At 48.1% G+C, this 139,017-nt stretch overlaps 7 protein-coding genes, 1 non-coding gene and 1 pseudogene across 51 annotated transcripts in view; 4 read left to right on the top strand and 5 right to left on the bottom strand.

Annotated features, from left to right (window-relative positions):
• NDUFA6 (NADH:ubiquinone oxidoreductase subunit A6) overlaps window positions 1–3,744 on the top strand; it is a 7,921-nt gene extending 4,177 nt beyond the window's left edge. The window contains exons 2-3 of the mRNA NM_001071791.1: window positions 2,752–2,867; window positions 3,613–3,744. Coding sequence (NP_001065259.1) covers window positions 2,752–2,867; window positions 3,613–3,744 — 248 coding nt within the window. The remainder of the gene's footprint in view (window positions 1–2,751; window positions 2,868–3,612) is intronic.
• A 1,896-nt stretch (window positions 3,745–5,640) lies between these two features.
• On the bottom strand, window positions 5,641–10,399 carry SMDT1 (single-pass membrane protein with aspartate rich tail 1). Of its 2 annotated transcripts, none has more exons than XM_016939308.4 (3): window positions 9,979–10,331; window positions 7,862–8,002; window positions 5,641–5,987 (listed from the first exon to the last, which is right to left on the bottom strand). In XM_016939308.4, the coding sequence occupies exons 1-2, from the start codon at window positions 10,162–10,164 to the stop codon at window positions 7,865–7,867; spliced, it is 324 nt and encodes a 107-aa protein (XP_016794797.3). In that variant the 5' UTR covers window positions 10,165–10,331; the 3' UTR covers window positions 5,641–5,987; window positions 7,862–7,864. The 2 variants fall into 2 exon arrangements, with proteins under 2 accessions (XP_016794797.3, XP_003953946.4); XM_003953897.6 differs by lacking the exon at window positions 5,641–5,987 and adding an exon at window positions 6,574–6,808 and having other exon boundaries at window positions 9,979–10,399.
• Window positions 10,400–10,494: 95 nt separating this feature from the next.
• PHETA2 (PH domain containing endocytic trafficking adaptor 2) lies at window positions 10,495–15,676 on the bottom strand. 3 transcript variants are annotated; one of them, XR_008541704.2, is made up of 5 exons: window positions 15,589–15,676; window positions 14,279–14,360; window positions 11,879–12,649; window positions 11,441–11,737; window positions 10,495–10,903 (listed from the first exon to the last, which is right to left on the bottom strand). XR_008541704.2 is itself a non-coding variant. In XM_016939307.4 (3 exons), the coding sequence occupies exon 3, from the start codon at window positions 12,633–12,635 to the stop codon at window positions 11,856–11,858; it is 780 nt and encodes a 259-aa protein (XP_016794796.2). In that variant the 5' UTR covers window positions 12,636–12,649; window positions 14,279–14,360; window positions 15,589–15,676; the 3' UTR covers window positions 11,718–11,855. The 3 variants fall into 3 exon arrangements, 1 of the variants encoding a protein (XP_016794796.2); XR_010156041.1 differs by lacking the exon at window positions 15,589–15,676 and adding an exon at window positions 15,460–15,547; XM_016939307.4 differs by lacking the exon at window positions 10,495–10,903 and having other exon boundaries at window positions 11,718–12,649.
• On the top strand, window positions 13,771–13,874 carry LOC112206821 (small nucleolar RNA U13). Its single transcript, XR_002941290.1, has one exon. It is a non-coding gene; the product is annotated as a small nucleolar RNA U13 (small nucleolar RNA).
• A 3,390-nt stretch (window positions 15,677–19,066) lies between the features above and the next one.
• NAGA (alpha-N-acetylgalactosaminidase) lies at window positions 19,067–38,982 on the top strand. 33 transcript variants are annotated; one of them, XM_063807967.1, is made up of 12 exons: window positions 19,122–19,177; window positions 19,574–19,658; window positions 19,872–19,984; window positions 21,410–21,545; window positions 22,048–22,219; window positions 22,694–22,871; window positions 23,180–23,274; window positions 24,085–24,246; window positions 26,605–26,775; window positions 26,959–27,156; window positions 28,917–29,060; window positions 29,573–31,629. In XM_063807967.1, the coding sequence occupies exons 4-12, from the start codon at window positions 21,442–21,444 to the stop codon at window positions 29,705–29,707; spliced, it is 1,359 nt and encodes a 452-aa protein (XP_063664037.1). In that variant the 5' UTR covers window positions 19,122–19,177; window positions 19,574–19,658; window positions 19,872–19,984; window positions 21,410–21,441; the 3' UTR covers window positions 29,708–31,629. The 33 variants fall into 33 exon arrangements, 32 of the variants coding, with proteins under 32 accessions (XP_024208604.2, XP_024208603.2, XP_054531553.1 ...); XM_063807963.1 differs by having other exon boundaries at window positions 19,128–19,177; window positions 19,556–19,658; XM_054675577.2 differs by having other exon boundaries at window positions 19,140–19,177; window positions 19,556–19,658; window positions 19,867–19,984.
• Window positions 38,983–57,870: 18,888 nt separating this feature from the next.
• WBP2NL (WBP2 N-terminal like) lies at window positions 57,871–92,133 on the bottom strand. 4 transcript variants are annotated; one of them, XM_054675584.2, is made up of 9 exons: window positions 91,993–92,133; window positions 73,276–73,384; window positions 72,892–73,033; window positions 72,599–72,691; window positions 70,375–70,482; window positions 63,446–63,921; window positions 60,676–60,763; window positions 59,876–59,982; window positions 57,871–58,067 (listed from the first exon to the last, which is right to left on the bottom strand). In XM_054675584.2, the coding sequence occupies exons 1-6, from the start codon at window positions 92,052–92,054 to the stop codon at window positions 63,527–63,529; spliced, it is 909 nt and encodes a 302-aa protein (XP_054531559.1). In that variant the 5' UTR covers window positions 92,055–92,133; the 3' UTR covers window positions 57,871–58,067; window positions 59,876–59,982; window positions 60,676–60,763; window positions 63,446–63,526. The 4 variants fall into 4 exon arrangements, with proteins under 4 accessions (XP_054531559.1, XP_063664053.1, XP_054531560.1 ...); XM_063807983.1 differs by lacking the exon at window positions 91,993–92,133 and adding an exon at window positions 90,728–90,748; XM_054675585.2 differs by lacking the exon at window positions 60,676–60,763 and having other exon boundaries at window positions 91,993–92,125.
• On the top strand, window positions 87,908–89,893 carry LOC104003786 (ADP/ATP translocase 2-like; annotated as a pseudogene).
• Window positions 92,134–92,646: 513 nt separating the features above from the next.
• SEPTIN3 (septin 3) lies at window positions 92,647–121,407 on the bottom strand. Of its 5 annotated transcripts, XM_024352831.3 has the most exons (12): window positions 121,173–121,407; window positions 117,856–119,378; window positions 109,017–109,208; window positions 104,746–104,874; window positions 103,571–103,652; window positions 103,099–103,236; window positions 101,171–101,288; window positions 99,190–99,285; window positions 98,094–98,193; window positions 96,516–96,567; window positions 96,143–96,236; window positions 92,647–93,962 (listed from the first exon to the last, which is right to left on the bottom strand). In XM_024352831.3, exons 2-12 carry the CDS (start codon window positions 119,357–119,359, stop codon window positions 93,897–93,899), a joined length of 2,571 nt encoding a protein of 856 aa, XP_024208599.2. In that variant the 5' UTR covers window positions 119,360–119,378; window positions 121,173–121,407; the 3' UTR covers window positions 92,647–93,896. The 5 variants fall into 5 exon arrangements, with proteins under 5 accessions (XP_024208599.2, XP_054531548.1, XP_515166.3 ...); XM_054675573.2 differs by lacking the exon at window positions 104,746–104,874; XM_515166.8 differs by lacking the exons at window positions 117,856–119,378; window positions 121,173–121,407 and adding an exon at window positions 113,769–114,066.
• Window positions 121,408–131,901: 10,494 nt separating this feature from the next.
• SMIM45 (small integral membrane protein 45) lies at window positions 131,902–138,700 on the bottom strand. 2 transcript variants are annotated; one of them, XM_054675572.2, is made up of 3 exons: window positions 138,396–138,667; window positions 134,672–134,786; window positions 131,902–133,157 (listed from the first exon to the last, which is right to left on the bottom strand). In XM_054675572.2, exon 3 carries the CDS (start codon window positions 133,141–133,143, stop codon window positions 132,937–132,939), a length of 207 nt encoding a protein of 68 aa, XP_054531547.1. In that variant the 5' UTR covers window positions 133,144–133,157; window positions 134,672–134,786; window positions 138,396–138,667; the 3' UTR covers window positions 131,902–132,936. The 2 variants fall into 2 exon arrangements, with proteins under 2 accessions (XP_054531547.1, XP_054531546.1); XM_054675571.2 differs by lacking the exon at window positions 134,672–134,786 and having other exon boundaries at window positions 138,396–138,700.
• Between the last annotated feature and the right edge of the window lie 317 nt (window positions 138,701–139,017).

Below are 139,017 nucleotides of genomic sequence, written 5' to 3'. Positions count from 1 at the left end.
TGAGACGCCTGTCTCCACAAAAAACTAAAAAAGTATGGGCCTAGTGGTGTGTGCCTGTAGTCTCAGCAACTTGGGAGGCTGAGGTGGGAGAATTGCTTGAGCCTGGGAGGTTGAGGCTGCAGTGAGCTGTCATCATGCCATTGCACTCCAGCCTGGGTGACAGACCAAGACCTTGTCTTAAAAAATAATAATAAAATAAATTTCAGGTTCCGTATTAGTTTGCATTTATTTTTGCATCTGTCTTCTTATTGCCCTTTGTCTGCTCTTTACTGGAACTCCTAATATACCTTGGTGAACAGCTCTGTGGGGGGTAGAACTCAAATTTATAGTGTTTGCTATTTTCCGTGGTATAAATACTACCACCATGATTGATTTTTAAGTGAAGTCAGTGTGTACGGATTTGGGAAGAGATATGTCTAACTGGCTCTCCATGAGAGCCTGCTCCAGCACACCCTGGACACTTACTTCTTGTGAATGATCCTCTGTCCTCTGTGGTGTTAACATTGACCTATCAAGCTGAGATGCCAGTTCTCCTAGTAGATTTCTGCTGTTGCTTTTTCCTTGGTTGGAGCAGAAACTTTGTTTTCTTTGCAACATGGCCTGCTATGTCCCTCAGCAGAGGCTTTATTTTTCTATCACTGTCACTAAGTTAAGAGTACAAAGATTCAGGTGAGGTGCAGTGGCTCATGCCCATAATCCCAACACTTTTTGGGAGGTCAAGGATTGCTTGAAGCCAGGAGTTCCAGACCAGCCTGGGCAACATAGTGAGACCCTGTTTCTACAAAAAAAAAAATTTTTTTTAAGATTCAAACTTTATTGTTAATTCAGCCACAAAATGGCCTTCATCGTTTTCAGAGCTGGTTATGATAGTTCTGTAAGCCGGAGTGGACATGTCACAGGAATGGCCACAAGACAAAATATTCCAAAGGAATACACTGGTTTCCTTCACTACAGTGCTCATTCTAGCCTGGGAGCCTTGATTTTGCTGTCCCCACAGCCTAGTGTGCCTCTGTCACCCTATGTGTACCCATCTAACACACAAGACCCTGTTCATGACCTTGTCATCAACACATCCAGTGATGGCTGAGCGTCCCAGGGGGTGGTAATGCATGTGACTAAAACCTAATTTTCAAAGGACATCCATACGTCTCATCTGAATTTCCAGGTTACTGAGTCTTTGTCACTATTTTAGGAGCTTAATCAGGGATTGTTGGATATTATGATTTTATGTTTATATTCATAGCTGGCTGTCCCTCCAGTCAGAATTTAACACCTAGACAAGTGGAGCTACATGTTAAACTTTGCTTCCTCCAAGTAACCTAAGATGGTATTAATTGCTTGTTGGATTGAAGCCTCCCTAACCTGCATAAACCCCTAGCAGTCTCCCTTAACTCAAAGTTTGTGTAGTACTTAATAGCCTAAGCCACATCATTTTAAATTAATTTCAATCCTGTTTTCTTTTGCTGATTGTTCCATATAAAAATAATGCTAATGTCTATTGAGAGCTTATTCCATGTGAGGCACTGTTGTGAGCATTTTGCATTGTCTCATGAAATCTCCACAACAGCCCTGGAGTTATATGTGCTGTTATTGTCCTCATTTTATTGATAAATAAATACACTCAGCCAGGATAATCCCTCACGCATGTAATCCCAGCAACTTGCCGGGCTGAGAGGCAGGAGGATCATGGGGGCCCAGGAGTTCAAGCCTGCAGGTAGCTATGATCATACCACTACACTCCAGACTGGGCAACAGAGCAAGACCCTGTCTCTAAAAAAATAATTTTTCTTTTTCTTTTTCTTTTTTTTTTTTTTGAGACACAGTCTCACTCTGTCGCCCAGGCTGGAATGCAGTGGCCCATCTCAGCTCACTGCAACCTCCACCTCCCGGGTTCAAGTGATTCTCCTGCCTCAGTCTCCCGAGTAGCTGGGATTACAGGCACCCACCACCATGCCCGGCTCATGTTTGTATTTTTAGTGGAGACGGGGTTTCACCATGTTGGCCAGGCTGGTCTTGAACTCCTGACCTCAGGTGATCCACCTGCCTTGGCCTCCCAAAGTGCTGGGATTACAGGCGTGAGCCACCGCGCCCAGCTAATAAAATAATTATTTTTTTTTTTGAGACGGAGTCTCGCTCTGTCACCCAGGCTGGAGTGCAGTGGTGCGACCTCGGCTCACTGCAAGGTCCACCTCCCGGGTTCACACCATTCTGCCTCAGCCTCCCGAGTAGCTGGAATTACAGGCACCCACCACCACACCCGGCTAATTTTTTGTATTTTTAGTAGAGACGGGGTTTCACTGTGTTAGCCAGGGTAGTCTCAATCTCCTGACCTCATGATCCGCCCACCTCGGCCTCCCAAAGTGCTGGGATTACAGGCGTGAGCCACCGCGCCCAGCCCATAAAATAATTTTTTTAAAAATACACTCAGGCACAAGAAAGTTAACTTACACGGGATCATATAGCTAACAAAAGCTGGGATTTGAACCCAGGTTGTTCAAACTCTTGAACAATGCTTTACTGCCTCTTCAAATTCAGTGGTCTTTTTCCCCAAACAAATAATAAGTTCCTTGAGAGCAAATACCATGAATCACATGTCTCATCCTCAAGCACCTAGCCTAGGGTCAGGCTAATTTTTTGGTGAAGAAATGAATGGGCGACCTGTATGTGTTCAATGAGTATCATTTGACTCTAGGTTTTAAAAACATGTTTTAACCATACAATTTCTACCCTGAGTCATGTTTTTCTCTCTAGTGCACCAATTCCAGCTGGACATCACTGTGAAAATGGGAAGGGATAAAGTCCGAGAAATGTTTATGAAGAATGCCCATGTCACAGACCCCAGGGTGGTTGATCTTCTGGTCATTAAGGTAACTGACCCTCCCTGACCAATTTAAAAGATCAGCCAACTTGTCCACTACTTCTTAGTCTTTCCAAATGAACATTTTGTCTCCGAGTTTAGAAAGCAGCTACTGGTTCGGCAGTGATTATTGCTGTGTTTCAGAGAAATACTTGAACTTGGAGGTTATCTTCTGGTTAAATAGATAAGATTCATCAAGGGAACATCCACTGGGACTTGCATTTTATAACCATAAAAAAAGATATAGGGAGGAAAGTTTGAACTCTTCTTGAACCTCATCCCTAGAAGTTACCACTTCATCTGAATGCCAGTTTACAGCTGGAAGAGGCAGTTAGACTGGTTATGAGTCCTGTATAAATGGACTCAAATCCTGGGGCTGATTCTGTCCCCCTGGCCAGTCACATTAGCATCAATGGGTGCTTCAGCATAGACCAGTCAGTAACAGAAGAAATGATAAGCAGAAACATAAGTTAAGCCAGTCAGGTTAGGTAGTCATGGGATAGGAGCCTGTTAACCTGTATGTTTCTCCTCTTGGTACCAGTTAACCACAGAGTTAAAGAATCTGAAAAGTCTCAGAAATCATTTACCCTGACCACCTCATTGTCCAGACATAGAAACTTTGCCCAGACAGAGTAGTTACTTGCCCAAGGTCATTCAACAAGTCCATGCTGAGCAGAGAATAGAATCCTGGCCTTCAGTGTCATATGCCTTCAACTTGACCACTTTGACTGATGACCTCTCTCCTCACTGTTCAGGGAAAGATCGAACTGGAAGAAACAATTAAAGTGTGGAAGCAGCGGACACATGTTATGCGGTTCTTCCATGAAACAGAAGCGCCAAGGCCAAAGGATTTCCTATCCAAGTTCTATGTTGGCCACGATCCATGAAGTCATTCAGTGGAAAGATGCACGTTGATACTATTTTAGAGCACAAATAAACTCACTATACAATGGTCACTTTGTGATAGAATTCCATTGATGAACCAATTTTCTGCAGCCTCTTTTTGCCTGAGCAAGTGGGACTTTGGTATACACACCACCTGTTCTTTCCCTTTTCTTGAAATGTGGTGTTTGCTGTAAATTGGATTGAATTATTTTTCTCAGAGCCTTGCATGTCAGTAAACAGGAAGGAAGGAGGCCATCTGTTCAAAAACTGTGACATTGGGCATGAGGCTGGACGACTTGTTAATGTAGTTGTTTCTATAGCCCCTATGATTAGACACTTTAGTGTCAGGGCACAGATTATCTAAAATTAGCCAGCTCTTCCTGTCAGGGATCAGGGCAGCACTAACAGGCGCAAAAGTAGAGCTGTCAAGATGGGCTAGTTTTCCTTGGGTTCTGAAGAAAATGGATGTGCAAAGGCTTGGCTCCGCTACTTGTAACAAGCTCCAGCCCTTAAAATGAAATTAACTTCCTACTCAGGCACCCTGCTAGGTGCACAGCTGTTCAATATACACAGAGAACAGAAATATTCCTACTGTCTTTGGAAACCCTGGTGTACCTCTCAGTGGCAGAATAAACATCAACACAGGTTCAAGAACTGATCTCTGTTTGGATGGTGGTCTTCTCTTGTGCTTCCCAGGGCAATCCAAATGATGGAGAAGGGGTTTGGAATCTACAGGTATGATCACTGAGGACTCCCATACTTTTTTTTTTTTTTTTTAATAGAGACGGGGTCTCTCTCCATTGCCCAGGCTGGTCTTTTTTTCTTTTCTTTTTTTTGAGATGGAGTCTCGCTGTTGTTGCCCAGGCTGGAGTGCACTGGTGTGATCTTGGCTCACTGCACCTTCCACCTCCTGGTTCAAGTGATTCTCCCTGCCTCAGCCTCCCAGGTAGCTGGGATTACAGGCATGGACCACCACATCCAGCTAGTTTTATATTTTTTGAAAAGACGGGAGTTTCACCATGTTGGCCAGGCTGGTCTCAAACTCTTGACCTCAAGTAATCCACCCGCCTTGGCCTCCCAAAGTGCTGGCGTGAGCCACCACGCCCAGGCCAGTCTTGAACTCCTGGGCTCAAGTGATCCTCCTGCCGCAGCCTCCCAAAGTGTTGGGACTACAGGCATCAGCCATTGTGCATGGCCCCAAACCTTATGGCACCAAGGATCCCTTTATAATCTTTTCACTTAAGGAACCTGAGGGAAAAACTCAAGGTGTTTTTGTGTTCTCTCACTCAATAACAATAAACACATAAGACTTCTGTGATCAGACGTTATGAGGGTTTCTTCCCACACTAAGCAAGCAGTCAGTTCTGCAGCAGACACCAGCTGCCTGCCCTCCAATTCTCTTCGAACACTATCTACCTGGAGATAGCAACAGATTCCACAGGTTTGGGGCTCAGTCTCACAAGACTGCTCCCACCCCCATTAGACAACATTCACAAGTCCAAGCCTCCAGAACTTCTGAGCTTCAAGTTCCCATGACCCCTTCTTTTTTTTCTTTTTTTTTGAGATGGAGTCTCTCTCTGTCGCCCAGGCTGGAGTGCAGTGGTGCCATCTCGACTCACTGCAAGCTCTGCCTCCCGGGTTCACACCATTCTCCTGCCTCAGCCTCCCGAGTAGCTGGGACTACAGGTGCCCGCCACCACACCCAGCTAATTTCTTCTATTTTTTAATAGAGACAGGGTTTCACCGTGTTAGCCAGGATGGTCTCGCTCTCCTGACCTTGTGATCTGCCCGCCTTGGCCTCCCAAAGTGCTGGGGTTACAGGTGTGAGCCACCGCACCTGGCTGACCCCTTCTTTTTAATTTGCTGGAGCAGCTTGCAGAACTCAGGGGAACGCTTAGGTCCGTTTACTGGTTTATTATAAAGGATATCACAAAAGATACAGCTGAAGAGATGCATAGGGTGAGGTATAGAAGGGGCGTGGAGCTTCCAAGTTCTCTCCAGGCGTGCCACTTTGCAAAGCCAAGTGTTCTGTTCTCCGAAAGCTCTCTAAACCTGTCTTCTTGGGCCTTTTATGGAGACCTCATTGGATAGGGATGATTGAAGCATGGACAACAGTTGAGAAATGGGATTGGACAAAAGAGGCATAATCTAATACAGATGGAGTGGGGAAGTCCAACAAGGCCTGTCCATATTTCTTCCTCTCAGGTATGGGGCAGAATCCCTTCTGAAATGGGGGTCTCATGACCTAAAATCAGACAAGGTAGGTCAGAGGATTCTTTTTATGGCCAACTGGAAGACGGGCAAAGGAAGATTATACTTTTAGTTTCTATGGCCTGCCTTGGGGAGAAAAAGCAGCAGGTGAAAGGAGGTCAGGAGAAGATCTGAGAAACAGACTGCTGTTTTCTGAGGCCCGAAGTGCCCAACATTATAACAAAAGCCTAAAACAAGGGTTTTGGGAGTTATAAGCCAGGAAATAGATGAAAACCTATCTATATCCTCATATCACAGAACCCAAGTTTTGAATCATTCTAGTTATATTTAAGTAGTATGCTAACAAGCAGAGCTGTCATGACTGGCACTGAACACAGAAATGGCATGAGGCTTTAGTTAGCCCATGTAGCTTTCTTAAGGGAAAATGCACAGTTTCTGTTGGGCTTTTGTAAACAATGAAAATAGTTCCCAGGGCCCCCAGAATAGTTCACCAGGCTCCACTGCAGCCTGGATAGCCTGGGCCTATGTTTCTCCCATAAATAAAGGACAGCAGAGACAACTGCACCAACTAGAACCTAGGGATACTGAGAAACTGCAGCCATCACTCAGTCACGCACGGCTGATATTTATTATGTTTATTCATAATTTGATTGCTTGTTTGTGCAGTGCTTAGTGGACAGCACATCTCAGGGAGCCTCCCAGAGCCTGGGGTGGAATATGGTCATGGACCATACAGGAAGCTTCACCAGACTGGGAGGCTGAGGGCCTTCCCCGAGCCTTTCTGCTGATAGGGAAGGCAGAGAAACTGAGAGCATCACCATTTCTTCAGTTAGTGCTTTCTCCTTTCTGTAATTCCTGTAAGAAAGGAAAGCAGCAGTGAACTGGGCAACAGCGTAGTCTTCCATCCGCAGACTGAAAGAATTCCACAAAGTGCTTCTATCAAACATGGCAGGAGAAAGGCAGCTTTGAGCACGTTTGGTTGTTCATGCGCACATTAACTGGGCATTCACCACAGCCACTGGGGGCCGCAATGTATAAAAAACGTCCCCTGCCAGCAAGAAGCTCAGAGTCTAGTAAAATTTTGGTTTGTGTGTGTTTAGCCACATAATACCAAGTATTTGAAGAGAGGTACTGGTTGCTTAGAGGAAGGAGCCGTCAACTTTCAAATGAAAGGAGGAACGAAGACTTCAAAGACACTGTAGAATGGGTGGAATTAAGACCCAGAGCTCTGGGAAGGAGCCTTCCATGTGGGAGGAACAATGAGCCAATGTTTGGGGGTGGGTATGAGTGTGAAAACTCAAGAAATGGTGAATACTGGGAATCGGTGTGTGGCTGGAAATATGGAAGATGAGACTGGAATAAGAGGTGTGACCAGATTATGGCAAGCCTTGAATGCCAGGCTAAGGAATCAGGAGTGTCCTCATCTCTTGACAGAATGCCATGCAGCACATATTAGAGCACATGAAGTTGGCTGGGCGCAGTGGCTCACGCCTGTAATCACAGCACTTTGGGAGGCCAAGGTGGGTGGATCACCTGAGGTCGGGAGTTTGAGACTAGCCTGGCTAACATGGAGAAACCCCGTCTCTACTAAAAATACAAAATTAGCCAGGCACGGTGGCGCATGCCTGTAATCCCAGCTACCCGGTAGGCTGAGGCAGGAGAATCGCTTGAACCTGGAAGGCAGAGGTTGCAGTGAGTCGAGATCATGCCATTGCACTCCAGCCTGGGCAACAAGAGCGAAACTCCGTCTCAAAAAACAAACAAACAAACGAAAACATTAGCCACCAAGTGGGCCAATTCATTAATGCTTCTGCCCCCAGTGTCCAAATGCTGCTACCAGGCCAGACTGCATCACAGACAGATGCTCCACCCTGCTTCCTGGTCCATCTAGGGTAAAGCAAGTCTTACCTGTTAGTCATCATCATCATCATCCTCTGGAACAAAAATGTCATGTTCCTCAAGTAGAGCAGCAAAGTTCTTGCTAATGAGTGTCCCGACATAGAGAAAGGGGATCACAATGGAGAACACACGGAGAAGGCCGAAGGACATCTGCAGAGGGTCAGAGTGGCAGCTGTGAGCTCCAGAGCCCACTCTGGCAGGACCAAAGAAGACCTGGCCATCTCACAGACATACCCTCAGACCCATCATAAGCAACTTGATTTTAAAGTCCTTGGAAAAATTCAGGGCAAGAAAAGTAATTAGAAAAGGAGAAGGCCAGGCAGGGTGGCTCACACCTTTAATCCCAGCACTTTGGGAGGCTGAGGTGGGTGGACCACCTGAGGTCAGGAGCTTGAGACCAGCCTGGCCAACATGGTGAAATCCCGTCTCTACCAAAAATACAAAAAATTGGCCCAGCATGGTGGTGCGCACCTGTAATCCCAGCTACTCGGTAGGCTGAGGCAGGATAATTGCTTGAATCCAGGAGGCAGAAGTTGCAGTGAGCCAAGATTGCACCATTCCACTCCAGCCTGGGAGACAGAGTGAGGCTCTGTCTAAAAAAAAGACAAAAGGCCGGGCGCAGTGGCTCACACCTGTAATCCCAGCACTTTGGGAGGCTGAGGCGGGCGGATCACGAGCTCAGAAGTTCGAAATCAGCCTGGCCAACATAGTGAAACCCTGTCTCTACTAAAAATACAAAAAATTAGCCGGATGTGGTGGTACATGCCTGTAGTCCCAGCTACTCAGAAGGCTTAGGCAGAAGAATCACTTGAACCCGGGAGGCGGAGGCTGCAGTGAGCCAAGATTGTGCCACTGTACTCCAGCCTGGGTGACAGAGTGAGACTCCGTCTCAAAAAAAAAAAAAAAAAAAAGGAGATAAGATGACTGTTACGGCCATCAAAATGGACGAAAAGTCCACTGGAAAGAAAAGTCTAAGGCACCCTAGACATCTAAAGTTAGGACACAGCCTGCTAATTACTTTAAATCCCTACAGGCAATCGGGTGCACCAGTACTAGGAGGGCCAGACTACGGTGAGCTCTACCTGAACACGAAATACACGAAAACCGATGACAGAAAGATGTACAGTGAAGGGATATTCTACACAGTTCACTAAGTAACAGGTCCCCTGATGCCTGAGAAATTTGATTTAAAAATTTTAGAAACAGATGTATTTGAAAGTGGGCATGTATTTACACTCAAAGACTTTAGATGGATTGGGAGAATGTCAGTAAAATCTCAGCAACATTTCTCTTGTATTCCTAGAATTAAAAAAATTTTTTTTTCAACTGTTTTGATAAGGCAGGTCTTTCCCAACATGGACCTACAGTCAATTGTGTGAGTTAGCATAGGCTAGACTAGCTTTAAGAGAATTTGTTTTTTTAATTCCCACACCACACAGCCCTGCAGTCGTAAAGCAAACTTTCGCTTGATATAAGGGACTGTTTCCGTTTTCCCTAGAAAAACTCAAGCATGTGATAGCGTTCAGTGTTGGAAAAAGACAGGACCTGGTGGGGACGGTACCAGGAAGAAACCCGGATGCTGCGGCCTCAGCGCTGGCCTTGGATACGAGCTTCACCGCTCTAGCCCGATTCTTCATTTGAAAACCCGTGATTGTAATAATTCCCTGCACATCTATCAGGACTGTAAATCACATGAATTAAATATTAGGTGACAACTAATAAAAAGATGAGGCCCGTCCCACGTACCCTTTATTTACAGAGTCCTTTCAAAATTCATATTTCATCCCATAAACTAGGAGACAGGCAGGGCAGAGATTACAGGACTGCTCTAAGCTAGAAGCACACGGCCTAGTCTTCTGACTCCAGAGGAGCAGAGCACCGCACCTCTCAGGACAAGCTAATGTAAAAGGCCAACTTCCTCAGCGTTTGCCCCCCATCTTCTGTCTACCTACCATTTTCTACACACCTGTCAAAATTAGCAACTCATTAGCGTATTCTTGGTCCGCCTTCCAGTCTACGGTAATCGTTATGATTGGCCTTGGCTCCTATCAATCAGCGCCGCCCTCACGCACTCCCCACAATGATTGGCCTCAGCCCCTTCGCCCCGTCTCCAGGAAGACACTCACTTTCACCGGTTTGGGCAAAATGGCGCCGCTGCGGGTAACGATGACTGACCTCGACGGTACCAGGCTCCGGCCTGAGCCGCTCCATGCGGCGGCGACATCGCCATCTTTCCTCAAGCTAGGCCCGCTCCGGAGAGCCCCGGACCTGACGGGTGCCAATAGTAGCCAGCGAGCCGCTCCGGACGCCATGCCCCCAGCTCCGCCCCTCACCCGGGCACCCGGACCCCACCACCCAGCCCTCGTGCCGCCCTCGGGAAGAAAGCCGCCCGAAGCCTCGCGAGAGTTTGAGGAGTACACGAGAAGCCCAGCCCTCCCACTCGCGCAGTGCCGGCGGCTCCTGGGGCGGCGGGAGGGAGGTGTTTGTCACTGGCCGGCGTGGTGGCGTCACGAGAGCGGCGGCGCCGCCCCGGCTCCCTCAGTCCGCGTCCTGCTGGGCGTGGCCGCGGTCTTGGGTCCGCCCGGCCGTCAGAACAGGCCTCAGCGGCCGGTTGTGGAAATAAACCCAGGGAGCGGAAGGAGTAATAACGAAAAAGCTTTACTAGTGTTTTAACCGTGTACAAAACACTGTAGCAATAAGAGAAAGGCCCGTGCTATCTGTGTTTAAACAAAATGCAGTGGCTGCGGGGCTTCCAGGCAGGGCTGGGGAACAGGCCGGGCGCCCGCCTTGGGCGCATCTCCGCCTCTTAGGGGTAAGAGGCTCAGAGCCTACCCCTTAGGCCTAGTTGGATGCGGGTCGGTCCTGCCCAAGGCCCCAGTGAGGGGAGCCGAGGCTAGGAAGGGGCAAGTTTTATGTGTTTGGGAGGGGGTGTCTCTTCCCGGCCTCTGCGTCTTCCCCCTGGAGCGTCAGTATGGTCAGGCTCTGGTGACCCAGCCGCTTTGCCTCCCGACTTTGGGAAGAGTAGCAAGGAGAGGTCCTGGCAAGTACACCCTGGGTGACAAACAGGGCTGTGAGAGTTCCCAGGTGGTTTCTCGAGCAGCTTCAGTTTACCGGAGCCCAGCCAGGAGAGAGAATTTTAGCACAGGAAACGCAATCCCGTGTCCAAGCTCCTAGAATACCCAGGACTGAGAACCAAAGCAACAGACTTTCCCCAGGGAGCCACACTGCCTCCCCACCTCTTCTTTAACCCCTCAAGCTCCAGGAGTTGGCTGCTGAAGACAGAGTACAGGAGGGCATTTCGTTGACGTAAAAAAGCTACAAGCCCCTTCCGGGGCAAGGTCCAGCACCATCTGTTAACAGGGCAGCCAGGGAGAAAGGATGGGACCCCAGCACTCTGAGCAGAATAAATCTCTCTTCACTGGCCGAAGACCCTCTGCCTCAAAGGGCCCTACCCAGACTGCTGAGTGAGGATCCCATCCCCAATCTTCCCACCCCTCTCAGGAAGAGCTGGGTCCCAGAAACTCCTATGACACAATAAATCCACTTTCTCTGACACTGTCAGAGCTTCAAGCCGATACTGCAGCTTACCTCGGATTTAAGTGCACAGGAGACTCCCCAGGTTGGAAATTATGGCTCTAGAGCCCGGTGTGTAGGTCAAAGGTATGGCAAGCCTGTGACAGTCTCGGGTGACATTCCCCACTTCCTTCATTTCATTAACATCCCCTGGGAGGGGGCAGGCAGGCCAGTGCAGTCAGGAGATTGGGGTCTTGCTCTGTGGCTGCTAAGTCTCCTTCCTTCTCTGGACCTCAGGAAATAAAGAGGATGGAAGGAATGGTCCCTCAGTCCCTTCCAGACACACGGGTGGATCTCGAACCTGGAGAATGCCTAAATAGCAGGAAGGAGAGAACCCATGTCCCTTCCCAAAACGCAACCTTGGAAATGGGTAAACATTTAACTCCTGAAAAAGAACTGGCCCTGGTTTCCTGACTCAAAGGGCCCAGACTTAGGGCCTATCCTGTTCCTCACATTTTGAGTGGCTCCCCTGGGCCCTCTTCTGCCAACACTGCCGCAGCTCCACGATCTCCTGGCCATACCAGTGATGCAGGGTAGAGAAGCAGGAGGTCTCAGGGGACACAGGGCTCTGCCCCCTGCCTAGGAGGAGGCTGGCAGGGCCCTGCAGCTCCCACTCAGCCAACCCCCACCCTGCAGACCTGCTGGCCGCTTCTTCAACCAAGCCCACAGGGCTGCTGTCCTTGGATAGGCAGTGGCCATTCTCCAGGCCCGCAGCTCCGTGGTTAGGAGCCTGGGGCTTACAGCGGCTGGCAACAGACTTCCGGGATGAGCGGCGTTGCAAAGCCAGGCTCTGGCGTGCGTCCTGCAACTGGCTCTCCAACTCGCGGACCACCAGGCGCATGTAGCCAAAGCTTGCCCGGGACAGCACCTTCACCCAAGCCTCCTGGGCCGCCGGCCCTTCTGCGGCCAGCAGGTGTGGGCGCACTCCAGGGGCATCAAAGCAGATGGCAAAGGCAAACTCCTCGGGCACGGGAGCCTCGGCCAGTTCCACTGTGCAGCCTTCCAGCACCACCAGGCTCAGTGGGGCCCGGCCCTCGCGACTCTCAAAGGAGAATAGCAGGTTGCCCTTGAGGACAAACCAGCATCTTCGGCCAGTGCCACTGGGGGTTGGTGGGGTCCCTGGGCCCCCCCAGGTGCGCAGGAAGCCCATGTGGTCCGCTGGGGAGTCGCTGAGTGCATAGTGGGCTACGCTCCTCTCGTTCAGCTTCATGGCTCCCACGGGAACTGTGAGGCAAGAGAGATGGCAGCAGATCAGAGAGGGAGGTGGTTCCGTGCCCTCCTGGGGAACAGCACCGGCTCCAGAGGCAACCTGGACCCGAGCCCTGGGACTCCTACTCGCTTGCTGTGTCCCTAAGGCCCCTAAAGTCTCCTGAGAAGTGGGCTCGTCTTTCCTTCCTTTTCTCTCAAAGGGATGTTGTGAGGATCATGCAAAAAAAATTGGACACTGGTGGACTTGGAGAAAAGAATAACGAGATTGCATCAGACAGGAGGCATGGCAGGACCTGGGCACGGCTTTCTAAAATCCAAAGAAACAGGCCCCAGCTGAGCTGAAATGGACCCCAGACCCATCGAAACCACTGTGCTTAAACTATCCCCTCATCTGGGGTCCTCTCAACTCCAACTCTGAGGCCAAGCTTCCAGGGTTTCCATGACCCTCCTGGGCCTCTACTGGCCTCTTATTTGCATATAGCTGTTGAATCTTATTGACCTACAGGCAGAAGCTGAGGCACAAAATATAACTTTAAAGAGTTTACTTGAGCGAGAGTAAGGATAACTGCCCAGAACAAACTTCTAAGTTGCCGTGGGGTGTGCTGCGTTGGGCCTTTCCTACAGGTTTTTATAGGCAGAAGGGGGCAAGGATGACAAAGTTGTTTGGCAGGAATTCTCCTTGGTTTATAGAAATAACATTGATTGGTGGGGTGCGGTGGCTCACATCTGTAATCCCAGCACTTTGGGAGGCCGAGGTGGGTGGATCACCTGAGCTCAGGAGTTGGAGACCAGCCCGGCCAACATGGTAAAACCCCGTCTCTAAATACAAAAATTAGCCAGGCACGGTGGTGGGTGCCTGTAATCCCAGCTACTCGGGAGGCTGAGGCAGGAGAATTGCTTGATCCCAGGAGGCGGAGGTTGCAGTGAGCCAAGATTGTGCCATTGCACTCCACCCTGGGTGACAAGAGAGAAACTCCATCTCAAAAAAAAAAAAAAGAAATAACATTGATTAGTGATTGGCTACACATTGTTGAACTATAGGGTATGAACTATAGGGTGTCCAGTGTACAGCATTTTATGGCTACTTGGTGTCACTCTAGAGCCACATAGCAAGTGGCTTCAAGAGGTAATTCTTGATCCTTTTGTAGTTCATGAGCATGATGATTCGGTGTTCACATGCATGTGTGAGCCGTGCCACCCTCGAACCTTGTTACCATGTAGGCACATTACCGATCTGACATGAAGAAAAGAAAAGAAAAAAAAAAGAAAGAGATAATTCTTTAGCTCAAGGGAGGAGTAAGACTTGACAGCTGTTGCGTTTCAGTATGTCTGGGCCTGATTATTTAAAGGGGCTCCAATTCCTCAGATAAAACATTATTTTTCTGTCTCAATCTGCAGCCTTCAGGGCCAGATAGGGAGCTACTCTGTACACAAGAGTGTGGCACAAACCCAGGGTACAGCTAAGAAGAGCTAACCACAGCCATTGAATGTGGGTGCCCCCAGCATCATGAACGGCACTTAGTCCAACTGTCCTTACTCATGGAAAACCAAGGCCCAGCGCAGTGAGGGGAACTTGCCCAAGGTTACATGGCCAATGAGACGCAGAGCTTCGTCTCCCAAATCCCTCACACTGTACCCACTTACCAGCAGGGCTCACTGGGGGAGGGCAGGGACCTCTTGTCTGGCCACACAGCTCAGCCCTTCGACCACCTGGTTCCCAGGGAACCTGCAAAACAATTCTCAAGCCCAGTCAGCTTATCCCAAAGAATGAGAACTCCTACTCCACCTTCGAGGCCTAATGAAACCACAGCCTCCACCGGGAAGACTTCCCTGACCCCTGAGAATCCCCCCACCCACCCACCCAGCCAGGAACGCCTGAGCAGCTTAAGGGGATGGGTCCCCTTGTCTTGACCTTTACTCTTCAGACCCCAGCTCCCTGCCTGAGTCCAGGTCAGAGCTACACATGCCCTCATGGTTCCTAGCTTTTCCCTTCTAGCACTTCCTGGCTTTAACTGAAGTCACCTAATCTGGGAGGCCTTCCATGATCACCATATCATCTAAGGTGGCCCTGACCACCAAGGTGGCCTGACCTAAGGTCACCTGACCAGTAGACCCCCCCCATTTCTGGTTTGTTTCCTTCATCCCACGACGATGTCATATGTGTTTACAGCACTGTTCCCAGCCCCAGAATGTCTAGGGTGGGGCTCGGCTAAGTTCCCAGGAGAACCCCAATACCCAGCACCGTGCAGGGCTCAGAGAGGCCCTCAGGAGGAATCTGTTGAATTAATGGGGATACATCAGTGGACAAATCGAAGTCTCCCGCCCTCCTGGAGCCTACATTCCCACAGGGGGAAACACACTGTAGGCAAACAAAATAAATACTAATAAATTAATGAAAGAATAATTAGTGAAATAAGAGATAACATAAGGACCGGTAATGCTAAGGGTTATGGAGAAAAACAAGCCAGGCCCCTGGATGGGGAGAGACGCCATTCCAGTAGGGGGGGCCCAGGAAGGGGGAAGAGATCACAGATGTTTGCCAGAGGAGTGGCCTCACTGGGGGTCCTGGGCCCAGCACTGGGGCACAGGGAGGGGGTGGGCAGCCCGTGGGGCCATGACCCCTCCCCTCCCCCGCGTCTGGGGAAGGGCGCTCCCTCCTCTCCACCAGTAGGGGGGCCAGGCCACCGCACACCCGGCCTCCCGCCCGCCCCAGCGTCTTCCTGGATTCTTTTGTTGGAGGAGAGGCGGGCTGGGGGTGCGGGACCGCCGGGCCAGTGGCCACTGCGGGGAGCCCCAACCCGGTTGTCGCCCTAAACAGAGGTCACCTCGGTCAGGGTCTCCCTGGCTGCCGCCTTGGTTTCCCCGTCCTCGCGTCGGGGCTGTTCGCCGCCACTTCCCCGCGGCCACGCCTTCCCTGGAGCCACCTCCTCCCGGAGCCCGCCGGGCCCACTCACCTCCCGCCGCCGATCGCACCGAAGCCCAGGAGGGCGATCCCAGCTCGAGATCCCGCGCCTCCGCCTGGGCTGCAACGTGGCCACGGGAGCCGGGAGACCCCGCCCGGGAGGCTGGAGTTAACGCCCCTCCCCGCCCAGTATTCGCCAGGCCCGGGATCTCCGAGGCCGCCTCGAGGTCTGCCAGGGCGGGAAACTGAGGCCCGAGAGGGCGGTGAACTGCCCGAGCCACAGCACTGGTCGGTGCGGGCGGCCTCGAACCCAGAGGCCCCCCTCGGACGGTCCGCGGGCCTCAGACCCAGCCCACCGTCCGGAAAACTCTGTCCATCTCTTCCTCTCTGGTCCCCCTCTCCCTGCTCGGCCCACTTTCCCGGCAGAGCCAAACCAGGGATGTCTCTGGGTACCTCCCTAGGATGGGCTCCTACACAGCCCGCGAGGGCCAGCCAAGCTTTGTTGGCCACCCACCGGGCCACCGGGGTCGGCTGATTTCTGCCTCTGGAAATTACCCATTTCGGCTTCCCTGGCCTGAAACCCACCGGCAGCCCCCAGGCTCTGCACTAGTGGGTGGAGGAGGAGGCCTGCGGTGAAGGTCGCAGGAATGCACAACCAAACCCAAGAGACTGGAACTTCTGGAAGGCCCTGGAAGCCGGAGGTGTCCTCAAACATCTGCCCATGAACCTGGCTCCCGCCTCAGAGCCTTTGCCCTTGCAGTTCCTGCAGCCTAGAATGGCCTTCCTTCCCACCCCCAACCGCAGCTCCACTCCTCAGGACGCCTCTGGACACAGATTTGAGTCTCTGCTCAGTGGTCCCCTCTGGGACCATTGTAAAGCAACCTGCCCTGCAGTCTCTGTCCCATCCCTGGGGTGTTATTTCCATCAGAGCACTCACTGCTACAGTAAACTTTCCTATGCTCATGCTTTTATTTTCTTGTTTATTGCCTGTCTCCCCTACTAAATTTTATTCAGTTAATACTGTACACCATAATAAATGTGTTAGAAGGTAATAAGTGGCATGGAAAAACAGAGGAGGGTAAGGGACATGGGAAATTGTGGGAGTAGGGAGGTTGCAATTGCAAATAGAGTGGTCAGGGTAGGCCTCACTGAGAAAGTAACATTGGACAAATACTTGAAGGAAATGAGGGAGCCAGCCATGCCAATTCCAGGCAGAGGGAACAGTCAGCGCAGTGGCCCTCAGGCCTGTTGTGCTTGAGGACCTGCAAGAAGGCCAGTGAGGCTGGGAGGCCTGGGGAGGGGCAGACAGTAGGAGGTGGGGGTGGAAGGGGTGGGATGGGGCTCTGTAAATCTGGGAGGGCTGTTACTCTAGACAGGGCTGTGAGGAGGGACCTGAGCGATTTCAAGGCATACTCTGGCTTCTGTGGCGAGAATCAATGTCAGTGGAGGCTGGAGACCAGTGAGGAGCCTGCTGCCACTATCCAGGCGAGATGTCACAAACGCGGCAAGAGCGGGGAGGGAGAGGCAGCCAGAATTAGAATGGCTGTTGAAGGTAGAGAACACAGGATTTGCTGAGGAGTTGGATGTGGGGAGTGAGGGAAAGAGCAGGCAGGACTGCACAGTTTTGGCTTGAGCACCTAGGAGAGTTGTCATTATCTGAGATGTGGAAAGTGGCCGGTGCTTGGTCTGGGTTATGTTTGAGACACCCAGTGGCCATCTGAGTGAAGGTGCTGTTGGGGCTCAGAAAGCGATGCCTAAAAATATGGCACTTGGGCATGCTGAGTACTTTGAACCAAAGGACACTGGAAGAGCCTCAGAAGCAAAGAATCTCTCTGACCTTCTCCTGCCCCCCTTCTTTCTCCCGTTTTTCTCCTGCAAGGCAGGCCATAGAAACTAAAAATCCTCCTCCCTAAGGTGAGTTATAGCAACTACAAATATTGGCTGGGCACAGTGGCTCATGCCTGTAATCCCAGCACTTTGGGAGGCTGAGGTGGGCGGATCACGAGGTCAAGAGATCGAGACCATCCTGGCCAACATAGTGAAACCCCATCTCTACTAAAAATACAAAAATTAGCTGGGCGTGGTGGCGTGCGCCTGTAGTCCCAACTACTTGGGAGGCTGAGGCAGGAGAATCCCTTGAACCTGGGAGGCGGAGGTTGCAGTGAGCAGAGATCGCGCCACTGCACTCCAGCCTGGTGACAGAGGGAGACTCTGTCTCAAAAGAAAAAAAAAAAAAAGAAAAAAAAGTAACTACAAATATTACTGGAAACATCCCCCACCTTTCTGTGTCGGGCCTGGCCATAAAGGAATTCTCTGACCTACCTTGCCTGATACTAGGTCGTAAGACTCTCATTCCAGAAGGGGTCCTGCCCTCCTCCCAGCAGGAGGGAATGCCACACAGAGAGAACAAGAAGAATCCGAATCTGAACAGACATTGCTGGGTTTCCACACTCAGCTATTAACATTAAATCATTCCCTTTTGTCTAATCGCGTTTATACACAGTTGTCCATTCCTTATTCCTTTTTTTTTTTTTTTTTCTGTTGCCCGGGCTGGAGTACAGTGACACAATCACAGCTCACTGCGACCTCGACCTCCTGGACTCAAGCAATCCTCCCACCTCAGCCTCCCGAGTAGCTGGGACCACAGGCACCTGCCTGGCTTTTTAATTTTTTGTAGAGACGGGGTCTCACTATGTTGCCCAGACTGTCCTTAAATGTCTGGCCTCAAGCGATCCCCCTGCCTCAGCCTTCCAAAGTGCTGGAATTACAGGCATGAGCCACCAGACCCGGCCAGGGCTGTCCATTCTTCATCAAACCGAGACATAAAAATAAAGATTTCCCTGAGTATTTGTGTCTTCATTCCTGAAGGCTCTCAAGTCACATAAAACATTGAGTAAATCCATCTATTACGCTTTTCTCTTGCTAACCTATATTTTGTTTGTAGGAGTGTCCGCTGTGACCTTTGGGATGAGTAAGGGAAAATATCACACCTTTCTGCTCCTACAATGCCCAGAACAAAGCATTTGGCACTTAGCAGTTTCTCAATAAATACTTGATGAATGAATGAAGAAGGAAGTAGCCCAGTCTGTGCGAGCAGTCCCTGAGCGTCAGGCGGGGAAGGAGAGCCGGCTGCCTTTGCGGGAGCTGTGACCGCCTGCTTTGGTGCCTCCCACGCAACCCTCCTTGTAGAGACGATTAATCCCAGACTTCCATTTTCCTAGCAGCTCACTAGGCGGGCCTTGCTTCAGAGCAGTCTCTCATTTCCTCTGCACAAAGCCCTCAACAGGTATTCACTGCACGGCCGCTTACTGAGCGCCCACGGTGAGCCTGGCACGATCCTTGCCCTCTTGGTCCCCACAGAGGTGGAAGGACAGGCCTCGCGGGGTCCGGGCCACGAAGGACAGCCCCGAGTCCGTTCTGCCAATGCCAGCCTCGCTAGCACGCAGGGCGGGAGCCCAATGGGGAAGGGCTTAGGGAGGCTGGGAGGCCGGACCCATATGGGCGGGGCACAGCGTTGCTGGGGGGATTCTGATAGGTTGCGCGAAGGGTTGCCTTTGTGAGGCCCCGCCCTCACTGGAACGCTTCAGACTTATCAGGTTACCGGATTCGAGTCAGAAGCGGCGGCAGGTCTGAACGCTTCGGTAGGATAAGTGCGGTGGGAGGGGGCTCTGCGGTTTTGGGGGGCCCAGGGCGGGAACCCGGACCCGGCTGGAAGTCCGGAGCCTGGCCGCAGCCCCGCCCCTCCGCTCTTTCTTGGTGACCTTAAGCCAGTGGCTGCCTTTTTCTGAGCCCGGGCGGGGCCGAAGGCGGCCCGTAGGCCCTCGGGACTCCCAGCACTGCAGAGGGTGTGAGGTCTGACATCCAAGACACGTTGTTTCTTATTTCTGAAGGAAGAACTCAAGCTCCGGGAAGTGATGGCTGGGGATGGGGCGGGCAACTTGGGGACCGAGTGTACGATCCACGCCTAAGGTTGAGGGCGGCCGAGCTAGCCAGGCAGCCGTGACCCCATTGCTTTTCAGACGTTTCTTAGCTTCCAGAGCCCAACACATACAGCTGATACACGCAGACCAAATCTGGTCAGGTCCTCGGAAGCTGAGTCCAGAGCGATGCTGCTGAAGACAGGTACCTACACCGGCTGGGGTGGCTTGGAAGGGTAGGGGTGAGTGCTACAAGGAGTGCTTTGGCGCTTCTTCCCTAATGTGGGTATGTGGGGAGACAGGTTCCTCTCTCTTTTACTTAGAGCTGGGCAGGAAGGGAGGAGATGCTTCCCCATACGGGAATCATTTCTCCTTCAAAGGGGCCCTTCCTTTCTCACTTCCTCTCCCTCAAGCACAGAGGCCCTAACTGATGGATATCAGCATGTGCGGAGAACCGCCTGTACAGTCCCTACAGTAACTCCATATTACAGATAAGGAAACTGAGGCCCGAGGGGGAAAGGTCTCACTTAGGTGAGCTGATTGGGTGCCCATCCTGGCTGGCTTACTTCTTAAGCCTCTCTGAGGCCTCTTGAGGGTCTGTGGTAGAGAGCAAAGAGCTCTGGACTGGGGCTCAGGAGACCTGGAGTCTGGCCAATGATCCCGACTTAACGATTTTTCAACTTTACTGTGGTGTGAAAGCGACGCACATTCAGTAGAAACCACAGTACGTATACAACCTGTGTTTCAGTATTCAGTAAATTGCATGAAATATTCAACAATTTATTATAAAATAGGCTTTGTGTTAGATGATTTTGGCCAGCTGTAGGCTAATGTGCGTTGTCGCACTTTTTTTTTTTTTTTTTTTTTGAGACGGAGTCTCACTCTGTCGCCCAGGCTGGAGTGGAGTGGAGTGGCGCAATCTCGGCTCACTGCAATCTCCATCTCCCAGGTTCAAGCAAGTCTCCTGCTCAGCCTCCTGAGTAGCTGGGATTACAGGCACTCGCCACCTCACCCCGGTATTTTTTTGTAGTTTTAGTAGAGACAGGGTTTCACCATATTGCCCAAGCTGGTCTTGAACTCCTGACTTACTGTGATCCGCCCACCTCGGCCTCCCAAAGTGCTGGAATTACAGGCGTGAGCCACCATGCCTGGCCTGTCCACACTTTTAAGGTAGGCTAGGCTCAGCTATGATGTTTGCCAGGTTAGGTGTATTAAGTACATTTTTGACATAATATTTTCTTTTTTATTATTTTGGGATGGGGTCTCGCTCTGTCACAGCCCAGGCTAGAGTTCAGTGGCACGATCTCAGCTCACTGCAGCCTCCGCCTCTGGGGTTCAAGTGATCCTCTTGCCTCAGCCTCCCGAGTACAGCGCATGCCACCACGCCTGGCTAAGTTTTTGAATTTTTAGTAGAGACAAGGTTTCACCATGTTGGCCTGACCTCAAGTGATCCACTCGCCTCGGCCTTCCAGAGCATTGGGATTACAGGCATGAGCCACTGCATCTGGCTGATGTGATATTTTCAACTTACACTGGGCTTATGAGAACGTAGTTCCGTGGTAGGCCTAGGAGCATCTGTACTGTTAAGTTCTATATATGGGATGGGAGGAGCTGATGGGGGTTATAGGAAGGGAAGGACATAAGGTGTTAGTTTTGCTAATTCCAGGTGTTAGTTTTGCTAATTCCAGGTGTTAGTTTTGCTAATTCCAGCACTGCTGTGGTGACGGCCAGACCTCAAGCCACTGCCTGGCCCAGGCACCATCCTCCCACTTACTGCTTTGCAAGAGCCAGCCATTGCAGGAAGAGCCAATTCTACCCTAAACCCAGGAGTCCAGTTTCCCTTATATATAGGCAGGCAGCCTCTGTAGGGCTGAGCAACATACAGATGGGGTGGGATGAGGGCTGGAGCTGTGGGGGCAACTGATAGTCACCATCCCCTCCTCCCTTGCCCCCTAGTGCTCTTGCTGGGACATGTGGCCCAGGTGCTGATGCTGGACAATGGGCTCCTGCAGACACCACCCATGGGCTGGCTGGCCTGGGAACGCTTCCGCTGCAACATTAACTGTGATGAGGACCCAAAGAACTGCATCAGGTGAGTAAGGTCCACACTCACCTGATGAGCCTTGCCCAGGGCCCTGCAGATTCGGGGGCAGGAAGTGGAGAGTCCACTAGAAAAGAGGGCAAGGTCAGAGTTCTCCATCCCAGAGACTGCAGCCAGAAGTCACTCGGACTGTCTGACACCTAGCCCCATGACCTGTCTGGAGCCTCTGCAGGGACTGTCAGGCCCCAACCTGGTCACGAGGCAGGGACCTTACATGGACCCAGCCCCTGAGATAACTCTTAGAAGGTCAGGCCAGGCCCCCTGTACTTCCCCTGACCCAGTCCTAGCTTTTGGCCTGGGGCCAGCCACTCCTTTCAAGCCAGCTTGCTTATGGCTCATTGCACAATCTCTGGTGGTCATTTACACTGATACCTGGCTTAGGGCTCAGCAAGGTCATGGTTTTTATAGCCCAGATTCAATCAGAGCTGAGGCAGGGTGTGGGTGAGGGCCGGGCTGGGTCCCTGAGCTACCCCATCCCTCTGCCCCTCACTAGTGAACGGCTCTTCATGGAGATGGCTGACCGGATGGCACAGGATGGATGGCGGGACATGGGCTACACATACCTCAACATTGATGACTGCTGGATCGGTGGTCGCGATGCCAGTGGCTGCCTGATGCCAGATCCCAAGCGCTTCCCTCATGGCATTCCTTTCCTGGCTGACTACGTGAGCCGCACCCCAGCCCTGCCCTTGGCCTCAGGGCTAGACCACTCCTTTCACCCTACCTCGCTTAGGGCTCACTTACATGATTGAGATCTCACAGTCTAGTGGGGGAAACAGACAAATCAACACCGACTTTTGGCCTATTCTGTTGAGTGAGAGCCAGAAAGGGCATCTCACGCAGCCTGGTATTCCAGGAAGGTTCCCTGGAGGAGGCATTTCTTGAGCTGAGCCCAGAGAGATGGCATTGGAGGCAGAGAGGATGGCAGGAGCAAAGGCCTAGGGGCAAGAAACAGCCGCTGGGAGATGTGTGTTGGGGGAGAGGTGGGCCATCGTGGGCAGAGGCCGGGCCAGCAGGCTGGGACCATCTCCTTTGGTCCGTGGGAGCCACTGGAGGTTTAATGGGACGGGGTCAGATATGCCTTGAGGAGGCTCCTTGAGGGTCCTGCTTGAGCCCACTGTGTCCTCAAACCCCCACAGGTTCACTCCCTGGGCCTGAAGTTGGGTATCTACGCGGACATGGGCAACTTCACCTGCATGGGTTACCCAGGCACCACACTGGACAAGGTGGTCCAGGATGCTCAGACCTTCGCCGAGTGGAAGGTAGACATGCTCAAGCTGGATGGCTGCTTCTCCACCCCCGAGGAGCGGGCCCAGGGTGAGTTACGCAGCTGGCTGGGGCACGCAGGCAAACGGGGAGGGTGGCCATGGAGACCCACCCAGCGCCCACCTGGCTGAGCTTCCCAATTCCCCCTACCCAGGGGTTAGGGGGATTGTGGCTCCCAGGCTCCCTAAATATGAGTGGCAGCATAGCCCACCCTGGAAGCATTTGAGGCTCTGGGTATGTGGGGAGGCACCTACTGTTTGGAGCTTGTTTCTTCACATCTGTTGGGAAAAGGTCTGGGCTAAGGCCCCAGACTGCCTCCTGCACTTCCTCAGGACTGAAATAGGTTGGGCTTTCTCTAGGGTACCCCAAGATGGCTGCTGCCCTGAATGCCACAGGCCGCCCCATCGCCTTCTCCTGCAGCTGGCCAGCCTATGAAGGCGGCCTCCCCCCAAGGGTAAGCCATTCTGCCCCCTGCCTGATGGCGCTTCCCACACCCAGGCCTCCTTACCTCCTGAGTGCCAGGCTTCAGGGATGGGGCCTTCCAGAGCCAGGGCTGCTCTCACCACAGGTGCCCATATGGTGATTTGTAGGTGTCTAGAGACCTACATTAAGTAGCCGCAAAGAGCAGGTGGGCTCAGCCAGCCCAGAGAGGTGTGTGTGTTGGAGGGAGTGGCGGGCCTTAGAGAAGAGGCCCTTGTGAAGTGGGCTGAAGGAGTTGGCATCAGAGGCAGGAGAGCCATCTGTGCTGGCACACAGTGCCCAGGATTCCAGGAGGTGCCCATTAGGCGAGGAAACCCAGAAGGCTGGGGAGGCCAGGCAGGTGGGGCCAAGCCTCGGAGGAGCCTGTGGGCTCATGAGGGCTCCCTTAGCATGTTTGACACCAAAAAGGGTGGGCTCAGGCCTCTGGAGCTGAGAAGACAGCAGACAGCAGTTTCTCACTGAGAGAACATGGGGGTGGGTGGGTGTCAGGGAGGGTTGTTTGTGGGTGCACCAGCCTGGGCCCACACCCTGGGTTTGACCCAAGCTGGCATGAGAAGGCAGGGTAGGCTCCTGGCACCAGCATGCACAGAAGGGAGACCCCGGTAGCCCCACAGCAGGGCCACCCTCTGAGGCCCTCCTCATCCTGAGCAAGCCGGTGGGGCCTGTTCTCTTCCCTCTTCCCCACTCTCTGTCTCTCCTGCTGAGCCTCCTCAACTCCTGTGTGGGTCTCTGGGCTGCAGCATGTGATTCTGGTGCTGGACTCTGCCTTCCCCTCGACATCAAGGTGAACTACAGTCTGCTGGCGGACATCTGCAACCTCTGGCGTAACTATGATGACATCCAGGACTCCTGGTGGAGCGTGCTCTCCATCCTGAATTGGTTCGTGGAGCACCAGGACATACTGCAGCCAGTGGCCGGCCCTGGGCACTGGAATGACCCTGACATGGTACCAGGATGGAGGGGGATGTCCCTAGGCCCACCATCTGTGACGACCCTGCTCCCCACTGCCCTGTGCTTTCTTCCTTCTTGGAGGCTCACTGCCGGGTTCTAGGTCAGCGCTTCTGAAATGTGTCCCTGAACTGGTTGCTTTAGACTTGACTTAGAAGCTGGTTTCCAGGGCCCCATCCCCCACGTTTTGCATCACAATGTTCAGGGGAAGAACACTGGTAACCATCTCCCCAGGCAATTCTGATGTTTCTGAAAGCTCAAGAACTTGGGTCTGTAGTGACCCTGGAATAAGATGTTATTGCTGTGCAGGTTGAAGATCACGACCTTGCTATTCCTAGTGCCTGGACTGCTCTCCCCCGTGTGCCTCTGATCCTTTTGTCAATTTCCTGCCTCATCCTCCACAGGGACAACTGGCCCTCACAGTCCTGCTTCTAGCCCTTCCATTCTATCTCGGTCATTGCCCTGTGACATTTTGTTGTTGTTGCAATTTATAGCTTTATAGTTATCTGTTAGTCAACAAGCATTTACTACCTGATTGATCCTATGATGATTATAAGAATTACAAGTGCTAAGCCAGGTGGAGGGAGCAACCTGGAGGAGCAGGAACTGGCCTGCTGTGGAGTCCCAGCTCTAGCTCTGCCATTTTACCTTGGGCAAGTAACTTAATTTGTTCTGTGCCTCAGTTTTGTCAATTGGAAAATAAGAATAGTAGCTACCTTATAGGGTTGAGGGTTAAAATAACTCTGAAATGCTTGGCACAGTGATGGGCACACAGTGCTTAAATTGTTGTCACTAAGCCTGTAATTGTGTCCTGACTATGGATTGCTTGCCCTGGGGTCAGGAGTCCCCCTTGGTCCATTCAGCTGTGGCTAGGGCAAGTGGGTGTGGCCAGTGGTAGGTACAGGGACTTTGTCCCGTTCTGTTTCTTACCACTGTCACCTTGGAACATTTATTGACTTGACCTAGTTTATAAGCTTTTTGACAACAGGAGCCCATTTGATCATCTGAACAACCTGTGATGTAGCCAGGGCATATTACCACCCCCATCACCCCCATGGGGTTTTTGTTTTTTATTGATTTATTTATTTTTTGAGACGGAGTCTTGCTCTGTCGCCCAGGCTGGAGTGCAATGGCGCGATCTCGGCTTACTGCAACCTCCACCTCCCAGGTTCAAGCGATTCTCCTGCCTCAGCCACCCGAGTAGCTGGGATTACAGGCGCCTGCTATGACACCCAGCTAATTTTTTTTTTTGTATTTTTTTAGTAGAGATGGGGTTTCACCATGTTGGCCAGACTGGTCTCAAACTCCTGACCTCATGATCTGCCCGCCTCAGCCTCCCAAAGTGCTGGGATTACAGGTGTGAGCCACCACGCCCAGCCTATTTATCTATTTATTTAGAGAATGAGTTTTGCTCTTGTTGCCCAGGCTGGAGTGCAATGGCATGATCTTGGCTGACCGCAACCTCCGCCTCCCAGGTTCAAGCGATTCTCCTGTCTCAGCCTCCCAAGTAGCTGGGATTACAGGCATGCGCCACCACACCTGGCTAATTTTGTATTTTTGGTAGAGATGGGGTTTCTCCGTGTTGGTCAGGCTGGTTTCGAACTCCTGACCTCAGGTGATCTGCCCTCCTCAGCCTCCCAAAGTGCTGGGATTACAGGCGTGAGCCACCGCGCCTGGCCTTTTGTTTTTTGAGTCAGAGTCTCACTCTGTTGCCCAGGCTGGAGTGCAGTGGTGCAATCTCGGCTCACTGCAACCTCCACCTTCTGGTTCAAGTTATTCTCGTGCTTGAACAAGTAGCTGGAATTACAGGTGTTTACCACCACGCCTGGGTAATTTTTATATTTTCAGTAGAAATGAGGTTTTGCTATGTTGGCCAGGATGGTCTCTAACTCCTGGGCTCAAGTGATTCACCTGCCTCTGTAGCAGGACCAGCCGCAGACAAAACTCCTCAGACACCAGATTAAAGAAGGAAGAGGTTTTTATTCGGCTGGGAGTGTCGGCAGACTCGTGTCTTAAGAGCCGAGCTCCCTGAAAAAGAAATTCTTGGCCTTTTTAAAGGCTTACAACTTTAAGGGGTCCATGTGAAAGGGTCGTGATACATCAAGCAAGCGTGGGAAACGTGACTGGAGGCTACATGCATCAGCTAACAGAACAAAAAGTTTTACAATGCTTTTTTCATACCGTATCTGGAATTTACAGATAACACAAGTAGTTTAGGTCAGGGGTTGATGTTATTATTATTACTTTTTTTTAACTCCTAGGGCCAGGTGGTGGTGCCAAGGTTGTCTGGCTATTTATCTTACTTTTGTTTATTTCCAACTTTTTGCTTTTTCTCTCCTCCTGTCTTGTGAACTAGGCAAGGTTGGGAGAGGAGGGCAGCAGGAGTAGTAGTGGTCTCTTCCTTACCTCAGCCTCCCAAAGTGCTGGCATTTACAAGCATGAGCCGCCGCACCTGGCCATCTGCCCACCCCCCTACCGCCGACTCCTGTTCTTGATGGAAAATAAAAAGCTGATGCTCAGATGGAAGGTGACTTAACTCCCCCAAGGCCACAGGGCTGGGGAATGGTGTTTGCTGAACCAGGCCTCCTCCACATACAGCCATCTTTCCCTAATCCCTAATTGCTCTTCCTTGGCTACAAGTTTGGGGATGGTCCCTGTGTCTACCTCCTTGAGGAGATGAGAGCTGACTACTCCTCTTCTCTGCCCCCAGCTGCTCATTGGGAACTTTGGTCTCAGCTTAGAGCAATCCCGGGCCCAGATGGCCCTGTGGACGGTGCTGGCAGCCCCCCTCTTGATGTCCACAGACCTGCGTACCATCTCCGCCCAGAACATGGACATTCTGCAGAATCCACTCATGATCAAAATCAACCAGGATCCCTTAGGCATCCAGGGACGCAGGATTCACAAGGTACTAGGGTGTGGAGGGAAGGAAGGGGAGGGCTGAGGAACTGGGTTCTCCTGAGAGAAAGGCTGCCAGCCTCCCTGGGGGCAACACCTGGCGAGGTACAGGAGTCGCCCAGTCCCCAACCAGGGCTACCCCTTCTGGTTGCTTATGGTTGAGGACTCTGATGGGAGCTGCTCCAACTGTCCTCCTCTTGCTGGGTGAGAGCAGGGCTGAGCAGGACAGCTCAAGGGAGTAGGGGATGAGAGGCGTCAGCCACATAAGTGCACATAGGAAGGGTGAGGCACAGAGCTTCTATACACCCGTGATGGCCTGCAGAGAGCTTGGGCTTCCCTCCAGAGCAGGAGGAGCTGGTTTGTTTGTTTTTGAGACAGGGTCTCACTCTGTCACCCAGGCTGGAGTGCAGTGGCACAATTTCGACTCACTGCAATCTCTACCTGCCGGGTTCAAGCAATTCTCGTGCCTCAGCCTCCTGAGTAGCTGGCACTACAGGCGCCTGCCACCACGCCCAGCTAATTTTTGTATTTTTAGTAGAGACACCATGTTGGCCAGGCTCGTCTCAAACTCCTGGCCTCAGGTGATCCACCCGCATCAGCCTCCCAAAGTGCTGGGATTACAGGCATGAGCCACCGCACTCGGCCAGGAGAAGCTGTTATAGCCAAGGAATACTACGACTACTAGTGGCTGCTATTTATTGAGTACCTACCATGTGCCGGGAGTTTTAGATAATTTTTCTCAGCAAGGTAGTTATCTTGCCATTTTACAAATGAGAAAAATGAAACTTCGAGAGTCTGAGTAACTTTATCCCAAGGCTACACAGTTGGTACAAACAAGACTGGACTTCAGTGTCACCTCAAAGCCTTTTTTTTTTTTTTTTTTTTTGAGATGGAGTCTCACTCTGTAGCCCAGGCTGGAGTGCAGTGGCACCATCTCAGCTCACTGCAACCTCTGGCTCCCAGGTTCAAGCGATTTTCCTGCCTCAGCCTCCCAGGTAGCTGGGATTACAGGTGTGCGCCACCACACCCGGCTAATTTTTTTTGTATTTTTTTCAGTAGAGACAGGGTTTCACCATGTTGGCCAGGCTACTCTCAAAACTCCTGACGTCAGCTGATCCACTGGCCTCGGCCTCACAAAGTAATGGGATTACAGGCATGAGCCACTGTGCCTGTCTGCCTTTGCTCTTTACCAAATCCTGGATTCTGGTAAAAAGAAACCTACAGAACTACGGAAGGCACCTATAGAACTGGTGATGCCCAGAGGAAGTAACAATTCCCTGCCAGAGGGGCTGATGGTGGAGCTGGGCCTGGAAAACCTTCTGGAGGATGGGAGTTCACATCCAGCTCCACTCTCCACCCTCCTGGAACAGAGTTCACTGTTCCCACTGGACAGCACCCTCCAGGCCAGCACTGGCAGCTGTTTGGGGCCAGCACTCATACGCTGTACTGTTGTTGCGCTTCCCTGTTTCTGCGTTTATCCCTCCCGTTGTCCTATGAGCTTCTGGGGCAGGGCCTCATGCAGCACTTGTCTCAGTGTGCTAGCATAGGGGCCGGGCTCAGAGTAGGTGTTGATGAGTATCTGCTGAGTCAGGGAAGGTGGGCAGATAGGGTTAGATAAGCTGGGGTGCTGGAGGCCCGTGGCATCCTCCCTAAACCTGTGTGACATGGAGCTGTGAACTGGGGGACCCAGAACTCAGGGAGGGCCAGGGAGGCAATGGTAGGTCGTGTCTGAGCAAGGGACCCCAGCCAGTAGCCACCTTCTGTGCCCAGGAAAAATCTCTCATCGAAGTGTACATGCGGCCTCTGTCCAACAAGGCTAGCGCCTTAGTCTTCTTCAGCCGCAGGACCGATATGCCTTATCGCTACCACTCCTCCCTTGGCCAGCTGAACTTCACCGGGTCTGTGATATATGAGGTGAGCACCTGGCTGCCTGCAGCCACCCGCCTGGGCTTCAGATTTCTGTGGGAGGGTATTATGGGGGGTGGTTGTTCACATATGGCCTCCCCTGAGCCGTGGGCTTAGGGCCTCTGGCAGGTGCCCATGGGGAGCTGCAGGCACTGAGAGCTGCAGCCAGTGCCGTGCTCTGCACCAGTATTTTCAACCTATGCAAACAGAACTACTGCATATAAATATGAATCCCATTAGCCTCTAGGGCTGTACTCCTCCTCCCAAGGGTCAGCACTTGCTGGCACGTTCCTCACAGTTTTCCATGGGCTGGGGCTTTCTCCACTGCCCGTGCTTGGGCACCTGCTGGATTTGCTGGTGGAGAAGTGATGGGGATTCAGGGCTCCCACTTCTGTAGGGCATACTGGAAGCCCAGCACAGACAGGCCAAAGTCCAGGCAGAAGGCTTCTACATCCTCTGGGGGGGGGGTCTCTGTGCAGCCACTCTCATGGTGGCATTGGTGATGTCCCTCCCCACTGCAGGCCCAGGACGTCTACTCAGGTGACATCATCAGTGGCCTCCGAGATGAAACCAACTTCACAGTGATCATCAACCCTTCAGGGGTAGTGATGTGGTACCTGTATCCCATCAAGAACCTGGAGATGTCCCAGCAGTGAGGAGCTGGGACATGTGACAGGCTGTGGTGGCACCACTGAGCCTAGACCATGGAGCCTTGGCATGCCCAGGGCAAGTGGGGAGGTTCTCTGCTCCCCAGGCCTGCTCGGTGACTGACCCCCTCATACCCAAAGTGCAATCTCACGGCCAGGTTCTATGCCCTGTCCAAGCGTAAACCCTCTTGGAAACTTCTTTTGGGGCAATTTTCCTGTGGCCTTCCTGGCCTCTACTTCCATGTGGCAGCCCCACAGACATTGCTGAGCAACTTGCCAGCCTCCTGAGCTCCATGCCCATCAGGACTCTAGCCTCTGACCTTGCTGTTGACTCTGAAATCAGGATTTGGAAGTTTTCGAATTAGGAGTAGAGAGATCTGACCTCTTGCCAGGAATGCCCATGAATCATGTGATTGGCTTTTCTACCCATAGAGGGCCTTGCAGCCTGATACCACCTGGGAGTGAGGGTCACAAAGGAGACCTTGGCTCCCTCAGGTCACCAATAAACCTGTTCTTTAATCAAGTAGTTGTAATATGGACCTGGGGTACCTTTAGTTAGGGACTCTGGTGGCACTACACAGGGTGCTGGATTCAAATCTCACCTCTATGGATGATGTCTGGCATCGTCTGGCCCCTCCTTTTCCAAAGTGACCAGAAGATTGTACTTCCTAGAGATGCCAGACTTGCCTCACACCCAGGAGCTGCCCCTGCTGTGCCTGGTATGCTGGCAGTGGTGATGGTGACAACACAATGAGGCCAAGTAGCAATGCTCCCAGGTCCTGCAGCTTGTGCTCTGCCCAGCAGTGCCCCTGGCCCAGCACCTCAGCCTGCTCTTCTCTCTGGTGGCTCCAACCCCACCCCTACTTCTTTTCCTTTATTTCTCTCCCAACCTGGCTGCAAAGGAGGTTCATATTCCCCAGATGTGTCCACAAACCTGTCCAGGAGTTGTGTCTTAAAATTGATTTCCTGTCCCTCTTCCTAAGGACAGGGGTAACAGTCAAAGTGAAGGAATGATGGGTTCTTGCCTGTCTTGCTTTGGTCCTTATTTCCCAAGCCCTCCTCTTTTAGCCAAGGCTACAGGGCACTTGTCTTCCCTGGTGGCTCTCTCCCCTTTGGAGAGAGCTAGTGGCAGAGCAACCTAGCTAGGTCCTCCTTGGGCTTTGAATGCAGGAGCACCCAGTGCCCCAGGCCTTGCACTGTGCTGCCCAAGGAGTATTTTCTGGGTGGATCTCCCATACTCCTCAGGGTTCTGAGGTCCTTGTATTTAGGGTATGGTATAAAAACTTACATATGCACATTTTGTTACATCATTTAAGATTACTGAAGCTTTACTGGTTAAGTATAGGGTCACCAGAGAAAGTTCCTTTCCCCAGTTGATGTCTTGAGGCTGTTGAGAAACTTAGGACAGAAGCCTACCTCATCCCAGGCCTGCCCGTCCGTGCATAGCTCTGCCTTTGGGTCTTGTTCATAGTGCTGTTCAGGCAAAATGGAATAGTCTCAGGTGGGAACACCTTCTCTTGCTAGCTCCAGGAAGGCTTTGTGGGAAATGAGTTGAGACCATAGACTTGGGAGTTGGGGGCCAGAGTTGAGCCTGGACTTGACCAATTAATTCCCTTACCTTTCAGCCCAAGATAGCTACATGTCTTTACTTGCTGTATAAGTTATCCTTTTGTCCTGGGGGTGCCTGATTGATCCTATCTCTTCACCCTTCATTCTTTCAACAAACATGCCATCTATCTCCCAGGACATTTATTCCCTTCTATTCAAGGCCAGTTAGGAATGCAATTATTTTTTTTTTTCAGTTAAATACAGACTTGTTTGGACCCAAGGTACCCTTTCTCTTTTTAAAAACTTTTTATCATGAAAACTTTCAAATACAAAAATAAAATGGTAGAGTGAACCTCCATGTACCCAGCATCCAGCTCCAGTAACCATCAACGTGTACCATTATTTCATCTCTCTTCCTGCACATGCTCTTCTGATGTGTGAGCTAGAGTACCTGAAAGGAAATTTCAGAAAACCCTAAAAACCACTATGTCTCTAATAGATAAGGGCTTTAAAAATACATATATGAGCTGGGCGCGGTGACTCATGCCTGTAATCCCAGCACTTTGGGAGGCTGAGGTAGGCGGATCACAAGGTCAGGAGATTGAGACCATCCTGGCTAACATGGTGAAACCCCATCTCTATTAAAAATACAAAAAATTAGCCGGGCATGGTGGTGGGCGCCTGTAGTCCCAGCTACTCGGGAGGCTGAGGCAGGAGAACAGCGTGATCCTGGGAGGCGGAGGTTGCAGTGAGCCGAGATGGCACCACCACACTCCAGCCTGGGCGACAGAGCCAGACTCCATCTCAAAAAAAAAAAAAAAAAAAAATATATATATATATATACACACACACACACGCACATATATGTATATATATGTATATATATATGACCTTAATACAATTTTCCTATCTAAAAAAACATAATTTTAAAATAATCTAATAACCAATCCATGTTCAGTTTTTGCCAGTTGTCTCAAAAATCTCTATAGTTTGTCTAAATCAAGATCCAGTAAAATAGTCCAGTACAAACTACTGAAAGTTTGCTCCCTTCATAAAAGCATTGAAAAACCTGCCACATACTATCAAAATCAACTTTCACAGAACTCTGGAAATTAGCCAAAAGCTTGCGGCAACCCAGAAAACTTCAACTGAAAAAAAAAAAGTTGAATTCTAGTAGAAACAGCAAGCTATGTGGTATTTTACCTTATTACCAGATTTTAAATCAGCTAGTTTAAACATGTTCAAAGAGCCAAAGGAAGCCGGGTCTAAAGAAATAAAGGAAAGAATAAGAATGATGCCCAAACAGAATAACAAGGAAGAGATAAAACTGTAGTGGGGAAGAAAGCACAAATTCTGAAGTTGGAAAGTACAATAGTTGAAATGAGAATTCACTGAAGAGGTTTAATAATAGTAGATTTGACAGAAAAAGAATCAGCAAACTTGAAGACAGATCTGTTGAAATTAACCTCTCTGAGAAAAAGAAAGAAACAAGAATGAAGAACAATGAGCAAAACTTCTAAAACCTTTGGGATACCACCAAATGTACCCATATACACATAAAAAAAGAGAAAGGGGCAGAATATTGGAAGAAAGAATGGTTGAAAATGTCTCACATTTGATGGAAAATATTAATCTACCTATCCAAGAAGCTCAGTGAACTCCAAGTAGGTTAAACTCAAAGAGCTCCATACCTAGACATATCATAATCAAACCCTCAAAAGACAGAATTTTGAAAGAGGCAAGATAAAAGCAACTCATCACACAAGGGAGTCTCAATAAGATTTACAACTGACTTCTCATCAGAAACCATGGAAACAAGAAGGCAATGGGTACATTTAAAAATAACTAAGTATAATTGGATTGTTTGTCACAAAGGATAAATGCTTGAGGCACTAGATACCCCATTTTCCATGATGTGATTATTACAGGAATGCAATGCCTGTATCAAAACATCTCATGTACTCCATAAATATATACACCTACTATGCAGCCACAAAAATTAAAAATGAAAAAAAAGGCAGTGGGTTGACATATTCAAAGTGTTGAAAGAAAAAGACTATGAAAAAATCTGTTATTTGGCCAAACTATCTTTCAAAAATGAAGGCAACATGAAAACATTCCCAGATAAACAAAAACAGAGTTCATCTCTAGCCACCCTGCCCCACATAAAATACTAAAGGACATCCTTCAGGCCAAAATGGAAGGAAACTAGTAACTTGAATCCACACGGAGAAATAAAGAGCACCAGTAAATGGAACTACATAAGTAAATATAAATGATTTTGGTTTGTAAGTCATTTTTTGTCCCCATCTGATTTAAAAGGTAACTTAAATGCAATAATTATAAACTAAGATGGGTAGACTATGTATAAAGATGTCATTTGTAACAATAACAGCATAAAGGAGGAGGGGAACAGCTATATAAGAAGCAAAATTTTTGTGTACAAGTGGCATGAATTAGTATTAATCAGAATGAGATAGTTCAGAATAAGATGTTAATGGTAATCCCTATGGCAACCACAAAAAAACTTTAAAAATCTAGTAAATATATGACAGAGATAAAATGGTACAAAATAAAATGTCTAACACAAAAAAGGCAGTAATGGAAGAAATGTGGAACAAAAGAGACTTAAGACATAACACACAAATAGTAAAATGACAAATGTATAAACCTTATCAATAATTACATGTAAATGGATTAAACATAGATCGACGGAATGCATTTAAAAGATACACACACAAGTGCACACACAATCCAAAAATGTGCTTTGTTTAAGAGACACTTTAGACTCAAAGACATAATAAGTTGGAAGTAAAAGGACAGAAAAAGATACACCAAGCAAATGGTAGCAAAAGTACTAGGGTTGGGGGGAGGGTCTATGTTAATATCAGAAAAATACTTTAAGACAAAAATTGTTACTAGATCCAAAAGATTTTATAAAATTGAAAGGATCAATCCACCAAAAAAGATATAATTATACATATTAGTATACCTAACAAGAGTCCAAATATATAAAGCAAAACCAGACACAATTGAATACAGAAATAGATAATTCAACAATAAATGTTACCAATTATATTACCAATACTAATTATAAACCAATTAGACCTAACAGACATCTACAGAACATTCCACCCAATAGCAGCAGAATATACATTCTTCTCAGTACAAATGAAACATTCTCTAGGACAGACCATATGTTAGGCCATAAAATAAGTATCACTAAATTGTAAAAGACTGAAATTGCCAGGCACGGTGGCTCACACCTGTAATCCCAGCACTTTGGGAGGCCAAGTCGGGCAGATCACCTGAGGTCAGGAGTTCCAGATCAGCCTGACCAACATGGTGAAACCCCGTCTCTACTAAAAATACAAAAATTAGCCAGGCTTGGTGGCAGGCGCCTGTAATCCCAGCTACTCTGGAGGCTGAGGCGGAAAATCGCTTGAACCCTGAGGCGGAGGTTGCAGTGAGCCAAGATCGCGCCACTGCACTCCAGCCTGGGCGACAGAGTGAGACTCAGTCTCAAAAAAAAATTAGCTGGGCGTGGTGGTGGGTGCCTGTTGATGCAGGAGAATCATTTGAACTCAGGAGGCAGAGGTTGCAGTGAGCTGAGATCACACCATTGCACTCCAGCCTGGGTGACAGAGCAAAACTCCATCTCAAGAAAAAAAAGAAAAGAAAGAAAAAGAGGACACACACTTTCAATTTCAGTATCTACCAAAAAGCTACAGTAATAAAAACAGTGTGGTACTGGTATAACAATAGACATACAGTTGAGAGTCCAGAAATAAACCCATACATCTATAGTTAATTGATTTTTTTTCTTTTTTAGACACCAGGTCTCACTCTGTTGCCCAGGCTGGCGTGTACTAGTGTGACATAGCTCAGTGCAGGCTTAAACCCCTGGGTTCAGGCGAACCTCCCACCTTGGCCTCCCAAAGCACTGGAATCACAGGCATGAACCACTGCATCCAGCCAGTTAATTGATTTTTTTTTTTTTTTTTACAAAGGTACTAAGACCCTTCAATTAGAAAATAGTATTTTAAATAAATGGCGCTGGGATAACTAGATATCCACATGTAAAAAAAAAAAATGAATGTAACTCAAAATGGTTAAAAGACCTAAATGTAAGACTGAAAACTATAAAACTCTTAGAATAAAACATAAGTATAAATCTTAGTGACTTTAGATTATGCCACAGTTTCTTAGACAGGACACTAAAATCAGAAACAGGCTGGGTACGGTGGGTCATGCTTATAATCCCAGCACTTTGGGAGGCCAAGGCAGGTGGATCACCTGAGGTCAGGAGTTTGAGACCAGCCTGGCCAATAAGGTGAAACCCTATCTCTACTAAAAATACAAAAAAAAAAAAAAAAAAAAAAAATTACCTGGGCATGGTGCCATGCGCCTGTAATCCCAGCTGCTCAGGAGGCTGAAGTAGGAGAATTGCTTGAACCTGAGAGGTGGAGGTTTCAGTGATCGTGCCACTGCACTCTAGCCTGGGTGACAGTGTGAGACTCTGTCTCAAAAAAAAAATTTTTTTTTAAATCAGAAGCAATCAAAAAAATGATAAGTTGGACTTGATCAAAATTCAAAACTTTTCTGTGTCAAAGTATACTATCAAGAAAATTAAAAGAGGCCCCGCACAGTCGCATACACTTGTAATCCCAGCACACTGGGAGGCTGGGATGGGAGGATCACTTGAGGCCAGGAGTTCAAGAGCCTGAGCAACATAGTAAGACCTTGTCTCATTTTTTTTTAAATAAAAAATAAACAAAGTTAAAAGACAACTTGCAGGATGGGATGCAGCATTTGTAAATCATATACTCCGACTAGGGTCTAGTATCCAGATATATACAACTTAATAAAAAGGCAAATGACTTAATTAAAAATAGGCAAAGAATTTGAATAGACATATCTCCAAAGAGTTATACAAATGGCTAATAAGCTCATGAAAAGATGCCCAACATTGGCCAGGTGTGGTGGCTCATGCCTGTAATTCCAGCACTTTGGGAGGCCGAGGCAGGTGGATCATGAGGTCAGGAGTTCGAGACCAGCCTGGCCAACATAGTAAAACCCTGTCTCTACTAAAAATACAAAAATTAGCCAGGCATGGTGGCATGCACCTGTAGTCCCAGCTACTTATGAGGCTGAGGCAGGAGAACTGCTTGAACCTGGGAGGTGGAGGTTGTGGTGAGCCGAGATCGCGCCACTGCACTCCAGCCTGGGTGAGAGTGACTCTGGTCTTAAAAAAAAAAAAAAAAGAAAAAGAAAAAGAGGAAAAAAAAATATGCCCATGTTACATTGTTAGTCATCAGTCACTGTAGAAACCTGCCTGGCAGTTCCTCAAAATGTTAAACAGAGTTACCATATGATCCAGCAATTCACTCTTAGGTAAATGCCTAAGAGAAATTTAAAAATATGCCTACACAAAGACTTGTATGTGAATGTTCATAGCATTATTCATAATAGCCAAAAAGTATAAACAACTCAAACGTCTATCAACTGATGAATGGATAAACAAAATGTGTTATATCCATGCAATCCACACAGTATATCCATACTGACACATGCTACAACACGGTTGAACCTTGAAAACTTTAGCTAAGTGAAAGCCAGACACAAAAGTACATGCATTGTATTATTCCATTTATAAGAAATGTCTGGAATAGGCAAACCTACAGAGACAAAAAGTAGATAAATGGTTGCCAAGGGATGGAGGGAAGAGGAAATGAGAAGTGATTGCTAATGGTTATGGGGTTTCTTTTTAGGTAATGAAAATGTTCTGGAATTACAGTACTTACGGTTGCCTATCTTTCTGTACAAATAACACATGGCTTTTGCCTCCTGACTGGAGCCTTTCAGGTATACAGAGAGCCTACAATTAGCTGCTGTTCAAGGATCCAGGTGAGAGACAGGGAGGCTGGGACAGGGGTGATCGCAGTGAAGATGAAGAAGGACTGGCCAGATCTCCAGGACTCAGTGACCGTTGGGAGGGGCTGCCAAGGCAATATGCACAGGCCAAAGACACATTGGAAAAATAGACAAAAGTGTTAGAAATTGTTGAAAAGTACCTATTTTGCCACTCTTATTTCCAGCAACAGTCTAGAATTTCTGGACTCCAAGGAAAAAATACAAGTGGGTTCCAGGCCTGGCACAGTGGCTCATGCCTCTAATCCCAGCACTCTGGGAGGCCAAGGTGGGTGGATCGCCTGAGGTCAGGAGTTCGAGACCAGCCTGGCCAACATAGTGAAACCCTGTCTCTACTAAAAATACAAAAAATTAGCTGGGCATGGTGGTACACACCTGTAGTCCCACCTACTCGAGAGGCTGGGGCACAAGAATCACTGGAACCAGGTGGAGGTTGCAGTGAGCCAGGATCACACCACTGTACTCCAGCCTGGGTGACAGAGCCAGACTCCATCTCAAAAAAAAGAAAGAGGAAAAAAAATACCAGTTGGTTCCTGTTTAAAGAGCTTCAAGAAGTTCTCAGAAACTATTCCTCAAGACAGTCCCTGGAGAGGCTGTATGTGAAGGCCTACAAAGACAGACCTTTACCTCTACAAAGACCCTTTACCTCTCCAGGTTGGAACAAAGCCATCTGCACTGACTTGGGGTGTGTAAAATAATAAATTGAGATGATTTTCCTTACTAAAAAGACTGACCGGTTTATAGAATGAGAATAAGATGGTAATTTAGTTGTATATCCTAATACCTAGATTTAAATCCTTGCTCCACTTACAGCTGTGCAATCTTGAGCACCCTACTTAATCTCTCTGTGCTTCTTCCTCTATAATGGGGATAATGTATTATAATATTCTACTTCCTTTATAGTGGGGATAATAGTTCCTACCTCATGGGATTATCACTCAGGAATTAAGTGAGCTAATTTATGTAAAGCACTGAGAATGGCACCTGAATAAGTAGTTACTCAGGCCCAGGCTTTTCTACATGGTGGTTTTTGCCACCTAGCTTGGGAGCCCTCAGACATTTAAAAAGCTGTGGGAAATCAGTCTCTCCCTCTAAATGGGCTTCCCATCCCTCCCCTGACCCCAGCCTTTTAAAGACCAGGTTTAGGTTTCCTGAACAATTAAGCAGAAAATGCAGAGTTCCCATATACCCTCTCTTCACTCACTGTTTCCCCTATTGTTAACATCCTGCATTAATGTGGCAGATTTGTTATAATTGATAGTACTGATACATTATTAGCAAACGTTCATAATTTACATTAGGGTTTACATTAGGGTTCACTCTTTATGCTGTACATTCACTGGGTTTTCACTAATGTGTCATGAGGCACACCCACTGTTACAGTATCATACAGAATAGTTTCACTGCCCTAAAAATCCTTGTTCCACCTGGTTCATCCCTCCCTCCCTTCCCTCTCCCCCACTCCTGGCCATCACTGATCTTTTCACTGTCTCCATAGTTTTGCCTTTTCCAGAATGTCACAGAGTTTGAATCATACAGTAAATAGCCTTTCAGATTGGCTTCTTTCACTTAGCAATATGAATCTAGGGTTCCTCCATATCTTTTCATGGTTTGATAGTACATTACCTTTTAAGCAATGTGCTTAAATGAATAATATCCCATTGTATAGATATACCACTGTTTATCCATTCAACTATTCAAGGACATCTTTGTTGCTTCCAGGTTTCAGCAATTATGAATAAAGCTGCTATAAATATTTGAGTGCAGATTTTTGTGGACATAGATTTTCAACTCATTTGGATAAATACCAAGGAGCACAATTGCTGGGACATATGGTAAGAGTATATTTAGTTTGGAAGACAGTTTGGCAGTTTCTTACTAAAGTGTACCATTTTGTACTCCCAGGAAGCAATGAGCGTTCCTGTTGCTCCACATCCTCACCAGAATTTGGTGTTGTCAGCATTTTGGATTTTAGCCATTCTAATAGGTGTATAATAGTATCTGTTTTAATTTGCAATTCCTTAATGATATATGATGTTCAGCATCTTCTAATATGTGTGTTTGCCATCTGTTTATCTTCTTTGGTGAGGTGTCTGTTTGGGTCTTTTATCCATTTTTTAATTAGGTTTTTTTTTTGGGGAGGGGACAGGGGAATGGAGTCTCACTCTGTTGCCCAGACTGGAGTGCAGTGGCATGATCTCGGCTCACTGCAACCTCCACCTCCTGGGTTCAAGAGATCCTCCTGCCTCAACCTCCTGAGTAGCTGGGATTACAGGCAGGCGCCACAACACCCAGCTAATTTTTATATATTTTTAGTAGAGATGGGGCTTTGTCATGTTGGCTAGGCTGGTCTCAAATTCCTAACCTCAGGTGATCCGCCTGCCTCGGCTTCCCAAAGTGCTGGGATTACAAGCATAAGCCACCATGCCTGGCCCAGGTTGTTTTTTTTGTTTTTTGTTTTTTTAATTATTGAGTTGTAAGAGTTGGATTTTTCGTTTGTTTTTAGAGACAGGGTCTCCCTCTGTCACCCAGGCTAGAAGACACTGGCACAATCATTGTTCACTGCAGCCTCAAGCAATCCTCCCACCTAAGCCTCCCGAGTAGCTAGGACTATAGGAATGCCCAGCTAATTTTTGTAGTTTTTTGTAGAGACAGGGTCTCACTATGTTGCCCAGACTGGTCTTAAACTGGCCTCAAGCAATCTTCCCACTTCGGCCTCCCAAAGATTACAGGCATGAGCCACCTGTAAATTTTAGATATAAAAGATGGCAGAATGTGCCACACCAAAATGTGCCACTTTTTTTTTTTTTTGAGATGGAGTCTCGCTTCTTTGCCCAGGCCGGAGTGCTATGGCACAATCTTGGCTCACTGCAACCTCTGCCTCTTAGGTTCAAGCAATTCTCCTGCCTCAGCCTCCCCAATAGCTGGGATTATAGGCATGTGCCACCATGCCTGGCTAAATTTTGTATTTGTATTCAACCTATCAATTATTTTTTTCTTTTTTCATGCTTTTGATGTTGTTTCTAAAGACTCACTGGAAAAGCCAAAATGTTCTTTTTTTTTTTTTTTTTTTTTTTTGAGACAGAGTCTCGCTCTGTCACCCAGGCTGGAGTGCAGTGGCATGATCTCCGCTCACTGCAAGCTCTGCCTCCTGGGTTCATGCCATTCTCCTGCCTCAGCCTCCTGAGTAGCTAGGACTACAGGTGCCCGCCACCACGCCCGGCTAATTTTTTGTATTTTTAGTAGAGACGGGGTTTCACCGTGTTAGCCAGGATGGTCTCGATCTCCTGACCTTGTGATCCGCCCACCTTGGCCTCCCAAAGTGCTAGGATTACAGGAATGAGCCACCGTGCCCGGCCTCCTATGTTATCTTCTAGAATTTTTATAGCTTAGTGTTTTACAATTAGGTCTATATTGAGTTAATTTTTATGAAAAGTGTAAAGTCTGTGTCTAGATTTTTTTTTCTTTTGGGATATGAATGTCCAATTGCGCTAGCACCACTTGGGAAGACTATCCTTTCTCCATTGAATTACCTGGGTCCCTTTGTAAAAAATGTTGGCTATATTTGTGCGGTACATTCTGGACTCTTCTGTTCCACTAATCTACTTGTCTACTGCTTTGCTAATACCACATTGTCTTGATTACTATAACTTTACAGCAAGTCTTAAGGATCAGTCCTTTGACTTTGTTCTTTTCAGTATTGTGTTGGTCATTTGTGAACAAAGTAGGTTTTTCCTTCATTCTGAATATATATGCCTTTTATTTCCTTTCCTTATCTTACTGGATTAGCCAGAACTTCCAACAGGAGGTTCAATAGAATAGGAATAATGAGAGGGGACATTGCCTTGTTCCTGATCTTAGCAAGAAAGCATCTCATTTGCCACCACAGAGTTTTATGACACCTGTAGGGTTTTTAGTTTTTGGACAGATGTTTTTTATCAAGCTGAGGATATTCCCCTCTATTCCTAGTTTGCTGAGGGTGTTTGTTTGTTTGTTTGTTTGTTTTTTAAGACCGAGTCTCGCTCTGTCACCCAGGCTGGAGTACAGTGGCGCGATCCTGACTCACTGCAAGCTCCGCCTCCCGGGTTCACACCATTCTCCTGCCTCAGCCTCCAGAGTAGCTGGGACCACAGGCGCCCACCACCATGCCCGGCTAGTTTTTTGTATTTTTTTTAGTAGAGACGGGGTTTCACCATGTTGGCCAGGATGGTCTCGATCTCCTGACCTCGTGATCCACCTGCCTCAGCCTCCCAGAGTGCTGGGATTACAGGCGTGAGCCACCGTGCCCGGCCTGCTGAGGCTTTTTATCATGAAGAGAAGCTAGATTTTTTAAGTGCTTTTCCTGTATCTATTGATATGATATTTTTCTTCTTTTTTTTTTTTTGAGATGGAGTCTCGCTCTGTTGCCAGGCTGGAGTGCAGTGGCACAATCCCGGCTCACTGCAACCTCTGCGTCCCCGGTTCAAGTCATTCTCCTGCCTCAGCCTCCCGAGTAGCTGGGATTACAGGTGTGCACCACCACGCCTGGCTAATTTTTGTACTTTTAATAGACACGGGGTTTCACCATGTTGGCCAGGATGGTCTTGATCTCTTGACCTTGTGATCTGCCCGCCTCGGCCTCCCAAAGTGCTGGGATTACAGGTGTGAGCCACCGCACCCAGCCTATTTTTCTTCTTTAGATTGTTGATGTGATGAATTATATTAATTTCAAATGTTGAAACTGCTCTGCACACCTGGATAAATTCTACTTGGTCATGGTGTATTTTTAATATATTCTTGGATTCCGTTTATTAATATTTTGTTTTGAGGATTTTTGCATCTATGTTTATGAGAGATACTGGTCTGCGGATTTTCTTTCTTAAAATATATTGACTGGTTTTAGGCTGGGTGAGGTGGCTTACGCCTATAATCCCAGCACTTTGGGAGGCCGAGGCGGGCGGACCACAAGGTCAGGAGATCAAGACCATCCTGGCTAACACGGTGAAACCTCGTCTCTTCTAAAAATATAAAAAGTTAGCCAGGTGTGGTGGCGTGTGCCTGTAGTCCCAGCTGCTGGGGAGGCTGAGGCAGGAGAATGGCGTGAACCCGGGAGGCGGAGCTTGCAGTAAGCTGAGATGGCGCCACTGCACTCCAGCCTGGGCAACAGAGTGAGACTCTGTGTCAAAAAAAAAAAAAAAAAAATTTGATTGGTTTTTTTTGGGAGGCGGGGGGTTTTTTGTTGTTGTTTTTGAGATGAGACTTGCTCTGTGCAGTGGCGTGATCTCAGCTCACTGCAACCTCCGCCTCCCAGGTTCAAGTGATTCTCCTGCCTCAGCCTCCCGAGTAGCTGGGATTACAAGCGCCCGACACAACACCAAGCTAATTTTTGTACTTTGGTTTCACCATGTTGGCCAGGCTGGTCTCGAGGCATGAGCCACCACATCTGGCCATGGTTCTGGTATTTACATAGTTTTGGTGTCAGAGAATGAGTCAGCAAGTGTTTCTCTCTGCTCCGATTTTCTTTTTTTTTTTTTTTTTTTTGAGCTTGAAAATAAATCTTTATTTTCAGTTATTACCCACCAGTAAGAGAAAGTTAGGTTCACAGTTTTAGCTCTTGACACAAAGTGAACTAGGAGGCAAATTTATATATCCATCAGATACAACTAATGGACCAACTTTTTAAGTTCAGGCTATCTTGAAAGCTTGCAACATACCAGATATTGCTATGTTGTCTCTCACGACAGCAATGGATGACACTGAGAAGTTGTGTTTTGAATAGCAGGTGTTTTCTATAGTATGTTGCTGGAAATCAAGAGATTTATAAACATGCTGCATGTTTGGAAATGAGTTAGATACCTGAAAAGTCTAAACACACTGATTTAGGAGTGTATATGTTGTCATCTCAAGAGGGGTCAATAGTTCCTATGGACTAAATTAATCTCTGGGTAGCACGTATGTTTGTAAATATAAAATTATATTAGACATTAGCACCAGTGCAGAACATGCTCAGCATCGTAAGATCCAAAACACCAGGAAGTTTATCCATCATTAAAAACAATTACCTCCTTCCTAAAATGTCAGAAGAGTACGTCACTGAGATTAACAAATCTAATCCAAAAAAGTAACTCTTATAACATAAAATTTCTCCTTTAGAAGTATATGTGAGAACCAATCAGCTAAATAGAAATGTTTAAGATTGAAGATGTCCAATATTTTTAAAATGGGACATTACCATATACAGGTAGAACATTTCTAAAAATGATGGACAAACAATTCTTAAAACTTTTTAAAAAATTTCTTCACTGTTTATCAATAAATGTGGCAGAATAAAAGACAATCCTAGAAAAATTTTTTTATTCATCATTCTATGTGTGTTTTAGTAAGTGGTGATGCTCCCATTATAGGAATCTATTATTAACCTAATTTTCTAATGGAGGAAGAGAGAAAAGATAATTACCACTTTCTGTGGAATACTCAACTTAGGACCAAATAATAACAATCTAGGAAATTTAGAAACAGTAAAGATTTTTGGTTTATATTTCATGGATAGTGCTGCTGTTCCAACCTTATAAAGTAAAGCTGTCTGATTCCCAAATTCCAAAAATTAAAATACTCCCCGCCTCACCCTACCAACCAGTGAGTGCCCTTTGGTTTTTGTTTGTTTTAGAACAAAGAAGGTTAAATGGTTGCTGATTATGGATGTACCATTTTGATTCTGGGACCTTTCACACACAGAAATCATACCAAATGGCCAGACACTTATTTTACAAAACAGTTTAAATATTACACATTGGCCAAATCAACTTATTCCACCCACCCTGGTGGAGGGGGAGAAAAAACCCATACCTATAAAACTACTTCACTTGACAGGATGTGTCTATCAACAATAAGTAGCTTAAACAACTTTCACCAATTAAGATGTCTAGTTTAGATTTTAAAATGGGAAAGTCAAGCATTTTAAAAGTAAATATAGTTGAAAATGTAAATCAGTTGTAATTTGAACCTTAATGAACCATGCAAGTCTCTCCTCCTATTTTCTGGAACATATTGAATTTACCAGTGAACTCACCTGAGCCTGCTGCTTTATTTTTTGGAAGGTTATTAATTATTGACTCAATTTTTAAAATACATATAGGACAATTGAGATTGTCTGTTTTTTCTTGTGTGAGTTTATCTTTCAAGGAATTAGTCCATTTCATCTAGGTTATCGAATTTGTGGGCAGAGAGTTGTTCACAATATTCCTTATAATCCTTGTAATGCCCATGGGATCAACAGTGATTTTTCTCTTTGATTTCTATGAAATTTCACTTCACAGAAATTTGTCCTTTTTCCTTAGTTAGCCTGGCGAGAGGTTGTTTTTTGTTTGTTTGTTTGTTTTGTTTTTTGTTTTGTTTTTGAGACAGTCTCGCTCTGTCGCCCAGGCTGGAGTGCAGTGGCATGATCTGGGCTCACTGCAAGCTCCGCCTCCTGGGTTCACGCCATTCTCCTGCCTCAGCCTCCAGAGTAGCTGGGACTACAGGTGCCCACCACCATGCCCGGCTAGTTTTTTGTATTTTTTTTAGTAGAGACGGGGTTTCACCATGTTGGCCAGGATGGTCTCGATCTCCTGACCTCGTGATCCGCCCGCCTCGGACTCCCAAAGTGCTGGGATTACAGGCGTGAGCCACCGCGCCCGGCCGAGGTTTTAAAATTTTATTGATTTTAGGCTGGGCATAGTGGCTCATGCTCCTAATCCCAGTGCTTTGGGAGACTGAGACAAGAGGATTGATTAAGGCCAGGAGTTCAAGACCAGACCGGGCAACATACTGAGATGCCCATCTCTCTTAAAAAAATAAAAATAAATAAAGAAATAAATAAATAAATAAAAATTAGCCAGGTGTGGCATGTGCCTGTAGTCCCAGCTATTCAGGAGGCTGCGGCAGGAGGATCAACTTGAGCCCAGGAGTTCCTAGTTACAGTGAGCTATGATTAAGCCACTGCACTCCAGCCTGGGTGACAGAGTGACATCCATCTCTACAAAATAAATTTTTAAAAATTTATTTTTTGAAACACAGTCTCTGTCACCCATGCTGGAATGCAGTGGCATGAACATGGCCCACTGTAGCCTTGACTTCCTGGGTTCAAGCAATCTTCCTGCCTCAGCCTCCCCAGTAGCTGGGACTACAGGCACACACCACCATGTCCAGTGAAAGTTTTTTATTATTTGTAGAGACAGGGTCTCCCCTCGTTGCCCAGGCTAGTCTCGAACTCCTGGGCTTAAGCAATCCTCCTGCCTTGGCTTCCCAAAATGCTGGGATTACAGGCATGAGCCACTGTACCTAGCCAAAACCAAAATTTTTATTGATCTTTTCAAAGAACGAAATTTGGTTTTGTTGATTTTCTCTATTAATTCCTGCTATGGCTTGAATGTTTGTCCCCTCTGAAACTCATGTTGAAACTGAATCCCCAGTGGGGCTGTATTGAAAGGTAAGGCCAGCTGGTCGCGGTGGCACATGCTTATAATCTCGGCATTTTGGGTGGCTGAAGTGGGAGGATCGCTTCAGGCCAGGAGTTCAAGACCAGCCTAGTCAACATAACGAGACCTTGTCTGTAGAGATAAAAAAAAAAAAATTTTTTTAAATTAGCCGGACATAGTGACACATGCCTGGTGGGATAGGGACAGGGATGGATAGAAAGCATTCTAGGCACAGACTTGGTGAAATAGGAGAGCAAGGCACATTTGGGTAACTCTTCTCCAAACAGAAAAGACAACTATTGCCTCTCTGAGGCAACAGAGAAGGAAATCTTTTCTTTGGTTAACAACTTAAAACTCTAGCTGCAGGGCGGGCGAGGTGACTCACGCCTGTAATCCCAGAACTTTGGGAGGCCAAGGTGGGTGGATCACTTGAGGCCAGTAGTTCAAGACCAGCCTGGCCAATATGATGAAACACTGTCTATACAAAAATACAAAAAATTAGCCAGGTATGATGGCAGTTCCCTATAATCCCAGCTATTCGGGAGACTGAGGCAGGAGAATCGCTTGAACCTGGGAGGTGGAGATTGCAGTGAGCTTAGATCGCACCACTGCACTCTAGCCTGGGCAACAGAGCAAGACTCCATCTCAAAAAAAAAAAAAAATCTAGCTCCAGTAGTTTTGGCTAGCGTGTCAAAGATTGTTGAAAGAACATTTGGACTTTAAAAGCAATTTGCTTCTCCTCAGTTGTGCACATGCATGCAGCTGATCCAGAATGGTTGCTGGCCCTTCCCTCCATGCACATGCCTACAACTGGCCCTTAAATTCACAAGGATGCACACTACCAACCCCACAGCTACACACACACATAACTGCCACTGTGTGTGTGCCTAGAGTCGACTCCAGCCTCTACTGTTGGTCCTGGCCTTCACCACAATATATGCCCAAATCTGGCCATTGCCATCACACATGTGCCAGCAGCTGGCTCCCACAACTGAGCATATACACACCACCAGCCCTAGCCCCACACCAACAACTTGTTCCAGTCCCTTGCTGCTGCACCTGGAAGCATTGCTGAGAACTTCAACAGCCCTTGCAGCCACTGTAGGCCCCCACACCTCTTGTCTCCAAGGACCACACAGTTGCTGACATCACAGACCCAGCTCCCTGAGCCAATAAAACACTGTACTGCTCCATGAACCTGGAGCTGCCACATGCCCCCACACTTTGTGGAGGACCACTAGAACCAATGCCATGGCACACTGCAGCATGCTGCCCACCCACTCCTGAGGAGTGAAAGTCTTTCCTTACCAAAGCTACTCTATAAAACCTAGAAGAGATGGATTGCTTCTTCTCCTTTTTTTTTTTTTTTTTTTCTTGACTCACTGCAACCTCTGCCTCCTGGGCTCAAGGGATCCTCCTACCTTAGCCTCCTGAGTAGCTGGGACTACAGGTGTATACCACCACGCCTGGCTAATTTTTGTATCTTCTTTGGTAGAGACAGGGTTTCACCATGTTGCCCAAGCTGGTCATCTCAAACTGCTGGGCTCAAGTGATCTGCCCACCTTGGCCTCCCAAAGTGCTGGAGTTGCAGGCATGGGCCACCATACCCAGCCAATGATTACTTCTCTAAATGTGCAAACACCTATGCAAGGCTAGAAGGATCACAAGGAATCAGGGAAACATGACAACACCAAAGGAAGAAAATAAGCTTCTAGTAAATAATCCAAAGAGATGGATATCCATGAACCGCCTGATAAAAAATTCACAATAATTGTTTTAGAGAAATTCCACAAACTACAAGAGAACACAGATAAACAATTTAATGAAATCAGGAAAAGAATACAAGAATGAAATGAGAAGTTCAGCAAAGATAGAGAAAAATTAAAAAGAAACATTCTGGAGCTGAAGAATATAATGACTGAACTACAAAATGCAATACAGAACTTCAGAAGATGACTCAAGTAGAAGAAAGAATCTGCAGACTCAAAAACAGGTTGTTTGAAATTATCTAATTGGAGGAGAAAAGAGAAAAAAGAACTAAAATGTATGAAGAAAGCTTATAGGATTTATGAGACACTATCAAGTGAACTAATATACACATTATGGGGTTATGAGATGAAGAAGAGAGAGAGAAGGAAGTAGAAAGTGTATTTGAAGAAATAACTAAAAAGATTCCCAAATCTTTGGAAAGAAATAGACATCCAGACTGAAGAAGCCCATAGGATCCCAAATAGGTTGAACACAAGTCTACAACAAGACACATCACAACGAAACTGTTAAAATCAAAAAATTTTGAAAGATGCAAGAAAAAAGCAACTTGTCATTCAAGGGAATCCCTATGAGACTATCAGCAGATTTCTCCACAAAAATTTTGTAGGCCAGGAAAGAATGGGATAATATGTTCCAAATATTGACATAAAATGGCAACCAAGAATACTATACCCTGCAAAGCTATCCTTTAAAACTGAAAGAGAGATAGTCTTTCCCACATAAACAAAAACTGAGTTGGTCACCATTAGACCTGTCTTACAAGAAATGCTTAAGGGATTTCTTCAAATGGAATTTAAAACATGCTAATCAGCAATGTGAAAGCATAAATCTCACAGGCAAAGGTAAATATAGTCAAATACAAAATAATATAACACTGTAATGGTGGTGCCCAATTTACCCATAACACTACAAAAGTTGAAAAATAAAAATATCAAGAATAACTATAACCAAAAAAATTTGGTAATAGAGTCACAATATAAAAAGAAGTAAACTCTGACTTGAAGAGTACATAGTGGAGGGGAGTATGAGTGTAAAGTTATTGTATGCAATTGAATTTAAGTTATCATTAAATAGATGGTCGTAACTGAAAGAAAATGTAGCCAGGTATGGTGGCTCATGATTGTAATCCCAGCATTTTGAAAGGCCAAGGCAGGTGGATCACTTGAGATCAGGAGTTCGAGACCAGCATGGCCAACATGGCAAAACCTCATCTCTACTTAAAATTCAAAAATTAGCCAGGCGTGGTAGCACGCACCTGTAGTCCCAGCTTCTCAGGAGGCCGAGGCACGAAAATCACTTGAACCCGGGAGGTGGAGGTTGCAGTGAGCCGAGATCATGCCACTGCACTCCAGCCTAGGTGACAGAGTGAGACTCCATTAAATAAAATAAAATAAATAAATGAAATGAAATAAAATATATATACAAGCCTCATAGGAACCACAAAGAAAAACCCTGTAGTATATACACGAAAGATATAGACAAAGAAGAATGAAAGCAAACCAAAAAATCATCAAATAACAAAAGAAGAAAGGAAGAAAACAAAAGAGCTGCAAAACAGATTGAAAACAATTAACAGAATGGCAATATTAAGTCCTCACCTACCAATAAATACTTTAAATGTAAATGGATTAACCCCCCCCAATCAAAAAGCATAGGGTAGCTTAATGGATTTAAAAAAAAATCCAGTAATATACTGTCTACAAAAGGCTTACTTTAGCTATAAAGACACTCAGACTAAAGGTGAAGGGATAGAAAAAGATACTCCATGCAAATGGTAACCAAAAGAGAGCAAAAGTGGCTATACTTTTATCAGACAAAACAGACTTTTTTTTTTTTTTTTTTTTTAAAGACAGAACCTCGCCCTGTTGCCAGGCTGGAGTGCAGTGGCATGATCTCGGCTCACTGTAACCTCTGCCTCCTGGGTTCAAGTGATTCTCCTGCCTCAGCCCCCCAAGTAGCTGGGACTACAGGTGTGTGCCACCACGCCCAGCTAATTTATATATTTTTAGTAGAGATGGGGTTTCACCATGTTGGCCAGGATGGTCTCACTCTCTTGACCTCGTGATCTGCCTGCCTCAGCCTCCCCTCCCAAAGTGCTGGGATTACAGGCGTGTGCCACCGTGCCCAGCCAAAACAGACTTTTAAGTCCAAAACTGTTACTAGGCACAAAGAAAGTCATATAATGATAAAAGTTTCAATTCAACAGGAAGCTATAACAATTATAAACATGTTATGTACTGAACATCAGAGCACTTAAATATATAAATCAAATATGGACAGATATGAAGAAAGAGGTTAAAAACAATTTAATAGTAGGAGAATTCAATACTCCACTTTTAATAATGGATAGCACATTCAGGCAGACAACCAATAAAAAAACAACTGATTTGAATAACACTATACACCAAATGGACCTAACATACAGAACTTTTTAGCCAACAGCAGCAGAATACAATTTCATCTCAAGTATACATGGAACATATTCCAGGATAGGTCACATGTTAAGTCACAAAACAAGTTTTAACAAATTTAAGAAGATTGAAATAATACCTGGTATCTTCTTAGGCCACAGTGGAATGAACTAGAAATCGGTAACATAAAGAAAATAGAAAAATTCACAAATTCATAAAAACAATACACTCTTGAACAGCTGGATAAAAGAGGAAATCCAGAGAGAATTTTAAAATATCTTGAGACAAAAATAAAATTCTAACTTTCTAAAATTTACAGGAATCAGCAAAAGCCGTTCCGTAAGGGAAATGTATAGCATTAAACACCTATGTTCAAAAAGAAGAAAGATCTCGGTCAGGCGAGGTGGCTCACACACCTGTTATCCCAGCACTTTGGGAGGCCGAGGCAGGCAGATCACTTAAGGTCAGGAGTTCAAGACTAGCCTGGTGAACATGGTGAAATCTCGTCTCTACTAAAATACAAAAAATTAGCCAGGCGTGGTGGCAGGCAACTATAATCCCAGCTACTCGGGAGGCTGAGGCAGGAGAATTACTTGAACCCAGGAGGCGGAGGTTGCAGTGAGCTGAGATCGCACCATTGCACTCCAGCGTAGGCAACAGAGCAAGACTCTGTCTCAAAAAAAAAAAAGAGAGAGAGAGAAGATAGATCTCAATTAAAGAACCTAACATTGGCCAAGGCATGGTGGGAGGCCAAGGCAGGTGGATCACTTGAAGTCAAGAGTTCGAAACCAGCCTGTCCAACATAGTGAAACCCCATGTCTACTAAAAATACAAAAAATTAGCCGGGTATGGTGGCGCCTGCCTGTAGTCCCAGCTACTCTGGAGGCTGAGGCAGGAGAATCGCTTGAACCCAGGAGGCGGAGGCTGCAGTGAGCTGAGGTTGAGCCACTGCACTCCAGCTCTGGGTAACAAAACAAGACTTTATCTCGAGGAAAAAAAAAAAAAAAACCTAACTGTACAAATCAAGAAACTAGAAAAAGAGGAACAAACTCGACCCAAAGTTAGCAGAAGGACAGAAATAAGAAAAATTAGAGCAGAAATAAAATAGAGAATAGAAAAAACTAAGTTGGCTTTTTAAAAAGATCAACAAAATCAACAAGCCTTTAGCTAGATTAAAAAAGAAGATTCAAATAAATAAAATCATAAATAAGAGAGGAGACATTACAATGGATGACACAGAAATAAAAAGGATCATAAGGGACTATTATGACAACCTATATGCCAATAAATGGAATAACCTAGAAGAAATGGATAAATCCTTAGTAACACACACACTACCAAGACCAAATCAAGAAGAAACAGAAAGCCTGAGCAGACCGATAACAAAGAAGGAGTTGAATCAGTAATCAAAAACATTCCAGGCTGAGCGTAGTGGCTCACACCTATGATCACAGTACTTTGGAACGCTGAGCCAGGAGGATTGTTTGGGCTCTAGAGTTTGAGACCAGCCTAGGCAACACAGGAAGACCTCACTGATACTGGAAAAAAAAAAAAAAAAGCCTGTAATCCCAGCACTTTGGGAGGCCAAGGCGGGTGGATCACCTGAGGTCAGGAGTTCGACACCAGCCTGTCCAACATGGTGAAACCCTGTCTCTACTAAAAAAAGTACAAGAATTAGCCAGGCATGGTGGTGGGCGCCTGTAATCCCAGCTACTTGGGAGGTTGAGGCAAGAGAATTGCTTGAACCCAGGAGACGGAAATTGCAGTGAGCCGACACGGTGCCACTGCACTCCACCCTGGGCAACGGGGTGAGACTCCGTCTCAAAAAAAAAAAAAATTAGCCAGGAATGGTGGTGTGCACCTGTAGTCCCAGCTACGTAAGAGAGGCTGAGGCAGGAGGATCACCTGAGCCCAGGAGACTGAGGCTGCAGTGAGCAATGATCACACCACTGCACTGCAGCCTAGGCAACAGAGTAAGACCCTATCTCGAAAAAGAAAAAAAAAATCCAGCTGGACGCAGTGGCTCACGCCTGTAATCCCAGCACTTTGGGAGGCCGAGGTGGGTGTATCACCTGAGGTCAGGAGATCGAGACCATCCTGGCTAACACGGTGAAACCCCGTCTCTACTAAAAATACAAAAAATTAGCCAGGTGTGATGGCAGGCGCCTGTAGTCCCAGCTACTCAGGAGGCTGAGGCAGGAGAATGGCGTGAACCCAGGAGACGGAGCTTGCAGTGAGCCCAGATCACACAACTGCACTCCAGCCTGGGTGACAGAGCGAGACTTGGTCTCAAAAAAAAAAAAAAAAAATCCAACAAAGAAATGCCCAGGACCGATGGTTTCATACGCTAATTCTACCAAATACTCAAAGAACACTAGGCCTTCTTAAACTCTTCCAAAAATTAAAAAAGAGAATGCACTCCCAAACTCATTTTATCAAGTCAGCATTACCCTGATTCCAAAGCTAAAGATAACATAAGAAAATTACCAGGCAATATCCCTGATGAACATAAATGCAAAAATCGTTAATAAAACACTAGCAAACCAAATTCAACAGCACATTAAAATGATTATACAACATGATAGAGTGGGATTTATCCATAGGATACAAGGTCAGTTAACATATGAAAATCAACCAATGTAGTAAATCACAATAAGAGGAAGGAAACACAAAAAACAGATGATCACATCAGTAGACCTAGAAAAAGCATTTGACAAAAGTCAACATCCTTTCATGATAAAGACTCAACAAAACAAGTATGGAAGAAATTTACCTCAATGCAATAAAGGTCACTTATGAAATGCCCACAACTAACATCACACTCAATGGTGAAAGACTGAAAGCTTTTCTTTCCTCTAAGATACAGAACAAGGAAAGGATGCTCACTCTTATCACTGTTAATCAACATAGTACTGGAAGTCATAGCCAGGGCAATCAGGCAAGAAAAACAGAGGCTTCCAAGTCAGAAAGGAAAAAGTAAGATTATTTTTGCATGCCATGATCATATACATAGAAAACTCAAAAGACTACACACACACACACACACACACACACACACTCTCTCACTCTCTCTCTCTCTCTCTCCCCGCACCTCCCCCCGAAACTGGTAGAACTAATAAATGAATTCAGTAAAGTTTCAGGACACAAAATCAACATATAAAACTCCACAGCATCTCTATATACCAAAGATGAACTATCTGAAAGGGAAATTAAGAATGCAACCTCATTTACTTTAGCAACAAAAATTTTAAAATACTTAGGAATTTATGGGACTCAGCAAAATAACTGACACAAATAAATAGAATAAAAACACAAATAAGTGGAAAGACATCTCATGTTCACAGATTGGAAGAATTAATATCGTCTAAGTGTCCATACTACCTAAAGCAATCTACAGATTCAATGCAATCCCTATCAAAATCCCAATTGCACTTTTTACAAAAATAGAAAAAAAAATCCTAAAATTCATATGGAACTACAAAAAACCCTGAATAGCCAAAGCAATTTTGAACAAGAACAAAAAGCTGGAGATATCACACTTCCTGACTACAAATTATCTATCTTACAAAGCTATCACCAAAATAGTATGGTGCTGGCATAAAAACAGACACAGACAAAATGGAACAGAACAGAGAACCCAGAAATAAACTCACATATTAATGAACAACTTACTTTGACAAGGGTGCTAAGAACACACAATCGGGAAAGGATAATCTGTTCAATAAACAGTACTGGAAAAACCGGATATCTACACACACACACACACACACACACACAAATGAAATCTGACCTCATCTCATACTACACAACAATCAACTCAAATAGACAAAAGGCTCAAATGTAAAACTTGAAACTGCAAAATTCCTCGAAGAAAACATTGGGAAAACCTTGACATTGGTCTTGTAATAATTTTCTCAATATGACACCAAAAGCACAGGCAATGAAAGAAAAAATAGACAAGTGGGATTACATCAAACTAAAAAGCTTCTGCAGAGCAGAAGAAATAATCCAAAAAATGAAAAGGCAACCTACAGAATGGGAAAATAATGTTTGGAAACTATATAGCTGATAAGGGATTAATATCCAAAATATATAAGGAACTCATACAACTCAATGCTAAAAATACAAATAACTGGATTAAAAAATGGGCAAAGAACCAAAATAGACAGTTCTCAAAAACGGAAATTCAGATGGCCAATAAGCATATGAAAATGTGTTCAACATTTGTAATCATCAGGTAAATGCAGATCAAAACCACAATGAGATATCACTTCACACCTTTTAGGCTATTATCAAAAAGATAAAAGATAACAAATGTTGTCAAGGATGTGGAGAAAAGAGAACCCTTGTACACTGCTGTTAGGAATATACATTCATACAGCCATTATGGAAAAAGTATGAAGGTTCCCCAAAAATTAAAAATAGAACACATGGCCGGGCACGGTGGCTCACGCCCGTAATCCCAGCACTTTGGGAGGCCGAGGCAGGGAGATCACAAGGCCAAGAGATCAAGACCATCCTGGCTAACATGGTGAAACCCCATCTCTACTAAAAGTAAAAAAAATTAGCCGGGCATGGTGGCAGACGCCTGTGGTCCCAGCTGCTCGGGAGGCTGAGGCAGGAGAATGGTGTGAACCCAGGAGGCAGAGCTTGCAGTGAGCCCAGATCACGCCACTGCACTCCAACCTGGGCGACAGAGCGAGACTTGGTCTCAAAGAAAAAAAAAATAGAACATATGATCAAACAATCCTATAGGATAGTAAAGGGATATCTGTACTCCCATTGTTCACTGTAGCATTTTGCACAACAGTCAAGATATGGAAACAACCTAAATGTCCTTCAGTGATGAACAGATAAAGAAAATGTGATTATACACACATACAAAACAGATTATTATTCAGCCTTTAAAAAAGAAAATCCTGCCATTTGTAACAAAATGAATGAAGCTGGAGGAAGTTATGTTAAACAAAATAGGCAAGACACAGAAAGAGAAATACTGCATGATCTCCCTTTTATGTAGAATCTAAAATAGTCAAACTATAGAAACAGAAAGTAGGATGGTGGTTGCCAGGGGCTGGGAAGAGGGGGAAATGGAGGATGTTGGTCAAAGGGTATAAAAATGGTAACTATATACAGGTAATAGATATGTTAATTAGTTGGAATGTGATGGTCATTTCACAATGTTTCACAAAAACATTCAGTTGTATACATTAAATATATATAATTTTTGTATGTCATAAATATTAAATTATTGCAAAATAATTTAAGAGACAAAAAAGTGATTCACCAACTGTGTTTAATAGCTACGTATTAATGATGGCAGCAGCAGGCCATCTGGAGCAGCTGCTGCCATCACGCTGGCTGCAGCAACTAGGCATGGCCAGGGCTGCATGCTCCATGGAGAAGGCAAAAGCCAGGGACAAGCACGAGACCCGCCCCTTCCAAGTTGGGGTGGGAGCTTCCTGGATGCTGCTGCAGCCACCCAAGCCATGGCTGCAGACCCAGGCATCCCTGTGCTCTCAGGGCCCAGAGGGGCAGGTGGGAGCTCCACCCTCCCAGGCACAGCTCCAGCTGCCCAAACCGTGGCTGCAGACCCAGGCATCCTTGCACTCTTGGGGGCCCAGGAAGGCCCCCCTTGTTGCGGGAAGTCAGGGACCCCAAACGGAGGGACCGGCTGAAGCCATGACAGAAGAATGTGGATTGTGAAGATTTTATGGACATTTATTAGTTCCCCAAATTAATACTTTTGTAATTTCTTATGCCTGTCTTTACTGCAGTCTCTAAACATAAATTGTAAAGATTTCATGGACACTTATCACTTCCCCAGTAAATATCCTTGTGATTTCCTATGCCTGTCTTTGCTTTAATCTCTTAATCCTGTCAGCTGAGAAGGATGTATATCGTCTCAGGACCCTGTAATAATTGCGTTAACTACATAAATGGTACAGCATATGTGTTTGAGCAATATGAAATGTGGGCACCCTGAAAAAAGAACAGGATAACAGCAATTGTTCAGGGAATAAGAGAGATAACCTTAAACTCTGACCACCGGTGAGCCGGGCAGAACAGAGCCATATTTCTCTTCTTTCAAAAGCAAATGGGAGAAATATCGCTGAATTCCTTTCTCAGCATGGAACGTCCCTGAGAAAGAGAATGCGCACCTAGGGGTAGGTCTCTGAACTGGCCCCCTTGGGGCGTACCTGTCTCTTATGGTCGAGATTGCAGAGGTGAAATAAACTCCAGTCTCCCATATCGCTCCCAAGCTTATTAGGAAGAGGAAATTCCCGCCTAATAAACTTTGGTCAGACGGGTTGATCTCAAAACCCTGTCTCCTGATAAGATGTTATCAATGACAATGGTGCCCGAAACTTCATTAGCAATGTGATCTCGCCCTGCCTCCACTTGCCTTGTGATATTCTATTACCCTGTTAAGTACTTGATGTCTGTCACCCACACCTATTCGCACACTCCCTCCCCTTTTGAAAATCCCTAATAAAAACTTGCTGGTTTTTGTGGCTTGTGGGGCATCACAGATCCTACCAATGTGTGATGTCTCCCCCGGATGCCCAGCTTTAAAATTTCTCTCTTTTGTACTCTGTCCTTTTATTTCTCAAGTCAGCCGACGCTTAGGAAAATAGAAAAGAACCTACGTGATTATTGGGGCAGGTCCCCCGATACCCCCTTGCCCTTGCAGGCATGGAAATGCCTGTTCCTACTGCCTAGCTTCTCCCTGCCTTCTCTGATCTCAGAGCAAAGTTGGGCAGTGCTGACACACCAGCCCCCTGCCGCCCTGGCCCCCTCCAGATTTTGGGCACAATGAGCATAGAAGGAAACTGAGGGGAGCTGAGGGCAGCTTGGCTTGGCACCTACAGCCTGGGTACCATCAACGGCAGGAGGCAGACAGCTTCCTGGGTAGAAGGGGATGGGTCCCTGGTGAGGTCACACCTTCAGGCCAGGGAGGGCTTGAAAGCTGGGGGCCAGGATGCCAGTCCCATGGACTGGAGTGAGAACTTGTGGTGGCTTTTCTGGGCCTGCCCATGGCCACATATGGACCAATCGATATGCATTTCTTCCCCTCTGAGGCCCATAAAATCCCTGGGCTCAGCCAGAGCTAAGCAGATGTTGGGACGACCAGCTGCAGAGAGGAGCTACCCATTCCAGGACCCCTCTCTGTTGAGAGCAGCAGACATCAGCACAATGAGCTGCAGTGAAGAGCTACCCACTCCAGGGCCTCCTCTCTGCTGAGAGCCACAGAGATGACAGGAAGACCTGCCTGCAGATAGGAGCTACCCACTCCAAGGCCTCCTCTGAGCTATTGTCACTCAATAGCTCCTGTTTGTCTTGCTCACCCTCCACTTGTCTGTGTACCTCATTCTCATTGCTCACCCTCTACTTGTCTGTGCACCTCATTGAAGAACTTTGGACCCACTAAATGAGGCTAAAAGACCTGTAACACAAACAGGGTTGAGACATGCCCCTTGCTCAACATGTTGTGGGCAAAGAGAAGAAAAGAAGAGCTGCAGCCCTTTGGGAAGCCCAGACCTGGGAGCTCTCCAAGCCAGGGCTGTGACTCCCTCTTTGGGGCCCTATGGTTCCTGGCATCTCCAAGCTTCTGGGCACCACCTTTTCCCTGGTGCCAGCTGTGGAAGCTGCTTGGAGTGCGACTGGTCCAGCTGCAGCCTCGTGGAGAGCTGGTGCCCATGCTGGTACCTGGAGCTGACCACCCCACTGCAGCAGCTGGCACATCTGACTGAAAAATAGCCAGACCCCACACTTCCCCACACACCCCTTGTCACTCCATGCAATCTCCCTTGGCAGGCATGGGATCCAGGCCGGTAGCATGAGCCAAGTGCAGCCTGCCAGGCCGGGTGGGTGGAATGAGCCCAGTGGGCCCAAGCAATACTTGGGCAGAGGTGCCACTTGTCCACAGAGGTTTCTGGCCAGAAAAGTGACACCCCAAAGATACCATAATATTAATAATTAATACCCTGTTTTATTATTTATAATAAATTCTAATTACTAAAAATTACAAGTTTCTTATATTGGCTACTAAATCATACATCTAAACTAATCAAACTGCTGGTCACATCTGTATAGACCCTTTCCCTTTGACAGAACCCCTTCTTTCTAATCCATTTAGGAAGCTTCAAAAAAAGTTTATTCTCTAGCAGTCCATGGTTGTCTGCCCCACCCTCTTCAGGCTCCAGAAGACTCTCAAGGCAAAGGCCAGGAAGAATATCGTACGTTTCACTTCCTACCTGACAATGAGGTAATCTGTGTAACAGAATAAATTTTTACATTATTAATTTGAATTGGGCTTCTACATTTTATATATATACATACATGATTTTCAAACAAGCAACCAAGTGCTAGGCAAGGAAAGCCAAGTCAACATGAAGGCAAAGGCTTTCTATTACCTTTTGGGTAAACCCAAATCCTGAGATTTGGATTAGGATAGATGCTTAAGAGATAGAGGTGATGCAGACCAACAGCACAGCTGAGAGGGCAGAATCTGGAAGTTTAAGGAATTGTCAGACTCTCAAGGATAAGGAGGCCTTTGGGGTCCTACTTCCCAGTTCTAAGGAGCAATATGGTACACAGAGTTGGATCTCTGACACCCTGGTTCTAAGCCCTACCCAAGATTCTGGGGTCCCAAGGAAACAAGCTTTTAGACTTGATGGGACTGCCAGGAATGGATAGTGGCTGTTTCAGAAGCAGTCTGATGACCAGAAGAAACTTCTCAGCATTTTGGTGCCAAATAAAATCTGGATACCTCTGCATAATCTTAGGATTTGTGAGGAGCCCACCAACAAAGCAGATGGTGGTGGGGATCTTGGTAACAGAAATAAATTTACAGAAAACAAAGACATGCAATATTTCTTGAACATATTAATCTATGGATTGAAAAATCGGCCAGGCACAGGCCGACGCCTGTAATCCCAGCACTTTGGCAGGCCGAGGCGGGTGGATCACTTGAGGTCAGGAATTCGAAACCAGCCTGGCCAACATGGTGAAACCCTGTCTCCACTAAAAACACAAAAATTAGCCGAGCATGGTGGCAGGCACCTGTCATCCCAGCTATTCAGGAGGCTGAAGCAGGAGAATCGCTTGAACCTGTGGGGCAAAGGTTGCAGTGAGCCGAGATCGCGCCACTGCACTCCAGCCTGGGGGACAGAGCCAGACTCTATCTTGAAAAAAAAAAAACCAAAAAAGAGGAAAATCACACCAACTATATGTTTTTCTCCTGATATCTCAGGATAGCTGAGCCAGGAAGGTTCTGCTCCAGCAGGCTGGGGAGCATCCACTTACCCATGAAAAGGAGTATTTGCAGGCTCATTTTAGGGGCCAATACCAGATAGTCCAGGACTAAAAGGTCTTCTTATTTCTATCCCTTTATATTTCTAATAGGAAATGAAAGAGTAGACAACAGAGTATAGTTTCTGTATTGCAGCTGGGGAAGAGACATGAAGAGTGGAATCCACCAGCACAGTGAGTGAGTCAGAAAGAAAGTACTCAAAATGTCAGTGAGGAGCTGAGGAACTCAGCACATGAGTGCTCTCAGCATGCAGAAGGCTCAGCTGAATTCTGACTGGATTTGTCCTCAGCAAAGCAAAAACCAGGGTCCTTTGAATATACAGGACACAAAGCTCTTCTTATAGAACAAATTGGACTGAGCCTTTGGGGGAAACAACTGTACCAGACAGTGGGAGCTAACTAACAGTAGGTGTGCCACGCAGCACCATGTGGGTCCAAACTGTGGCTCCACTTGGTTCTATCCTTACACAGTCACAGCCTTTGGTTGTACTGGGGCAGTTTGGTGGACCAGGTAAACAGGTACCCTTTGCACAGGAGAACATGGTGGAATTCCACCTTTAAGAAACTCGAACCTGCTACGCTTTTCAGGTAACTGGACCCCACCTCAAATCTACCTGGTACAAGTATAACTAACATGAAGAGCAGAAGAGAAGTCTAGTTTGTATTCTTTTAGAATTCTAATCCCCAAATATTTGCCAGAGATCAGTTACTCGGAAAACTTTCTGATATAAAAAAGGCCTCACCCATTCACCCTGTTCTCAACTTACCATCACATTCCAGCAGACACTGAAAAGCTGAACAAGGGAAACCTTATCCCTGCTCTAGTTGGTTGAGTCTCTCCTCCCTTCCTCTCCTTGTCACTGTTGCCCACGTACTGTAGTTTGGAAGTAAGAAAAGAAGAAACTTAAAATATCTCATTATTTTCCTCCAAAAATTTTAGGGATAAAAGCGCCAGATCCTATGACCCATGTTTAAGATCCAATATTGCCTGGATTCCCTGTTTGGAAACTTTAGAGAGGTTTACAGCCACACTTTCCCTTTTCACTTCTTCCCTTCATGCCAGTTGCCTGGGCAAAGTGGCTGTCCCTGTGTTTTGACATTCCAGCTTCCTAGACCCATAACTCTATCCCAGTAATTTCTGAGAGGAAGCAGCAGCTACTTTCTATATATTTTATCTTCAAGATGTCCCACCCTGCTTTCTGTAAATTGGACATAAAGCTCTTTTACTTGGAATGGGAGGAAGAATGGTCTTTTGACTTGTCTTCATTTTTGGAAAGAGCTTTAAGGTCTAGCATACTCCAGATACCTGAAGTCCATTCTAATTCTAATATCCCATAATTCCAGAAAGTGTTTCTCAGTTTCTTCCATTGAACAAAATGTTTACTGAATATTCTAAAATCAAATAATTTTGAAAAAACTGTAAATTTTGAAAATCTCTCCTTCTTGGAGATTTTGTCCATTAGTATAGTCAAGGCTCTAAGAAGTAGTAAAGAAACCAGTTTTCTTGTCTTTTTCAATTATATTTAACCCAGTTACTCCATTTCACATAAAACCCATTAATATCTACCTGACTTCCTTAAGAAAGGCTGTCCTTGAGAACATGGGAGCATCTGGTTTCCTAATTTTCACTATGCAGATCAATCAATGACTCTAAGCTGTGTTAAGGAAAGCATTTAAAACTTTTAAAAAGCTCCATATACAAAGAAGTTAATCACGAAGTTGTAATAACAAAAACCTGGAAACAGTTCAAATACCTTAAAAGAGGGACTGAGAAAATACGTTATGGTGTAATTGTGTCACAGAATATTATGTGGTCGCTAACAATATTTACAAGCATTTCTTCAAAACCTATGAAAATGTAAAATATCTGGTGAAACATTATATAGCATGATTTCAACTACATATAAGAAATATGCATAGAAGGCCAGGCGCAGTGGCTCATGCCTGTAATCCCAGCACTTCAGGAGGCTGAGACAGGAGGATTGCTTGAGGCCAGGAGTTCAAGACCAGCCTGGCCAACATGGCCAGAACCCATCTCTATAAAAATAAAAAAAATTAGCTGGGCATGGTTTTACCTGCCTGTAATCCCAGCTACTCAGGAGGTTGAGGCACGAGAATTGCCTGAACCTGGGAGGTGGAGGTTGCAGTGAGCCAAGATTGTGCCACTGCACTCCAGCCTGGGTGATAAAGCAAGACTCTGTCTCAAAAAAAAAAAAATGCATAGAAAATATATTGATTTAAATGTCTTCTGGGTCAAGTGCACACCACAACACCTGGCTTTTTTTTTTTTTTTTTTTTTTTTTTCCTAGAGACAGGGTCTCGCCATATTGCCCAAGCTGGTCTTGAACTGGCCTCAAGTGATTCTCCCACCTTATCCTATCAAAGTGCAAAGTGCTGGGATTACAGGCAACGTGCCACCACACCTGGCTACTAATGTGTTTTTAAGGCCTCCCTTTTAGGTGGCTTGATGAGCCTACAGTAAGATAAGGAAAGGCCAATGAAATTAAGAACTTTGCCTACCTTGCCAGAGTGGGAGAATGGTGAGCTCTGAAGGGGCTGAAAGCCTTGAAACAGTCTAGAATAGTGGTCCTCAGCAGGGATGGTACTGCCCCCCAGGGAGCAATTAGGAAATAAGTGGGAGCATTTTTGGTTATCCCAATTAGAGGCCATTATTGGCACTTAATGGGTGAGGAGTCGAAGATGAGAGACATCCTGAAACGTACAGGGCGGTACCTTAATTGTCCTATGTCTCCTGACTTTCAAATGGCTCTCCAGCCAGTGATGTAGGTGAAGCATGTTTATAATCATTTGAGCCTACAGCCTAACTCTGTTTTATATGACTTTAATATATACAGAAATTTTCAGGAATTCAACCACTGTGTAAATCAAGGGAAGACTACACTTTGTTTTATTTGGAAAATTTTCAAAGGTTGTTCACCATTTTGGAGAACAATATTGCCAATAGCAATGGAATTCAAGTCACCAAAGCAACATATTCATATCAGTTAGCATTTCTAATCTTTATACCTATGGTGACTATGTATATGGGAGTGAACCCTTGATTACTTCAGTATGTCTTCTAGTGTGGTAGAATCTGAGCATTTATATATTAAAACACTTAAAATTTTACTACAAACTCCTTTTATTTCCTCTATCACATTTATGGCCTATTAATTTTGGTTGAAATGGTGTGGAATCATATGCAATTATCCACAAACTTCATTGAAGTGAAGGAGACATTACAAAATATTTGTTATAAATATACAAATATAAACGTTTGTTATAAAATATAAATATTTGTTATAAAATGGGGCATTCAGTCTGATGAGGCTGAAAATCACTATAGTATATGCTCCCTACAACTTGCTTTTCTCCTTATCAACAAGTCTTAGAAATTTCTGCATACGTAGTATGGGCATACCATAGCCTATTCATATATTTCCTATTAATGGACATATAGGTTATTTCTAATTTTGTGCTGTTAGAAACAATGAATATAATGAAATCTTCCCACATGCATCTTTGTGCACACATGCAAGTTTTCTCGGAGGCAGATTTTAAGATGTGAAAGTGCCATATCAAGAGTTTTAATATTTGTAAATCTTTGGAGATAAAAATGTTTTCTCATCTCAGGTTGCATTTCCCTAACACTAGTCGAGCTGAACATCTTTTCAAACATTTTCTGGCCATGCTATTGCCTTGGTTATTCGGCAATTCATATTTCTGTCATTTTGGGGAGAACTGATTTGTAGTTATTCACGTATTCTGACTATAAATTAATATATATGTTGAAAATCACTTTTTCCTATTCTGTTGCCTATCTTTTAACTTCTGTCATAGAGAAGTTTTAAATTTTGATATAGTCAATTTATCATGCTTTTATTTGTTGTTTTTGGTCTCCTCAAAGAAGGCTTTCTCTACCTCTAGACATAGTTTTCAACAGGTGTATAATACTCCATTTTGTGGATCCACCGTAATTTATAATACTCTTACTATTGAAAATTTAGCTTTCTCAAACAACTAAGTGTTCAACATGACGTTTTTAGCATGCATCTTAGTGCCTAGCAAACGGAGCATAATAAATGTTTCTTGAATGAGGATGGGAAGACAGGAACCCTGAATGTGAGTGTGGAAAAAGTTATGTTTAAAAATGCAACCCAATGTCAACCAAATTACTGGGGAATTAGCCCCACAATAGTATTCTTCCTTTGGCCAGCTACTTAAGAGTTGATTCTGCTTCTAAAATCTAGGCACAGAAGTAAAGTTTCACCTTCCCCCATAAGATTGCCCTTCCAAAGGGTGGAACAACTACCTGCGAGAAGCCTGTGATCACATACCTGAGTCCTCCTCCTTATCCTGACTTCAATTTTAGGGTACCTCTTTGCTTGGTGAGTCTTCAAGGTTTACATCTTAGAAGGTTAAGAATGGACCTGAGAAGAGGAGGCAGAGGGAAGAGAAGCCTCGTTTTCAGGAGCCTGGGCTGCTGTAGATTCATGAGGCCTGGCTCCTGATCCAGCAGGTGAGGCTCTGTATCCCACAGGCGGGCCTTCATTTCCTGCAGGTGGGGCTCCATATCCGAGAGGTGGGGCTCCATATTCTGCAGGTGGGGTTCCATATCCAAGAGGTGGGGCTCCATATCCTGCAGGTGGGGCTCCGTATCCAAGAGGTGGGGCGCCATATCGCACAGGTGAGGCTCTGTATCCCACAGGCGGGCCTTCATTTCCTACGGGTTGGGCTCCATATCCTGCAGGTGGGGCTCCGTATCCGGGAGGTGGGGCTCCATATCCTGCAGGTGGGGCTCCATAGACAATAACTGGGAATTATAATGGAAGGAAAAAAATTCAGTTACCTTTAAGTCAAGGAATATGTGAGAAGGAAGAACTTAAAAAATAATGCTGAAGCAAACTGACGCAAGAAGAGAAGTCAGGCAGAATAATGCTAAAGCTATTTCCTCTAGCTATCACCAATTGAAGGCATATCACTTCCTGTTGTGCAGGGATTCAAATCAACATGAAAACAACCCTATCAATAGATCGGTGCGTTACTTATACTCGTGCACAGATACGTGTTTTACTTAATAAAGTTTGATTATGAAAAAAAGTAATACATGCTTAATGAGGAATATGCGTTTGGAAAATAGAGAAAAGAGGAATGGAAAAAAGCCATCTATAATTCTACCATTGAACACTTACTATTTTGGTGTATTTCTTTGTAGAATCTCTGTGAATATTCTTTATATAATCATGATCATATCAGCCATATTATTATTATTATTATTTTGAGAGGGAGTCTCACTCTGTTGCCCAGGCTGGAGTGCAGTGGCGCGATCTTGGCTCACTGCAAGCTCCGCCTCCTGGGTTCACGCCATTCTCCCACCTCAGCCTCCTGAGTAGCTGGGACTACAAGCACCCGCCACCATGCCCAGCTAATTTTTTTGTATTTTTAGTAGAGACAGGGTTTCACCATGTTAGCCAGGATGGTCTCGATCTCCTGACCTCATGATCCACCCGCCTCGGCCTCCCAAAGTGCTGGGATTACAGGCGTGAGCCACTGCGCCCGGCCAGCCATATGATTTTTTAAATCTGGCTCTTTTACTTAATATTATAAGAAATGTCTTCATATTGTTAATTTACTTCATAAATTCAAAGCTGGATAATATTTCATCATATGGATAGATGACTCTTTTTGTTGTTTCTGACTTTCCAATTAACCTTACAATAAACATGAGTTTTACTTATTACCTTGGGTTACATTCCCCAAAGTGATTTAACTGGATAAAGTGAATGGACAGCTGTAAAGTTATTTTGCTTTAATCCAAAATTTATTACAAAACTACTGTAATCAAGACAGTGTTTTACTGGCACAAGGACAGACTTAGAGACCAATGGAATGAATTAAGAGTCCAGAAATAAACCCAAGCATCTATGAACAGTTGATTTTTGACAGAATGCCAAGACCATTCAATGGGAAAAAAATAGTCTCTTCAAAAAATGATTCTGGGACAACTGGATATCTGCACGTAAAAGAATGAGGTTCTTCCCTCACTTCACTCTACAGATAAAAATTAACTTGTAGTGAATCAATGGCCTTAATATAAAACAGAGGTGGCCCATCTTTTGGCTTCCCTGGGCCACATTGGTGAAGAATTGTCTTGGGCCACATATAAAATATACTAACACTAACGATAGCTGATGAGCTATTTTTAAAAATCTCATAACATTTGAAGAAAGTTTATGAATTTGTGTTGGGCTGCATTCAAAGCCATCCTGGGCCATGGGTTGGACAAGCTTGATATAAGAGCTAAAACTATAAAATGCTTAGAAGAAAACAGAGATAAATCTTCATGACATTGGATTTGGCAACGAATTCTCACATTTTACATCAAAAGCATGAGTAACAAGAGGAAAAAAGAGAAATCTGATAAAAATTAAAAACCTTTGTGCATTAAAAGCCATTTTTGCCTGGGCACAGTTGTTCACACCTGTAACCCACTGGCCGAGGCAGGCAGATCATTTGAGCTCAGGAGTTCTAGATGAGCCTGAACAACATGGTGAAACTACATCTCTACTAAAAATACAAAGATTAGCTGTGCATGGTGGCACACACCTGCAGTCCCAGCTATTCAGGAGGCTGAGGCACAAGAATCACTTAAACCCGGGAGGCAGAGATTGCCGTGAGCCAAGATGGTGCCACTGCACTCCAGCCTGGGTGACAGAGGGAGACTTTGTCTCAAAAAAAAAAAAAAAGTCATTATCAAGAATGTGAAAGAAAACCTAAAAATATTTACAAATAATATATCTGACAAGGATTTCATATCCAGACTATATAAAGAATGCTTACAACTCAACAACAAAAAGACAAGCAATCCAATTTAAATAATAAAAAAAATAGGCAAAAGACTTGGACAGTTCTCCAATGAAGGTATATAAAAAGCACATTAAAAGATGTTCAACATCATTAGTCATTAAGGAAATGCAAATTAAAACCACAATGAGATACCACTTCATACCCACTAGGATGGCTTTAATATAGATTTTTTTTTAAAAAAAAGGAAGATAAGTGTTGCTGAGGATGTGTAGAAATAGGAACACTTACATTTACACAGGAATGTAAAATAGTGCAGCACTGGAAAATAGTTGGTGGTTCCTCAAAAAGTTAGAGAATTTACATATGACCCAGAAATTCCACTCCAAGATGCATATCCAGGAGAAATGAAAACATATGTCTACGTAGAAAATTATATACAAATGCTTATAGCAGCTAGTATTCATAATAGCCAAAAGGTGGAAACAAGACAAATGTCCATCAATGGAGGAATGAATACACAAATTGTGGTATATATGTACAATGGAGTATTATTCAGCCAGGAAAAGAAATGAAGTATTGCTACATGCTACAACTTGGAAGAACCTCAAAAACATTATCTTGAGTGAGATAAGCCAAACACAAAAGGTCACATATTGTATGATTTCTTTTATGTGATATATTCAGAATAGGTGAATCAATAAAGACAGAAAGCAGATTAGAGGATACCAGGGGATCAGAGAGGGGACAATGGGGAGTAACTTCTTAGTGGCTATTAGGTGATAAAAAGTTTTGAAACTAGACCAGATGCTGTGGCTTACACCTGTAATCCCAGCACTTTGGGAAGCCAAGGCAATAGACTTGCTTGAGCCCAGGAGTGTGAGACCAGCCTAAGCAACACAGTGAGACCCTGTATCTACAAAATTTTTTTAAAAAAAAGGCTGGCAGGGGCTGGGTGTGGTGGCTCAAGCCTGTAATCCCAGCACTTTGGGAGGCTGAGGCGGGCGGATCACAAGGTCAGGAGATCGAGACATCCTGGCTAACACAGTGAAACCCCGTCTCTACTAAAAATACAAAAAAAAAAATTAGCCGGGCGTGGTGGCAGGCGCCGGTAGTCCCAGCTACTCAGGAGGCTGAGGCAGGAGAATGGTGTGAACCCGGGAGGCTGAGCTTGCATCGTGCCACTGCACTCCAGCCTGGGCGACAGAGCAAGACTCCCTCTCAAAAAAACAAAAACAAAAACAAAAACAAAAAAGGCTGCCAGAGATGGCTCATGCCTATAATCCCAGCACCTCGGGAGGGCAAGGTGGGCAGATGGCTTGAGGCCAGGAGTTCAGAACCAGCCTGGGCAACATAGGGAGATTTCTGTCTCTACAAAAACACATAAAAATTAGCTGGGCATGGTGGATTGCGCCTGTGGTCCTAGCCTACTCCGGTTGGGGGTACTGAGGTAAGAGGATCGCTTGAGCCCAGGGGGTCGAGGCTGCAGGGGGCCATGATAGTACCACTGCACTACAGCCTGGGTGACAAAGTGAGACCCTGTCTCCAAAAAAAAAAAACACCACTTTTTGAAACTAGAGACAGCTGGTGGATGTATAATATTGTGAATACGTCAAATACTGCTAAATTTTACACTAAATACCACTGAATTGTACACATTAAAATGTTAATTATATGTTATGTGAATTTCACCAACTGAAAAAATGTTAAACCCTAGCAACAATTACTTTAGTCTGAATATTAGATTGTAATAACCTTTAAAAACCAAGGTAACAATTAAGGTTACAAATAAGTAGCCTTTAAGTTACATACAAAACTAAAGACCCATGGACATGCATATCAAGTTCCAAGGAGAACTCAAGAAAAGTCCCATATTTTTGTGTGTGTTGGCAGCATTAGGAGACCCTTGGTGGCCCACCAGTAGGCAGTGGACCATGTTTGAGAATTACTTTCCAGAAACCCCATTCAGTAGCAGTGGACTTTAACAACACAAACTGTTAAAGGACCCAGGGCTTGAGTCCTCAGTAAGGTTGAAGGGTGTGGCACAGGTATGATGACTATGCTATGTGAAATGGAAACAAGGAAGTGGGCAAGAGCATATATTTTCTGCTCAGGCTATAAACAGGAAGTGACCCTTCCCACTAACAGGATTGCCAAGTATGTTCCGGGTTTGTATATATCATTAAAAGTAAGCCTGAGTCTTATGTTGGGAAGCCCTCTCCCTCTCCCTCCCCCTCCCCCTCCCCTCTTTCCACGGTCTCCCTCTGATGCCGAGCTGAAGCTGGACTGTACTGCTGCCATCTCGGCTCACTGCAACCTCCCTGCCTGATTCTCCTGCCTCAGCCTGCCGAGTACCTGCGATTGCAGGCGCGCGCTGCCACGCCTGACTGGTTTTCGTATTTTTTTGGTGGAGACAGGGTTTCGCTGTGTTGGCCGGGCTGGTCTCCAGCTCCTAACAGCGAGTGATCCGCCAGCCTCGGCCTCCCGAGGTGCCGGGATTGCAGATGGAGTCTGGTTCACTCAGTGCTCAATGGTGCCCAGGCTGGAGCGCAGTGGCGTGATCTCGGCTGGGTACAACCTCCACCTCCCACCCGCCTGCCTTGGCCTCCCAAAGTGCCGAGATTGCAGCCTCTGCCCGGCTGCCACCCCGTCTGGGAAGTGAGGAGCGTCTCTGCCTGGCCGCCCATCGTCTGGGACGTGAGGAGCCCCTCTGCCTGGCTGCCCAGTCTGGAAAGTGAGGAGCGTCTCTGCCCCGCCGCCATCCCATCTAGGAAGTGAGGAGCGCCTCTTCCCGGCCGCCATCCCATCTAGGAAGTGAGGAGCGTCTCTGCCCGGCCGCCCATCGTCTGAGATGTGGGGAGCGCCTTTGCCCCGCCGCCCCGTCTGGGATGTGAGGAGCGCCTCTACCCGGCCGCGACCCCGTCTGGGAGGTGAGGAGCGTCTCTGCCCAGCCGCCCCGTCTGAGAAGCGAGGAGACCCTCCGCCCGGCAGCCGCCCCGTCTGAGAAGTGAGGAGCCCCTCCGCCCGGCAGCCGCCCCGTCTGAGAAGTGAGGAGCCCCTCTGCCCGGCAGCCGCCCCGTCTGAGAAGTGAGGAGCCTCTCCGCCTGGCAGCCACCCCGTCTGGGAAGTGAGGAGCGTCTCCGCCCGGCAGCCACCCCGTCCAGGAGGGAGGTGGGGGTCAGCCCCCGCCAGGCCAGCCGCCCCATCCGGGAGGGAGGTGGGGGGGTCAGCCCCCCGCCCGGCCAGCCGCCCCGTCCGGGAGGTGAGGGGCGCCTCTGCCCGGCCGCCCCTACTGGGAAGTGAGGAGCCCCTCTGCCCGGCCAGCCACCCCGTCCGGGAGGAAGGTGGGGGGGTCAGCCCCCCCGCCCGGCCAGTCGCCCCGTCCGGGAGGGAGGTGGGGGGGTCAGCCCCCCGCCAGGCCAGCCGCCTCGTCCGGGAGGTGAGGGGCGCCTCTGCCCGGCCGCCCCTACTGGGAAGTGAGGAGCCCCTCTGCCCAGCCAGCCGCCCCGTCCGGGAGGGAGGTGAGGGGGTCAGCCCCCCGCCCGGCCAGCCGCCTCGTCTGGGAGGTGAGGGGCGCCTCTGCCTGGCCGCCCCTACTGGGAAGTGAGGAGCCCCTCTGCCCGGCCACCACCCCGTCTGGGAGGTGTACCCAACAGCTCATTGAGAACGGGCCATGATGACAATGGCGGTTTTGTGGAATAGAAAGAGGGGAAAGGCGGGGAAAAGATTGAGAAATCGGATGGTTGCCGTGTCTGTGTAGAAAGAGGTAGACATGGGAGACTTTTCATTTTGTTCTGTACAAAGAAAAATTCTTCTGCCTTGTGATCCTGTTGATCTGTGACCTTACCCCCAACCCTGTGCCCTCTGAAACATGTGCTGTGTCCACTCAGGGTTAAATGGATTAAGGGTGGTGCAAGATGTGCTTTGTTAAACAGATGCTTGAAGGCAGCATGCTCGTTAAGAGTCATCACCGCTCCCTAATCTCAAGTACCCAGGGACACAAACACTGCGGAAGGCCGCAGGGTCCTCTGCCTAGGAAAACCAGAGACCTTTGTTCACTTGTTTATCTGCTGACCTTCCCTCCACTATTGTCCTATGACCCTGCCAAATACCCCTCTGCGAGAAACACCCAGGAATGATCAATTAAAAAAAAAAAAAAGGTTAGGGTGGTAAAGGCGATGTTATATGTATTTTACCACAATGAAAAAAATCACTTAAAGAAATAAAAAAATGTCATTAAAAAAAAAAAAAAGTAAGCCTGAAACCAAAGCCCAGTCACTTGCTGACTTTGCCACTGGGTTTCAGTCTGGAAACAAAGTCACAGATGTGACCATTTTCCAAGCCCCTAAAGCTCTGCTGCTGCTCCTGCAGGGGTGCTGGAGGCAAGCCTGCAAGGGATAGATCTTTGAGCCTCTGGCATAATTTTCCACCTTCCAGGAAGAACCTCTCTGCCATACCTTACCTGAACAAGGCATCTGTGGAGTGCACATATTCCCTTCCCCAGTAATTACATAAATTCCCATAGAGCTGAACCAGTCATTTAAGGTTCTAAGTGGAAATCCTCGGGCAGCTGGAAAGACAAATTTGGCAAAATAGGAACTCTTTTAATTAAGTCAGATATATAGCAGATATCAACTGAACAATTAACAGAGTATTTAATCACCACCTTACATGTGTTTCCAACAATGCTCTTGAGACACAAGATAAAAAAGAAACATGGGCTGGGTGAAGTGGCTCACACCTGTAATCCCAACATTTTAGGAGGCCAAGATGGGAGGATTGCTTGACCCCAGAAGTTCAAGAACAGCCTGGGCAACATGGCAAGACCCTATCTCTACAAAAAAATTTTTAAAAATTAGCCAGGCATGGTGGTGCATGCCTGTGGTCCTAGCTACTCAGGAAGCTGAGGCAGGAGGATTGCTTGAGCCTGGAAGTTTGAGGCTGCAGTGAGCCTTATCTGTGCCACTGCACTGGAGCCTCCAGCCTGGGTGACAGAGTAAGACCTTGTCTCCAAAAAAAAAAAAAAAAGAAAGAAAGAAAAGAAATATGACCCTTGTCCTGAATGGCACGTGTCTTAAGGGCAGAGATTGTATCTCATTTGCCTGTGCTTATTCCAGGCCTAGCATAGCACCTAATCATAACAGATATTCAGAAAAAACTTCTAAGTGAGGATTCTACCAAGTTGGTAAGATATATCCATTAAAGACCAATGTGAGGAAGTGTGGTACCGAAGAAAACACTTTTGTCTTGTCTCCCCTCTGCATCTCTCTTATAAGAACACTTGTGATGGCATTTAGAGGCCACCTAAATAATCTAGGGTAATCTTGTCATCTCAAGATCCTTAAATTAATTACGTCTACAAACACCCTTTTTACAAATAACGTAACAGTCACAGTTTCTGAGGACTGGGATGGGGATATATCTGTGGATCCATTATCAGCCTACCACACTGAGTTTTGCCTATGGCATGTGACCAGATGTAATGTAGACAGTTTCCAGGCCTGGCCCATAAAAATTTCCCAGGGGAGATCTTTATTCCCTTCTCTGCTGGCTGTACAAAGAGGCCATGGAAGCCATGGGTTAAAGATCGCAAGGACCAGCCAGGCATGCTGGCTCACGCCTGTGATCCCAGCACTTTGGGAGGCTGAGACAGGTGGATCTCCTGAGGTCAGGAGTTCAAGACCAGCCTGACCAACATGGTGAAACCCCGTCTCTACTAAAAATACAAAAATTAGCTGGGCTTGGTGGTGGACACTTGTAATCCCAGCTACTTGGGAGGCTGAGGGAGGAGAATCACTTGAACCCGGGAGGTGGAGGTCGCAGTGAGCTAAGATCGCATGATTGCACTCCAGCCTGGGTGACAAAGCAAGACACTGTCTCAAAAAAAAAAAAAAAATATATATATATATATATATATACACACACACACATATATGAGATAAAAAAATTATTTGTAGTCACAGTTTGAAAGAGTTCTGTGGTACATCCATTAGATCAGTGCTATAAGTCTTGACAGTACCTCTACTCCCCTCTCATGTAAGATGGGGACTAAACCTGAGAAAAGCAAAGGCAAGTCCAGAGAGAAGAAAAAATAAAAAGCCACACCAAAGAAAGAATAACTAAGGGCTCCCTGACCCAAGGAAGAGACGCTCAGTAGATATCTGAGGTCAGTGTTTAAATGGACAAAAGACTATCAGGTATAATTAGTCACCTGGGTGTCTGGCTGTAAGCTCCCACTAGATTGCAAGCTCCTTCAGGATAGGAAGGGACTGAATAATCTTTGTGTTCCTACCCTGTAACATGGTACTTGACAATTGTAGGTAGGCCCAGGAAATGCCTGCTGAATATGTGTGTGAATACCAACTGCCTGGCCACAAAGGCCAGCAAATCTTGGCTGAGTAGAAGTCCTGCTTTAATTCCACAAGCCTTAAAACCCCAAAGTGGGCTGGGCATGGTGGCTCATACCTGTAACCCCAGCACTTCGGGAGGCTGAGGCAAGAGGATCATTTGAGTTCAGGAGTTCGAGACCAGCCTGGGCAACATGGTGAAACCCCAACTTACAAAAATACAAAAATCCCTGTCTCAAAAACAACAAAACAACAACAACAGCAACAACAACAAAAAAAACCCCAAACAAACAAACAAAAAACCCCAAAGTGCTTAATATCTTTATCAGCATCACTTACCAGCAGAGGCAGCTTTCACCATCAACTGGGCAAATTCAATGGCACCTCCATTTCTGAAGACTAATTTAAAAGTAGCTTGTCCTTCCCAGCCACCTAGGGGAAGAAATGGCACACACTCACCAAGAAACTGGCATAGCTGACAACAGAAAGACTGCCACAAACACCAAGGGAAGCACTACCTGACAAAGTAGGGCAGCTTTTGTTTGAATTTCAACATGATCCAAGTTTGAATCTTAAACCTTTTAGAAGATTTTGAGGGAAAAAAAAATACACACTTCTGAGGGAACACTTACCATATGGAGCTGCCTGAATAGTTCCTTTAATGAAGTTTGCAGCAAATACTGGTTGTTCAACAGTGAGGTTCGTCATCAGATCAAATGGCATCATAAAAGACAACATGGGATCACTGATGGAGCATGAAGTTATGAAAATCACCTACGCAAGGAAAGAAACTTTGGAAAAGGAATGCAGAATTTGTCCATGGATTGAGACTTACAAGAGCAAGGTGCATTCTGGTCTAACTGAGAAACATCATCTTTTCTTCCATCACCCTTCAGTGTGGAAAATCCCAAAGCGCACGTTTAAAAACACTTCAAAAGTCAATGTTTAAGTTTTCCTCATTTCAAGGAAAACAAATGTAGAGTTAATCAGCAGATTAAAGTAGAAGTAGAAATTACCCGGTATGAAGTGAGAAACAATGTTCCTGTCTTTGTACCACTAAAGACATTTGAGCCTTCTGATCGCTGTGGGAAGGAGAGCTCCACATTCGGAGACCGCTTCAAGAGACTGTAGAAAATGAGGAACAGACGGCACACGATAAAGAATGTATGTAAAATGACACACATAAAGTTCTTAACGCAATTTTTTTTTTTTTTGAGACAGAGTCTTACTCTGTTGCCCAGGCGGGAGTGCAGTGGCGCGATTTCAGCTCACTGCAAGCTCCGCCTCCCGGGTTCACACCATTCTCCTGCCTCAGCCTCCCAAATAGCTGGGACTACAGGCGCCCGCCACCATGCCTGCCTAATTTTTTCGTATTTTTGTAGAGATGGGGGTTTCACTGTTAGCCAGGATGGTCTCGATCTCCTGACCTTGTGATCCGCCCACCTCGGCCTCCCAAAGTGCTGGGATTACAGGCATGCCACCGTGCCCGGCCCTTAATGTAGTTTTTTTTTTTTTTCCAGAGTAAGCACTCAATAAACATTAGCTGCTGCTACTGCTACTATTACTACTACTACTATTTTATTGAAATAAAAAGGAATTCAAATGATCTTATTCTCTGACAATTTACTCTTATTCTTCTCCCTCTTCATCATCGGATTCTTTTTCTTGTCAAACCTACTCCTATTCTCAATGTGTGTTCATTAATTCTTATACTTCTTGTGCGGTAAGTGTAAAGCACTGTGCTAATAGAAATGGTTCTTTGACGCTGGTAAAGAAAGTAAGGCAGCAGACTGCCCCAGCCCCCTCTGACATGTTCCCTCAGCCTGTGGTGCTCTCTCCTTACTGTTAACCTGGAAAACTTGGACTCACCTTACTGTCACTCATCCAATCCTGCTGGGTTCTTTTTTTTCTTACTTTATCTTTCTTTCTTTTCTTTCTTTCTCTTTTTCTTATTTCTTCTTTCTCTTTCTCCCTCCCTCCTTCCCTCACTTCTTTCTTTCCTTTCCTTTTGACTTTCCTTCCCTTCTTCCCTTCCCTTCTTCCCTTCCATTCTTCCGTTTCCTTCTTCCCTTCCCTTCCTTTCTTTTTTCTCTCTTTCTTCTTTCTTTTTTTTTTTTTTTTTTTTGAGACAGGGTCTCACTCTGTTGCCCAGGCTGGAGTGCAGTGGCATAATCTCTGCTCACCAACCTCCACCTCCTGGGCTCAGGTGATCCTCCCATTCAGCCTCCTGAGTAGCTGGGACCATAGGCAAGCACCACCATGCCTGGCTAATTTTTTTTTTTTTTTTTTTTTTTGAGAGAAGTCTTGCTCTTGTCCCCCAGGTTTGAGTGCAATGGCTCGATCTCGGCTCACTGCAACCTCCGCCTCCCGGGTTCAAACGATTCTCCTGCCTCTGCCTCCCAAATAGCTGGGATTAAGTCGCCTGCCACCACGCCAGGCTAATTTTTGTATTTTTTGGTAGAGACAGGGTTTCACCATGTTGGCCAGGCTGGTCTGGAACTCCTGACCTCAGGTGATCCGCCCGCCTCGACCTCCCAAAGTGCTGGGATTACAGGCATGAGCCACTGCACCCGGCCAATTTTTTTGTATTTTTAGTAGAGATGAGGTTTCACCATGTTGCCCAGGATGGTCTCAAACTCCTGGGCTCAAGAGATCTGCCTGCTTTAGCCTCCCAATGTGCTAGGACTACAGGAATGCGCCACCATACCCAGTCCCCCAGCCTTTTCTTTCTTAATGATATATGTAACCAATGTATAATGATCATTAGGTACAATGTCTGCCTTCTTTGCTACTCTAGCCCTAGCAAACAGTGGGTGCTCTAAATAGTTATTAAAAGAATGAATGAAAGCATGAATACAGATCATAATGCAAACAATATATGACATACATAATATAAATGTATGTCATACATTTATTAGTAACAAACTGTCATAGCAATTTAGTGAAAGAAGAGATTCGTTTTAGTTGAAGTAATTAGGAATGACCTAATAGAAAGACTGCAATTTGAGCTGATTAAGAGATGGGTAGTATTCTGGCTGGGCACAGTGGCTCACGCCTGTAATCCCAGCACTTTGGGAGGCCGAGGCTGGCAGATCATTTGGGGAGTTAGAGACCAGCTTGACCAACATGGTGAAACCCCATCTCTACTAAAATACAAAAAGTATCCAGGCATGGTGGTACATGCCTGTAATCTCAGCTACTCGGAAGGTTGAGGTGGGAAGATTGCTTGAGCCATGGGGCACAGACTGCAGTGATCCACTGCACTCCACCCTGGGCAACAGAGTATGACCCTGTTTCAAAAAAAAAGAGAGAGAGAGAGATGGGTAGCATTCAGTAGGTAGAGGTGAAGGTAGAGGACAATCCAGATGGGAAGCAAACAGCATTCATGGAGGTGCAGGAGCAGATATGGAAAGCAAACTGCATACTTGGGAGAAGCCTTGTGGTATGGCTTCATCAAAACACAGTGTGGAAGTGAGGTTAGGAGAAACAGTGAAATAAAGTTGGAAAGCTATGCCGGAACTACAGCTTAAAGACATCATTTGATAGGCAAGGAGAAACTGTGAGCTTCAGATTTCTCAACAGGAAAGTCACATAATCAAAAAGGTAGTGTATCAGAGGGATCAGTTTAAGAATTCCTAAAATAGTCCTGATGCAAGGTAAAAACTGGAACTAGGGTGGTAATGTGCAGATTAAAAGGGGAGGATTTTTAAAAGACTATGAAAATACAGGACATTAGCAAAAAACTGTGGAATGGGAATCTTTAAATGTCAGTCTAGCCATAAAAGCAATAAATAAAGCAAAAGAAAACCTGTCAGAATCAACTTTTTCAGAATTCTAGAATCTAATCAAAAGCTTATGGTAACTAGGGGAATGCTTAAGCAATTTTTTTAAAAAGCCAAATCTCAGTAAGTAAGCTTTATGACATTTTAACCTACCCTGGTATCATCCCCCACTACTAGCTTGGCAGCAGCTTTGAAGACAACAATCTATATTCCCATGATAGATACGAAGTACTGGAGGGAGCAGAACACACTTATTTTAAAAAATTGTAGTTTGACTTGTCTGGTGGCTCCTTGAAGGACTGGCTCAAAGGGCATGTATTTAATTTGTAATTTTCCTGGGACTGATGAGGTTACCGGGGGGCATTTGTCAAAAACATTTCCGGCCGGGTCCGGTGGCTCATGCCTGTAATCTCAGCACTTTGGGAGGCTGAGGCGGGAGGATCACCAGAGGTCGGGAGTTCAAGACCAGCATGACCAACATGGAGAAACCCCGTCTCTACTAAAAATGCAAAATTCGCTGGGCCTGGTGGCATGTGTCTGTAATCCCAGCTACTCGGGAGGCTGAGGCAGGAGAATTGCTTGAACCCGGGAGGCAGAGTTTGCAGTGAGCCGAGATCTTCCCATTGCACTCCAGCCTGGGGAACAAGAACGAAATTTCATCTCAAGAAAAAAAAAAAATTTCCAAGCCAATGTATTAGTTGCTGCTACCTAGCGAAAGGGATGACAACTGGGGCAAAAAAACAGACAAATTGAAAAGCTAAAGGAAAGGATGAGCAATGAGATGCTTTGAGGAATAAAGGCTTCGAAAAGCTCACACATATTCCTGAGAAACAAGAAAGCCATACACATACATGTCCAGGGCTAGATTCATACTAAAAACAAACAAAAAATGAAACACGCACACACTGAAGAGGCACTAAGCTTTCACCTCTGATTGACAATTAGAAGTGATGCAAAAAGGCCTCGGTGCGGTGGCTCACGCCTGTAATCTAGCACTTCGGGAGGCTGAGGCAGGCAGATCACCTGAGGTCAGGAGTTCAAGACCAGCCTGGCCAACATGGCGAAATCCCATCTTTATTAAAAATACAAAAATTAGCTGGGCGTAGTGGTGGGCGCCTATAATCCCAGCTACTCAGGAGGCTGAGGCAGGAGAATTGCTTGAACCCGGGAGGCAGAGGTTGCAGTGAGCCAAGATCATGCCATTGCACTCCAGCCTGGGCAACAGAGCAAGACTCTGTCTCAAAAAAAAAGGAAATGATGCAAAAAGAAGTGAAGGTGAAGGCAGAGTTGTAAACTGCCTGGCTGAGTAAGAAAGGCACGCTCATGCTCCAACACACACAAAGCCCATCTGCAAGGGCTGGGAGATTTTGTTGCTGTTGTTCCAGACATAGAAGAAAATTTCTGTCAAATCACTAGCTGGCCACTGAGGTAACAGAACTGAGATTCCAGTGGCCACAAATAACAAAGAATACAGACTTTACAAAATTAGTACAGAAAAGTCACTGTACAAACAAATAACAAGCAACAAAAATATACCCTGAAGAAGAGGGAGATTCTACTTTCCAGAGTTACTACATTAAAATATTCAAAATGTCCAGTTTTCAACAACAACAAAAATCACTAGGCATGCAAAGGAACAAGAAAGTATGGGAATACACAGGAACAAAATAAATTAATAAAAACTGTCCCTGAGGAAGCCCATACATTGGATTTATCAGACAACACTTTAAATAAACTATTGTAAATATACTCGAAGAGTTAAAGGAAACGATGTCCAAATAACTAAAAGAAAGAATACAAACAAAGTCTCAGGAAGTAGAGAATATCAGTAAAGAGGCAGAAATTATTAAAAGGAACCAAACAGAAATTCTAGAGTTGAAGACTACAACTGAAATGAACAATTTAATCACTGGGGCTCAACAGCCAATTTTGGCAGGCAGAAGAGAGAATTATTGAACTTGAAGTAGGTCAATGGGAATAACGGTTACTACCTGAGTAACACAAATGGGAAAAAACGAAGAAAAAATGAACGAAGTCTAAGAAATCTGTGGGACACCATCAAACATACCAATATATCTAGAATGGGAATTCAAGAAGGAGAGGAGAGAGAGAAAGGGGAATAAAGAACATTTGGGGCCAGGCGCGGTGGCTCATGCCTGTAATCCTAGCACTTTGGGAGGCCACAGTGGCCAGAATGCGTGAGCACAGGTGTTCAACACCAGCAAGGGCAACATGGTGAAACCCTATCTCTACAAAGAATACAAAAAATTAGCCAAGCATGGTGGAGTGCACCTACAGTCCCACCTATCCAAGACACTGAGGTGGGAGGATTGCTTCAGCCTGGGAGGTCAAGGCTGTAGTGAGCCACGACTGTACCACTGCACTCCAGCCTGGGTGACAGAGGGAGACCCTGTCTCAAAATAAGAAAAAAGAATATCTGAGCCGGAAACAGTGGCTCATGCCTGTAATCCCAGCAGTTTGGGAGGCTGAGGCGGGAGGACTGCTTGAGCTCAGGAGTTTGAAACCAGCTTGGGCAACATAGTGAAACCTCACCTCTACTAAAAATTTAAAAATTTGCCGGTGGGGTGCGGTGGCTCATGCCTGTAATCCCAGTACTTTGAAAGGCAGAGGCAGGTGGATCACCTGAAGTCAGGAATTTGAGACCAGCCTGACCAACATGGTGAAACCCCATCTCTACTAAAAATACAAAAACTAGCCAGGCGTGCGTGGTGCATGCCTATAATCCCAGCTACTCCGGAGGCTGAGGCCGGAGAATCGCATGAACCCAGGAGGCAGAGGTTACAGTGAACTGAGATCGCACCAATGCACTCCAGTCTGGGCAACAGAGTGAGACTCTGTCTCAAAAAAAAAAAAAATTAAAAATTTAGTCAGGTGTGGTGGCATGCATCAGTAGCCCCAGCTACTCAGGAGGCTGAGGCAAGAGAATCACTTGAGCCTGGGATGTCGAGGCTGCAGTGAGCTGTGATCGTGCCACTGCACTCCAGCCTACATGATAGAAACCCTATCTCAAAATAAATAAATAATGGCCAAAACTTTCCCAAATTTAATGAAATACATGAATCTACACATCCAAGCGCAACAAACTCCAAGTAGAATAAACTCAGTTCCACACTGACATGCATTATAATCAAATTATTAAAAGCCAAATACAAGGAATCTTGAAATTAACAAGATAAGTGACTCATCATGCACAAGGAATCCTCAGACTAGCAGCTGATTTTTCTTTTTCTTTTTCTTTTTTTGAGATGGAGTTTCACTCTTGTTGCCCAGGCTAGAGTGCAATGGCACAATCTTGGCTCACCACAACTTCCACCTCCCAGGTTCAAGTGATTCTCCTGCCTCAGCCTCCCGAGTAGCTTGGATTATATAGCTGGGATTACAGGCATGCACCACCACACCCAGCTAATTTTGTATTTTTAGTAGAGATGGGGTTTCTCCATGTTGGTCAGGCTGGTCTCGAACTCCCGGCCTCAGGTGATCTGCTCACCTTGGGCTCCCAAAGTGCTGGGATTACAGGCATAAGCCACCATGCCCGGCCAGCAGCGATTTCTTATTGAAATCATGGAGGCCAAAAGGAAATGTGATGACATATTCAAACTGCTAAAAGTAAAAAAAAACGCTCCTTTTTTTTTTTTTTTTTTTGAGACAGAGTCACGCTCCGTTGCCCAAACTGGAATGCAGTGGCATGATCTTGGCTCACTGCAACCTCCACCTCCTGAGTTCAAGTGATTCTCCTGCCTCAGCCTCCTGAGTAGCTGGGACTACAGGTGCGTGCCACCATGCCCCACTAATTTTTTGCATTTTTAGTAGAGATGGGGTTTCACCATGTTAGCCAGAATGGTCTCGATCTTCTGACCTCGTGATCCACCTGCCTCGGCCTCCCAAAGTGCTGTGATTACAGGCGAGAGCCACCGTGCCCAGCCCTAAAAACAAAAAACTCTTAACCAAGAATTCTATAAGTGGCAAAACTATCCTTCAAAAATTAAAGAGAAATTAAGACATTACCAAATAAACAAAAAATGAAAGTTCTTTACTAGTAGATTTGAAATACAAGAAATGCTATATTTTATAATATGTTTTCTGATTACAATGGAAAGAAACTAGAAATCAACAGCACAAGGAAAACTGCCACAAATATGTGGAAATTAAACAATACACTCTTAAATAAACAATGAGTCAAAGAAAAAATCAGAGGGAAATTAGAAAGTACCTAGAGAAAAATGAACATGAAAACACAACATACCAAAGCTTATGGGTTGCTGTAAATGCAGTGCTAAGATGTTTATAGCTGCAGATGTGTACTTTAATAAAGAAGAAAGATCTCAAATCGACAACCTAACTTTATGCCTCAAGGAACTAAAGAAAAACAAATGAAGCCCAAAGCTAGCAGAAGGAAGAAAATAATAAAGATTAGAACAGAGATAAATAAAAGCGAGAATAGAAAAAAATAAGAAAAAAAATTTAAGTTCAACAAACTTGACAAACTCTTAGCTAGATTAAGAAAAAGAGAGAAGTCTCAACTAAAATCAGAAATGAAAAAGAGGATATTAAAACTGATGCCAGCCAGGCATGGTGGCTCAGCCTGTAATCCCAGCACTTTGGGAGGCCAAGGCAGGTGGATTACTTGAGGCCAGGAGTTTGAGACCAGCCTGGCCAACATGGTGAAACCCCATCTCTAGTATAAACATTCAAAAAAATTAGCGAGGCATGGTGGTGGGCACCTGTAATCCCAGCTACAAGGGAGGCTGAGGCAGGAGAATCACTTTAACTCAGGAGGCAAAGGTTGCAGTGAGCCAATATTGCACGACTGCACTCCAGCCTGGGCGACAGAGTAAGACTCTGTCTCCAAAAAAACAACAACAAGAAAAACAACAACAACAACCACCAAAAAAAAACTGATGCCAAGGAGTTACAAGGATTAAAGAGAAAACCAAGGACAATTGTATGTCAAGTTGGATAACCTAGAAGAAATGGATAAATCCCTAGAAAAACACAACCTACCACACTGAATCATGAACAAACATTAAATATAAACAGACCAATTAACTAGTAAGGAAATTGAATCAGTAACCAAAAACCTCTCAGCTAGGTGTGGTGGCTCATGCCTTTAATCCCAGCACTTTGGGAGGCTGAGACAGGAGGATTGCTCAAGGCCAGGAGTTTCCGACCAGCCTAGGCAACTTGAAAACCTCATCTCTACAAAATATTTAAAAAAAAACAGTTGGGTGTGGTGGCACACATCTGTAGTCCCAGCTACTCGGGAGGCTGAGGTGGGAGGATCACTTGAGCCTCAGAGATTGAGGCAGCAGTAAGCTGTGATCATGTCACATCACTGCACTCCAGCCAGGGTGACAGAGTGAGAACCTGTCTCAAAAAGAGAAAAAAAAACCTCTCAACAAATTCTATTATACAAAACGTTTAAAGAATTAACTAATCTTTCTGAAACTCTTCCCCAAAATTAAAGACGAAGAAACACTTCTAGGCTTACTTTATGAGGCCAGCATTACCCTGATACCGAAGCCAGACAAAGAAACTACAATAAAATAAAATTACAGGTCAGTATCTCTGATGAATATTGATGTAAAAAATCCTCAACAAAATACTAGCAAACCACATTCAGCAGCACATTAAAAGGACTATACACTATGACCAAATGGGGTTTACTCCTAGAATGCAAGGATGGTTCAGCATAGGAAAATAAATCAATGTAACACACCATATGAACAAAATGAAGGGAAAAAACCATGCGATCATCACAATCGATGCAGAAAAAGCATATGAAAAGATTCAGTATATTTTTGGCCAGGCGTGGTGGCTCACGCCTGTAATCCCAGCACTTTGGGAGGCTGAGGCGGGTGGATCACAAGATCAGGAGATCGAGACCATCCTGGCTAACACGGTGAAACCCCGTCTCTACTAAAAAATAGAAAAAATTAGCCGGGCGTGGTGGCAGACACCTGTAGTCCCAGCTACTCAGGAGGCTGAGGCAGGAGAATGGTGTGAACCTGGGAGGCGGAGCTTGCAGTCAGCCAAGATCGTGCCACTGCACTCCAGCCTGGGCAACAGAGCGAGACTCCATCTTAGAAAAAAAATAATAAAAAAAATTAGCCAGGTGTGGTGGTGGGCACCTGTAATCCCAGCTACTCAGGAGGCTGAGGCAGGAGAATCACTTGAACCTGGGAGGCGGAGGTTGCAGTGAGCTGAGATCGCACCATTGCACTCCAGCCTGGGCAACAAGAGCAATAATACACAAATGACCAATGAGCATATAAAAAGATTGTCATTACTAATCATCAGAGAAATACAAATCAAAACCACAATGAGACATCACCTTATACCCATTAGGATGGTTAATATTTAAAAAACCAACAGGTCCAGGCATGGTGGCTCATGCCTGTAATCCAGCACTTTGGGAGGCCAAGGTGAGTGGATCACTTGATGCTAAGAGTTTGAGACCAGCCTGGCCAACACAGCGAAACCCCGTCTCTACTAAAAATACAAAAAACTGGGTGTAGTGGCATATGCCTGTAATCCTGGCTACTCAGGAGGCTGAGGGCATGTGAATCACTTGAACCCCGGAAGCTAAGGCTGCAATGAGCCAAGATCCTGCTGCTACACTACAGCCTGAGTGACAGAGTGAGACTCTGTCAAAAAAAGGGAAGGGAGGGGCAGGGAGAGGGAAGGGAGGGAGAAAGGAAAGGAAAGGAAAGGAAAGGAAAGGAAAGGAAGAGGAGAAGAGAAGAGAAGAAAAACAAGTGTTGGTGAGGATGTGGAGAAACCGGAACTCTTGTGCACTGTTGCTAGAAATGTAAAATGAGTAGCTGCTATGGAAAACAGGCCGGAGGCTCCTCAAAAAAAATTAAAAATAGAACTACTGTACAAGCTAGCAATCCTGCTTCTGGGTATACATCCAAAAGAATTGCCAGCAGTGTCTCGAATAGATATTTGAATACTTATGTTGATAGCAGCACTATTCACAATAACCAGGAGGTGGAAGCAACCTAAATGTCCATCAGTGCATGAATGGATAAACAAAATGTGGCACATACATACAATGGAATATTTTTCAACCTTAAAAGAAGGAAATCCTGTCACATGCTATAACATGGACGAACCTTGAGGATGTTACGCTAAGTTAAATAAACCAGCCACAAAAAGACAAATATTGTCATTACACTTACATGAGGTATCTGAAGTAGTCAAATTCATAGAAACAGAAAGTAGAATGGTTGTTACTAGGTGTCATGGGGAGAGGGATAGAAGGAATTGTTTAATGGGAACAGAATTGTTGGGAAAAGTATGGTGAAGTGGGCACTCAGAGTACTGAGAGGAATGTAAATTGATATAATTCTGTAGGGCAATTCTGCAATAAGTATATTTTAATGTATAGTCATGTATATTTTAATATTTTGAACAATGATTTTTATATTTTCAATAAATATTTTTAATCTCTTTTTAAAAGTCTAATCCTCTGACCTCACAATTCCCCTATCCCAAAGAAACATTTTGACAGGTAGGCAAAATTATGTTTTCAAAAATGTTCATTGCAGGAATGTTTAATGACCAAAAAACCACAAACAAACAAAAAACAAAACAAAAACCCAGACTATTCCAGATTAGGGGCTGAGTAAAGATTTATGCACACTGGAATACCAGCCATTGAAAATACTGATGTAGATACACTAGAAAACATTCCCAATATACTGGTAAATGAGGAAAATAAGTTATAAAGCAGTTGGAGAAAAAAACTGTTTATTTCCATGTGGAAAAGTACAGAAGGACATATACCAAAATGTAAACATTACTGGTAAAAATTTGGGATAACAGATTTTTTTTTCTGATTTTTCTATAATGACAGGTTTCCAGCACATGTTTTAACAATGCATAAAATAAAACAACTCAATGATTCCCATTTTACAGTAGAGTCTGGCCCATATGTTCATGACTTCTCAGCTGGGGTCAGAAAAAATCTCTACAAAACACAGCAAGCTGTGATCAATTTTTCAACTGTGTATTGTGAATAGGCAAGAGGAGTCAAAATATAACGGGAACTCCGAACAGTTCATGGAATTAAAAGATAAAAACATAAACCTTATTTCTCAACATAAGTTCCAACAAGTTCAAGACACTTTAGTAAGCTATGACACAAGTCATTTAGTCCATCCCTAAAGAACTGAGGGTCCTGGAAATGTAATCATGCCAAGGCAGTCTTGTTTACATTTTTAACAGAAGAAAAATGGGTGCCCAATCAGGATTTTTAAGATTAGGAAACAAAGCCGGCTGGGCGCGGTGGCTCACGCCTGTAATCCCAGCACTTTGGGAGGCTGAGGTGGGCGGATCACGAGGTCAGGCTATCGAGACCATCCTGGCTAACACAGTGAAACCCCATCAGTGGGTTTAGTCTCTACTAAAAATACAAAAAATTAGCCGGGTGTGGTGGCGGGTGCCTGCAGTCCCAGCTACTTGGGAGGCTGAGGCAGGAGAACGGCGTGAACCCGGGAGGCAGAGCTTGCAGTGAGCAGAGATCGTGCCACTGCACTCCAGCCTGGGTGACAGAGCGAGACTCCGTCTCGAAAAAAAAAAAAAAAAAATTGGGAAACAAAATAAATTAGAAGGAGCCTAATGATCCATGAATGCCTAATGATTTCCCATCAAAACCCTTGCAAAATTGCCCTTGTTTGATGAGAACGATGAACAGGAGCATTGTCATGGTGGAGAAGAACTCTCTAGTAAAGCTTTCCTGGGTGTTTTTCTGCTAAAGCTTTGGCTAATTTTCTTAAAACAAAGCAGATGTTACCATTCTTTGACCCTCCAGAAAGTCAGTAAAGAAAATGCCTTGAGCATCTCAAAAAAACTGTTGCCATGACATTTGCTCTTGACCTGTCTGTTCACTTTTGCTTTGAGTGGACCACTTCCACATCTTTGTAGCCACCGTTTTGATTGTGCTTTATCTTCAGGATCATACTGGTAAAGCCATGTTTCATTTCCTGTTACAATTCTTTGAAGAAATGCTTCAGGATCTTGATCCCACATATTTAAATTTTCCACTGCAAGTTCTGCTCTTGCCTGCAGCTAATCTGGGCACTACACTTTTGGCCCCCATTGAATGGAAAGTTTGCTCAACTTTAATTCTGTAAACTGAACCAAATGATATGTGTACAGTATTGGTTATTGTTTCTGCTGTTAATCATGAATTCTCTTCAATTAGGGCATGAACAAGATGAATTTTTTCCTCACAAATTAATGTGGATGGTCTGCCACCACAGGCTTCATCTATTTATTTATTTTTTTTTTGAGACAGAGTCTCACTCAGGAGTGTCACCCAGGCTGGAATGCAGCGGCGAGATCTCCACTCACTGCAACCTCCTGAGTTCAAGCAATTCTCCTGCCTCAGCCTCCCGAGTAGCTGGGATTACAGGAACCCACCACCACCCCCAACTAATTTTTGTATTTTTAGTAGAGATGGGGTTTCATCATTTTGGCCACGCTGGTCTCAAACTCCTGACCTCAGGTGATCCACCTGCCTCAGCCTCCCAAAGTGCTGGGATTACAGGCGTGAGCCACCATGCCCGGCCTATTTATTTATTTATTTCAGACAGAGTCTTACACTCTGTCACCCAGGCTGAAATGCAGTGGCGTGATCTTGGCTCACTGCAACCTCCACCTCCTGGGTTCAAGCGATTCTCCCGCCTCAGCCTCCTGAGTAGCTGGGATTACAGGCACGCACCACCACGCCTGGCTAATTTTTTTATTTTTAGTAGAGACGGGGTTTCATCATGTTGGTCAGGCTGGTCTCAAACTCCTGACTTTGTGATCTGCCCACCTTGGCCTCCCAAAGTGCTGGGATGACAGGCATGAGCCACCATGCCCAGCCTATTTATTTTTTGAGACAGAGTTTTGCTCTTGTTGCCCAGGCTGGAATGCAATGGTGTGATCTTGGCTCATTGCAACCTCAGCCTCTCAGGTTCAAGCGATTCTCCTGCTTCGGCCTCCCGAGTAGTTGGGATTACAGGTATCACCACCACACCCAGCTAATTTTTTGTAATTTTTGTAGAGATGGGGTTTCCTCATGTTGGCCAAGCTGGTCTGGAACTCCTGACCTCAAGCAATACACCCACTTTGGCCTCCCTAAGTGCTGGGATTACAACCGTGAGCCACTGTGCCCTGCCCAGGCTTCGTCTTTAACATCATCTTGTCCCTTCTCTTTTTTGAGACAGGGTCTCACTCTGTCACCCAGGCTGGAGGCTGGAGTGCAGTGGCACAATCTCAGCTCACTGCAACCTCCACCTCCCAGGTTCAAGTGATTCTCCCACCTCAGCCTCCCAAATAGCTAGGACTACAGGCACATGCCACCACATCCAACTATTTTTTGTATTTTTAGTAGAGATAGGGTTTTACCATGTTGCCCATGCTGGTCTTAAACTCCTGGACTCAAGTGATCCACCGACCTCAGCCTCCCAAAGTTCTGGGATTACAGGCATCAGCCACTGCACCCAGCCCTTGTTCCTTCTTTTTAAATTTTATTTATTTACTTATTTTGATATGGAGTCTCGCTGTGATGCCCAGGCTGGAGTGCAGTCACGTGATCTCAGCTCACTGCAACCTCCACCTCCTGGGTTCCCACAATTCTCCTGCCTTAGCCTCCCAAATAGCTGGGATCACAGGCATGTGCCACCATGCCTGGCAAATTTTACATATTCTTAGTAGAGACAGGGTTTCACCACGTTGGCCAGCTGGTCTCAAACTCCTGACCTCAAGTGACCCACCTGCCTCGGCCTCCCAAAGTACTGGGACTGCAGGCGTGAGCCATCGCGCTTGGCCTCTTGTCCCTTCTTATTACATTATCCATTTGTAAACTGCTGATTTATTTGGGCCATTTCCCCATAAACCTTTCCTAAAGCATCAATGGTTTCACCATTCTTCCACCCAAGCTTTACCATAAATTTGATGTTTGTTCTTCCTTCAATTTTAGCAGTATTTATGTTGCTCTGATAGGAGCCCTTTTTCAAATTGATATCTTATCTTTCTTAGTGCCTCAAACTAAATCCTGTTCAGTCATGTTATAACAAGTTAGTATGAGTTAATTTTGGTGGAAAAATAATCTGGAATCCATGCATAGTTTTTTCGCAACCCATATTTTCCATGATCTTTTTGAAGACTCCTCATAGAATCAATCTTCTCCTGCTCAAGTTTTTTTTAGTTTCTTTTTTTTAATAACATCTTTTATTTGTATACAAAGTACAAACTTGCTTTATTCGGATTTTTTTTTTAAAAAATTTATTTTTAGTCAACTTACTCCCTTTTATTTATCAGCAGTTTGCTCTGACAGAATAAATTACAAACTGTTGTTTCGATTAATCCTTTTAATCACCATGTCAGGCACACAGGTTGGAGGATATTAGCTCCCATTTAACAAAAAGTGGAAACACTGTACCCACATTTAGTGTAAGACAGAGCTAGGATATAAGCCTTGGGCTTCCATAGTCACAACTGCTTTTTTCCATAACTTTGTAATACATCATTTTAAAGCAATCTGATTTCACAATGTTTTACAGTGTAAGAGTAACATCTATAGCATCTCTTCTTGGCAGGTTACCTCTGGAGAGAACCAATGTAATTACCTCATAAGCTGGCACTTTTTTTTTTTTTTTTTTTTGAGATGGAGTTTCACTCTTGTTGCCCAGGCTGGAGTGCAATGGCGTGATCTCTGTTCACTGTAACCTCTGCCTCCTTGGGTTAAAGCGATTCTCCTGCCTCAGTCTCCCAAGCAGCTGGGATTACAAGCATGTGCCACCATGCCTGGCTATAGTTTCTTTTTTTTCTTTTCTTAAATTTTATTCTGTGAGATGAGGTCCCACTATTTTGCTCAGTGTGGTCTTGAACTCCTGGCCTCAAGTGATCCTCCCACCTTAGCCTCTCGAATAGGTGGGACTACAGATGTGCACCACTATCTCTGGTTCTTTAAAGTAGTTTCTATCCAGGAAGCTAGGGTACTAATAGGGCCTTCTTTGGTGAGAAGAAAACAGAGAAAGAGTCCTTTTCTTTCTAGAGGGACAGCTGGAGTACAGGAGTTTATGCACAGTACCTAAGTTCAAATCCAAATCCAAGCTCTCCCACATGCGCTTTAAGCAAATGACTTCTTTTTGTTTTCCCACCTGTGAAATGAGGGAAAACAGTACTGATCTTCACTGTAGATAGACTGAGTTTTTTTGTTTTGTTTTGTTTTGAGACAGAGCCTCACCCTGTTACCCAGGCTGGAGTGTAGTGTCATGATCTCAGCTCACTACAACCTCCCCTCTGCCTCCCAGGCTCAAGCAATTCTCGTGCCTCAGCCTCCTGAGTCGCTGGGATTACAGACGTGCACCACCATGCCTGGCTAATTTTTGTATTTTTAATAGGGACAGGGGTTTCACCATGTTGGCCAGGCTGGTCTTGAACTCCTGGTCTCATGTAATCCACTGGCCTTGGCCTCCCAAAGTGCTGGGATTACAGGCGTGAGCCACCACGCCTGGCTGGTAAAGTGGTTTTAACTACAGTATAAAGCTCTTAGAACTAAGAACAGTACTTGAAATAGTGTTCGATAAATGCTATTAAGTATTCAGGAGCACAAAATGGATCCCATAAAGGTAATTCAAAGGACCACAAAAATCAGTGTTTCTGTGTTTTGTTTTTTAAAACATGCTTCCTTCCCTTCCTCCAACACACAAGCAGCGAAGTAGAGAGACACCCATAGCCCGAGTGAGAAGACACCCAAACACCAAATTAGAAATGACTTCACAGTCAGCCCTGGAGTCAAAGCCGATTCCCGGACCAGTCCCATCCCACAGCAGCCTGCCTCCTCTTTCAACATGACAGAGGCTGCTGTGTCCTTCGCCAAGGACTCCCTGGCAGGTGGAGTGGCCGCAGCCATCTCCAAGATGGCGGTAGCACCCATCAAGCGGGTCAAGCTGCTGCTACAGGTGCAGCATGCCAGCAAGCAGATCACTGCAGATAAGCAATACAAGGGCATTAGAGACTGCATGGTCTGTATTCCCAAGGAGCATGGAGTCCTGTCCTGGTGCGGTAACCTGGCCAGTGTCATCAGATACTTCCCCCACCCAGGCTCTTAACTTCACCTTCAAAGATAAATACAAGCAGATCTTCCTGGGTGGTGTGGACAAGAGGTCCCAGTTTTGGTGCTACTTTGCAGGGAATCTGGCATCAGGCGGTGCCACTGGGGCCACATCCTTGTGTTTTGTGTATCCTCTTGATTTTGCCCATACTCGTGTAGCAGCTGATGTGGGCAAAGCTGGAGCTGAAAGGGAATTCCGAGGTTTCGGTGACTGCCTGGTTAAGATCTACAAATCTGATGGGATTAAGAGCCTGTACCAAGGCTTTAACATGTCTGTGCAGGGTATTATCTACCGAGCTGCCTGCTGCCTACTTCGGTAACTATGACACTGCAAAGGGAATGCTTCTGGATCCCAAGAACACTCACATTGTCATCAGTTGGATGATGCACAGACTGTCACTGCCGTTGCTGGGTTGACTTCCTATCCATTTGACACCATTTGCTGCTACATGATGATGCAGTCAGGATGCAAAGGAACTGACATCATGTACACAGGCACATTTGACTGCTGGAGGAAGATTACTCATGATGAAGGAAGCAAAGCTGTTTTCAAGGGTGCATGGTCCAGTGTTCTCAGAGGCATGGGTGGTACTTTTGTGCTTGTCTTGTATGATGAAACCAAGAAGTACATGTAAGTTATTTCCTAAGATTTTTCCCCCTTTGAACAGGCATGTTGTATTATATAACATATCTTGAGCATTCTTTTCTTTTGAGACAGAGTCTCCCTCTATTTCCCAGGGTGGAGTGCAGTGGCACAATCTCAGCTCACTGCAACCTCCACCTTTTGGTGGAGCAATTCTCCTGCCTCAACCTTTTGGTTCACCTTTTGGGTGATTCACCTTTTGGGTTCAAGCAATTCTCCTGCCTCAACCTCCTGAGTAGCTGGGACTACAGACATCCGCCACCACTCCCGGCTTTTTTTTTTTTTTTTTGTATTTTTAGTAGAGATGGGGTTTCACCATATTGGCCAGGCTGCTCCTGAACTCCCGATCTTGTGATCCACCCACCTGGGCCTCCCAAAGTGCTGGGATTACAGGCGTGGGCCACCGCGCCCGGCTATCTTGAGCATTCTTGACAGACTCCTCGCTGTCAATCTATCAGTGGCAACTATTCACTGGTTGGAAATGGGAAGCAACAATATTCATCTGACCAGTTTTCTCCTAAAGCCATTTCTATGATGATGATGATGATGGGACTCAATTATGTTTTTTATTTCAGTCACTCCTAATAAATAACAAATTTGGAGAAATAAAAATATCTTAAGAAAAGAAAAAAGAAAAGAAAAGTCTTCACACCATGGAATGACAAGTGCTCAAATGGCTCTCAGTAAGTGCTCACGGGGACACCACTGTCAGAGTGGTGAGCAATCATCTACCACAAAATGGAACAAAGCAGCAGAGGTACGTAGGAAGCAGGCGAGAACATACAACCTCTAAGGCCCATATAAATCTGTCAAGAAAACTTTCTGGAGGAAGGAAAGATAGAAGAAAGACCTGGATATCAGCATTTGGTAACGTCTACTTCGATCTTCCTGACAACTACATTCAAACTGACCTGAGTGTGCTGGCCCCAAGCACATCATCCAGCTTGAGTTTCAATGCTGGTTGGGAGAAAAGGAAATTGAGGGCAAGTCAGAGCCCAGAAAGGAGCGCAATTTAGAACTGCACAGCGGGGGAGACTGCGTTTGAGTGTAGGAAACGGGAAAGGGGGCGTGTGGGGTAAAGAGGTGAGCGCAGTGGAGTCAGGCCTTAGTGAACAAGTGTGCTTGAAGGTGGAGATGGGCACCCCTCTGGCTGAGTCTGCTCCAGTAGAGAGCTCAGGGGCCAGCAGCAGGCACCGCAAGGAGCAAAGCAACTGGTGTAAGCCCCACAGCTTCCTGCGACCAACAGTGCTTTGTTGTGCCCAGGCATCTGTTCAGTCCCATCTTTTATTTTAAGACAGGATCTGGCTCTGTTACCCAGGCTGGAGTGCAGTGGTACAATCTGAGCTCACTGCAGCCCAAACTCCTGGGTTCAAGCGATCCTCTTACCATTGCCTCCCAAGCAGCTGGGATTATGGGTGCACATCACCATGGCCCACTAATTTTCTACTTTTTGTAGAGATGGAGTCTCACTATGTTGCCCAGTCTTGTCTCAAACTCCTGGGCCACCTCAGCTTCCCAAACTGTTGGGATAAGAGGCATGAGCCACTGCACCTGGCCTCAATTTTTTCAATCTTTTGTTTTTAAAAGCAGACATCTCCCTGGTTGGAGCAAGGAGGAAACAGGGCTTTAGAAAGTTTCGAGGTCCAAGGAGAAGCCCCACAACAGTTTGAGATCTTTCCAGAATGATCCACGCTCGACCTCCTCATCCCTCTTACCAAAGTGCGACACCTTGTTCGTGGAAGTAGGAGATACACACCCAGTACCTGTCCTCATCCAACAAAGTCGCAGGCACCCAAGGGCAGCCACGCTGCCACCGAAGGCCCCCGGCTGCTCACAAAAGCCGGTCAGCTCCGGCCTCTCTTCTAAGGACACACGCGTCTCGCACCCCCTCCCCGCCCCGCCCTGAGGAGACACGCGTCTGGGCCCCGCGCCTTGAAAAGGCGCATTCCCACCCCCACCCTTCAAACGCGCGAGGCCACGCGTTCCGGCCTCCGCCACCTCCACATGCCGGAACACCAGTGAGGGGCGCGCGCTCCCAAAGGTCGGGGACGGAGCTAAGAGCGCCGCGCCCAAAAAAGGCGGCAAAGTCCCTGACTCGCTGAGAGTTTCCGAGCCGCCATGTCTATCCCATTCGTCTCCTCTCCTCCGACAGCACGCCGTGCTTCCCCTCAGGCACCTTTCACCGTTAGGGATGAGGGCTCCGCGGCGGTTCTCGGTGTGGCTCTGATTCACCGCCATCTTGCTTCGGGCCTCCTGCCGCCCCGTAGATGGGAAGGGGCGGGACCTGCGCCGAGCCGTGGGGCGCGGTTCTGAAGGGGAGGGCGGAGATTATGACGTAAGGAGGAGGAGGAGCGAGACCGGGTCACGTGATGGGGCAGTGCCCGGGGAGCGGGGCGGAGTCAGGGTAGAGGTCCCCGCCGAGAAAGGGGAGAAAGAGGCGGGCCCTGAGAATTGGCTCGGAGCGCGAAGGGGTGAGTGATAGGTGAGTGGCCTCCCGACCTCACCTGCCCCCTTAGCTCCCTGCCTTTAGGTATGGACTTGGGTTGGTCCTGTCAGGAATGATCTCAGCTCACTGCACCTCCAACCTCCCATGCTCAAGCCATCTTCCCACCTCAACCTCCCATCCATTACTCACTTTGGTTATGAAACACTAGAAAATAATGACTGAGGCCCCATCTCACGCCAACTGAAGATGAACTGACCTCACAAAGTGTTTTCATCTCTAATATCTGTGGCTATTTCTTACCAAGAGAGTCTCACCCTCCACACATGGGTGAGATGACATAATGGCTGATTTGGTCAAGGAGCACAAATAAGACAGGCCAGGCAGTTACTGTTCAAACAGCAATGTTTAGTTGTACAACACATAAAGTCTAGCAACAATTACAGGACCAGTTTGAGTGTCTGTTTGCTTGTTTTCAATTGGGAAATTTAACTGTAATGTCACCATAAGATTGGCTGGGACTGGTAACATTTAAGAAACGGGTTGTTCTTGCATCCCCTAGGCGTGGGCCTCTTGCTCCATCAGGACTTGGTTGTAGATGAATGGCCCACAAGTCACCAGCCTTTGAGCAAGTTGTGTCCAGGTGGAGACAGGAAGAGGGTGGGCAAAGGGGAATTCTATAAAGACACAGTGTGTGGGGCAGTGGCAGTCAACATTCGCAAACATTCATGCATCTGATGGGGGGCTTTGCCCTCCCTTGGGTATTTTCCATTAGCCTACAGTGACCACCTGTGGTCAGGCTAATTCATTACTCACATTAATGGGGAAGGGGGTTGGGGGTAGGAGTAGGTAGGGTAGGTGGGAAGAGATCCCTCTTATTGCTGAGTGGACAGAAGGGTGCTAGTTTTTCCTTAGCGTGTACATATTGTGGGTTTCTGGGGGTTTGTGTGTGTGTTTAGTTTTTGTTTGTTTGGACAGAAGAAAGTCAACTCCAGCAATGTCTTCTTAGGAAAACCACTCTTCCTCAGTGGCTGCGTTATGAGGTGGGGAGGATGTACAACTGCACTCTGGGCCAGCCACAAGTGGTGATTTTTTAAAAAGTGATCCTAGCCCTTGCTCCCCAACATCTGTAGTGACCCACCCTCATGAATACCTTTAAGTAATGAAGGAGACACCCTTGTCCCACTTTGGGGCTCACACAGCTGATCTCAATGAATCTAGTAAGCAGAAAAATTGCTTTCTTGACCCTTTAAGTAAGCCAAGAGTAGCTCATGCAGATGAATGGGTAGGGAGCAATGCCATTGCCCTTAGAGATGGTTACAAGTAGCTGGGATGGGCTTACAAGGGCAGAAGGAGCTCTTGATGAGTTCTTTCACCCTGCAGATGGGCTAGGACCGGCTGACGCAGATGATGCAGTAGGGCTGTGCTGGCAGAACCCCACTCCACTGGGAGGAGAGGAGTGGTTTGGATAAATGGAGGATGCAACTGGTCTAAAGAGGCAGCTGGCCCCTCCCACCTACTGAGGGCTGAGAGGGGCTGTGGTGGTGAGCTGGATGAGCACAGCACTAAAAAGGGCTTGGCCCTGCAGCAATAACAGCTGAGAGGAATGGAGGGAGAAGCAGCGCTTGAAATGGCCTTCATTCAGCAGTGGGGCAGGGGGTGGCTGGCACAGGTGGAAGGACAGTGCCCAGGAGGCCTTCTCCCTGCAGGGGGGTTGAGAACGGTTGAGGGTGTGGAGACCAGCAGCTGGCAGCAGACATATAAAATACCTTCTCCAGGGAGGCTGAGATCATGGTTCAGGGGTGCCAGGCACCATTCCTACTCAGCCTTTCCAACGCCCACCTCCCATGCCCATAGATCTTCCCCTGCTGGTCCAAGGTCTCCATACAGGACTGCTTCTACAATAGCCAAGGATCCCTGTTCTGTTGAAATGTATAACCTCTGGGCTGTAGCGCTGCTGCTGTTCTGTCCTGACAGGTGCCTACCCTGTAACTTTGTGAGCAAGGGAGGATGAGGGCTGGGTTGGCAGCCTCCAGGGAAGACCGAGACCATAGGTTGGGGTCACTGGTGACCTGATCACTGCCCCCCTTTCTCCTGGTCCATTGAATCTTGGGTCTTGAGTCTATGTTTTTTTCCCTAGCACCTGAGTGATAAAAGACTGGGATTATAAGTGCTGGGATTCATAGAGGACCAGTGAAACACCTAGGCTGAACCAGGAGATGGGACAGAAGGTTGTATGAGGTTATTGTAAACAGTTTCACTTGGTGTTTTCCCTTCCCTAAGGCTAAACTGTTTCCCTGGCCCCGAATTTCATGAATCTTACAGATTAAAGGAAAAGAGTAACTTACTTGTACAACAAGCAGGGGAAATATATGCATTAATAAATACAGGGCTTCAGGGAAAGGCAAGAAAAGCCTAAATGTATGACGGTGGGTATCATTGGGAATGTCTACAGGAGTCAGGAGGAGAGGGAATTAGGGAAAAGTAGAGAAAGACAGACATAAATATAATTAGCTTCAGCACAAAAGTGATGGGGAATAGAAAAGAGAGGTCAAGTATGTATGAAGCAAATGGAGCAACAGAGAAACCTGCTTAGAAGGGAGAGAAGTCTGACGGAGAAAACGGAGGTGTGGTCAAAAATTTGTCTTTGAAGCCAAATTACTAAGAAAGACAAATTATGTATATTGTTTCTGATACTTCTTTAGAATTAGTTCTAGAACCTGATGTCCCAATAAAAGGTTGTCTCACATGACTAGCATGTGTGCTTCCTTTAACTGGACACTGGGAACTGCATAACTCACTGTGTTTCCCTCTTTACATTGGCTGCCTATGAGCTCAGGGCCTGTTCCGGTGCTTGACTACAGAAACTTTCTTTCCTATTCCTTTCTTTGACCCAAATTTCTCTGGCAATCTGTTTGTACTGTCCTGTAGTTTTGTGATTTTATGTGAAGGCAGTCTAAAGTCATTTCTGGAAGTAGACTGGGCATAAATGCTAAATATAGGAATGAACCTAAAGTAGATTCATCTAAAAGGAAGTGAGAGATGTCAGAGACAGGCAGGAGAGGGAGAGAAAGCAATATATGAGGGAAGGAGGGAGAGGGAGAAAGAAGACAAAGTCGGAAGCAGAGACAGGCAGTGGCCTGGCAGCAGAGGCCAGTTGAGTGGAGAGCAGCAGTAGGCTCTGGTGACCGGTGGTAGCTTTGTGACACTGAACACGACACAGACTGAAGGGTGGAGCTCCATTTGTAGGCACTGATGCTTTCTGCAAGAACCCAGCTCTGGCCTACTTCTCTGCCTTCTCATGGCCTTCCTTTTCCCAGGAAGCCCCAGCCTTACCCCCAGACCACCCCCAACTTACAGGAGGGTTGTCCTGAACTCCCTGCCCCCTACTCAGGTCTAGCTCCACTGCCATCTGTCCTTGGAGAATCTCTATAGCCCCAGTTTGTGTGCAGGTTCCGAGAGAAGAGTTGCCTGTGGCTCACCTGCTCCCAACACTTTTAAATGAAACCTCCCCCAGATCTCCTGAGTGAGGCAAACAGCTTTGTTTTGGGACACAAGGAAAGGAGACAGATAATGGACAGGCATGGAGGAGCCAAACTTACAAGGGACTCTCCAGGGAGGGCAGTGAAAATACCTCACCCCTGCATGCACACACACAGGCTCTCTCACTCTCTCTCTGACACACACACACACACACACACACACACACACACAGACAAGATGCTCCACAAATACCAGACAGGCCTGTGGGACAGAGTTGAGAGGAAGAAGGTGGTTGGTGGTGGTATTTGGGATGTGTGTGTGTGAAGTGGGTATGTGTGATGACACAGAGAAGTGGTCGTCATGGGTTACTGTCGTGGCTTTCCTCTGTGTCCACGCTCACCGGAGGGAGGCCTCCATTGTCATTGAGCCGCTTGGCCCTGTAAGTCTCATAGTGGATGTTGTGTGTCACTTCCTTGAGGTCCTGGAGGTGGGTCCTAGAGGACACAGGGTGAGAAGAAGAGGGCTGCAATTAGGGGCAGGAAGAGGAGGCGGTGACACACATCACTTCGAGGGACTGGACCCAGTGAATGGGACCCACTCCCAGGAGCTAAGGATTCTTCTACAGCACGTTCCATTTTGCAACAGGAGCTGGAACTGGGGCAGAAAGCTCTGTCAGAGAGACCTGGAGATGCAGGAGGTGAATCTGAACAGATAGACCCTGACCCCAAATAATTCAACCTGCTGTCTGGACAGCTGGAGGGGAGACATCTTACCTGATGACAAAGTCTCGAAGCAGGGCAAACTCACAGTGGTTGAGGTTTTCCACTATGAACAAAACAAAACAAAGCAAAACAGGTAGTCAGTTCATTAATACAGCAACACCCAGGAGGTGAGCTTCTGTTTGGGTCACGGAGGCATTTAGGAGAAAGCTATGGGACAGGTCATTTTTTGTAACCCTTCCAGAGATTTGCTCACTTGGGTGTACTGGATTTGATTCATTGAACAAATATTAAGCAGCTACAATGGGCACGACATCCTTCTAGACGCTGTGGCATAATAGCCAAGAGGGACTATAATTTTTACCATTTTATAGAAGAGAAAACTAATACCAAGGCTGAGAAACTGGCCAAGGCCTAAGATACACTTCCCATTCTTCAGAAGCTTATAATCCGGTTGGAAGTAACACAGAGAAAATAATAATTGAGCCATTTTAAAAAGGTCATGCACTACATGACAAATCCAATTCAACATATATTGAATACCTAGTATTTGCAAATCATTGGCCAAGCACTGTTGGAACAGAATGAGGATTAAGACATGGGGCCAGGCACTGTGGCTCATGCCTGTAATCCCAGCACTTTGGGAGGCCAAGGTAGGAGGATTACTGGAGCCCAGGAGTTTGAGATCAGCCTGGGTAACATAGTGAGACCCCACCTCTATTAAAAATAAAAATAAAATCGCCAGGCATGGTGGTTCACACCTGTAATCCCAGCATTTTGGGAGGCCAAGGCAGATGGATCACCTGAGGTCAGGAGTTCAAGACCAGCCTGACCAACATGACAAAACTCCATCTCTACGAAAAATACAAAAATTAGCTGGGCTAATTTTTGGGCTAAATAAAAAATACAAAAATCGGGGTCCGCACCTGTAGTCCCAGATACTTGGGAGGCTAAGGCAGAAGAATTACTTGAACCTGGGAGGCAGAGGTTGCAGTGAGCTGAGATTGCGCCACTGCACTCCAGCCTGGATGACAGAGTGAGACTCCGTCTCAAAAAAAAAAAAAAAATCTGAGTCTGAAATCAAGTTTCACCACTAACAAGTTATGTGCTTTGGACAAGGCTTTTAACCTGAGCTTCCGGTGCTTTGGTAGCTTATACTCTGAGAACAGGAGCACCCGCTCTCCTCCCTTCATAGGGTTATCATATTGAATGAAATCATTAAAGTGATTCTTTGACCACTTTCAGAATCATCAAGACCCGCCCAGGGTCACATCCATTCATAATAAAATGGAAATGGCAACACCTGAACAACCCTCCGGCAGTTTGTCAGATCACATCCCCCTTCCTATGAAAACCTTTCTCCAGTTTTTCCAGGCCTTACTAATCTCTCCATGTTCTGAACTCCTTTGATGCGCTAAGTCAGTGCCACCCAGTCAGGTGCTAAATCAGTCTCTTGTTACTCCTGCCTGTGAGCATTGTCTTCTCAATGAGACTGTAAGCTCCTTATGGGCAGAATCTGGCTGACATTCATTTCATATGTCCTGAGACAGTGCCTTGATCTATAGATGCTTAATAAATGGTGACTGGATAACTGATCAGCAACCAGTTCTTCCAGAAGATGCAGTGAATTACCTTCGATGATCCCCCATGGAGTTTTTCGGCCGAGGACCCTCTTGCCATTCACTTGGTACTCCTTGTCACTTCCCACCACAGCAAAAGGCATGCTCTCCTGCTGTACGGGGCAGAAACACAAACCAGACACATGTGCACCGTCATCCTCCAACAACCTGGACATTCAGGAGCAGGATGGCATATGGTCCTCTAGCCTTGAACCACACACTTCTGATGCTCATTCAGAGATACTACTGATGGCAAGGGCAAGGCTCAGTCTCTTGAAAAGAGCACCCGACTGAGATTCAAGAGTCCTGGGTCTAGTCCCAATTGTACCTCTGCCTCGCTGGTTAACCTCAGGAATCAGCTCTCCTTCAGCTGCAGAGCGCTTTGTACTTTCTTTTTTGAGACAGAGTTCACTCTTGTTGCCCAGGCTGGAGTGCAATGGCACGATGTCAACTCACTGCAACCTCCACCTCCTGGCTTCAAGCAATTCTCCTGCCTCAGCCTCCCGAGTAGCTGGGATTACAGGCATGCGCCACCATGCCTGGCTAATTTTTGCAGGTTTTGTAGAGATAAGTTTTTGCCATGTTGCCCAGGCTGGTCGTGAACTCCTGGGCTCAAGCGATTCTCCCACCTAGGCCTCCCAAAGTGCTGGGATACAGGCATGAGTCACCACGCCCAGCCAATTTAATTTTTTTAAGTTATTCTAGGTGGGGGAAGCCTATAAGCCACTCACTTAGTCTAACCCCTGCATTTCATAGAGGGGAAACTAAGGCAGGGTCTGACCACAGCATAGATCCTCCTGGACCCCAGCCTGATGCTCTTCCTGCCTGCTGCCCCTCCCATCACCCCATATACTGTTTTTGTCAGACCTTGTGGGGGAAAAGGAGGCTTTTATGTGGTCTGGGGATAGAAGGCTTTCTGGGTACAGGGAGCCCTTCTGTGGGTTCACAGTCCAGGGCCATAGTCCTCCCCATCCCCCTATGTCACTTCTGGTCTGGGTCAGGCAAGGTTGGGGGGAGTACAGAAAGGGAAAAGACAGAGGACGTGCACAATACACATCCCAGAGGTCGCAAGGGGGCATCAGTGGAGGAGCAGTGCCCCAGGCACCCACCCTGATTTTGTCATTCTCCGTCTTATCCTCCAAATCCTCATCAAATTCCTTCTGGGGGTAGAATTCAATGCCATTTACTTCAAGCTCCTTGCGAACCTAGAGGCGAGGAGAAGAAACAAGGTAGTCAAGTGTCAGGGTAATGGAAAAGAGGGGTGTGTGCACCTGTGTGCGTGAGCTGAGGTCAGAGAGCCAAATCCAGCCTTGGATAATCCACAGTCATCTCTGAACTCTGAGACCCTGAGCAGCAGGAAGATGGTGAATAAATGCAAGCCCCAGCTATACAATTACAACCTAGCCTGAGAGGAGGAAGACGCCAGGAGGTGCAACTTCAGGTCCCAGGCGCCTCGCAACCAGCTTGCTCATCTCAGGGTCCGCGAGACTGGGATTTACACAAGCAGCACAGGTGAGCCCACTGGGGAGTGCTCAGACCCCTGCATGTTATATTCCTGATTGGAAGGAAGAAAGGTGAGGCTCCCCCTACTCCGAGACTGTTTGCCCTCTTTCAAGGTCGACTTAAGTCTTGCCTTCTCCAGGAAACCATCCAGGACCTCTTCATTGTTCTATTTGATTATAAGTTTTGTTTGTTTGTTGTTTGTTTGTTTGTTTGAGACCGAGTCTTGCTCTGTTGCCCAGGCTGGAGTACCGTGGTGCGATCTTGGCTCACTACAACCTCCACCTCCCGGGTTCCAGTGATTCTCCTGCCTCAGCCTCCCTAGTAGGTGGGATTACAGGCATATGCCACCACGCCCAGCTAATTTTTGTATTTTTAGTAGAAATGGGGTTTCACCATGTTGGCCAGGCTGGTCTCGAACTCCTGACCTTAGGTGATCCACCCGCCTTGGCCTCCCAAAGTGCTGGGATTACAGGCGTGAGCCACCGCCCCCAGCCAATTGTAAGTTTCTTTTTTTTTTTTTTTTTGAGATAGAGTGTCACTTTGTCGCCCAGGCTGGAGTACAGTAGCACGATCTCAGCTCACTGCAAGCGCCGCCTCCCGTGTTCATGCCATTCTCCTGCCTCAGCCTCCTGAGTAGCTGGGACTACAGGCACCCGCCACCACGCCCGGCTAATTTTTTTGTATTTTTAGTAGAGACGGGGTTTCACCGTGTTAGCCAGGATGGTCTTGATCTCCTGACCTCGTGATTCACCCGCCTCTGCCTCCCAAAGTGCTGGGATTACAGGCATGAGCCACCACGCCCAACTGGATTGTAAATTTCTTAAAGGCAGCAATTGTCTTTTCATTTCTCTCAAATCGCCCCTCCCCAACCCTGTACATTCAGCACAGGGCTGAGCTTATAGAACATGCCAGTGAGGGCTGGGCACGGTGGCTCACGCCTGTAATCCCAGCACTTTGGGAGGCCGAGGCGGGCAGATCACGAGGTCAGGAGATCAAGACTAGCCGAGACCATCCTGGCTAACACAGTGAAACCCCATCTCTACTAAAAAGAGAAAAACAAAATTAGCCAGGCGTGGTGGTGGGAGCCTGTAGTCCTAGCTACTCAGGAGGCTGAGGCAGGAGAATGGCATGAACCCGTAAGGCGGAGCTTGCAGTGAGCCGAGATCACGCCACTGCACTCCAGCCTGGGCGACAGAGAGAGACTCCAAAAAAAAAAAAAAAAGAGAAGATGCCAGTGAGGACTAGTGGCCAGTTGACTCACTAATTAGTCTAGCCCTTCAATTAGGCTAACGTTGGAGGAGTGATTTCTTATGTACACAGTGATACATGTATTCAGTGGTCTTCACAGGTAGGTTTGGAGGGTGGGAAGAAGGCAGCCCAGAGCTGTGCCATCTTTTCTTCATCATAGTCCCCAGATACCACCAACCTCAGCCTCTTGAATGGTTAAGAAGGGGGCTGGGGTGGAGAATTGGGGGAGGGTTGAGGGTGGGGGTGAAGGCAGAATGATGAGGGCTAGGAGATGGCCTGAACCCAGCGGAGAGAAAGGAGGGGATGGGAACAGGAAAAGAAGACAGGGGGCCTTCTCACCCTTTGCTTGAATTCAGACTTCTCCTCCAGGGTCATGGTGTCAGCCTTAGCAATGACAGGGATGATGTTCACAACCTTGCTGAGGTGTTTCATGAACTCAAGATCCAGAGGTCGCAAGCTGGGGCACAGAAAAGGCAGAATCATCAGAGCCACCTTGCCCTCCCCAACTCGGCCACCACCACCACTCCAGGACACCCACAGGAGAAGAGGACTGGGCTGGGCATCTGGCTGAGGCCAAGAGGCTGCTACCTCTCGTCTCCGACACAGCCCCACTGCCTTGCCGTCTGTAGAGCAGCCTCAACACCTGCCTTTTTCTTTTTCAGTCCCCATGCAGATCCTGCCTCTCTTTAAGCCCCCCTCAAACCACCACTTCAGAACATCTTTTCTGACTCAGGGATTTCTTTCTCCTGGGAGCATCTGTGGACTATTGTCTCTACTCATATGTCCTTGTGCATGTGTGTCTTTTTTCTTTTTTTGTCTGTCTCAAAAACAAAAAACAAACAACAACAACCAAAAAAAACAACACTGTGTGTGTCTTTTTTTTTTTTTTTTTTTTTTTTTGAGACAGGGTCTCACTTTGTCACCCAGGCTGGAGTGCAGTGATATGGTCATTGGCTCACTGCAGCCTTGACCTCCAGGGCTCAAGCAATCCTCCCACCTCAGCCTCCAGAGGAGCTGGGACCACAGTTGTGCACCACCATGTCTGGCTAATTTTTAAATTTTGTGTAGAGACAATGTCTTGCCATGTTGCCCACGCTGGTCTTGAACTCCTGGACTCAAGCAATCTTCCTGCCTCGGCTTCCCAAAGTGCTGGAATTATAGGCGAGAGCCACCGTGCCTAGTGTGTACATCTTGTTCTGCCTATCAGACTACTTCTTGACAGGTCTCCTCCTAGCCCCCCGAGTTAGTCCTGCAGGGCCAAACTGGAGGCCTTGCCCTTCCCACAATCTGACAGTCTATGCCCCCATCCTACCTCAGGCTCTGAGACCCCAACTTGGCTCTATTTTGCAATCTCAGGGACTCACTAAGTCAGGCTGTCTGATGGTTCATTCTGACCAGGGGGTCGAAGCCTAGGGAGGGATAAAACCAGCCTTCTGTTGAGTTCCTGGGTCTAGCCCAGGGGTCTTGTTTCATCTCTCTTCTCCCCCTACCATCACTGCCTGGTTCCTAGAAAATTTGGGGCTTACCTTGCTTGTGCCATCCTCTGAAGAGCTTAACTCTAGCCCAGCAGCTGGGCTTAGTAATGTTATGGGACCCCCCTCCCCCGGTCTCTGCAGGAAGGTTTCTGGCCTGCCCCCTAGGATCTCCATCCTCTGCCTGTTCCCAGCACTTCCTTCATGGGGCCCACCTGTCACTCACAATCAGAGTTCCCAACATGCTTGTGTGTGTCTTATTCTGCCTATCAGATAGTACTTCATGACAATGGTTGGCCTTCATCTCTGAACACACAATGCCTCACTCCAGGCTGGTACCTTCTAAATGCCTACAACTGGGTCCCTACCCTCCAAACACCAGCCCCAATCCAGGAGCCCTGCACTGCCCTATTTCACCCTTCTTGCTGCTCCCCCCAACTCCAATTATTTTCCAAAGCAGGTATTTGGTGAATAAATGAAGTGCCCTCTGCTCACATTCACCAAGTCCTCTTTGCTGATACAGTTGTGCCATGCTGCTGGGACACCAGTGGGCAGATATTGGTGGCTGATGTTGGACAGCTTTAACCTCCTAGCAAGAAAGTCAAACTTCCTCGTGGGAAGTCTAGGGAATCCCAAGGTCATGGTCCATGACTATGTACCAACCCACCTGGCTGGAAGGGCTAGGACTCAGCTAGGGAGGCCTAGCTGAGTCAACGTATGGATCATCCAATCCAGATGGGCACAGATGATACAAACCAGACCGGGCCTGGCAATAGGGGTAGGGTTGGTACATACGAGTGTCCTGTGGGAGAGATGAAGTAAAGGCAGCAGTGGACACGAGTGTCAGGGATGCGTTTCTTCCTGGCGATGTTGACCTCCTCCTTCAGGAACTTCTCGTACTGCTCATTGATGTACTTCTCAATGGGCTCCCAGCTGATGGGGAGGGAAAGTAGATAGATGCATCAGAAGAACAAGACCTAGGGCTCAGCTTAGGCATGATCTGGTAGCAATCTCCTTACATTCATGTCATTCCCTGGTTGGTGGGCCTAGGATACCTGCTGCCAGATTCCCCCTCAGCCCCCGCACCGATGGCTTTCCTGGATGGTTAGTTAGCAGGGGTGGAGCTCCCCAGGGGCCCTGGCCTGGGCTGTCGGGAACTACAGAGCATGGAGGGTGCAGATGGTTCTCAACGTGAATGAATCTGCACCATAGTAAGTATCTTCCCAGCAGAGTCTTTAGGGCAAAGATCTCAGAGGCAGACAGATACCAGTTTTCATTGTTGATTTGGTCTCCAAAGCCTGGGGTGTCGATGACGGTCAGCTTCATTTTGACACCGCCTTCCTCTATCACTGGGGGTGAAAAGAAAATGTACCAGAGAGGTCAGTCCTACAGCTGACCCCAGGTACCTGGCAGCCTACTAGCCAGGGAGACCCAGGCCTTGTCTTCAGGATCAGTTATTGGAAAAGTCAAATTTAGGGTCTTTTCCATCTTGATATCATGGCTTATGCTGTTCCCTGTACCTGGAATCTGGAATACCCTCTGTACTCATTTCTTTTTCTTCTTCTTTTATTTTTTTTAAGAGACAGGGTCTCACTCTGTCACCCAGGCTAGAGTGCAGTGGTGCAATCACAGCTCACTGTAGCCTCGAACTCCCCAGCTCAAGTGATGCTCTCGCCTCAGCCTCCCCAATAGCTAGGACTACAGGTATGCACCATCATACACAGCTAATTTTTTTTTTTAAGAGACAGGGTTTCGGGCCGGGCGTGGTTGCTCACGCCTGTTATCCCAGCAGTTTGGGAGGCCGAGGCAGGCGGATCACGAGCTCAGGAGATCAAGACCATCCTGGCTAACACAGTGAAACCCCATCTCTACTAAAAATACAAAAAAAATTAGCCGGGCGTGGTGGCGGGTGCCTGTAGTCCCAGCTACTCAGGAGGCTGAGGCAGGAGAATGGCATGAACCCGGGAGGTGGAGCTTGCAGTGAGCCGAGATCGCGCCACTGCACTCCAGCCTGGGCGACAAAGCAAGACTCCGTCTCAAAAAACAAACAACAAACAAACAAAAAAAGAGACAGGGTTTCACTGTGTTGACCAAGATGGTCTCGAACTCCATGACTCAAGCGATCCTCCCACTTTGGCCTCCCGAAGTGCTGTGATTACAGGCATGAGCCACCGTACCTGCCCACTCCTTACCTCTTTCTACCTGTCTAAATCCTGTACTTTATCATCCACCTCAAATCTCACCTCCTTCCATTCGAGCTCCCTGCTCTCTCTTCCCTGAACCTGCAGTCTAAGGAGTTTGCTTCAGAGTGAAGTGCTCACGTCTGTTCTGTCTTAAGGTTGCCTTTTATTGGTCTTATTCTTCAATAAGCCCCATTCTTTCCCCTTTCCAGCAGAGGCACTCACTGAACAAAGCCCATAGGGGTCCCTGCCTGGTCCTCACCATGCCCGATAGCTTTGATCTCCACTGTCTTGGGGATCTTCTCCTCCCGGTTCCAGCTGGAGGCCTTGCGGCTCACTTGGGATTTGAAGAGCGTGTTGACCAGCGTTGATTTGCCCAGTCCACTCTGGCCTACAGCAAAGCAGGAGGAGGAGGTAGGGAGACTCTGCATCCACCTCCTGAGCCTAATATTTCCCCATAAGCTTACAGAATTCTAGAGCCATGATCCAGGCCACACCTTGTCTGACCACTCACTGGGGGATGGCCAGGCTGAGTGGGGATTGCAGGCAGGTGGGAATGGCTTCCTGCTTACTGCAGAGGGCCTTGGGGAAACATCACTTGGATTCCATATTCTCTCCTTCCCAGAGCCACAGGACCACTGGGAAAAGGGACAACCTCTGCATATGTCTAGTGTCGTGGTTTTCTGTTTTCTTGTGATTCCATTTTTTGCTTAGGTTTTCACTTTTTAATGATACTAAAAGGAAAAATAGAATGACTTTGCATCCTGATACTGCCTCACAGTGCATATTGTACCTTCACATTTGTTAGCCAAATTCATTTTTATATCAGCCCTGTGGATCCTGAAGCAGAACTATCTTTATCCTCAGTTGAGATGGTCCTAGAGAGATGAATCCTCTTCTAACAAAATATGTGCAGAGCAACATAACTAATACATGCAAGACCAGGAACTCGAACCCTAATAACATCTTGGCTCTATATCCACTCTTTATTCTAGTGTAGTGGTTTTTAGATTGTGCTCCCAGAAGCCTTAGTGTCCTGTGAAGACACATGCCAGAGAGGGCACTGTGAGAGGAGGAGGAGGCTGGGCAGGCAGGGCCCCTGCATCCACTTCCTTCGCTATGGCTCCCTTTCACCTGTTTTCCAGATGCATATCTGCAGAAGACTTCATTTCAAGGAAAAGTTTCACAGCTAAAGAACATTTGAAAACCACTGGTCAGGCCGTTTGCGGTGGCTCACACCTGTAATCCCAGCACTTTGGGAGGCCGAGACAGGCGGATCATGAGGTCAGGAGGAGATCGAGTCCATCCTGGCTAACACGGTGAAACACCGTCTCTTCTAAAAAAAAATACAAAAAATTAGCCCGGCGTGGTGGCAGGCGCCTGTAGTCCCAGCTACTCAGGAGGCTGAGGCAGGAGAATGGCATGAACCTGGGAGGCAGAGCTTGCAGTGAGCTGAGATCGCGCCACTGCGCTCCAGCCTGAGCGACAGAGCGAGACTCCGTCTCAAAAAAAAAAAAAAAAAAAAAAAAGGGAAAACCACTGGTCAGGCCAGGTGCAGTGGCTCATGCCTGTAATCCCAGCACTTTGGAAGGCCAAGGCGGGCAGATCACTTGAGGCCAGGAGTTCGAGACCAGCCTGGCCAACATGGTGAAACCCTGTCTCCACTAAAAATACAAAAATTAGCCGGGCATGGTGGCACATGCCTGTAGTCCTAGCTACTCAGGAGGCTGAGGATCGTTTGAACCCAGGAGGCGGAGGCTGTAGTGAGCCGGGATCACGCAACTGTACTCCAGCCTGGGCAACACAGCGAGACTCTGTCTCAAAAGAAACAAACCCACTGGTCTGAGCAGAGCTTCTCAAACTTCAACACGTACAAGAATCCCACAAGAAAGACTTGCAATTGACAAGCAGCCTCAGCATTGCCCGGACACTAGTAGGAAATGCAGAATCTCAGGCCCCACCCCAGACCTATGATTCTGAATCTGCATTTTAACTGGGCTTCCAGAAGAGTCCTATGGACAATAAGATCTAAGAAATACTGGGCTGGTGAATTCTTGTGATTATATTAGAAAAAGAACCATGCTGGGGGACAAGGGCCTAGAGTTCCAGACCCACCTGCATTGTTTTCCCTGAATGCCTTTGGATTAGTCATGCCTTGGTTTCTTTACTGATAGGATGGTGAGGAGAGAGGAAATTGGACAAGACCAGGGATGGTAAATAAGGTGCATTTCTCATTCCTGCTGATTATCTGGTAGTAGTCACCTAGACCATTATGTTAAAAAGGCTACATCTGGGCTCAGCACTGAACACGTGCCATGACTGACTAGCAGTCTGCCATGCACACCACTGGGGAGAGAAGTGGCTCACGGGTGTTGGATTTGCCATGCTTGCTCTGAGATGTTTTCTAAGAGCATTCGTTCATTAATTATTCTTAGGTGCCAAGTGTTGTCCTAAAATTTGGAGGTACTATGGTGAACAAAACATGATCCTTACCCTCAAGGAGCTGCTTAGTGTGACAGTGACCAAAACATAAGCAGACAATTATAGTATGTTGCAATAACCACTATGAAAGAGAATAGCCACAGGGTATTGAAACAGCATTGCCAAGGGAATCCAACCCAGTCTCTCTGGGACTAAGGAAGACTTCTGGAGAAATGCAACTAAGCTGAAACCGGAAGGTTGATTTCAAAAGAGTCATGAGTTCTAGCCAGAGGGAACAGCAGATGCAAAAGCTCTAGGGTAGGAGAGAGCATGGCATATGGACGAGCACTGCCTCTTCTGAGTGAGGGGTACAATGCTAGATGGGAAGTGCTCAGAGATGAGCTGAAGAGGTACAATCAGGACAGTCTACGAGTTTAAACTTACCCTGAGGTTAAAGGAGAGTTATTACAGAGTTTTAAGTAAGTGGGGTGACTCGATAAGTTTTGCAAGGTGGGAAGATTATTTGGTCACTGGTGGACAAGGGATTGGAGAGGAAAGGAGACAGAGAGCTAGGAGGGTTGGTGCCACTCCGAGTGTGGCCCATAGGGGCCCAGCTACCAGGGTCCCTGACCCATTTGCTACTGGTTCTTGAGATAAGAAGTCTGCCTCAGGAGAGAAATCTACCTTGTCACTGAGCACACTGTTTAGCTCAGTGGAGGTTTTTTATAGCAAGATTTTCCAGATGATTTATACTCTGGCCCAAGCCCCAGCTGAGCTTATCTTGCTGCAGGTCAGCACTTTGACAGCACAGAGTCAGGTGGCCACGGCAAGCCAGGTGAGAGAAAGTCAGTATAGGGTGGCAGCAAGAGAGAGGAGAGAAGTGGGCAGACGTAAGAGATACGTATGAGGTAAAATGGACAGGACTGGATGACTGATTGGGGGATGAAGGAGGAAGAGGACAGAAGGATGACGCCAGATTCCTTTTTCAGCACTGACTGGACATCTCACTGAGACGGGGCAAAGGTCCCTTCCTACTCTTTTTTTTTTTTTTTTTTTTGAGATGGAGTTTCACTCTTGTTGCCCAGGCTGGGGTCCAATGGTGCGGTCTCAGCTCACTGCAACCTCCGCCTCCCAGGTTCAAGTGATTCTCCTGCCTCAGCCTCCAGAGTAGCTGGGATTACAAGCATGTGCCATCATGCCCAGCTAATTTTTTTGTATTTTTAATAGAGACAGGGTTTCACCATGTTGGTCAGGCTAGTCTCAAACTCCTGTCCTCAGGTGATCCACCCACCTCGGCCTCCCAAAGTGCTGGGATTACAGGCGTGAGCCACCACGCCCAGCCCCTTCCTACTCTTACATTCTGTGACGCAGTGATGCTACTCAGTGACCAAATCCCTGGAAATTCTCTCAAAAATTTTTTTGTTTTTTGTTTTTTGTTTTGAGGCGGAGTTTCACTCTTGTTGCCCAGGCTGGAGTGCAATGGCGCAATCTCAGCTCACTGCAACCTCCACCTCCCGGGTTCGAGCGATTCTCCTGCTTCAGCCTCCCGAGTAGCTGCGATTACAGGCATGCGCCATCACACCTGGCTGATTTTGTATTTTTAGCAGAGATGGGGTTTCTCCATGTTGGTCAGGCTGGTCTCGAACTCCCGACCTCAGGTGATCTGCCCACCTCAGCCTCCCAAAGTGCTGGGATTATAGGCGTGAGCCACCACACCCGGCCTTCTCTCAAAGTTTTAAAGCACTACAAAGGAGTAGAAATAAGACCACCCTTCATCCAATCCTTCCACCAGCTCTCAGAGGTAAGGAAGAACATTGCTGATTCTCTCATGTCACAAACCCAAAAGCAGGATCAGAGTGGTGAAGGGGCTGCCTGTGTACACCGAGCTGGTGATGGGGGGCTGGGCTGGCATCCACCTGAAGCTCCTACCCCTGGGTCAGCTAGTCTTAAGGGGAGACAGGGGTCAGGCCTTTGTGATCAGCATGGTGAAATTCTCCCTTCTACAAACAGCTCATCTTAGAAGAGCCAGGGTCACAGCCATTCGGGGGAAAGAAATGGGATCCTTGGTGCTGCCCGCCACCAGGCCTGCAGCAGCCCCACAGCCTTCCGTACCAACGACCATGATGTTGAAGTCGAAACCGGTCTTCATGGTCTTCTTGCGCATCTGCTCGATGATGGTGTCGATGCCGATGTAGCCCAGCAGGTTGGAGTTGATGCTCATGGGCTTCATGGGCACCGCTGGCTTAGGCCTGGGCTCAGGCACCAGCTCTGACATGGCTGCGTCCGTCCTGGTCTCTGGGAGCCCTGCAGAGCCAAGGTGGGAGGGGTCGGAGGGGTGATCAGGAGGACGGCAGAGGTCACATGGAAACCATGGTATTTTTCTCTTGCTACAGAATCATACAAAGTTGGGCCTGGAAGGGATCTTAGTATCATCCAGTCCAGGTCCCTCATTTCATAGACAAAGAGACTGAGGCCTGGAGGAGAAAGAACTCAACTAAGAACACAGAGCAGGTCAGAGGTAAAATCTGGGCCAGTGCCAGCTTCTCTGGTTGCTGGGCACTTTCAAATGCACCTCACTGCTCTGAAGCCCACATCTGTGCGTCTAACCCAGGGGCTTCTCCATCTTGGCACTAATGACATTTGAGTAATTATTGTGGGAGGCTGTCACATGCATTACAGGATGATTAGTGGCACCCCTGATCTTAGTAGCCCCCCAGGCTGTGACAACCCAAAATGTCTCTAGATGGTACCAAATGTCCCCTGGGAAGCACCATTGCCCTGGCTGAGAACCACTGGTCTAAGAAATGTCTGGGGTTGTTCAGACCTGAGTCATGCCTCCCTCCCCGAATAAAGGGCAAAGACTTTTTAGGATCCTGCACTAACATCTATTAACTGTCACTGACCTCGGCTGCTTCATCTTTTAGAAGCAAACAGGGCTACCCTTCTCTGGAGAGTGGCTATCACTCTCGTCTCCCAGCCTCGATGTCCTCTCTGTACCATGAGCACCACTGCAGAGTAGGGGTGTCTGTACCTGGAGGAGCCCAGACACCCTCCCAGCCATTGTTCTGAATCTGTGGAACCAGTGGGGAGGGGATGAGAACCAGATGAGGGCAGTCACTTGCCTAAGACGACACAGTGTGCTCTTGGAGTGGTGGATAGCAGATGAAAGAGAAGGCTGAGGAACCAGCCCCTCCCTAGTGAGGAAGGGCAAACGTCCCCCTGAGTTTAGTGGATCATGGGTGTGTTCATACACAGGAGAAATCTGTGGGTTTCCTTATCAGGCCACTGTCCACCAGGGCAGTTCCAGAATAGAGCACCTCCATTTCCCCATCCATACGATTGGGGTATGGGGTGAAGTGGAAAGAGCCTGGCTCTGCTACTTCTCAGCTTTGTGGACTTGGGAAGACCACCTCCCCACTATGAGCCTGCATCCCTCTCTATAAAATGGAAAGATCATCACTAAGACTGTGGTGAGCTTTCGTGAGACGTGATGCTTAGAAGCACTGAGCAATGGCCGGGCGCGGTGGCTCACGCCTGTAATCCCAGCACTTTGGGAGGCCAAGGCAGGCGGATCATGAGGTCAGGAGTTCGAGACCAGCCTGATCAACATAGTGAAACCCTGTCTCTATTAAAAATACAAAAATTAGCCAGGCATGGTGGCAGGCACCTGTAATCCTAGCTACTCAGGAGGCTGAGGCAGGAGAATTGCTTGAAATCGGAAGGCGGAGTTGCAGTGAGCCGAGATCGTGCCACTGCACTCTAGCCTGAGCAAAAGAGTCAAACTCTGTCTCCAAAAAAAAAAAAAAAAAAAAAGGCACTGAGCAATATCTTACAGTCCCAGACCCTTTTGCCCCAGCCCCTTTCAGGTCTGTAGGGGAAATGAAACAGTACATGTGAAAGCACTGGTTAAAGGAAGGTGTCCCCAGATGCCAGTTACACAAGCATGGTTGTTGGACTCCATGTGCTCTTGAAGACACCTTCCAGCTCTGCCGTTCTAGAATCCTATGTTTCATGACTAACACCCTGCAGAGTCTCAACCTTACAGGGAGGCCTGATGGAGCAGCAGATGGGCGGGAGGGAGAGGGGACAGAAGTGTTCCCTTCCCACCCCTAAACCCAGCCAGGAGCCTACTCTCATCTCCCTCCACCTGGTCCTTCCACCGGTACTGGCAAGACCCTCTCTCCCAATGGGAAACTGTTCTTTCTTCTGTCACTCCCAGGCACAGCCAAATCTGCCAAAGCCTCAGGACCTCCCCAGGGCCTGGCATGGCTCTCTCTTGCTTCCCAGGAAGCTGTTCCCAGCCAGGCAGCTCCGCATGGCAGCAAGATTGGCCCAGCCCTGCAGCAGCTGACTCTCAGCAGCCTGGCCCTGCTCCTCCACTCTTGCACGTGGCTCACAGGCCCCACTCAGGCACACCTGCACTGGGACCAATGCCCCATTTTTCCTGCCCAGCTGCTCACACAAGCTGGGCCTTTCCATTGCCCCTTATGCCTCTGCAGCTGAGCCCATTTGGTCTCAACCTGTGTTATAAGATAGAGCCACATGGTTTGGGGGGGTGGTCTTATCCCCATTTTACAGACTTGGAAAGTATGCCTTGTATTTACTTATGAGAGGTTGTGTAAAGATTCCTATAAAGTGTGTGCTCTCACCATGGCCTGCTCCGCCCTGGCCTGTCAACTGCAGCATCCTAAAAGAGCACTCCCAAAAGATAGACCCTGATGGAGAGAGGGTCCTACCAGATTCCCAAGCAGCATCTAGGGGCTACCACAGGCCCACTACAGGACCAGGACCTGGTAGATCTCACTTTCATTCCTCCAACAAGCACATATGAGCACCCACTGTGTGCACTGTACACAGCGCCTGCTGGCAAGTCAGCCTCCCCACCACATGCCAGTGACATGCCAGTCACATGCTAACAAGCCACCCATCAGCCCCAAGTACAGTAAATGTGTGCAGGTCACTGTGCCACAAGCTTTGCTGGAAGATCCTGTTCCCCCTCCAACCCCTGGCTCCCTCCTCCTCCTCCTCCTCCTCCAGCATTCAGCCCCACTGCTACTCCCAGGAAAGCCTCTGCTTTGCCTTCTGATGTGGATGGCCCTCTTCTGTGCCCACTGCACATTTTCTGGTACTCATCACATTCACTCATTCATTCATTCCATCCCATCTAGGCCATTTCATATGCTGTCAAATGGGGGTCTACACCAGCCAAGCCCTAGGCTAAATTCCAAGGACACTTATGTACCCCAGACAAGGTTGTTGCCCTTGAGGGCCCCCTGTCTGGTAAAGGTGCCTGACAAATAAACAAAGACCTCTGGGGCACAGAACCAATGCTGCTCCGGAGCTGGATTCTGTAGTTCCATCCTCTGCCCCTACAACTCCCCTGTTCCCACCATGTCAACGTCAGATGGGCAGGTGACCCAGGCTTGAATCCTGGCTGGGTGACCCTTATGAGCCTCATTTTCTGCTCAGACAACTGGGGATAGAACCTACCTTGCTGGGTTTCTATGAAGGTTATACAGAATGAAGAATGTAAATTATCTGGCACAAATACGTACTAGTTCTCACCCTTCTTTAGGGCGGGGCCGTGTCTTATTGATCTCTGTGCCCCAGTCTACCCAGCATACCACAGGCACTCCTCAATAAGTGAATGAATGAATGATGAGTGAATGAGAACTTCAGAGTGAGGCAGGTATCAGACACATCACCTTTCTCTTCCCTCAGATGCTTCTCCCCATGCAGAGCAGCTGACCCCCAGTGAGCAATGGCTGTTGTCTCCGCCACAGTCAAGGGAGTAGAATTGTTGAGACCTCCTCCTTCCTCTGCAACAAGGATTGGAGGGGGGCTCCCCAAGGGTGGGGAAGAGCTCGGGTCACAGCAGGGTGCAGCTCAAGTCTGCCATCCTGGCTAGATGGTCCTTGGGGCCCCCCTCAGCTCCTGGCTCTCCTAGGGCCCCTGGAGAAGGGGGATCTGCCTGCAGCACCCTCTGCCAGAAGCTACCTGCCCCATCAGTGCTCCAGGGAGAGGCACCATCCACCTGACTCGGTGCAGCCAAGTCCCCCACAGAAACAGCCCCTCCATTCCCATGCTAAGCAAAGACCCTGGCACTTCCTTTTACAGGCAAATGAATGGCTTTGGCTTTGTCTGGCCCAGGGACCCCACCCCTGTGTTAGGAAGGTAGCAGCTGGGGGAGGGTACTTTTCCAAAATAGCACCTGCTTAGTGCAGGCCCCCCCTCTTCCTTCCACCCTGAAGATGGATCTTCCTCAGCCCCCCGCAGCCTTCAGGACCCCACCACCCCCCACAAAGGCAATTCCAGCCCACCCCAGTTCCAGCCCTAGGCTCTGGGAAAAGGAATCACGAAAGCTCTCTCGGTCCTTTCCCATTCGCAGGAGCAGAGGGCCCTGGGACACCCCTTCCCCCATCCCAGTCCTCTGGAGGCCAACGGGTTCCCTTGGAGACCACCAGCTGGTGCCTGTCTCAGCGTGTGCCTGTAGGGGTTGGGGGGGAGGGGACGTATGTATCAGTGCACAGGTCTCTCATCCGGCTGGCATGGCCCTGGCACCTGTGCGTGGTGTGTGTGTGTGTGCGCGTGTCTTGGTGTACTCCAGCATGGGGCTTTCTGTGCGCATCTGGGTCCCTGCTTGCGTGTCCGTGGGTCCCTGCGTCTCCCCGCGTCTTGTGTCTGCCTCTCTCCAAGATTGTCTCTCTCGAGGTGGGTGCCACCGTGTGTGCGTGTGTCCGCGCATCTGTCACCGCGCGTGGGCTCCTCGGCGCGGAAACCCTCCCCCAGGAGCGCCTCCAGCCGCGGTGGCCGGGGCCGCAGCCTCCTCCTGGCGGGTGCCGGTGGCCTGGCCGGCCGCCCTACCTTTGGACATGAATCCTCCTTTGTCTCCGTTCCTCCAGGGAGATGCTCCGGGCGCGGGGCTGCAAGGCTGAGCGGGGCGCGGGCTCCCCCGGGCCGAGCGGCCCCTGCAACCGGGCCTCGCCCCTTCGCGCTCTCCTCCCACCCGCCCGGCCCGCGGCCCCGCCGCGCCGCCCCTGCGCCCCGCGCCGCCGCGCCCTCCCCGGGACCTCGCCTCGGCTCGCTCGGCGCCGCGCCGCCCCTGTCCGCGCGCACCGTTGCCGCCGCCGCCAGCCGCCGCCGCTGCCACCCGCACCACGTGACCGCGCGCCCGTCGGCCCCGCCGAGGGCCCCTCCCCTTCCCGCGGCGCCCGCGCCCGCATGCGGGAACTGGTCCCGGGTCCACGCTGCGGGCGGTCCAGGAGCCGCCCCCGCGGGCTCCAGGTGCCAGGCCCGGAAAGGTGCCTGCATCCCAGTCCCGTCTCTCCCCGCTGGACCTGCTCCCCGCCCCTTACCCACTGGGCTGCGGCGGGGACGGGCGGGGGGGCGCAGGGGACCAGTGGCAGCTGCGGGCGGCCGTGAGCGCGCGTGAGTCACGCAGGGGCTGGGGTGTTGCGCGGGTGCCTGTAGAGCCGAGTCAGGGGCCCGGGTTCCAGGCCCTGCTCCAGAATGATGAACCAATAACCTTGAGCCAGACAGGAACTTCCCTGAGCCTCAGTTTGCCCATTAGAAAAAAATTTCACGCATTCAGTGGATACCAATGGACAGCATATTGCCTCACAGGGGTGAGGACAACCATCCCTCCCCTCGAAGGTTCTGGGTCTAGTGGAGGAGACAGGAAGATGGAATGTCCTAATGCAGGGGCCGGGGTGCACACAGGGAACTGAGGGTGCAGGCAGGTGGGCACCCTGGGGAGAGGGGGCTTGGAAGACTTCTTGGAGGAGATGAGGGCCAGATGGAAAGGCAAATGGGAGTGGAAGGGAAGAATGGAAAGGGAGAGGTATTCTGCAGAGAGAGGACAGCAGAGGTGAGGGTCTCCAGAGGTGAGAGCTGCGTGGTGCTGGTGGACAGCCCAGAGTCCTTGGTGTCGCTGAAGCAGAGAAAATTCCAGACAGGTGTGTAGAGCTAAATAAGAGGCTGGAGAAGTCCGCACGCAGCCTTGGAAGCTGGACTTTAATGGAAGGTAATGGTGAGTCACTGACGAATATTAAGCCGAAAGTGCTGCCATTCAATATGTGAGTCGTTGCAGCAGTTGTGTGTGGACAGGGAACAAGCTGGTGGGTGGGAGGTGGCCTCACAGGGGCAGAAGGATGGAGGGGAGGGGACAGCCAGCCAGATAGTTGAGTACTGAGGAGGTAAACCAACAAGGTGGGAAGTAGACTGGATGAGATGGCAAGAGAGAGATGAGGAAGAAGAGGATACCCGGGTTTCTAGGCACCTGATAGAAGGTAGGCAATGCCTACAGCTGAGAGAGTGAGATCAGGGAGGCAGGAGTCAGTTCAAGAAGAAAAGGGCTACCTCTGGACATGCCCGCGAGACATCCGGGTAGATAAGCCTAGCAGGCTGCTGGCTGCCCACATCTGCACTTCAGGAGACAGGGCTGGGCTGCAGATGGAGGGAGAGCTGAGATCTCGTAGGGAGAAGTGAAGACCAGAATTTAGGTGAGGTGCCCAGACTGAGTGTGTGGGGTGGAGGGAAAGGGGTCTGACAATCTAACAACTCAATTCAGGCATTAGACTGGATGCCTTCTAGGCACCTTTCCAGACCCAGAAACTCTGAGCCCTTGAAATGTTGGGAATGAGGCTGCCCAAAGTAGAGATTTTAACAATCTGGATTCCAATCAGCTTACTGCCACCAGCCAGCTTTGGTGTGACTTTAGGCATGTCACAGGCTTTCTAAGACCAAATGAATGTCCAGCCCTTGGGTTGCCCTATTTAGAGTTCTGTGTAGGACTTCCATATATACAAGGCTCCAACTTACCTTTCAGGATTAAAGGGCTGGGGGTGGGGGACCAAGAAAGAGACATTCAGGTAAGACAACTTTTAAGCAACAGATACCTTCCTAAAAGGCTGAGCGTAAATGGATTTGGAAAGTCTCAAGTGAGGTCATTATCTCACATCCAGAGGAGGCTGCAGAGACTACCTATTAGACAAATCACAACTTCCTAAAGCGCTAGTCAGTATTTTCACGTAGGAGGTAGGAGGCTTGCTTTTTTTTTTTTTTTTTTTTTTTTGAGACGGAGTCTCGCTCTGTCGCTCAGGCTGGAGTGCAGTGACGCAATCTCAGCTCACTGCAACCTCCGCCTCCCGGGTTCAAGCAATTCTCTGTCTCAGCCTACACACCTGGCTAATTTTTTGTATTTTTTAGTAGAGACGGGGTTTCATCACGTTGGCCAGGCTAGTTTTTTTTTTTTTTTTTTTTTGAGACGGAGTCTCACTCTGTCACCCAGGCTGGATTGCAGTGGCGCAATCTCGGCTCACTGCAAGCTCTGCCTCCCGGGTTCACGCCATGCTCCTGCCTCAGCCTCCCAAGTAGCTGGGACTACAGGCACCCACCACCACACCCGGCTAATGTTTGTATTTTTAGTAGAGACGGGGTTTCACCTTGTTAGCCAGGATGGTCTTGATCTCCTGACCTCGTGATCCACCTGTCTCGGCCTCCCAAAGTTCTGGGATTATAGGTGTGAGCCACCACGCCTGGCCTGGCCAGGCTAGTCTTGAACAACTCACCTCGTGATCCACCCGCCTTAGCCTCCCAGAGTGCTGGGATTACAGGTGTGAGCCACTGCTTTTAAAGGTGGACACACCTATTGATCACCTGATTATTCCAGGTCTTCAGGAAACAAACAACCCCGGGAGATGCTAAAAGGAGGACTCACCATAATTGCTCCTCCACAAGTTACCCCTGTTAACCTTTCTTTTTCTTTTTCTTTTTTTTTTTTTTTTGAGACAGGGTCTTGCTCTGTCACCCAGGCTAGAGTGCAGTGGCACAATCATGGTTCACTGCAGCCTCGACTTCCTGGGCTCAAGCAATTCTCCCACCTCAGCCTCCTCAGTAGCTGGGACCACAGATGCATGCCACCATGCCCTGCTAATTTTTTATTTTATTTTATCTTATTTTATTTTTTGAGACAGAGTCTTACTCTGTCACCAGGCTGGAGTGCAGTGGCACAATCTTGGCTCACTGCAGCCTCTGCCTCCCAGGTTCAAGTGCTTCTCATGCCTCAGCCTCCCAAGTAGCTGGGACTACAGGCATGTGCCACCACACCTGGCTAACTTTTGTATTTTTAGTAGAGACGGGGTATCACCATGTTGGCCAGGCTAGTCTTGAACTCCTGACCACAAGTGATCCACCCGCCTTGGCCTCCCAAAATTTTGGGATTACAGGTGTGCGCCACTGTGCCCAACCCTTTTTTTAAATTTTTTTATTTTTTTATTTTTTTGAGACGGAGTCTCACTCTGTCACCCAGGCTGGAGTGCAGTGGTGTGATCTCGGCTCATTGCAAGCTCCACCTCCCGGGTTCACGCCATTCTCCTGCCTCAGCCTCCCAAGTAGCTGGAACTACAGGCACCCGCCACCACGTCCGGCTAATTTTTTTTTTTTTGTATTTTTAGTAGAGACGGGGTTTCACCGTGTTAGCCAGGATGGTCTCGATCTCCTGACCTCGTGATCTGCCCGCCTTGGGCAGATCCCAAAGTGCTGGGATTACAGGCGTGAGCCACCGTGCCCAGCCCCTTATTTTTTATTTTTTGTACAGACAGTCTCACCATTTTTCTCAGGCTGGTCTTGAACTCCTGCACTCAAGCAATCCTCCCATCTCAGCCTCCCAGAGTGCTGGGATTACAGGTATGAGCCACCACACCTGGCCAAAACCTTCTTTCTGATAGTTCCCCTCAGCCTGACCTCAGACTGGCAGGTTAGAACCCAGCTCAGGGTACAGTCCCTATGTCTGGCCCTACAACCCCCATTTCCTTTTCTCCCAACCCATTCAACCCTGACCTTGGAGTCCTTCCTCCCTTTCTCAACCCATGCAAGCATGATCCATCTCCAAGCTCACACACCTCCCCCTCCCGGCAGCCTAGTCCATCCCCAACCAAGTTTCTGCATTTACCTTTGTATTCTGTGGCCAGGTCCAGTGAGGCAGGCTCTGTGGCTCTGTCCATGGCAGCATTAGTGTTGTCCAGGGCTGGGTCTGTGGATCTGCTTGGCATTAGCAGGCATGTAGCAACGTCTGATATGGTTAGGTTATTAACACTGCCCAGTGTGGTCTTCCCAGTGGCTGGGTCTGGGGTTACTGGCACAACTGAACCCACAGCTGTGCCCATCCTGCTTGTGTCCAAAGCAAGAGAATTCTTAGCCGTGCCCAGCTTGGCTCTGTTCACTCTGGCCAAAGCCATGGCTGTTTCCAACCTACTGGTGCCCACTGTAGCTGTGATTGTGTCCGGCTTGACTGGGTCTGATGTTGCTGAATCCATGGCTATACCCTCTGTGGTCATATCTGGTTTGGCTGTGCTTCTTGTAGCCATGGCTTTGCCCAGCTTGTCTGGTTCTGAGGCTATCAAATCCATGACCATCCCTGGCTTGGTTGTCCCAACTGTAGTCAGATTCATGGCTGTGCCTGGCTTGATTGTGCCTGCTGTAGCCAAGTTCACGGTTTTGCCTGACTTGACTGTCCCTACCGAAGACAAGTCTCTGGCTGTGCCCAGCTTGATATCCAGAGCAGGGAACTCTGTGCCTGTGTCCAGTTGGGATGTGTTTGGTGTGGCTAAATTGATAGCCAAGCTAGGTCTGTTGGTGGCCATTGTGGCTAAATGTCTGGCTGCGTCTGTCCTTGTGTCCATTGCAGTCAAATTCACAGCCGTGTTGGCCCTTTGGAGACGCCCCCGGGGTCTGGGGATCCCCCTGGCCCGGGGCTTGCCTTTTCCTGGAGAAGCTCTGGTAGGCATGTGGTCAGTCACTGAGACAAGGTGCCCCTGGCCCAACGAGCCTGGCTCTGCAAGGACTGGTGCACTCTGGGCTAACCGGGATTGGAAAGGTAAGGCTAGGTAGGAACTCACCAGGGGCTTCTCTGTGGCAAGCATCCTGTTGGATTTGGTCAGACCTGGGTTCCCTGGGCCCTCAGAGTGGACCCTGCCCCCTGGCACTAGGGTCACAGGTGGCGAGCCTGGCGAGGACACCCTCCCTCCTTCATGGGGAGCAGCCTTCTTTCCTGGGGTAGGCAACTCTTCCCAGTGAGAAAGTGGGCGATCCAGGGACCGTGCCTGGCTGTTCTGACGGAGAGTCAAGGAGATGGAGCTGAGCTTCCTGGGTACAAGGCTGCTGGTGGGCAGGGGGCTCAAGGAAGCCCCCAGAGCGATGCCCGTCTCCTGTGGGGGCACACTCCGGGTCCTGGCTCCAAGGCCCAGCCGGCTGGAGGTCTGTGGGATATGGCTTTGGGGGAAGGTATCCAGATGGATGGTCTTCCTGAGGATGGGGGTGAGGGGGGACCCTCCTCCAGGGAGTCTCGAGGGGCAGATAGGGCGCCCCAGCACATGGCTATGGGAGAAGGAGGTTCCCGGGCCTGGAGCTCCATGCGACTGCATCTCTGGAGGAGCAGGAGCAAAGTCGTGGTCCATCCAGGTCGTTTGTCTTTCCCTGAGGCAATCAACAGAGAGAAGAGGCCAGGCAGGGGTGAGGAGCTCAGGCCTGGAGGTCTCAGCTCTCCCCTTCCTGACCAGCAGCTAAGCATGCCGGGTCTGAAGGGGCCTGGTTCTGGGGACTGTCCAGTCCTTAGTGGAGGATGCATGTAACTTCCTCCTGTCCTCCTACGGCTCCTACCTGCTGCAGACCGATCTGTACCTCATACCTACCCCACCCCGGCCAGCCACCACACAGTGGGGTGGGCACGTCCAGTGAGCAGTCTGCCTCCAGCAAGGGGAATCTCAGGCTGGGCTTACGTCTCCCTTTGCCTGGGCCTGAGTGTGGCCCCTGTCTCTGTGGACAGCTCTATGGAGGTCACATACATGTTCAGGGACTCCAGAGGAGGGCAGTGCTTACTGGAGACGTCTCCCTTTCTCTTCCAGAAAGAACCAAAGGGCTGTGGGTTCCCACCCACAGCAGCCAACATAGGAGCTCAGGTGTCCAGGTGGCAGGATGAGAGAGGACCAATTTGGCTTAGAGCCCCAGAACCAAGAAAGAGCCCTGAGCTGGCCTAGTGCTGGAGTCAGAAACAGAGCCAGCCCTGGAGAAGGTGAGGTTGGGAAATGGAGAGGCAGTGAGTGTTCACAGAAGGAGCTTATCTGGTGAACAAGCCATGGTCCCTGCCCTTGAAGAGGCTGCCATGCCCAGGGATGCCAGGCAAGGAAGTAGGCAGGGCTCCACCAAGCTAAGCATTAGGGGTAGAAAGGCGGGAGGCTAGACCTGAGCTGGGGCTATTCCTACAGAAGGCCCAAAGGTGAGAAAGTGTGGCATCTTTCTGAAAATCCAACATGGGGCTCCTAGGCTGTATGTAGCAGGGAGGGGAGAGCCAAGGCTGCAGGTGAGCTGGGGTCCAGGCCAGGCTACAGCAAAGCTTAGGCCAGGGAATGTGACCCATTCCGATCTGTAGGTGGGAACGGCCACTCGGGCAGTGTGACAGAGGGATCAGATGGGAACAGAATTGAAGCCAGGATCCCATGAGGACATAGTTGAAACTCTCTGCTCCGTGGGCTGTGGAAGGGGCAGGGCTAGGGCTGGGGCTGGAGGAGGCTGCACTGCACAGGGGTAGAAGTGGCGGGACTGCCCAGGGTAGGGAGTGGGCACAAAGGGGTGTCGAGGATGAAGCTCAGGACTCTGGCTGTGGTCTTAGTAGATGGGCCACTCCCTGCTACTCTGGACTCCAAGTAACTCACCCTCTGGAAAAAAGTTGGTTTGGTTGCTTTTAACACAGCAGGCTGGGACCTGCAGCTGGGGGACAAGGCCAGGGCTGGTGGGAGGAGTCAGTTCCAGAGGGCTCATGGGGAGGGGAGTGATCATGTAGCCAGGTCCTTGAGGTCTGCAGCAGGGACGGGGAAGGCAGGACACCGGACAGGGAAGGCATCACCCCTCACAATGGTGCCCCCAGCCCCTCATCCCTCTCCAGCCATATATTTGTATCCAAGACTGTCCTGGCCTCCAACCCTTTCCCACCTGGCCTATCGCTGCAGCCCTGAACTTCTGCCCCCTCCTGCACAACCACATACACCTGGGCACACACATTTACCCTGCACTTAGCCACAAACAGCTCCCCTCAGTGTGCACACCCACACACAGAGCAGGCCAGAGGACAGGGTGTCCGAGGGCATCACCCGACTCCCCATCCCCTCACTGCACTCCCATCTTCCATGGATTGCTTGGTCCTTCCCCACCCCACCCCCACCACCCTCCCACCCCCACAAACCCCCACACCCTTCCACCCCCCTACACACCTACCTTGATCAGAGGACAAGAAGGATCCAGTGTGTCTGGGAAGATAAGGCACACACAGGCCCCTCACCTCCCCTGCACCCAGAGTCTGGCCATGGTGGCCAGCTTAGGGGCCTCATCCCTCTGGTCCCCTCCTCAGCTCCTGCTCAGCCTCCAGGCCACAGTCCCCAGGCACAGGGCCCAGCCCTCTGCTCACTGTCCCACCAGCTACATCCCCGGAGACCGTGCTGGGCTGGGCTCTGGTGCAGGGAGGGGCTGGCTTCCTAGGAGTGGGCGGCTGTGAATGGCTGCTCTGAGCCTCTGGAATCCTGAAGAGCCATGGGAGGCTGGTAACGGCCAGGCTGGCACTCACGGCCACCTGCAGGGAGGTTCCCTGCAGCCTGCCCTCCCCAAATCTGCTCTGTCTCCCACAGACTCTGATGCCTGGGGAGTCTGCAGTAAAAACAGGGGTACTCCAAATATGGCTGCACTCTGGTAGTCCCAGCGCGAGTCTCCCTCTGGCTCTGCCTCTGTGCCCTTCATGCCCTGTTCAGCTCTGCAACCCTCAGACCATCTTGCCCACTCACCTGGTCTTTCCTCAAGGGAGCTGGAGTTCCTGGAGGCTAGAGCTCCTTCCACAACTATTCCCTGAGCCCCAGCTTGCTCCAGCTGGACCCTGTACCCAGACCCTAAGGGTGTGAAGAGGACCCCGCCCTAGGCCTGCCCCTGAGGGGACCACAAAGCCACCCAGCCTGGCTCTGGCAATGCAGACTCCCAGCAGCCCCTGGCCCTGGGGCTGGGATGGGAGCCCTCTTCTGTGTTCCCACAGCCCTTGGCTGCCTCTGTCATAGCAGTGGTGATAATAACAATGGTGCTGATAACAGCTACTATTTCCTGAGCACTTGCTCTGTGCCCGGCACCATGCCAGGGCTGGGCGGAGCTCACAGTCTGCTAGGAAGATAGGTATGTAAACAGATCCTATAGTACTATCCTGTACAGTGATGGCAGATGTCCTCCGAGCACTCACCCTGAGTCAGGAACTACGCTAAGCATTCTCCTGGCATCTCCTTTAATCTCCGCCTCATCACCTGCTTTTTACCGAGGAGGACATTGCAGCCCACACAACACTGTGTTGTCTGGTCTGCTCTCCTGTGTGTCTCTCTCTTTAGCGAGTGAGCTTCTGGAGCTGTGCTGGGCAATACAACTTTCAGTGATCATGGAAATGTTCTATGTCTGTGCTGTCCAGTACAGTAGCCACTAGCCACAGATGGCTACCGATCACTTAAAATGTGGCTACAGCGACCAAGGAACTGGATTTTTTAGTTTATTTTAATTTGTGGCTACCATATTAGCTCAGCTCTGTTTCATTTGTTGTTGCTGTTGTTGTTATTAGTTTTTTCGAACAGGGTTTCACTCTGTCGCCCAGGCTGGAAGACAGTGGCGCCATCATGGCTCACTGCAGCCTCTTGGGCACAAGTGATCCTCCCACTTCTGCCTCCAGAGTAGCTGGGACCACAGGCATGCACCACCATGCCCAGCTAAGTTTTTATTTTTTGTAGAGATGGGGATCTCCCTATGTTGCTCAGGCTGGTCTCAAACTTCTGAGCTCAAGCAATACTCCTACCTCCACCTCCCAAAGTGCTGGGATTACAGTCATGAGCCACCATGCCTGGGTGGAAAGCTCAGTTATGAAGGTCCTGGATCTTCTTCTCTGGGCCCCAGGGTCTGGCAAAAATTGGCTTCAGTAAGTTTCTTTTTCTTGAGAGTCTCACTCTGTCACCCAGGCTGGACTGCAGTGGCGGGATCTCAGCTCACTGCAACTCCGCCTCCCGGGTTCAAGCCTCAGGATTCTCCTGCCTCAGCCTCCCAAGTAGCTGGGATTACAGGTGTGTGCCACCACGCCTGGCTAATTTTTGTATTTTTAGTAGAGACGGGGGTTTCACCATGTTGGCCAGGCTGGTCTCAAACTTCTGACCTCAAGTAATGCATCTGCCTCAGCCTCCCAAAGTGCTGAGATTACATGCATGAGCCACTGTGCCCAACCGGTAAATTTCTTTAGAAAGAAATAATGAATGAATGAATGATTGAATGGTGATTGTGTGGGCCTAGCACCCATCCCTCTTCTTTTTTTTTTTTTTTTTTTTTTTGAGATGGAGTCTCACTCTGTCACCCAGGCTGGAGTGCAGTGACGCCATCTCGACTCACTGCAAGCTCCGCCTCTCGGGTTCACACCATCACACCATTCTCCTGCCTCAGCCTCCCGAGTAGCTGGGACTACAAGCGCCCGCCACCACGTCCACCTAAATTTTTTGCATTTTTAGTAGAGATGGGGTTTCGCAGTGTTAGCCAGGATGGTCTTGATCTCCTGTCCTTGTGATCCGCCTGCCTCGGCCTCCCAAAGTGCTGGGATTACAGGCATGAGCCACCGTGCCCAGCCCCTATCCCTCTTCTTATCCTTTCTCTCCCCTTACAGCTTTAGGTTCTCAAACTTGGCTGGGCTCTGGTTACCAGGGCAACGTGCTGGGATCCCAGTGGATGGGGGAGGGCAGCTATCTGGCGCTTCCATGCTTTGAGGCCCTGAGAACTGGCCTGACTTAAGGAAGAACAGAGGGTGCTGGGAAGGAGAGGGCACAGCTCTGCCTGGACGGATTGGAGCAAGGGAGACTTTCCTGGGCCCAGCCCCATTGGATTACATGATCTCTGTGAGATAAGCAGCCTTGGGCTGAAATCAGGGGCCCTGGGTTCTCTCCCCACTTTGGCCAACGATTCACCAGGCAACGTCTATCAGATTAACTTGTGCTTCTGGGACTCAGTTGCCTTTTAAAATAGGGATCAGATGCCCTCATGTGGTCGGTCTCTTCTACTTCAAGATCTACAATTCCTCCATCTTGCTCCCTGCCAGGCTGTTAGGGCCTTGAGAGCAAGGCCTGAGTCATGTTCATCTCCGCATTCTCCTGCCCATCTGCCCTGCTTAGAGGCTTAGAGGACACTGCCTGCCCAGTAATTACAGGCCAAGTTTCAGCTGCCCTCTAGGGGCCCAAAGTGACAATGGCCCTCTCCTATCTACACATATGGTGCTTTCCCATCAAAGGAAAGATCCATAGGCCTGGAAGTGGCCTCAGAGGACAGAGGCCTCCACTCAACCACAAAACCATTGTGGTGGCCTCCCAGACAAGTGTCATAGGCTCTGGAGTCCTTCAAGCCTGGGTTTGTTACAACTATGTGATTTTCAAACAAGTCAATCCCCCCGTCTCATCTGTAAAATGGAGATTATATCAGTCAGAATGAGTTAAATTATGCTGCAGTAACAACCATTCCCAAATCCCAGTGGCTGATAACAACATACTGATTTTTTTTTTTTTTTTAAGACAGGGTCTCACTCTGTTGCCCAAGCTGGAGCGCAGTGGCACTATCACAGCTCACTGTAGCCTCGACCTACCCAGGCTCAGGTGATCCTCCCACCTCAGCCTCCTGAGTAGCTGGGACTACAGGCATGTGCCACCATGCCCAGCTAATTTTTCTTCTTCTTCTTTTTTTTTTTTTTTTGAGATGGAGTTTTGCTCTTATTGCCCAGGCTGGAGTGCAATGGCATGATCTCAGCTCACTGCAAACTCTGCCTCCCAGTTTCAAGCAATTCTCCTGCCTTAGCCTCCTAAGTAGCTGGGATTACAGGTGTGTGCCACCACACGCAACTAATTTTGTATTTTTAGTAGAGGCAGCGTTTCACCATGTTGATTAGGCTGGTCTCAAACTTCTGACCTCAAGTGATCCACTCTTCTCAGCCTCCCAAAGTGCTGGGATTACAGGCATGAGCTGCGTCCAGCCTAATTTTTCTAATTTTTGTAGAGACAGGGTTTTGCCATGTTGCCCAGGCTGGTCTAAAACCCCTGGCCTCAAGCGATCCTCCTATTTCAGCCTCCCAAAGTACTGGGATTATAGGCCTGAGCCACCACACCTGGCCGCAATGATACATTGATTTCTCATCCATGTCTCATGTCCACAGTAATTTGGGTCCACTAAGGCTCTGCTCTGTGCCCTCTTCCCTCTGGGACCCAGGCTGCCTTCTAGTGCAGTGCTAGTCATGTGGCAGAGGGAAGGAGGGAGTGACAAATTGTGGACTAGCCATTAGTCCATTAGCCATTAGGCCTGTACTCACTTCTAATTACAACTAATTGGCCAGAACTAGTCTTATGGCCCCACCCATCACAAGGAGGCAGGGAAGTTTAATCCTACCGTGTGCTGATAGCTGGAGAGTCAGAAACCTTTGGTGAACAGCAGTGAGGACCCACTTGCATGGTTGCCATAAGAATGCAATGGGGGGCCGGGCGCGGTGGCTCAAGCCTATAATCCCAGCACTTTGGGAGGCCTAGGCGGACGGATCACGAGGTCAGGAGTTCAAGACAAGCCTGGCCAACATGGTGAAACCCTGTCTCTACTAAAAATACAAAAAATTTAGCTGGGCGTGGTGACGCGTGCCTGTAATCCCAGCTACTTTGGGAGGCTGAGGCAGGAGAATCGTTCGAACCCGGGAGGCAAAGGTTGCAGTGAGCCGAGATCACACCATTGCACTCCAGCTGGGCAACAAGAGCGAAACTCTGTCTCACAAAAAAAAAAAAAAAAAAAAAAAAAGCAACGGGGGCCAGGCGCGGTAGCTCACACCCGTAATCCCAGGACTTTGGGAGGCTGAGGCAGGCAGATCACCTGAGGTCAGGAGTTCAAGATCAGCCTAGCCAACATGGCAAAACCCCATCTCAACTAAAAATACAAAAATTAGCTGGGCCTGGTGGCGGGCGCCTATGATCGCAGCTACTTGGGAGGCTGAGGCAGGAGAATCACTTGAACCGAAGGAGTAGAGGTTGCAATGAGCTGAGATCACACCACTTCACTCCAGTCTGGGCGAAAGAGCAAAACTCTGCCTCAAAACAAACAAACAAAAAAATGCAATGGGCAATTGCTAGTCCATGAGCTCAGTCCATGTTAGCCATTCAAATTGTTGCCTTGGCACTCTGATTTCCTTTTTTATGTATCTTCCATGATTTCCTCTGACTTTCTCATCAGTTCCAGCTGTTTACAGCTGCAGAAATAGAGGGAAATGGACCTGCCAAGGTTCACACAGTGAATCAGTAGCTGGACACCTAGGTCTCCAGGCTCCAAATACTGAGCCCATCATACCTTATGAGGGAGGGAGAAGAAAGCTCTGCCTGCCGGGGGTTCTCTGTAAGGGTGGTTGACTGAGACTGTGATAGTCTTTTGAGGGAGCCTGCAGCCTTTGCCCTTCTCCCAAAGCTGGTCTCTCAGCCTTCCCAAGCCCTTCCTGCTCAGCCAGTGTGAAGAACTGAGGGGGCGGAACAATGAGGAGCCTGTGCCACCCTCCAGGGCTGGAATCCGAACATTGCAGCCATTCTTACTCAGGGACCCTGTACATTCCCGCCTCCTGTCCTCCTGTTCTGGGCTGAACCGTGACACACCTGCCCTTCCCCATCCTGACAGCTCTCAGATGATGGGAAAGCTCCCAGGACTCTGCAAAACCTCTCAAAGCATTTTAAAAACCTGCGCACAGCTTGACGCCCAGGAAACCTCCAAGCCTTTCTGAAATCTTGGTCTCTAAGCAAACAGGCAACTCCTGGCAGGACTTCCAAAGAAACTAGCCCCATTCTTGCAACAAGCAAGCTTTTAAGGAGGCCTGACCAGGGCCAGTAAGGCTGCAAGCCAAGATGAGAAGATGTGGTCACTGCTCCCCACTGACGTGAACAAAATCGCAACACAAGATGAGCATTGTAATGGGGAAAGCTGCTGGGGGAGCCAGGGAAGGCTTCCTCGAGTAGGTGGTAATAGGAAGGTCATCGGGTTCTCAGTCTGGGTCTAAGCCTTCCTTGAAAAGCCACTTTCTGGTTGCTTAATCCGCCTGCCCTCCTGCCACTGGCTCACTTGCATTCTGTGTTTTGGCCACACCACTCACAGTCCTCAAAAAGGACTAGGTTCTCTCCAGAGTCCATGGCTTAACACTTGCAGCCTTCTTTCCCTTTGCAGGGAAAACTCTTATTCCACCTCCAGAACCCAGATTAATAGTCATATCCTCCGGGAAGCCTTCCTTGACAACCCCCTTCCCCAAAAACTAGGCACTTCTTCGGTTCCGTTTTCAGTTCTGCACACATACTTCTCTTGCTGCAGGTACAGTTTTATAATTTGTCTGTTGGCCAGGCACAATGTAATCCCACCACTTTGGGAGGCCAAGGTGGGCGGATCACTTGAGGTCAGGAGTTCGAGACCAGCCTGACCAACATGACAAAACCCAGTCTCTACTAAAAATACAAAAATTACCCTGGCATGGTGACGCGCACCTGTAGTCCCAGACACTTGGGAGGCTGAGGCAGGAGGATCGCTTGAACCTGGGAGGCAGAGGTTGCAGTGAGCTGAGATCACACCACTGCACTCCAGCCTGGGCAACAGAGTAACACTCCCTCTCAAAAAATACTACTAATAATAATAATAGTTTGTCTGTTTATACCTCTGTAACCTCCAGTTTGTGAGCTCTTCTGATGCAGGGACATCCTCTTTTCCATTACATTCTTGGTGCCAGGCCTAGGTATGTGACATGCGTCTGTAGAGTTCAAGAGGATAGCTATGGGCCGGGCGCAGTGGCTCATGCCTGTAATCTCAGCACTTTGGGAGGCCGAGGCGGGCAGATCACGAGGTCAGGGGTTCAAGACCAGCCTGGCCAACATGGTGAAACCCCCATCTCCACTAAAAATACAAAATTAGCTGGGCATGGTGGCGCGTGCCCATAATCCCAGCTATTTGGGAGGCTGAGGCAGGAGAATCGCTTGAACCCAGGAGGCAGAGGTTGCAGTGAGCCAAGACTGTGCCACTGCACTCCAGCCTGGCGACAGAGCAAGACTCCATCTCAAAAAAAAAAAGAGGATAGCTATGTGATACATGGCGTTTATACAGTGCTTTCTTCCCCACTATCTCTGACATTTGCCATCACCCGGTGAGGGAGGTAGGGCAGGAGTGATATGAAAATGAACAGGGCTTGGATGGGCACAGTGGCTCATGCCTGTAATCCCAGCACTTTAGGAAGCTGAGGTGGGCAGATCACGAGGTCAAGAGATCGAGACCATCCTGGCCAACATGGTGAAACCCTCTCTCTACTAAAAATGCAAAAATTAGCTGGGTGTGGTGGTGCGTAGTCCCAGCTACTCGAGAGGCTGAGGCAGGAAAATTGCTCCAACCTGGGAGGCGGAGGTTGCAGTGAGCCAAGATCGCACCACTGCACTCCAGCCTGGCGACAGAGCGAGACTCTGTCTCAAAAAAAAAAAAAAAAAAAAAGGAAAAGAAAAAAAAAAAGAAGAAATGAACAGGGCTATACGGAGAACCTGACAGGAGCTGAGCACAATGCCAGACACTGGCAGGGGACATTTTTTTGAGCTTTAATCATCTGTGATTCTCAGTGCCTGACACAAAAATGTTTGGTTGTGTTTCTGAGAGCTCAGGAAACTTGCCCAAGGATGTGCAATTTAAATCAATGGTTTTATAGGATTTACTATTATCAGGTCTTGACCTCGAATCGCTCCTAGTCCAGTCCTCTGGCATCCCCTCGCAGATGGAAAAAACATCCTGCCTCCACGGGCAATGGCCTGTTTCTGTAGGCTCTGCCATCTGGGTCAAACCTTCCCTCCCCTCCACTGTGTTGCTTTTACTATACCATCTGAGGCATTTCTTTTTCATATTTAGAACCAGAAAAAGGTCAGGTGCCATGGCTCACTCCTGGAATCCCAGCAGTTTGGGAGGCCAAGGCGGACGGACCACTTGAGGTCACGAATTCAAGACCAGCCTGACTAACATGGTGAAACACCATCTCTACTAAAAATACAAAATTAGCTGAGCATGGTGGCGCATGCCTGTAATCCCAGCTACTGGCAGGAGAATCACTTGAATCTGGGAGGTGGAGGTTGCAGTGAGCCAAGCCTGGGCAACAAGAGCGAAACTCTGTCTCAAAAAAAAAAAAAAAAAAAAAAAAAAACAGAAAAAAATTGTCTTTCATGAAGAGTGAATCTCTCCCTTCTATCACATAACAATAAAAAGATGGGCCAGGTGTGGTGGCTCACGCCTGTAATCCCAACACTTTGGGAGGTGGGAGGATTGCTTGAGCCCAGGAGTTCAAGACTAGCCTGGGCAACATAGCAAGACCCCATTTCTAAAAAAGGAAAAAAAAAAAAAGCCGGGCGCAGTGGCTCACGCCTGTAATCCCAGCACTTTGGGAGGCTGAGGCTGGTGGATTGCCTGAGGTCAGGCGTTCGAGACCAGCCCGACCAACATAGAGAAACCCCGTCTCTACTAAAAATACAAAATTAGCTGGGCGTGGTGGTGCATGCCTGTAATCCCAGCTACTTGGGAGGCTGAGGCAGGAGAATTGCTTGAACCCGGGAGGCGGAGGTTGCAGTGAGCACCATTGCATTCCAGCCTGGGCAACAAGAGCAAAAACTCTGTCTCAAAAATAAATAAATAAATAAAATAAATAAATAAAGCCCTCTTTGTGTTTCTCCTTTCCCTCTGGCTGCCAGGAGGCTTAGAGACAAGTAATAATAACAGCATTACAGTAGCAGTCAGAATTAAAATATTTCCTCCTTACACCCATGTTATGTGGCTCCTTCAACTGAAACCTTCTTGAATCTTTTAGGGGAAGAACAGGTGTAAATAAACATTTATGCAATGAGCCCAGGGGAGAAGTCTGGGAAAGGATCCAGGTTGAAGAGCAGAGGGCTTGGATGAATCTCTCAGCCTTCCTTTGATGGCAGCCTAGGGTGAGAAATCTTGCTACAGCCGTTGAATGGAGGCGGCCCTCCCGAGAGGAGGACTGGCCACCTTGAGGCCTCCGGCAGGGTCACAGTCAGCACCCTTCCTGCCCAGGCTGTGAAGCTCGTGACCATGAACACATTTACACTTCAGACTCTATATGGCTAGAATTTTTATTTTTAAGGAGGAGTCAGAAAAAGATTCTAGTGTGAAATCTCCTGACTGGTGAATGTTGGCAACTAATTTGCATTTTTTCAAAACACTATGTGGGACAAATCAAACTTGGCTGCAGGCCAGATCATGCCTGGAGGCCCTCCCTCGCTCAGCCAGTCAAGCCTAATCTACCTCCAAAAGAGTCTGTTGTGGTTGAGGTGGGGATGGGGGAGTTTACATCATTTTTCCTGAAACCTGCCTTTTCCTCTCCCTACATCCCAAGGGATCTGCCTTGTTCTGAGATGACCCACGCTGAACCACCCACAGGACACTGCCCCAGCCTTGGGTGACTGGCTTAACATGGACACTTGACCTAAAATGAGGCAACGAATCCCACCCCAGAGATATTTGCACTGGGGGCAGAGCAAGGGACTGGTAGCTCCAGGGGCTGGAGCTGTGAGATACAGAAATTGCCAGCAGCTGGCTGCTGTGTTTTCCATGCTGAGGGTGTGAGAGTGGTGACTAACAAGAAAAAGAATCCTAAGGGGGTCTGCATGCCTGGCTCTAGTTGTCCTAAGCCCACTACTTTCCTGTCCTAAAGGGACAGAATACCGCAGTGTCCTCATGGTATCTAGCCGTCTTGGCCAAGCTAGGACAGTCAAGTTTCTGTCCCTTGCAATGATCACTCCTAACTGGATTGGCCTGGGCCCTTTTCAGTCCTGCCTCTGACCATGGCTGGGAAAGAGTTTTCTGGATGAACAGGGGCTGCACTGAGCTTCTAATCCCAGCCTCACACCCCTAACTCTCTGAGAAACTAAGGCAGTTTGGCTGGGCGCAGTGGTTCTTATCTATAATCCCAGCACTTTGGGAGGCTGAAGTGGGTGGATCACTTGAGGTCAGGAGTTTGAGACCAGCCTGGCCAATATATTGAAACCCTGTCTGTACTAAAAATACAAAAATTAGCTGGGCGTGGTGACGGCCGCCTGTAATCCCAGCTACTCGGGAAGCTGAGGCAGGAGAATCGCTTGAAACTGGGAGGCAGAGGTTGCAGTGGGCTGAGATCGTGCCACTGTGCTCCAGCCGAAAAGAGTTGGACTCTTTTTGTTGACAGTGTAAGGCTCTGTTGTTTTGCATCTTGGTTGTGCCTGAATTTGTATTCTAACTGGTAATCTACCCCAGGAGTTCCAGTTGACATTTTTGGGGTGTTTTGTTTTGTTTTGTTTTGTTTGAGACAGAGTTTCACTCTTTTTGCCCAGGCTGGAGTACAATGGCAGGATCTTGGCTCACTGCAACCTCCACCTCCCAGATTCAAGCAATTCTCCCACTTCGGCCTCCGCAGTAGCTGGGGTTACAGGCATGTGCCACCACACCTGGCTAATTTTTGTATTTTTAGTAGAGACAAGGTTTCACCATGTTGGCCAGGCTGGTCTCAAACTCCTGACCTCAGGTGATCCGCCCACCTCAGCCTCCCAAAGTGCTGGGATTACAGGCATGAGCCACTGAGCCCAGCCCAGTTAACATTTTTGATTGTCCTAACAGGAGAGGGGGCAATTGCAACTGGCATCTACTGGGGAGAAACCAGGGTTGCTAAACATCCTACAACGGGCAGGACAACCCCCTACAACCAAGAGTGATCGAGTCCAAAATGTCAGTACTGCAGCTCTTGGGAAGCCCTGGCCTACCTTCCCTGAGATTTAGTGTTCCCATCCCTAAAATGGGGACTATGGAGCTGTCATATTTTTCATGAGGACCCAGTGAGTTGACAGACATGATCCTCATTTCAGGAAAAGACAGGGTCCTGCAGAGATCATCATGAAGTCTTTATTATTGAGAATAAATTAAGATGGAAGCCCCAGCAAAGGGGGGCGGGGTGAGGCAGGTTGCCAATCTATGTCCAAAGTGGGGCAACAGAGTCTCCACACAGGAGGAGGGTTCTAGGGTGGGCTTGGAGTCTGGCAGGGCCTGGCTCAAGGGGTCTGGGTTTGGCCCCAGAAGTGTGGCACAGGACAGGGAGGGAGGGCAGGGGCTGCTGCCTGCTGCCTCAGTCTTGGGGAGGGGGAAGGGCTAGGAAACTCCAGCAGAGGGAGGGGGTTGGGACCCACTATGGACAGTCCTCACACAGCCCACGGAGTTCACCCCGTTTCCACCACCTCCTGCCCTGCCTGGGGCCCCCACACTCTCTCTCACATATACACATCTCATCTCCCCATGCTTGCCCGCTCCCCCCAGACTCTCTCTCTCTCTCTCTCTCCTCCCCAACCCTCTCCTCTACCACGGTCTTATCCCTCTGCATACCCCCACCACACACCCTCACCAGTTCCAAGCCTGAGCTCCGCGGGGTGCGGCTGGGCTGGCCCAAGCTGACATCCCTCCAAACGAGGTTCTTAGGTTCTTTCCTTGGGTTGGCTTCGACCTGCCTAAAGCTGCAGGGCTGGTGCCATTGAGTGGAGGCAGGGGAGCTGGGGACTTCACGAAGAAATGAGGGCTCGGGAGCCTCAGGACAGGCAGCCATAGACATGCCTGAGTCCAGTGGAGGGCAGAGTGCTGCGCAGCGCAAAGGCACTGGGGCCCAGCGGAGGATGCCCCTGAGCTTGGGAGGGTGGGCTCTGGGTGAGTCGGCTTGACACGGAGAGCAAGCCCTGGGCCAGCCAGGCACCTAAGTGCCCCACCTCCACTGCCAGCGCACCTGGGGCCTCTGTCGGGAGGGCCCAGGCTGCAGAGGGATAGCGTGGAGGGCCAACAGGCCGGCCTCCCTCTGCCTTGGGGGTCTCCGGGCTGGGCGGGCGGGGCGGGCTGGGGGAGGGCGCCCGGTGCCGCCCGCCTATCCCCTTTGCAAGTCGGCTCAGACCTCCGGGCCGCCGAAGGCCAGGTTGTCGCGCACCATTAGCGTCTTGCGGAGGTCGCGGTCCACCAGGGGGCGCTGCATGCGCCACTTGTGCGCCTCCTGCAGGCCCGGCTCGAAGTAGTAGATGCAGGCGCCGAAGCCCACCAGAATGAGGACCGAGATGACCAAGTAGACCGGCACGAACCAGTCCAGGAAGTGCGGCATCGCGGCGGCCTTGGCTGCGGAGACACAGGGTGGTGAGGGCCAGCAGAGGTGCTCCCTGTCCCGCCCACCCAGAGGGAGACCTTCAGGCTTCACAGAGCCCGAGGCCCAAGCATCACTTTACAAATGGGGAGACTGAGGTCCAGGAGAGCAAGGGCGGGGAAGCGGCTGATCAAGACCACGTGGTAGGCCGGGCGCGGTGGCTCACGCCTGTAATCCCAGCACTTTGGAGGCCGAAGTGGGTGGATCACGAGGTCAGGAGATCAAGACCATCCTGGCTAACATGGTGAAACCCCGTCTCCATTAAAAATACAAAAAAAAAAAAAAAATTAGCCGGGCGTGGTGGCGCATGCCTGTAGTCCCAGCTACTCCGGAGGCTGACGCAGGAGAATGGCGTGAACCTGGGAAGCAGAGCTTGCAGTGGGCCAAGATCGTGCCACTGCACTCCAGCCTGGGTGACAGAGCGATACTCCGTCTGAGGAAAAAAAAAAAAAAAAAAAAGACCACGTGGTGACTCAGCCACCCAGGCCTCGTGGGCAAACACAGAGCTATCCCCACGCCATGGGGGCACCCAGCTCCTATTCACCCTTTAAGGAGTCTTAGGCTGGGCACAGTGGCTCACGCCTGTAATCCCAGCACTTTGGGAGGCCGAGGTGGGCAGATCACCTGAGGTCAGGAGTTCAAGACCAGCCTGGCCAATATGGTGAAACCCCATCTCTACTAAAAATACAAAAATTAGCCTGGCGTGATGGCACGCACCTGTAATCCTAGCTACTTGAGACAGGAGAATCGTTTGAACCTGGGAGGTGGAGGTTGCAGTGAGCCGAGATCGCGCCACTGTGCTCCAGCCTGGGCAACAGAGCGACTTAGCCATGAGCAGTTCTGGTTCAGTCTCTTGCCAGGATGTGTGCCCTTGGGCAAGTTGCCTAACCTCGCAGGGCCTCAGCTTCCTCCCCTATGGAAGGGGAAAGGGGCAACACCTCTACACTGGTCCTAGTGAGGATTCAGTGGGGTGACTGATCCCTGGATGGGGCCTGTGCAGGGCACTCGGTAAAGGACAGGTTGGGCGATGCCTCCTCTGGTCTCCTTGTGCCCCTGAGCCCCGGGGCCCAGCCCTGACTGCAGCTGCCATGGCTGCCAGTTGCCAGCACCTGCCCCTGAGATCAGTAGGTCTCCCAGCCACCTGCACGCCCTAGCCAAGTGTGGCCTGGTGAAAGTGTAGTGAACAAACACCCATAGAAGGAGACCTGGTTGATATCCAATGGAGTCTACACAAGTCCAGTTTCATAGTTGTAAGGACATGGCCCCTAGCACCAAAACACTTGGGCAAGATATTCAGACCTTTGGTTTCTACATCTATAAAATGGGAATGGGGCTGGACGTGGTGGCTCATGCCTGTAATCCCAGCATTTTGGGAGGCCAAAGCGAGTGGATTGCTTGAGGCCAGGACTTCGAGACCAGCCTGGGCAACATGGCAAAACCCCGTCTCTACTAAAAACTCAAAAAATTAGCTGGGCATAGTGGCACATACCTGTAATCCCAGTTACCCGGGAGGCTGAGGTGGAAGGATCACCTAAGTCTGGGAGATGGAGGCTGCAGTGAGCTGTGATCGCGCCACTGCACTCCAGCCTGGAGCAAGATCCAGTCTCAAAAAAAAAAAAAAAAAAGGGAATGGTAACAAGTACCCAGGTGATAGAGATTTTGTGTCTGCTGAATGAGTTAATTTATGTAAAATATTCAGAACCCGTGCCTGGCACATAACAAGTGCTACATAGTAAGTTTGTTCTTATTCTCTGAGCCTCAGTTTCCTTATCTGTAAAATGGGGATAGGAATAGCACCCACGTCCTAAGGGTACTTTGAATTTTTTTTTTTTTTTTTGAGACGGAGTCTTGCTCTGTCACCCAGGCTGGAATGCAGTGGTGCCATCTCGGCTCACTGCAAGCTCCGCCTCCCAGGTTCACACCATTCTCCTGCCTCAGCCTCCTGAGTAGCTGGGACTGCAGGTGACCGCCACTGCGCCTAGCTAATTTTTTGTATTTTTAGTAGAGACGGGGTTTCACCGTGTTAGCCAGGATGGTCTTGATCTCCTGACCTCGTCATCCGCCCGCCTCGGCCTCCCAAAGTGCTGGGATTACAGGCGTGAGCCACCGCACGCAGCCTGGGTACTTTGCATTTTTAACAAGACAATGCCTAAAGAGCATTTTGCGACCGGGCCAATGGCTCATGCCTATAATCCCAGCACTTTGGGAGGCCAAGGAGGATGGGTCACCTGAGGTCAGGAGTTCAAGACCAGCCTGACCAACATGGTGAAACCCTGTCTCTACTAAAAGTACAAAATTAGCCAGGTGTGGTGGCACATGCTTGTGATCCCAACTACTCGGCAGGCTGAGGCAAGAGAATTGCTTGAACCCAGGAGGTGGAGTTCCAGTGAGCCACGACTGTGCCACTGCACTCCAGCCTGGGCAACAAGAGTGAAACTCTGTCTCAAAAAAAAAAAAAATTAAAATTAAAAAGCATTTTGCACCATTCTGCCTGGCACAGAATCAGCACTTGGTCAATATCAGCTATTGTTATTTCCACTGAACGAGAGGCAGAGAAGGCAGGAAAGTGGAAGGCAGCAGGTGTAAGGTACGTCACAAACCTTATATACACCCAGACTCTTTTTTATTGTTTTTGTTTTTGAGACAGAGTCTCATTCTGTTGCCCAGGCTGGAGTGCAATGGCATGATCTCGGCTCACCGCAAGCTCCACCTTCAAGCGATTCTCCTGCCTCAGCCTCCCTTGTGAGTAGCTGGGATTACAGGCATCTGCCACCATGCTCAGGTAGTTTTTGTATTTTTTAGTAGAGACGGGGTTTTGCCATGTTGGCCAGGCTGGTCTCAAACTCCTGACCTCAAGTGATCCTAACCTCGGACTCCCAAAGTGCTGGGATTACAGGCATGAGCCACCGTGCTCGGCCCACCCAGACTCTTTAGAATGGCCCAAAGGTGCCCATCTGCTCCCTGCCAACCTCCCCCTCCTCACATGGCACACTATGTGCGGTCACATGGAACTGCCTGTCCGTCACCTACATGCGCCTGCACATTATGCAGTCCTCATCTTTGCATATGCTTTCATTTTGCATATGCATTCTTGTTCACTTGGCAAATTCCTACTCATACTTCAAAAGCCAGATCACTGTCTGGCTGTGGTGGGTCACGCCTGTAATTCCAGCATTTTGGGAGGCCAAGGCAGTGGATCACTTGAGGCCAGGACTTCAAGACCAGCCTGGCCAACATGGAGAAACCCCGTCTCTTCTAAAAGTACAAAAATTAGCCAGGGGTGGTGGCAGGCACCTGTAATCCCAGCTACTCAACAGGCTGAGGCAGGAAAATCGCTTGAGCCTGGGAGGCGGAGGTTGCAGTGAGCCGAGATGGTGCCACTGCACTCCAGCCTGGGTGACAGAGCGAGACTCCATCTCAAAAAAAAAAAAAAAAATTCAAAGTACCCTTAGGACGTGGGTGCTATTCCTATCCCCATTTTACAGATAAGGAAACTGAGGCTCAGAGAATAAGAACAAACTTACTGTGTAGCACTTGTTATGTGCCAGGCACTGGTTCTGAATATTTTACATAAATTAACTCATTCAGCAGACACAAAAGCTCTATCACCTGGGTACTTGTTACCATTCTCTATTTTTTTTTTTTTTTTTTTTGAGACTTGATCAGGAGATCAAGACCATCCTGGCTAACACGGTGAAACTCCGTCTCTACTAAAAATACAAAAAATTAGCCAGGCGTGGTGGCAGGTGCCTGTAGTCCCAGCTACTTGGGAGGCTGAGGCAGGAGAATGGCGTGAACCCCGGAGGCAGAGCTTGCAGTGAGCCGAGACGGCGCCACTGCACTCCAGCCTGGGCAACAGAGCGAGACTCCATCTCAAAAAAAAAAAAAAAAAAACAGATCACAGATCACAGATCATCTCCTCCAGGGATAGGATGATGCAGGGCCTATTGAACCCACCCCCAACCTTCCCTAGTTATAAGAAAGGTGTGACTTGAGGAGCCCACCTCTGCCTGCCCGGCAGGTAGAGCACTGTTTTGACTTCCTCCACAAACCTCACAACAGGCCTATGGGGCAAGTGTCACTATCCACATTTTACAGATGAAGAAACTGAGGTCCAGACAGGCTCACTAACTTGCCTTGGCTTACCCAACTGGAAAGTGGCAGAGCTAGACGCCAAACCCCAGCGATGCCCTGAGGCTTGCGTCCTCCAGGGGAGGGAAAGGCACCTGAGCAGGATGAAATGAGCAGATGCCCACCTTGCTTCTGGGGAGGGAAGCAGGGGGATGGATGGAAAGAACTCCAGGTAGGTCAGAGAGAAGCCCTCACTCTTTTGACCTCCGTCTCCAGACTCCAGCTCCTCTTGTCTCTCTACTCCCAGGTGGGCCTGTTAGGGGAGCTGTGGCCCCAGGGGAGGGAAAGATGCTGTTTCCTGGTCCTGCATCCATCCGGAGCCCCTCTCCTACCCCAAAGGTCCTCACTGGCTGTTCTGAGGCACCGACATTGTCTTAAAGTGCCCTATTTGTGAAGGAATAAAATGAAGAGTGCACTGATTATCCAAAGTGACTAGTGCAGCCAGGGCAGGGGAGCGTGTAGGACCCAGCACCTTTTAACCAGCTGCCTTTCTGGGGAGCTGGAGAGAGTGCAGGATTGTCTGGTGCTGCCAGGGTTGGTGAACGTAGGGAAGGAGCACCTCAGGCAGGGAGGCTGCTCCCTGTGTGACTTAACTGTGTCCAAGGTGACTCATGCCCCCTATCCAGGCCCAGCCAGGCCCCCAGTTTCCTTCCAGCTTAAACATGCGAATGGAGGGCTGGGGCAGAACAGAAGCCATTTCAGCTGCAATGCTGGGGGATGTGGAATAGAGATCAAGGTCCCCCAACCTCTCCAGCCCTGTGCACAAAATCCCAGGCATTCTGAGGCTGACTGAGGACCCCGTGGTCTCTTCCTGATTTCTCAGGGAACTGACCTAGGTGGAAAAGCAACACACTCACTGGCCTCCTGTGTTATCTTGGCCCCTTCTTCACCCTCTCTGGGCCTCAGGGTCCCCTGTGCACAGTGACAGGGTGGGGATGGGGTTACCAGATGATCTATATGGAATTTTCCAGCCTCATTTAAGCCAATGTGCTGCCTGAGACAGTGTGAGTTTGCAGAGCCCCTCTCCCTACCTCCCAAGCCATTGGCACCACTCGGTGCCCTCCGTGTGCCCAAAGACCCACCTCACGCCCTGCAGATGCCAGTTCCGGGGGCTCTGTGCTGAGCACACCGCCTCAGCCTGAGCAGCTCAGCGTCGGCCCGTGGACTCATTCGCAGCTGCTGTCCCCAGAGACACTGCCATCTGCGGCCGCCCTGGGTGCTGGAGGCAGAGATAGGGCAGGGCCAATGCAACCCACGGGAGACGAGCTTCTCACACCCGGGGGCTCTGAGTGGGCCAGGAGGGGGCAGTCCTGGACTGACTCAGCACCCTGGTATCTCTCCCTGCCCATCAGAGACCCTTCCCCCTAGCCCCCACTCTCAGGATGGCAGGAGGTGGGACCTGTCTCAGCCAATCAGCAGCCTGGCAGAGCAAGGGCTTTATCTTCCGTTGCCCTGGCAACCAGCCTTCTCTTCTGGATCCCTGGTACTGTGCACGTGGTACAGCAGATGACAGAGCGGCAGGATTGGGGGAGTGCGGGGAGGGCGAATCACCCAGCAGGCTGCAGGACCCCAAGCCTGGTGGGCCTAGAGAGGAGAGGACCGTGGCTGATAACTCTAAGGGTCTGATGGTCTGCCATTTGGGGAGCAGGGAGATACTGGGGTAACTGGCAAGCGGGTGGGGACAGAGAATCAGTGACCAGTAGA

This window comes from Pan troglodytes, chromosome 23, assembly GCF_028858775.2.
Source record: "Pan troglodytes isolate AG18354 chromosome 23, NHGRI_mPanTro3-v2.0_pri, whole genome shotgun sequence".
In the NCBI taxonomy this organism is placed as follows: Eukaryota; Metazoa; Chordata; class Mammalia; order Primates; family Hominidae; genus Pan; species Pan troglodytes.
This window is presented reverse-complemented; position numbering and strand designations above follow the sequence as displayed.

Coding starts and splice junctions, on each gene's coding strand:
- SMDT1 (XM_003953897.6), bottom strand. CDS start 10,164: ATGGCGTCCGGAGCGGCTCGCTGGCTACTATTGGCACCCGTCAGGTCC. Junction 8,003..9,978: donor TTTTGCCCAAACCGGTGAAA/GTGAGTGTCTTC, acceptor GACCCTCTGCAG/ATGTCCTTCGGCCTTCTCCG.
- PHETA2 (XM_016939307.4), bottom strand. CDS start 12,635: ATGAAGCTGAACGAGAGGAGCGTAGCCCACTATGCACTCAGCGACTCC.
- NAGA (XM_016939300.3), top strand. Junction 22,220..22,693: donor TTCCTTTCCTGGCTGACTAC/GTGAGCCGCACC, acceptor AAACCCCCACAG/GTTCACTCCCTGGGCCTGAA. Junction 27,157..28,916: donor AGGGACGCAGGATTCACAAG/GTACTAGGGTGT, acceptor TTCTGTGCCCAG/GAAAAATCTCTCATCGAAGT.
- WBP2NL (XM_054675584.2), bottom strand. CDS start 92,054: ATGGCGGTGAATCAGAGCCACACCGAGAACCGCCGCGGAGCCCTCATC. Junction 70,483..72,598: donor GGTGAAAGCTGCCTCTGCTG/GTAAGTGATGCT, acceptor TTGTCTTTCCAG/CTGCCCGAGGATTTCCACTT. Junction 63,922..70,374: donor TCCACAGATGCCTTGTTCAG/GTAAGGTATGGC, acceptor TATAATTCCCAG/TTATTGTCTATGGAGCCCCA.
- SEPTIN3 (XM_024352831.3), bottom strand. CDS start 119,359: ATGGACCACGACTTTGCTCCTGCTCCTCCAGAGATGCAGTCGCATGGA. Junction 103,653..104,745: donor GATCAAAGCTATCGGGCATG/GTGAGGACCAGG, acceptor TTTCACCCCCAG/TGATAGAGGAAGGCGGTGTC. Junction 103,237..103,570: donor CAAATCAACAATGAAAACTG/GTATCTGTCTGC, acceptor CCTCCCCATCAG/CTGGGAGCCCATTGAGAAGT.
- SMIM45 (XM_054675571.2), bottom strand. CDS start 133,143: ATGCCGCACTTCCTGGACTGGTTCGTGCCGGTCTACTTGGTCATCTCG.